General features: G+C 31.8%; 12 protein-coding genes across 17 annotated transcripts in view; 7 read left to right on the top strand and 5 right to left on the bottom strand.

Annotated features, from left to right (window-relative positions):
* The window catches only part of LOC101222424 (fatty alcohol:caffeoyl-CoA acyltransferase), a 2,021-nt gene extending 1,798 nt beyond the window's left edge, over positions 1 to 223 (bottom strand). The window contains exon 1 of the mRNA XM_004148131.3: positions 1 to 223. This exon is cut by the window's left edge and continues 1,798 nt beyond it. The gene's annotated coding sequence lies outside the window, so the exon portion shown is untranslated.
* A 16,552-nt stretch (positions 224 to 16,775) lies between these two features.
* LOC101207434 (RING-H2 finger protein ATL66) lies at positions 16,776 to 17,655 on the top strand. Its single transcript, XM_031885171.1, has one exon. It carries the CDS (start codon positions 16,930 to 16,932, stop codon positions 17,434 to 17,436), a length of 507 nt encoding a protein of 168 aa, XP_031741031.1. The 5' UTR covers positions 16,776 to 16,929; the 3' UTR covers positions 17,437 to 17,655.
* Positions 17,656 to 24,424: 6,769 nt separating this feature from the next.
* LOC101207680 (GDP-Man:Man(3)GlcNAc(2)-PP-Dol alpha-1,2-mannosyltransferase) lies at positions 24,425 to 27,995 on the top strand. The gene is made up of 7 exons (XM_004148152.3): positions 24,425 to 24,859; positions 24,998 to 25,284; positions 25,829 to 26,015; positions 26,142 to 26,210; positions 26,322 to 26,515; positions 27,235 to 27,344; positions 27,457 to 27,995. The coding sequence occupies exons 1-7, from the start codon at positions 24,560 to 24,562 to the stop codon at positions 27,699 to 27,701; spliced, it is 1,392 nt and encodes a 463-aa protein (XP_004148200.1). The 5' UTR covers positions 24,425 to 24,559; the 3' UTR covers positions 27,702 to 27,995.
* Positions 27,996 to 28,553: 558 nt separating this feature from the next.
* LOC101222663 (hypothetical protein) lies at positions 28,554 to 31,102 on the top strand. Its single transcript, XM_004148132.3, has 2 exons — positions 28,554 to 28,740; positions 30,129 to 31,102. The coding sequence occupies exons 1-2, from the start codon at positions 28,699 to 28,701 to the stop codon at positions 30,852 to 30,854; spliced, it is 768 nt and encodes a 255-aa protein (XP_004148180.1). The 5' UTR covers positions 28,554 to 28,698; the 3' UTR covers positions 30,855 to 31,102.
* Positions 31,103 to 35,679: 4,577 nt separating this feature from the next.
* LOC101207929 (transcription factor MYB73) lies at positions 35,680 to 37,294 on the top strand. The gene has a single exon (XM_004148153.3). The coding sequence runs from the start codon at positions 35,898 to 35,900 to the stop codon at positions 36,750 to 36,752; it is 855 nt and encodes a 284-aa protein (XP_004148201.1). The 5' UTR covers positions 35,680 to 35,897; the 3' UTR covers positions 36,753 to 37,294.
* Positions 37,295 to 42,183: 4,889 nt separating this feature from the next.
* Positions 42,184 to 44,245, bottom strand: LOC101208170 (probable protein phosphatase 2C 2). The gene is made up of 4 exons (XM_011656699.2): positions 43,775 to 44,245; positions 43,343 to 43,684; positions 43,059 to 43,238; positions 42,184 to 42,775 (listed from the first exon to the last, which is right to left on the bottom strand). Exons 1-4 carry the CDS (start codon positions 44,168 to 44,170, stop codon positions 42,602 to 42,604), a joined length of 1,092 nt encoding a protein of 363 aa, XP_011655001.1. The 5' UTR covers positions 44,171 to 44,245; the 3' UTR covers positions 42,184 to 42,601.
* Positions 44,246 to 58,637: 14,392 nt separating this feature from the next.
* On the top strand, positions 58,638 to 89,625 carry LOC101222904 (anaphase-promoting complex subunit 1). 2 transcript variants are annotated; one of them, XM_011656698.2, is made up of 37 exons: positions 58,641 to 58,956; positions 59,157 to 59,220; positions 59,747 to 59,831; positions 60,226 to 60,512; positions 61,413 to 61,518; positions 61,632 to 61,792; positions 62,104 to 62,291; positions 62,386 to 62,455; positions 65,187 to 65,354; positions 65,455 to 65,945; positions 67,518 to 67,977; positions 68,610 to 68,948; positions 69,575 to 69,658; positions 70,685 to 70,777; positions 70,871 to 70,930; positions 71,732 to 71,830; positions 72,738 to 72,878; positions 75,063 to 75,143; positions 75,371 to 75,442; positions 75,597 to 75,668; positions 76,279 to 76,372; positions 76,450 to 76,532; positions 76,650 to 76,700; positions 76,830 to 76,907; positions 77,018 to 77,139; positions 77,225 to 77,385; positions 77,766 to 77,842; positions 77,913 to 78,026; positions 78,110 to 78,211; positions 82,105 to 82,245; positions 83,079 to 83,252; positions 83,497 to 83,560; positions 86,116 to 86,255; positions 86,327 to 86,484; positions 87,336 to 87,414; positions 87,657 to 87,755; positions 88,504 to 89,625. In XM_011656698.2, exons 1-37 carry the CDS (start codon positions 58,730 to 58,732, stop codon positions 88,888 to 88,890), a joined length of 5,472 nt encoding a protein of 1,823 aa, XP_011655000.1. In that variant the 5' UTR covers positions 58,641 to 58,729; the 3' UTR covers positions 88,891 to 89,625. The 2 variants fall into 2 exon arrangements, with proteins under 2 accessions (XP_031741197.1, XP_011655000.1); XM_031885337.1 differs by lacking the exons at positions 86,116 to 86,255; positions 86,327 to 86,484; positions 87,336 to 87,414; positions 87,657 to 87,755; positions 88,504 to 89,625 and adding an exon at positions 84,309 to 84,739 and having other exon boundaries at positions 58,638 to 58,956.
* Positions 89,626 to 92,479: 2,854 nt separating this feature from the next.
* On the bottom strand, positions 92,480 to 95,936 carry LOC101208415 (gibberellin 2-beta-dioxygenase 2). 2 transcript variants are annotated; one of them, XM_011656695.2, is made up of 2 exons: positions 95,062 to 95,935; positions 92,480 to 93,036 (listed from the first exon to the last, which is right to left on the bottom strand). In XM_011656695.2, exons 1-2 carry the CDS (start codon positions 95,860 to 95,862, stop codon positions 92,701 to 92,703), a joined length of 1,137 nt encoding a protein of 378 aa, XP_011654997.1. In that variant the 5' UTR covers positions 95,863 to 95,935; the 3' UTR covers positions 92,480 to 92,700. The 2 variants fall into 2 exon arrangements, with proteins under 2 accessions (XP_011654997.1, XP_011654998.1); XM_011656696.2 differs by having other exon boundaries at positions 92,807 to 93,036; positions 95,058 to 95,936.
* A 6,488-nt stretch (positions 95,937 to 102,424) lies between these two features.
* On the top strand, positions 102,425 to 116,733 carry LOC101208658. 3 transcript variants are annotated; one of them, XM_011656692.2, is made up of 24 exons: positions 102,425 to 102,753; positions 103,506 to 103,633; positions 104,217 to 104,301; positions 104,801 to 104,854; positions 105,008 to 105,099; positions 105,210 to 105,313; positions 106,565 to 106,640; positions 108,012 to 108,441; positions 109,417 to 109,749; positions 109,974 to 110,174; positions 110,315 to 110,413; positions 110,502 to 110,574; positions 111,561 to 111,688; positions 112,083 to 112,374; positions 112,504 to 112,715; positions 112,795 to 112,919; positions 113,473 to 113,590; positions 114,080 to 114,135; positions 114,257 to 114,347; positions 114,439 to 114,631; positions 114,711 to 114,779; positions 114,856 to 114,959; positions 115,044 to 115,106; positions 116,211 to 116,733. In XM_011656692.2, exons 1-24 carry the CDS (start codon positions 102,688 to 102,690, stop codon positions 116,316 to 116,318), a joined length of 3,300 nt encoding a protein of 1,099 aa, XP_011654994.1. In that variant the 5' UTR covers positions 102,425 to 102,687; the 3' UTR covers positions 116,319 to 116,733. The 3 variants fall into 3 exon arrangements, with proteins under 3 accessions (XP_011654994.1, XP_011654993.1, XP_011654995.1); XM_011656691.2 differs by having other exon boundaries at positions 102,426 to 102,753; positions 112,480 to 112,715; XM_011656693.2 differs by lacking the exons at positions 102,425 to 102,753; positions 103,506 to 103,633; positions 105,008 to 105,099 and having other exon boundaries at positions 112,480 to 112,715.
* Positions 116,734 to 121,417: 4,684 nt separating this feature from the next.
* On the top strand, positions 121,418 to 123,985 carry FAD7 (omega-3 fatty acid desaturase). Its single transcript, NM_001287475.1, has 8 exons — positions 121,418 to 122,143; positions 122,266 to 122,355; positions 122,471 to 122,537; positions 122,630 to 122,722; positions 122,821 to 123,006; positions 123,125 to 123,205; positions 123,326 to 123,463; positions 123,562 to 123,985. Exons 1-8 carry the CDS (start codon positions 121,629 to 121,631, stop codon positions 123,727 to 123,729), a joined length of 1,338 nt encoding a protein of 445 aa, NP_001274404.1. The 5' UTR covers positions 121,418 to 121,628; the 3' UTR covers positions 123,730 to 123,985.
* Positions 123,986 to 124,740: 755 nt separating this feature from the next.
* LOC101202863 (N-(5'-phosphoribosyl)anthranilate isomerase 1, chloroplastic) lies at positions 124,741 to 127,627 on the bottom strand. Of its 2 annotated transcripts, XM_031885764.1 has the most exons (7): positions 127,472 to 127,627; positions 127,234 to 127,387; positions 126,757 to 126,822; positions 126,269 to 126,633; positions 126,028 to 126,191; positions 125,786 to 125,833; positions 125,115 to 125,245 (listed from the first exon to the last, which is right to left on the bottom strand). In XM_031885764.1, the coding sequence occupies exons 2-6, from the start codon at positions 127,241 to 127,243 to the stop codon at positions 125,794 to 125,796; spliced, it is 645 nt and encodes a 214-aa protein (XP_031741624.1). In that variant the 5' UTR covers positions 127,244 to 127,387; positions 127,472 to 127,627; the 3' UTR covers positions 125,115 to 125,245; positions 125,786 to 125,793. The 2 variants fall into 2 exon arrangements, with proteins under 2 accessions (XP_004148183.1, XP_031741624.1); XM_004148135.3 differs by lacking the exon at positions 125,786 to 125,833 and having other exon boundaries at positions 124,741 to 125,245.
* Positions 127,628 to 132,433: 4,806 nt separating this feature from the next.
* Positions 132,434 to 135,325, bottom strand: LOC101203102 (zinc finger CCCH domain-containing protein 29). Its single transcript, XM_004148136.3, has 2 exons — positions 135,164 to 135,325; positions 132,434 to 134,839 (listed from the first exon to the last, which is right to left on the bottom strand). The coding sequence occupies exon 2, from the start codon at positions 134,828 to 134,830 to the stop codon at positions 132,779 to 132,781; it is 2,052 nt and encodes a 683-aa protein (XP_004148184.1). The 5' UTR covers positions 134,831 to 134,839; positions 135,164 to 135,325; the 3' UTR covers positions 132,434 to 132,778.
* Positions 135,326 to 144,179: the final 8,854 nt, after the last annotated feature.

Below are 144,179 nucleotides of genomic sequence, written 5' to 3'. Positions count from 1 at the left end.
GTTAGCTTTTAGGGTTTAGCCGACTTGCAATCTTTTTCGTTTTTTTTTCTATTTGCTTTCGAATCCATATTAGGGGATCCATGCCGATAGTCGTCCCCAATCACTCCCATGTCCGTTTTCTCGGATGCCGGTTAATTCCATCGGTCGGTTTCCAGTCCCCAGTTTTTACCAAATTAAACTATAAAAAGGTCTTAATACTTTCAACTTTTCCCACTCTTTTAGTTTTATTTTTCAATAAATCTCACCTTTACTTACTTCATTTCTTTTCTATAAGATTTTTATTATAAATCTAAAATTTATTCAAGAAGAGAAAGGAAAAAAACAACTCACTCCAACATGCTTTACCAGTAACTTTTTGCAAGCAAGTACCTCCACTAACTACAAGTCAAACCACATATCCTAATCCATCAACATTGGTTCGACCTGTCCTAACTCCTAAGAAAATAGAATTTGGCCCTCTGACACGTTGCTTCTACTATCTAAATTAGTAAAAGACTTTTGGTAGTAACAAGAATTTCTAATCCAAAAAATTTAGTTATGAAGATATCATCCCTACATACCATGAATTATTCATTTATTATTTTCATAAAAGTGAATATCATGTTAGGAATGGTTGCAACTAGTACTAATTTGACACGTATCACAATATCTAATTCGCCATCCACGTATGCTGTGTTTTAATGCCTACAAATACAAATAGTACATATGTCGTAGTCTTGAAAAGAAAATGTACCATTAAATATATCAAAGTTGGTACTTATATTCTCTTTTTTAGTTATACTTAAGAGGTGATTAGGAATAAGATGTAAACTTATCTTTTAAAAAATTTAAAATAAAACAAAAATGTCAACTATGGATATAATTAATGTATCAATCAGTTATGTGGCTAAGTACTAACATAGGAACTACATATTTTCATATTCTCTCTCTCTTTATATTTTTCAATTTAAGTCAAAATCATAATTAATTACTACATCATGTATAAAATATTTTATTCAAACGTTAACACTTTTAATTTTATATTGATTGAATTTTAAAAAAACACGATTAATCATAAGATTATGAGAATGAAAGAAAGCAAAATATCCAGATTTTAATTTCATAAATTTATCACGTCATGTCATATGATTAAATGCCAACTCTATACATATAGTTAGTAAGGAGGCCACTAGTAAGCATTATGCAGAGAGTTTAAAAATTAAAAATGTAAAATTAAAGTGATTTAATTTAAGATTAGAAATAAAATAATAAAATAGGTTATTTTCCTTCAAAAATAAATAAGAAAGGTGGGGACGGAAGTATGACTGCGATGGCACTTATGTCTTTCTGTCTTTGCGTTTCGAATAATCTTTTATTATTATTATTATTATTATTTATTTGGTATTTGGTATTTGATATTTGTTATTTTCATTTTTATTTGTAACAAACATTCCCCAGGCCCCACTAATTAATATTGATATTGTAATTTTAATTTTACATATACATATATATAAAATATCAAAATCCATCCATATTTATTATTAATCTATCATGTTTATTAATTTTACTCCCAAACTAAATTATGGATACTAATATTAGTTCTCTTAATCCAAATGAGATTATTTATGTTTTTCAAGCATTTATAGAAGATATTAAAGATATTTAGTCAATGAATATTTTTATCCTTGGTTTTAAACCATTTATTTAATTTCAATTTTATATATTTAGTTTAGTAATTTTAAATAAATTCTTAAATTCAATCCTTTTTATTGGTTATTAAAATTAGCTAAAAACAATAGTATTTTTCTATACAAATGAGTGTATATTTTAAAAGAGTAGAAATGTTAGTAAATAATATAATATTAAAAATAATTATCGATAATGCACGGATTAGAATTTCAAAAATTTATAGAAACAAAAATACTGTTTTAACCATGTGAGCTTGTTTGCTATAGATTAAAATGGCCTATGAATTTTTCTAATTTCCATGTGGCTTGTTTGATTCCCTTTCACTCAAACCATCCGTAAATTCTTAGGAACATCTCTCTCTTTCTATCATTTTCATTTATAATAATGCTTTATTTTTTCTTAAAATAAATTTGGAATAATCTTATTCATATGATGATTGTTTGAGTTCTATTTTTGGAAAATATAATTTTATTTTAAATTGAAGCTATTTTTGGAAGTTAGGAAGGTGGTAGTTGAGAAGGAATAACATTGGGATGAAGAAGAATTTCAATCTTCATTTCCACCTCATTCATTGATTGCAAATAATTGGAATGGCCTCATAGATTCTCCCTTCATGTTTAGCAAAATACATTTCTTTTTTGTTTTTGTTCCCATGCATAAAAGTAAATCAACAAAAAAAGAAGAAGAAGAAGAAGAAGAAGAAGACTCCCAATTGAGAAACTTCGAAGTAAATTTAGAATATTTTAAAGTAAAATATTTTCACTAAACTTAATATTTGCAATTATATATCCATTCATTGTTGATGAACATACTCGCCATTCGACATGCCTCATTCCAATTAATATTATATGATGATTAAGTAAATAAACAATTTAAAGATTCATTATTGGTACTAAAAAAAATTAAGATTAGTTCATCTTTCTTTTTTAGAAAAGATTAATTGTTCTTAATATGTGGAACAAAGAATTAATTTGTTCGAATATTTTTTTTAAATAAAAAATATGGATATACTATTTTATTCTTCATCAATTTCCATGAAAAAGGTGATGAGACAAATTAAACCAAGTCCACGATATTGTTGTTATTGCAAAAACAGAATGAATCGAATAAAATTCTTTCTCAAAAAATATATAAAACTCTAATTAAATAATATATTGTAACACATCAACTTTGATATATATACATCTTCACATTAAACAAATATAAATATAGAATTAAATAAAAAATGTTACATAGTTAATTCTTTAAATAAATTTTGAGTTTCATTTCAATTAAATTTTTAGATTATATCTTAATAATTACGTTATTTTATACTTTTAACTTTTAATAAATTTAAAATAGTTAACATGAGGTTGACTCTATTTTAGAATCATGGAAGACTAACAATTACACAAATTTTGAAGCTAAATGAGATAATAGACTTACATCAACATATCTTTCACTCTTCTTTTTATTTTTTAAACAATTATAATTAATTAAAATTCAGTATTTTCTATCACTTTTAATAAAAAAAAATTGAAAATAAAGATATTTATTGGAGATTATAAATTTAGAAAATATAATTTAAAGAGTGAAGTTGTATCGAAGAAAACAAATGATGGAGGTGGCCAGGTGGTCAGGTGGAGGAGAGAATATCATTAGTGGCGGTGGGGGGCGGTGGAACCCATCGGAGTTCACATTACAACAACAAACCCTTTTCAATTTTACCTTTTCTTTTTTTCTTTTTTTGTTTTCTAATTATTATTTTTTTAACTTTAGGATATTCCTTATTCTTTAAACTCACCTTTGCCTTCCCAACAAAAAATTGTTACTACTTGAAATCGAATCCTTTAATACCTAAGTCACCTTTCTAGAAAAAGAAGAAAAAAAAAAAAAAACAATATAACATACAATTGAGTTATTTCAACGAGTATCCAAATCTAGACTTTGAACATCAACTAATTTGAGACTTCAACTTTCACAATTAAATCAATTTACACTCTCTTTTATAATTTCAATTTTTTTAAAAATATTAAGACACAAATTTGCCCATGGTAATTTGAATATAAATAATAGTATTAATTATAACACCTTTTGGGAAATAGACCAATTCTCTTTGGTGCTCAATTAGTCATGATGGCAACAGCTTGTTTTGTTTTTATTGCGTTGAACAAATAACATAGTTATTAAGCTTACCCACATGTTTTTAATTTAATTTCTTTATTAAACAATTATAATTATGATAATCAATAAATAAATTTAAGGGGAAAGACCCTAATATTGCATTATTTTTTAAGAGATTTCATAAAAAAAAAAAAAAAAAAAGAAGAAGAAGAAGAAGCAAGAATTAATACTATATACACATTCATATAGAGATCAATTAATAGTTGATATTTTGTTATGCTTTATAGATTATTATAAAAGGAAGATATGGAGACTAATCACAACTAATACAAATGTCTCACTATTTGATGTATGGTTATATCAACATATCCACAAACACTGTAATATATAATGGTTTACATGAAAGTAGTAGAAGAGAGAACAAATCTATATTTTTCTAGAAAGATCCAATCCTATTTTTTTTCTTCTAAGAAAAAGGAAAAATCTTTACTTTCTCCCTTCTTTAATTAAAGGGTAGAATTTAAAATGCAAATCTTAAAGATTGCAGTCTTTTCAAGTATAAGAGCCTTTATTCTTAAGGTAGATATAGATAAGATATGGATATTAAAAAAAAAAATTACTTTTAACTATGTGACCTATGTGTGTATATATAAAAATAATTAAAAGCTAAATGATGATATTATTGTAGCTAGGTTAATTAAAGGATATAAAATGGGAAGATGAGAGAGGTCCAAGATGAGAGAATCAAATGGACCCAGTTGTATAGTATGGATCCCCTTTGGAATGAGCACATATACTTTTGATTAAAGCTTTTGTTTCCTTTGTTGTCTTTCTTTTTTCTTGAGGGGTATCTAATTTGTCAATGGAGGATATACAAACAGCCTGTGAACATCTGGTTCTTCCCCCTTTCCTTATTTCCCACTCACTTAATTCCAATCAACATTTTAATCTTTATATGTAAACAAAAAATAATAATAATCCCCACCTGGATATCAATATTTCTATAAATTTTGATGGTTTATTAGTTTTGGAATATGATACCTATAAAGTCACCCAGTTTTTTAAATGTTATAGTTTTTGTTTCTGGATTTTGGAATGATGCGAAATGGTGTTTCAAATTTTTAAAAAAAGTTGGCAAAAATTCTTAGATATATTTTCTTGAAAATCCAAATAAACAAAATAAAGTAAACAAGCCTGAATTTCTAAATTTAAACATATATTGATAAATTATATTACTGATGAATTATTGGTCTTAGCTGCCTTATATGTGATCACAAGGCTTGCTCCATGGAAATTATGTTAAGATGTGGTCTTCTTGTCTAAGTTTCTCTATAGAGGTTTTCACGTTTGCTATTTAGTATATCGTGTTAACTTTTGTATAATTTTAATTTTTGTTTCACTCAAAAGTTTCGTAGTTGAAGATATATATTTGTTATCTATTATCCATGATCGTTCCTTTATCTAGTTAACGTAGGACTATGATTGCATTTCCAACGCATCGTTTGATATCACGTCCTTTAATTAGCATATATATCTTGTCGGAGCAAAATTTGGTGGTGCATGCATACGTGCTCTAGCTAATATCGTCCTAAAGGTTTCAAATGAGATATTATTTTCTTATTTTAGGGATGATTTCTGTGGGTTGAGATTTGACTTTTTTTTTTTTTTTAGAAAACTATATCATTTTGTTACATTTACAATATTTTGTTTATTTATGATTATTTGTGTTTTGACCATTAATCATAACAACCAATTCTTTTTTTACTACATTTACAATTTTTTTAATGTAGTTAATGATTATTTGTCTAACTTTTGCTGGAAATTAAATTTGTGGTTTCATCTTTTTCAACCTTAGTTTATAATGATGATAAAAAGAATTGATGATAATCATTTGATATCAATGAGGTGGACCATAAATTTCATCCAAAATAGTAACTCTGAAGACATAAACCATACATAATCAACAAACATAATCTTCACTTTACCATATCTCTTCATTGTCCTTTCAAAGTTTATCATTGTAATTGTTCCTATATGTAGATGTTGATTTTTCCTTCTTTTTTTTTCTTTCTTTTTTCTTTATTGATAATTTTTCACTCTAATCATGCATCAAACTTTTTTTTATTTTCTTTTAGCTAATAGATACAATAAGATATGTGAATCATAAGAACCACAATAATTTGTAATTATTGACTTTGTGAAACATTATTATTTCAGGTCAATAAAAAGAAAAACATTCATAGATGGACATTAATATTGATGTCAAATAAGAAGTGATGATGAATGTAATCTAAAGTGGTTGAGATAGATATCTATGTTTCCACAAATTCATGGACCTTGCTTCTTCAACTTAAATACTTAGTTGGAATGGAGAGAGTAATATATTAATTTGAATAATGTTTGTATAACAACCCATGTGGCATATCATCATGTCCCAACAACAATATCACACACACACATGTATATATATATTAGTAGGTCTAAGGTTTTGGTATACACTTATATGTATATATTCTTGCATATAATAAAATTATAGATGGGTTAAAGTAAACTATTGAACAAAAGTTAGAGGTGCAAATTTGGTTTAATTAGTTAAAGCCAACTAAAATAATTATATTTGAATTTATTTAAAAATATAATTTATGTTTTAAAAAATGAAGATTAAATTTGAGATGGTAAGCCATATATATACGATGAGCACTTGAAAAATGGAATGGTGATCTTCTTCATCATCATTGATTCCTTTTGTCACCTATTCATCTTCATTAAAAATCACAATTAAAAGGATTCCTCAAAGCTTTGTTTTATTATTTAATATTATTAATTATTATTTTAAGAAAACCATAATTAAACAAATCTATCCAACTTTTACACCATAACACCACATGATGTAATTCGAATCTAATTTATCTCTTTCTTACTCATAAATTATTTGATTTCAGTCTTACTTTTGTTTTTTTCCCAATCAAACTTCTATTCATTATCAAAATTAATACCTCTCATTTTGTATCAAACTTTCACGATTGATGAGGGTATTTTTTTATTTTTCCTTAACTTTAAATGTATTTTAAAATCTTTTTAATCCCCTAACCATATTTTTTAAATGAAACTTAACAATTATCATTCAAAATTAATAATTATTTTTAAACTTTAAAAGTTTAGGGTTATTTTTTTAAGGGCGAGTTCAAGTGTATCTTAATTTTATAATTAAATTATTTAAATAATCAATAAAAAAATATAATATATTATATTGTATATTATTGTAAATTTTGATTTAGACTATCTTTTAAACGAGTTTAGTTCGATAATGATAAACATGTTTCTAATTTTTATGCTTTAATATACTTTTTTTTTTTGTTTTCTATTCCTAAATTCAAACTTTTCTCCTGTGGTTATTCGACTTTTTAGAAAACTTTACTGTGAAAATCATTGCTAAATTTGTGTCAACCAAGTCCAAAATTACTACGGTAAAACATATAATTGCGTTGTCCTCAAATTCAAACCTTAAAATTCAGCAATCAAATACAAACAACTCATCAAAATTCAAGAAATAAAATCCCCATTTAAAACTAGATGTTAAATCTAATTATAGCATGATGTCAAATTACATTCTTGACAAAATCAAAAGTTTTAGAAATAAATTAAATTTATTTTAAATGTAAAGGGTTGAGGGTGAGAAGATTTGAATAAACCTCTTGCCCTAAAAATATATATAGATATGAGTTAAGCTATTTTAGACAATCAATTTAAGGATAAAATATATAGATATTAGTTAAGCTATTTTTGATAAAATATATAGATATTAGTTAAGCTATTTTAGACTATCAATTTTTAGACATGTTTAATAAGTGAAAATACAATTTTTAGATTAAAAAATTCAAATTAATCTACTAAATATTTTCTTAAAAATGAAAGTCCTCTTAAAAGTTTGAAAAATCAAAATTCTATCTATTTAAATTACTATATAATTACCCAAGCAATGAACTTACAAATAGAAAAAAGGAGAATAATTTAGTTGAATTAAATAGTGAAGACTATCAACTCAAATTGAAATTCCCAAGCTTGTTTCTATGCTATTTTTTCCTCTTTTTTCTTAATTTTCAAAGATTTGGGCAACTTTATATCTTTAGGGGAAAAAATAATAGTAATATAAGATGGAATTTAAAGTGAGAAATGAAGTGCAATATTTTTATGGTGTGGGTAATGAAATTAAAGCATGATTTAAGAAAGGGATTTTGGATGTGTACATATAATAATCTCTAAATCAAATCAATAAAATTCTCTATTAATTACAATTCAATGCTTTGATTAAGACCCTTGACATTACTAATAGATGCCTTAATTTGTCATTTCCCCCACCTCCCTCTCTTATATTTTTTTTAAAAAAAATTAAAATACCATTAACCTCTTTCTCTTTCTATGACCTCCAAGAGAGAGACAAGAGAGGCCCAAAGAGGCAAAAGCAGCTTTTAAAATTATATTACAGAAAGAAGCAAATGAATTTAAAGATGAAAATATTAAAGGTAAATTGACAAGAGGGTTTCAAAAAATAATAATATCATAAGAAGATAAAAGGTTTTTGATGAAGATTGTCCATGATAATAAACTTATATTACAACAAAGAAAGTTAAGCAACATACACTCTGATATCTAAGCTAGGAAAATCAAATGCTCAAATTAGTCTAACTTAAAGTCTAGAGTTTACTTGTCTAATGCACACCTCTCCTTGTCATATTTATAGGATCCTTATTTTATTCCTTATCTAATTATGGGTTTTGATTGGATAGATTTTGTATGAATAGAAAAGGTTAATCTATATAAAAAAATGTCCCCCAACTTTGTATTTGGGGTAAATCTTTTTTCTAAACTTTCGAAAGGGTTCCAAAGGAGCCTCGACATATATATCATATTTAAAAAATGGTAGTAGAGGAGGGAGAATTTTTGAAAAGAAAAAATGGTTTTAGGGAGAGAAGATAGATTGTAGGAGGAAGGAGAAAGAGAAGATAGATTGCAGGAGGAAGAAGGGGTTTGATAAGAAAGCAACAAAGAGGTCAACATAGAGAGTAGGGCCTCCAAAGCTCTTTTAAAACCAATCTTATATATTGAGATGTGGGATTTTAATTTTGGAGATAAGAATACACATTATATTATATCATACATACACTATTTACCCCTTTTTCTCTCTTCCTTCAAATGATACATTTTTTAGTATTTAAGAGGTGTTTTAGATAATGAATAGTTATTGTATTTTGTTTCATGTTTTACCAATCACATGTCTTTTCCATTTTCACAACAATAGTAATTTTAGAGTCTAATTATTTAATTTCTTCAATTATTATTTAATTTGCCTCATTGAATTCAAAGAGTAATAATAATTATTAATGAAATTTAAAATGGGCATGATGGAAATGTTTATAAGTCAAAGTATTCACATAATTAATTTAAATATTGCAGAATTCAAATTCTATATATATTAGTGGTCATGACATTATATCTCCTACGTAGGGAAGTACGCACGAGACCATCTAGAAAAACCAATGAATTAAAGCTCCTCATGTATACAAGGGGTAGAAGAATCCAACAAATGTATCTCGTGTTTAAAGTCTACAATATTATAAGTATTTTCACATGCATAAAATACGGTATCGACTATTCTTTTATACTTCAACTTCAGGTTTATAAGGAAATGAACAAGGCACATGCAATGTAGAACGTTGGAAAATACTACCTCTATGACTTTACACATACTTTTATGCCTGTCAGATTACTATTACAACGTCATTTCTCCCACCTATAATTCTCTTCAATTGGCTGCAAAACACTAGAAAAATATCTAATCATTGGCCTCAAGTGTTTAACAGATAAAAGAGTATCATCGTACTTATTCTTGAGACTTGTTTCATCGATAGAAATTACTGGACGACAATGTTGCAAACACAAATAGAAGCAGAAAATGTCATGAAGAAGTATATAAATCTACCGTCAACATCAATTTTGTATTCAACAATAAAACCTATGAACAAGAAAGATATGAACACTAATAGTATGGATTTTTAATTAAAATAAATTACATATATAATGACGTATATTATCAATATCTGGGTTGTTATGGTGCAACATGTAAGCAAATTTGGGTATCATCTTGTTGAAGTCCTCCAGAGTTCCTCCAATCTCATTCAACGCAGCCTCACATGCACGTCATGCTTTTTGATAAGATATCCTTAAACCATGTTCAACACGAACGTAATGAACTATATTTTTGGGCTAAAGTGGACAATTCATAACCGACTAAACTTATTTTGTTATTTATTAAGTCCTTGATTACCGTAAAGGGAGCTTGTCTATGATCGATTAGTGGAACATCTACTGAACATGTATGTTCAACATGGAACCTAGTAAGAACCCATAATGTCCTATCCCTACGACAACACGAAGAAGCATGCAATGACTATTTGCAATCTTCAATTTACGCACTGCAAAATCATGATTTCCTTGTTTGATTTCATTGTAACGTATTGAAAATTTTCTCTAATAGCAATAGCTTACACGGACTATTTCAACAAAGATTTGATTGAAAAAATGTCGTAGTTTTTTAGTGCAATGTTGGAATCTATCTTAGACATATATATGTTTTTTAAAAAAACAACCCTCATCTGAATGGATTTCAGTTTGAAATAAATTTGAAGACGATGAACCCAAAGAAATCGCTAAAAGATCAACAAAATGAACAATAAGGACAATATGTTACTCAACATTCAATATTATTATATGGTAAACTCATTTAATTAACATCGTTATCATTCGTTATAGTCAAATCCTTCTTAAGAAATTCTATAGGGCCTAGGCAAAGGTATATATCAATAAAATTGTATAACTTGGAAATAAGGATATTGTACAATTCTTTATAGCACATATGTTCATTAACTATTATTTCAGACACAATAAAACAAAAGTAACTGTTCAATTCATTGAAAAAACCATAAAAATAAATTACAATTTTGGCCATCTTGCGAAAATATATTAGAACTATATGTCACTAAATATTTGTGTTGTAAATAAAAAGTGATATATATATATACTAGATCACATAACAAACATATTATACTTTACAGGTATATAATAATATATATTATTCATTTAAAAAAGTACATGACAAATGGAAGGTATATAATATGAAGTGAGAATATTTATGTATGATATTCTCACCGCATATTATAGTTACATTGAGAATGTGTATTTTACTATTTTAGTAGTATTTATTATAGATATATATTTTAAATACTAATTATTAAGGAATATGTAGTATACAACATATTTAAGATATAAATGTTTACATGAGTAACAACATAATATTACTATATGACAGACAAAAAAAACAAATAACATGAATGAAGTGAAAATATTTTCGGTTACTGTAAGTCACTATATATGTCTTGTATTGTATATATGAAGTGGTATATATTCGTAAGCAATATTACAGAATCAAAAAGTTAAAACTAAACTACGATGTAATGGAGTGACAAAAATTATGAGAAATTGAGGAAGACAACTAACCAGAAGTTTGACGAGAAAGAAAGGATGAAATAAACTGATAAATTAATGGACGAAATCGAAACTGGTGAAGAACAAAATATATACAATTGGGATTTATCGACGATGAAATCAGGCTTCCTTAAAGACACCAAAATTGATTGAAGAAACTACCGAAATTGATGAAAAACTTGTTGTCGACACCGAATTAAAATTGATGATCTTTTATGTGGTGATGAAAATAATATTGATGATTTATTATATGGTTATATTTAATTAATAAATTATTTCTATATCAGAAGAGATTTGTAGTTTTGAATATAATTAAAATTGTAAACAAAGAAATAGTTTATATTTAATTTTGAAAATCATATATAATTAATAGTTATAATTGTACTAAATATATATATAGAAAATCCTAATAGTTGATTTGGAAGCAGCCCAATAATGGGTGTGTGGAAGCCGACGAAGCTTTGGGCCTCAGAATCACTTTTCTCTTCTCACAAAGCAATCAAGTTTTGAAAATAATGAAGCCTTTAGCTTCCTTCCAATTTGGAACCCACTTTTTATATATAAATACATGCATCCATTTTTTATCCAAAGTTATATTATATTTGTCTTCCCTACTACGCTAAAACACCATTTCAAGTTGTCATTTGAATTAAGCTCATTCGACATTCAGAACTATCATTTGATTCATCCATTCAAGAAATATAATTCGATTATACCTCTTCAATCCACCATGATAACATAAGTGATTATACAAATAAATATGATAGTTTTAAATAAAAAATATTATTCTAATTAGACTTAAGATTTAACTAAAAGTTAGTGACCAAGAAGTCTTTCGTTCGCAAAATTTATCATCATTCACGAGCCCTGACCAAAGAAAGGGGAAGATACTTTTTTCCTCCCCTCCATAAAATTTTGTATTTATATATACAGAATATAAGGATCAAGTCTTAGTACTATGTTTAAAGTGCCAAATACTAGAAATGAAGAAAGTATACCATCTAATTATCCGTATTTGATCGTCTCCACATTTGATTAAAAGACAATTTAGTTTTTAAATTTTTAAATATTTATATTCTAAAATATTTTAATTTTACGATATGCATGACTCAATTAACATAAATTTTATACTATAATAGGTATATCTTAGAAGTTCGATCTCGTATTGTCAAAAAAATTGTCCTATATTACTACTACAAATGAAATAGTAAACCAAAGCAAACCTAAAACACAATTATAATTGTGGTTCAAAATTTTGTGATGAATTTAGGTTGTGTTTAAAATAAATAATGTAATCATTTAAAAAAAATTAGGTTGTCTCTAAGATACATAATTAAATCATTTAAAAACAAATTAGAGCATTTAGCTACAAATAGTTTTTGAGTTGTATTTTAAATGAAAATGGTGAAAAGTGATAAAGTGTACAAATCATTTAGGGTTCGTTTGGTAACGTTCATGTTTCTTGTTTTTTATTTTTTGTTTTATGTTTTTTTTCTCCGTCTCTTCTTTTTGTTTAGAACAAAAAGCAGAGATCTTCATAACTATTTCTATTATTGTTTCTTGAAAAGTAGAAACAAAAACAAAAAACATGTTTGATAACTGTTTCTTATTTTTTGTTTTCTTAATAATGTCCTACATTAAATATATGTGTCGACTTACATCTGATACAATTAAACATTAAACAAAATATATGTCGATAGTATAGTTAACCACTTATTTCTCTAAAATCTACATCACTAACTTTAACGATATTTACCAACAATAAATCATTTTTGGACTTTAGCGATATTTTGTAATTTGTATAAGTTCTCGCCAGAGAATGAAGCCCTAACCAGAGAATGTAGTCGAAGAACGAAGAGAAACACTGGAGAAGAGAGAAGACGGACAAGCCACAAAGACGAAGAAGAGAGAAACTTTTTCGAAAGAGAAACAAAAGAAGACCAAGCCGGTGGAATTTTTTGGAAAAATAGAAGAGTTGATGGAGAAGCAATGAGAGAAAATATGAGAATGAAGAGAAACGCAAACATGAGAAACTTTTTTTTTTTCTTCCATAAATTCCTTAACTTTTTAGGAATGTTTTTAATTATTTTGAGAACGACAAACAGAGAACATTATCAAATGCCTTCATTTCTTAAAACATTAGATACAGAAACAAAAAAAAAAAAACAAAAAAGAAACAAGATCATTATCAAATAAACCCTTACTTTTTATGGCAAAATCAAAGTATAGTAGATTTTTGTTCTTTACAAATAGCTTTTTGTCATAATGTGTAAGTAGTTTTTTTGTATTATTATTCTTCTTAAAAGTTCTATTACAAATTATCTTTATAAAAAAATTATATAAGTTTTTTTAAATCAATCCAAACGACCCTTAAACTCTATATTCAATTTGAATTTGAATTACACTGAAACACGTAAAATCAAATGTCATTGATAACAATAACCCTACAAATATCTTCATAATTATATGATATTGTTAGTTTGAACATAAACTTTCATGGATTTATTTTTGGTTTGATAATTTTATATAATATATTGAATAAATCATATGGGTACATAATAACCTAATTACATTGGTGAATAAATAGAGGCCAAGATACTTTAAACATAAAAATATGGAAAATATTAAATAAGAATAAATCTAATAAATCCTAATTTCTTTTAACACGGTTATTGCCATGTGTTTGTTGGATCGGTATGGCAACCCTAGAGGGGGGTGAATAGGGTTTAAATAAACTTTTTGACAAATAAAAAGTAAAATCAACTAATTAGATATTTTCTAAAATTTAAATAAAGAACTTTGTAAACTTTGTTAAATAACAAGATTGATAAAAAGATATGAATGGAAGTATGCAATCAAACTCAACCAATAAGAATATGTAACTAAAATTAAATTAAAAAATAATTAGAAAAGAGTTAGAGAAGAAGACACCGTAATTTTATAGTGGTTCGGTTAAACTCAACCTACATCCACTTTCCCAAGCACCCCTTGGGATTTTGATTGAAAATCTTCTTTGGACTCTTTCCACGGATTTGAGCCGAACCGATTCTTGCTCCTTTTTCGGGTTCAAGAGCAAACCCGATCCTTTCCACGGGTTAGGATCCAACCGTTACAATATGTTGAAATTTTTAAATCACACAAAAGAAAACTCTCTAAAAGAGTGAGTATACAATTTGAAGCTCACAAATTTAATCCTCACAATACAATAAGAAGCTCTCAAGAATAAGATGAAAAGAATAAAAATTGGAAGCTTTAGAGAGAATAACAATGTTGGCTTTTTGCTTGAGGATTGTAAAAATGTTGTGATCTTGTGTAAATGTGAAGTATTTAAAAAGAGAGGAAAGATAAATTCAAAATCATTTGGGTCATTAGATATAAGTAAAAGAAAAATGAATGGTTGAGATTTAAACTTAATTAGCCGTTAGACACAATACAAATAATAATATAATAATATGTCTTTTCAAAATATTTTGTTTAAAAAGAAATCAATAAAGCAACTTCACCCTCTTTTAAAAAAACTAGCCGTTAGACACAAGAAATAATAATAATATTAAAATCATTTTTCTTTTAAATTCATTTTCTTTATAAAAGCCAATAAAACATAACAAAAAGCCACATTTGTTACTCCTTCATTGCTCCAAGTGGCTTTCTCTAATTGGTTCAAATTGAATGCTTGGTCGCCACGTCACCATCTCGGGTATTTTTTCGTTAAGCTTCTTTTAGCAATATTTTCTTCATTTGAACTTCGATTTGGGTGATTCAAGAGGCGTTAGAATCATTTTTCCAAGCTCTACGATATGGTCTATTCAAATTAATAAAATTGTCAATAAAAAAAATCAGATTTGTTATCATCAAAACATAAATTAATTGAATAATTAAAATAAATTAATTTGAGATTAAGGGCCAAAAAGCCAACAGTGTTAAGAATGATGCAAAGGGATCGACGTCCTCAAGTTAATTTAAAAAAATAAAACAAAAAAGGATAGTCACCTCTAACTTTTTTAAAAGTGAAATCATAAAATAAAAAAATTGTATGTGAAAAATAGAGTTGTGAGCTAGAAAGTCATTTGTATACGAAGAAAATGTTGGCACCCCGCAACACTCGTTTAGAAAACTGTGGTCAAATTTCAAATTTTGGATTGAAAATATTCTTTAATATTTTTTAAAAAGTAATGTCTTATTTTATCTTCATTACTCCATATTTGAAGTAAAAAATATAGTGATTTTAAAACTAATTTGTAAATTGAATAATCAAGTGAAAATGTATAAATAAATATGGGTGGTGTAAACTAATCTACTTATTCGCATAGGCTTTCGGAGAAACGTGTTTCCTAGAGTTGAACTTGTGTTGATGTAGATTATCATGCGATGAGACTCCAAGAAGTCTAAATTTATGAACCCCACAAACAAAGAGAACACTACTTTTTATAGAGTTGTCTAATGAACTTTATTGGATGAAAAATTTGTAAAAGAAAAATATATTATTGTTTTATTTCCAAGTTGCATTCCCACGTTGACTAATTTTGAGTGTGGAAATTTCTTCATATACCCTTTGACCCATTTGTGGATTTGTGACCTTGGAGCACTCAAGTTTTGGATGGATTTGATTGTTTGTGATTGGTCTTATCGTACGGAACACTATTCATCAAAGCTTAAGATTTAACAAGGTAACAGTCATAATATATATATAATTTTTTTTTTTTGATCATTTCCATTTTGTATTAGGGTACAACATATGGTGGTGTTATTGTTCTCGCTACTTTTTGGAAACTATTTATAAAAGTATAGTAATGGACCAAACTTTACTTTATTTATGTTTCAAAAAATTGAATAAAAAACTTTAATTCTAGAAAAGTGAGGGTTTTTGGTTAGGATGTAAACTAGAAGAAAAATGTGTGTGAATGTATTAATGAATGCATAGAAGTGGATGATTAATAATACATGGATACTAATTAATTAAATTCTATAAGTAAATTACAAATTAAAGAACTGGCTAGTTATTTAAGAGAAAAGTGAAGTGTACCCATTTAAATGACTTCATCGTTCTTCCCTTCTATATTATCGTGGGAAGATGAAATATGAAAAATGATGCAATGTGAAGAAAAAAAAGAAAAAAAGAGATGAGAAATTAAAAAAAAAAAAAAAGATAAAACTTTATAAATAAAGTGGGTGGTTCCACATAAGGTAATAAAATTAATTCATCTGAATGAAATTTCCTCGCCTAAGATAAGAATGAAAAATGAAAAGGACAGAAATATCACTATCATAATCCCCACGCGCTTCAAAATGCAATGTTTCAAATGGATGAGAGGCAGAGATGGATCCCGTGTATTCCACGCGCTCTTAGCATGAGTGAGAATGTAAAAATATTTAGAATAATATCTGTACGGACGTCATAACTATCTTTATCGACTAAAACATAAATATCTAAACTTAATTATTTTACTCCCAAAATTTAAAATTTAAAATAAAAATCCAACACTGTTTCCAAAACCCCAAAACCTTTCCCCCTTTCCTCTTTCCTCTTTCCTCCGTTGCTGCCGCCACTCTCCGACCACCCGTTCCCCACCCACCCAATTCTCTCCCTACCCTCCCTTTCATGAGCACCACCTCCAAATGGCCACATCTCAAGTCCCTCCCTCCGTCCCCTGGCACTTCACCGAGCTCGACGATCGTCTCTTCCAAATCCGCGGCCGGACCTTCTTCTTTGTCGCCGTTTTATTCGCCGTCATCCTTCTCGTAACTTTTATTTTCCTTTACGCCCGTTGGGTCTGCCGATTCCACCAGCTCACCACCTTCTCCGCCCCTCTTCCCGTCCACCGGCTGCCCAGTTCGCCGCCGCAGCAGGGCCTCGGCGCCACCACTATTATCTCCCTTCCGATCACTCTGTACAAGCCTCCGGCTGCGAAAGAGGATGCGCCTGGCGCTGCCGCAAACGATGCAGGGGAGTGCTCCATTTGCTTGGGCGTGTTTGAAGACGGGGAGAAGGTGAAGATTCTGCCGCCATGCCGTCATTGTTACCATTCCGAGTGCGTGGACCGGTGGCTCCGATCGCACTCGAGCTGCCCGCTTTGCCGTGTATCTCTCTGTATTGATCCGTCGAACAATCTTGAAATGGTTTGAGCCGATAGATTTATGGTAAATTTAATGTTTGTATTCATGAATTTGTTACCATCTTCTTCCCCTTTTGTGAATTTGATTAATTTGGTCAACTTCACATCAAGTAATTAGAATGAAAATAACTTTGGGTCTTAGATCCATATAATCTTCTTTGATATTGTGTACAATTATTATTCAATTCAAAAGCCATGGATTATATATATAGTAAACATTTTGATTTTTACAATCATTTCTAATATCCTATACAATTATTATTAAATTCAAAACTATAATATGTGCAATCAAAATCTCAAGAATCCAATTTGGTCCATATGATGAGCAATTTGATGAAAGATAGTTCAAAGTTGGAGTAGCATAAGTTTTTGGATACTAAATTATTCTTGATATACATGTGAGCACACTATTGTTGTGACTATTCATGTTTTCTTATAAGTTGGAAGAGAACTCATTCATAAAGCACTTCAACGAGTACCCGCAACTACTTAGAGGAAAAACACTTAAAAGCACAAAAGAGTTTCCGTTATTGTCTTCTTTAAAGATGTAAGAAGAGAAATTTTAAAACAGTAAACAAAATTTTCAAACTCATCCGTCACACGGGCTAAGTGATAAGTAGTTTCGTTAATCAATCTCGAGCACCCAAATTATAGACACAACCTACACCATACTAAACTAGAATATTTTTGTTTTCAAATAACTAAGTTGACATTTGGTTAATCTCATTCACAAAACGAGTACAATAATAAGATTCAATGACAAAAAAAGAAGCCAAAAAACTTGTATACAATTGTGTTGTTAAGATTCGTGTGATGTTTGTTTTGGGAATACAAGTGTTTTTTAGTATTGATGTTTGCCAATTGGTGGAAAATAGAGATTCAAAATGGATTATTCTTTCTATCTTTTATGGAGAGTTTTGTGCATAAAAGAAGTCAAAAGATGTATTTAGGTGTAACTTTTAATTGGCAAAGGCATCTTGCAGATGCCAACTGATCTGCCTATATTAGAAATAATATGGAGTTTCAAGATTATGCCAAATTAAGGGAATAATTTGACTCATGAAGACAAGTATGAATCATACCATTTTTTTTTTTTTGTTAATTCATATCATTATTATTATTATTATTATTATTAAATGTATTCTTTATTTTCATAAAAAAAAAAAAACATTTCTCGAAACTACCGTGGTTGGTAGATAATCAAAATACGAAATTTGAAAACAACCCACTAAAATTTTAAAAATAGAGCTGCATTTCATGTTTTTCTATTTGATCCGGGAGTATTTCACATCTATAGAACATTTGGTGCTGTTGGATCGTACATATTTATCATGGACAAATTTGAACCATTAGATTTGCTTGATGGTCAAGTATATTTTGGCTATAAATAGATGAGGACTCATGATTGCCAAACCATTCCAAAATCTCCAACAACTAAGTTATAAAATAGAGAGAGTTTCTTCTTAGAAGAGAGATTTGTATTTCTCAATAAGAAAGAAAGTCTATAACTCCTATTTTATACCATGAATTATTCTATCCTTGTGGGTGGTTTTTAACATAACTTGTTTAAGGGTTTTTCACGTAAAATTCTTGTGCTCTATCCTCTCCCCCTCTTCTTCAATCTTCATTATTGTTGTTCTCAATCTACTTTAGTTGCAAATCTTATCCTATTTGATCACATTTTGTATTCACGACAAAAATTTCTATGTCTTATCGTTTATATCTAGAATTTACCTCTATGATATGATAAATTTTTTTGAATAAATAGATTCTATGGTAGAAATTATTCAAGAGGACTAAACTATGGAGATTATGTATGAAGTCCAAATCATATAAACTAAATTCTAAATTTTTAAATAATATGAACTAACTTTTTAACTTCACTCATACTCATACTATGAGGATCAAACTTGAAATTTAATATTATGATGATGTATTTGTTAAATTTTTAAAAAAAGTCATTTTGAAAAAATAGAATATTTGTTTACTGGTTAAAATAATCTTTAAAGTGTATTTTAGAGGGAGATTCTAAAAAATAGCAAATTCCACAAAGTAAAATTTCATATTCTATCAATAATAGAAATTGATAGACAATGATATGTTTCTATCGATGGCATGGATAGACAGTCATAGAAGTTTATTAATTTTTATTATGGATATAATCTAAAATTTTACTATAGTGATCATTGTCGACCAACTTCAATGAATTACGTTTTGTTTTCTAATTCAATCTAGAAAATTCATCGACCAACTTCAAACACCACCCCTAGTGATCATTGTCGGTCGACCACTAGGTGTCATTTCTGACAATTCCGCCAACGAACTTCCGACCACCAACTTTTGCAACTGCTGCAAACCTTGAAAAATTAATGAAAATGAATTTTTGAAAATTTTTATTTTTTAGTCATTCCAAACACACCTCAAATTTAATCACAATAATATTTTTTAAAATATACATTTTTACATTCTTCTATTTTTCTTTTCTTCTAGAGTTTTCTTAATAATTATTATTATTAGATTATATTTTTTATTTCTCTTTTCTCTTTCTTATTTAAAATTAATATTTTCCTTCATTTTAGGAGATTTTGTTTGTTTTGTTATATTTTTCGGAGATGAAACTTGATAACCTATCTATTATGATCTCCAGTATAAATCAAGTATTAATAAATTGATAATATAGTAAAAATTGTAAATATATATATCGCATATATACCATTGTGAGACTTGATTCTAATTTGAGTATAAGAAGTAAAATATGGCTAAGTGTTTTCAAATTGGCGACTTGGATTAGAGGAGGCGTTTTGAAATAAGATTTCACAATAAGAAATTGGCATTTGAATCAATCCGCGAAAAGGATCATGTGATAAAATCTTATATGGTTAAGTATAAGTTTTGCTATTAAGAAGTTATTTCGTGAGGAAGTTTTGAGAAAAGAAGAATTTGCGGTAAGACCTATAAGTCTAAACGCTCACAAGAGAAAGAGTTTTCGCGAGAAAAGATTGGGTAGTCCGCAAAAGGAGTCATTGCGTTAATTAAGAGCTTTGAAACTTATGTTAAAGGGTTAAAGTTATTTGTGGAATGGAGTTAGGCGAGAAGAAAGGTTTGGTAAGAAGATGTAAAATATGATTTGACATGGTTTAACATGTAAGATTAAAGATTTAAGTATGACTAAGATAAATATAAATTTTACACGTGTGAGGTTTTAACTAGGAGCTGACAATCAGACAAAGAACTAAGGATAACTAACATGGGTTAAGGAATAATATAAATAGATCATTTGGACACTAAGTAAGTACTAAGATTTTGTTTAAAGAGCTCAAGTGTTGTTGTTTTACTCTTGTAAAAAGAAGAAGAAAAACAAGGTGTTAAGTGTTGTGGTTTGTTTCGTGAGAAGGCTACGCGATAAATAAGAAGAAGAAAAGATTTTTGACTGTAGGGGCTAAATATAGTGAGTGATATTTTTTAAAAAAATATTTATACAATTCAAACATGTTTATTATGTTTAAAGCTCGTTTTGTTGAGATTTATGTTTTAAAACTCATAGAATGTAAATATAATTCATTAAACACTATTAATAAAGTGTTATTATTATAATTTCAATAAATGTTATTGATTATATTATTGGTTTTGTCTCAATAACCCAAATCCAATAAACTAATATCTTAAGTTGTTTGATGATGTTACGAATACTCGTGAAAGACTAACTTACTGTTATTCGTCTATATCTATAGATACGAAAATATATTTACAGTGAGAATAGTTCAGTTGTGAGTCTTTAGTAGAGCGTACACATAGTTAATGAATATTGATTAATGTGGTTAATGAGTTTAGTCAATTAATCTCAAATCGTTGTAGCTTCTCATTTGTAGGTCTATTAGGTCTCATTCTTAACTTGTAAATGATAATGAAATTTCTTTGTATTGATCGTAATTTTAAATGTTCAAAATTACCTTGGAAATTAGTTTAATGTATACTGATACATTATAATATAAAATTTATCAAATTATATAAATTTAATTTTGGATATGATTCAAAATTAATTTATAAGATAAAATATTTGAACGAGTTCGAATATTAATTTAATGTGAATTAGATTCATATTAAAATTATTGGTTACGAGATAAACTTAATATATGGTTCAAATTTAATTTGAGTTAATTATAATATATTTAATTTAGATATTAATTAATTAACAGTTTAACTTTATTTTATTTAATTAAATTAAAATAAAATTATAAGATATTTGAGAGATGTTCGTTAAATAAGATCGAAATGAAATATTAATTAAATATGATTTAGTTAATTATTAACTAACTGATTAATTGTTAATTACAAATTTCTATTAATTTAATGTTTTTTAAATTAATAGAATTTCATGATACTCCCTTTCTACTCCAGGAAGGAAAGAGAGTTATAAATATGCAGAAAAAAATAGTTTTTCCCAAATCAAAATAAAAACTATTAATATAATTCATAACATTTATTGAAATTATAATAATAACAATTTATTAATTAATAATGGTTAATGAATTATATTTACTTTCTACGAGTTTTAGGACATAAATCTCAACACCTACTACCTCGTCCAAGTACAAGGTCGCACGATACTGGCATGTTGTCCATTACACAACTTCATAAACAGAGAGAGAATGAACGTTGATATATTAGAGGATATTGATGAGGGTGACTCAACATACATTGAGACCTCGATGTAGGGACGATATTCGCTAAATTGAGACCTCAAACGAATGGAGTCAAGGATGGATGATCTAGCCGAAGAGATGCCTAGTCAATGGGAGTTGCGTAATCAGTAGTACCCATGATGTAGCAATAGTACCGGGTTACTTTAATTTTGTTAAATATGACTAACCTTGTTATTTGTTGAATGTATGTGAGTATCTACAAAATGAATGACACACTGACCCATGACATGACACACAACCTATTTTTTTCTATGTGTTTATTTCTTCTCTAACTCATTCGCTTAGGATTTCTTTTTCTTCCATCCTTTGATAGTATGGCTAGTTTGTCACGGGCCCTAAACATTTGTGGACCATAGAGGAAGAGTCCACCCTCGTGGAGTGCTTGGTCGAGTTGGTCTTCGCCGATGGGTGGAAGTTAGACAACGACACGTTCAAACCTGGTTTACCTAGCACAACTAGTGAGAATGATGACGAAAAAGCTGTTAGGATGCACCATCCAAACGACCACTACTATTGACTATCAAATCAAGACACTGAAGAGAACATTCTGTGTCATAACAAAAATACGGGGCCCATCATGTAGTGGGCTTGGATGAAACGATGAGATGAAGTGCAAAATCGCTGAGAAGAAATTGTTCGACAGTTGGGTCAAGTAAGAAAATAATGTATTGTGAAATGTTATTTGCTTGTAATAGAATCAAAAACTGACAATTGCTTTGAAATTTTTCACAGAACTCTCCTACAGTGAAGGGCCTTTTGAACAAGCATTTTTCTTATTACGACGAATTGTTGTATGTGTTTAGGAAAGATCACGCTACGGGAGATGCACAGAGACATTCATCGATGTTGGGTCGAATGTGTCAGACGAGTACAAGGGATTTCCAACTGAAGATGGAAACAATATGGAGATCCCTACAATGTATTGTCAGGGACTTAACATGTCGCCCGAGGACATAATGGACACACGACCTAGTCGATCAAGCGAGTGTAGGACGGGTTCAAGCAGATCAAAGAGGAAGCGAAGAGGCCAAGATGTAGAAACTATGGAAGTCACTTGCAGTGCCATGGAATATGCAAATGACCAGCTGAAGGCCATTGCAGAGTGCCAGAATTTAGCACGCCAAGATGAAAGCGCAACCCGTTCGAAAGTCGTTAGATGATTGCAAGGAATCCTTGAATTGAGTAGATTCGATAAGGTGCACTGTATGTGGATACTAATGCGCAGTTTGGCCAACATGAAAGCATTCTTGGAGGTACCCAAGAAGCTTAAGTTGGACTATTGCACGATCATTCTATAAGATAACGCTTGATTCCTCGTCCAATTCCAGCGCTTGTCCCTTCTATTCTATCCTTATCTTCTTCACTCTATTTGCTTCCATTTCAAGTTGTGTTGTACCAAACTGTTGGCTTAACAATTGGTTGTTTTATTGAAGTTTTGTAGCATTTAGTTTTGAATTTTCAATTGTTATTTGCATTCAGTTACATGTTTACAAGTTGCACATGAATGCCAAATTTCTTTTTTCAAGAAACGTAATGACTGAATAACAAATTTTAGGAAGAAATATTGTAATTAAGAAAATTAAGGCAAATGATTTTAACAAAATAAGACAATTTAGTAAAATAAATATATGAATTTTGTGTTTTGAATTTACAATATAAATTTAGGGATAGTTGCAAATTTAGCAATTAAATTCAAATAATTTAATTAACTAAGTATATAACACAATTTTAAAAAATTTGCAAATATAGCAAAATTTGTCAAATTCTATCAATGATATAAGTCATCACTGATAGGTCATGTTGCAAATATTGGTCTATCACATGATCATATATGATAGATCATGCTGCAAATATTGGTCTATCATTGATATATCATATGAAGTCTATCAGCGATACAAGTCAATCAGTGATAGTTTTGTTATATTTGTAACTTTTTTTAAAATATTGTTATATCCTTAATTATTATTGCTAAAATAGTCATCTATTACAACTTCTCATAAATTTAAAAATAAAAAATTACCATAAGACTATCTACATAATCATTTTTTTAAACACATTATCATAACACCACCTACATAATCCTTCGATCAACCAAATGCAACTACATAATCCTTGGATCGACCAAGACGAACTATCATAATCAATTCCTCCAAACACATACTATAATAACAGTTTGAATTATTATCATAATCCTTGGAGGGAATGAGTTTTGTATTAGTTTAGAGGAAAAAGAAGAAAATAATTTAATGACAAATTGGGCTATTAACATCTCCATTGATCTTAATATCTACTTTTTCAAAACCAATCCCAGAAACCTATATCATATTCACATTCGGACTATTTTTGTTAATTCCCCAGTAACCTCCCCTCTTCCTCCTCAATTCTGTTCTGTTCACCTCCGACACCTCTTCGATTCAATTGTTGAATGTCATGGGCAGAGAATTGTTGTTTTGGGCATTCATCACACTTCTCCTTGCCTTAATCCGAAGAATTGCTTGGGCCATTCTCAACGGCCGTCGGAACCGCAAGCCAGCCGTCGGGTTCTTCCATCCCTACACCAACGACGGCGGAGGCGGTGAGAGAGTCCTTTGGTGCGCCGTCAAAGCTATTCAGGATGAAAACCCTAACCTCGATTGCCTCATCTTCACCGGCGATCATGATGCTTCACCAGAAAGCTTGATGGCTCGTGCCGTCGATCGATTTGGTGTCAAACTTCATTTTCCACCCAAGGTAATTTCTTGCTCTTTGATCTCGTCTCTCGAATTGTAAACTCCCCATTTCTGAAAGTTTATCTGATTCGTTGTTGTTGCAAGGATATTTAATTGACTTGATTTTACTTTTGTTCTGTTCGATACTTCCCTTGCCTAGGTTGTACATCTTCATAAAAGGAAGTGGATTGAAGAAACTACTTATCCTCGCTTTACTATGATTGGTCAAAGTCTTGGCTCTATTTATCTCTCATGGGAGGCCTTATGCAGATTCACTCCTCTATATTATTTTGACACTAGTGGATATGCTTTTACCTACCCTATTGCTCGGTTGTTTGGTTGCATTGTTGTTTGTTACACACATTATCCTACTATCAGCTTAGACATGCTATCTCGTGTTCGTGGGAGAAGCTCGATGTATAACAATAACGCCTTAATTGCTAAAAGGTCCGTTTCTTGAGTTTTCATTTGAACTAATTATATCCTTTGATGGCCTACCTAGTTGTGCTCTTGTGATTGTTGTTTTTTGAACCCGAAACAACTTTTTGATGAAATGAGTAGAGGAGAAAAATGTTCAGGATACAAGTTCCTAAAGGGAACGAAAAAAGGCAATACAACTACAAGCATAACCGAATGGGGTTTTTACTTTTTGTTGATTGTGTTTGTTGTGTTGTTTGTCTTTTTAAAGGATTTAAGCAGTTTATTACATAACCTTTTAGTAAAACATAAGTGGATTTTAACTTCTTGCTTTCTTGAGCTCCCACTATAGCATTTCAACAGGGACGTGATTGCTCTTCTGTAGTCTAACAAATATGAACTTGGTGCTGTAACAATCTTATTTTTCACCTCAGTTCTTCAATGTTTCAAGTGCATCTGACTTCCTTATATGTGGTGATATTTTAGCCAATGTAATTGCACTTGTCTCGTGGAGAACTTTCCAGCAAATATTGCAAACTTTAGTGTTGTGTATAACAAGTTTTCTCTTTGGCAGCTCGTGGCTTTCTCAGTGCAAAATTATCTATTATGTTCTCTTTAGCTGGATGTATGGATTTGTTGGCTCATTTACGCAACTTGCCATGGTCAATTCTTCATGGACTCAGTCTCATATCAAAAGCCTCTGGAAAATTCCTGACCGCATTAAGCGAGTCTATCCTCCATGTGATACTTCTGTATTACAGGTTTGTCTTTTAAAGAAATTCTGTTGGATTTTATTTGTTCCACTTAGTTTTTTGTTCTTTTTCTCTCTTTTCTCTAGTGTTGGGTTCTCTACAACAATTGCATGTAACAAATTGTTTTCTGCACAGGCACTTCCTTTAGAACGATCCTGTAAAACTCCAATTATTATATCTGTTGCTCAATTTCGTCCAGAGAAGGTGGGCCCTCTTATATGAACCTTATAATCCAAGGTACTAAAGTTCAATCGGCTCATCCTTAGGGCCTTGAGTAGTTAGCAAGTCTTTGATGACTGAAATTGATCATCTCAGGCACATTTACTCCAACTTGAGGCATTTGCAGTTGCTATCAAAAAATTAGATGCAAGTTCAGTGAGGCCTAAGCTTCAGTTTGTAGGAAGCTGTCGCAATAAATCAGATGAAGAAAGACTCCAAATTTTGAAAAACAAGGCTATCGAACTGAAAGTTGATGAGCATGTGGAATTCCACAAGAATTTAATGTACAGGTCAGTGCCTGCCTCTGAAGAAAAGTTGCTTTAGTATTTTTCATAGTATTATTAGTTTATATATAAGGATTGAGATGGTGATTTGAAATAACTGCTCAAATTACTTAGTTTTCATTTTCATGCTTCTTTTGGTTGTGCCCTTGAAAGCACATTGGTCGCATCATCGTAAGAAGAATATCTATGAAATGAAGAATACATGAAATAAGTTTGGTTAGCCAGCCAATTGCCTCTATGCACATACGATAAGAGAATCCCTAGCAACTATCGTGGATTGGCCTAATGGTTGAAAAGGAAATACAATCTCAATAATTGACTAAGAGGTCATGGGATCAATCCATGGTGATCACCTACTTAGGAATTAATTTCCTACGAGTTACCTTGACACCTAAATGTTGTAGGGTCAGGCAGGCTATCCCGTGAGAATAGTCGATGTGTGCGTAAGCTGGTCCGGATATAAAAAAAACAAAAAGTAAAAGAGAACTCCTAGCCTACAAGTGAACCGATTGCGCTGCAATTGGAACCTCTCGTGATTAGAAGAATTTTACTTCTAATTCCACCTTTTATCATTAGCTACTGCTCTACGCTATACTTGATCCATTTGTTTGGTACTTACGGCATTGTGCTAATTCCTGATTTCAACTTTAAACTTCACCTTAAACTATAATTTGTGAACCTTTTCTATTTCCTATACGAGATTTTAAACTCTTGGGCTCTTGCAGGGACTTGGTGGGACTTCTAAGGGGTGCTGTGGCAGGAATTCATTCCATGACGGATGAGCATTTTGGAATAAGTGTGGTAGAGTACATGGCTGCAGGAGCAATCCCAATTGGTGGGAGACTTATTTTCAGTTCAATTTTATTTATTTTTCGTTTGGTTTAAAGATCTTCAGTTTTTGTTACGACTGGTGTATTAATGTGAGACCCATACTTCTCTACTTTCAGCTCATAACTCTGCTGGACCAAAGATGGACATAGTTCTCGAAGAAGACGGACAACAAACTGGATTTCTCGCCACCAATGTTTATGAATATGCAGATGCTATTCTACATATTCTAAGAATGCCTGAAACAGAGAGACTCAAAATGGCTGCCGCAGCAAGGAGACGTGCAGAGAGATTTTCCGAGGATAAGTTTTACGAAGATTTCAAGACAGCAATCCGGCCAGTTTTCAGCTTGGTTTCAAGGTGACAGTGCAAGTGAGTAATTGCACTAAACACTGTAATTGATCTTCTTTATACTGAGTTCTTCTAAAGCGTATAAATAGTTGACTCCTCGGAACCATTAACTCTCATCCCAAACACAGATCAGTTTCTACTCCACTACTTAGTTTAGTTAATTTTAGTTTAAATTACAAATTCAGACCTTGAATTTGTGTTAGATTAAATTACAAGTTCACGACTCTACTAAAACAAAGGTGTAAGTTACTGTTCCATTGAACATCAAATTCGAATTTATATCTATAGATCATTAAGTTTTTGTACATTTTTTATTTGTCAAATATACTAGACTAGACACTTTTATAAGTTGATGGACCAAATAGATTCAAATTTTAAAGTTCAATAACTGAAGCTTTAAATTGAACCAAATTTTAAGTTTTATCCTGAGAAAAATGATGTGATTATAAAAGCACGTGTGAAAAAAGATAGTGTAAGTGTAAAGAGTGTAGTATACCAAAGGCTAAAGAGAATTGGTCTCTTATCTTCTCTTGTCTTGAGAAATTATAGTCGGACAATTTAGATAGAATACATAAAGATAAGTACTACATAAGTATTTTTCATATTCAAATGTATGCAATGTTCCTATTCAAACCGTCTTCTTGCTAGCTTCGTAAATAATCAAAAGAATATTGATCGACACAATATTTTAACGGATTATGCCCCGATAGATCGAACATAGAACAACTAAAAGAAAGCATGAAAGAAGTATATTGGAAGATGTAATTCTCGTGTAAAGGGCAGATTGATTCACATATCACAGAGTGCTACTACACGCGCCAGAATGGAGCGTGAACGATGAAAATCCGTGATCCTCTTTGAATCTGATTACAGACCGACCATCCACCTTTCTTACTTTACCCATCAAACAAAGAAATATCAACAAAGAGGCAAAGCATCGGCCATTGGAGGAGCTGCTCTCCTCTCTAAATCCCTTCTCTATGGTTGGCCCTTAAAACCCACTTTCACAAATGGCTCCTTCTCTCAATTTACTCTCCGCCTTCAACTCAACGGTACTACTACTCTTACCCACTTCAATTTCTATGCAACAACCTTCCTCTTTTCTCAGTTTTAAATTCCTTTTTTCTTCTTATAATCTTATGATTAATCGACTTTAACTCTGTATTCGGACCTGTACACGTCAAATTTATTGGGTTTTCTTTATCTTTGCTTAAGTGGTAGTGGTGGACGGTGGTTCGGTTCAGAGTTGTTGATGTTGTTTTAGGTTCTGATACTTTCCGTTTCTGAAATCTGAAAGTTTGAAATGAAATTTTACCGTTCTATCTTCCTCTTTGGCGAATTTGTTTCTGTTATTTTTGGTTCGAAGTTTGTAAATATTTATGGTGTATGACTGTCAAGAACTTTGAAACCCTCTGTTTCCGGGGTGCCAAAGTATTTTGAAGTCTTCGTCATCGAAATCCGAGGAAAAACATGAAATCTAAGAAGAAATTGAATGCTCTAGGATCCCTTTCGAGCTCTCTGAACAGTCTATTGTTTTCCTCTGCATATCCACCGAATGTACGACACCCCAACAAGCCCCAAGAACTCGGCCTTATCCCTGAAAGTCGGATGAGTAAGGAACTTCTCAGTCATCCTAAATAAATCCCTATCACTGCCTAATTACGGAGCGCACATAATCACATCTTCAAAATATATGATCCAGGTCGTTCTTCTCCTTCTAACGTGAGATACAATAGAATGTGCCTAATGAAAGCCACTTTCATGAAAGTGAATCCATACTGTTTGGGGGTGCTAATATGATGATGCAAGTTTTGGTGATTTTATGTAAATTGGAGTACTACTATAGCACATGAGACATATCGTTAGTGGTGGGCTTGAGGGTTCAATTGAAATTTGTAGAGAGAACAGCCAAATCATAGAAATTTTCTATTTAAATCTGAATATGCTGAAACTGAAGTGTTGGAATTAGGATTTGAGAAACCCATCATTAGCCCAATGAAGGAAAGCTCTCTTTGGAAATAAGTGGGGTGGCTCACTTAGAGGGTAGCACCAAAGCATTATCCAGAGGTGAGGGAAAATTACAAAGAAAAGTTGATTTCTCAGCTTGGTCTTGTAATCCGTTTCTACAGTTGCATTAAATAGATTCATCATTTCGTTGCCATCTTTGAACATCTAGTGATCTGTAGACTGCTAGAGATTATATTGTCTTTAATTTCTATGATGAACTTGAAAAGCAATGTCGATTTCAATCTTGAGTTTGAAAGATCAAGTACTGAGTGTTTGTTTGAATAATCACTGGGTCCATCGAATGCCTGGAATCCCTCTCATGCCTTCTCATTTCTGTTTGTTTAGCTGGTGATTACTTGATTATATATCAACTGAATTAAATTTGATCTTGGTGATTGTGGTTTCCTTAATCATATCTATTGATGTTCATCAGAAGTTGCAAGTCACTTACAAAAACGTTTCGAGATCCTCGTTTCCAAACGTCAGAAAATCGACGTCCATATGTGGAACTTATTACACGACTAGAGGAATTGCAAAGGAGAGAAGACGAGGATTGTCTCTCTCACTTGCAGCTACAGGCAGCAACCAGGTAGACACAAACACCAATGAGAAGGGTTCTGAAATTACTGGAAGAACTCTTTCTAATGACGATTCCTCAGCTTTGAGTCAACCGCCTTCAAATGCTTCAGCAGAGAATGGAATCTCTCAACTCAATGTCAACAATGAGTCTTCTTCTCAACTATCCGAGGCTTCCAATGGACAAATATTGTCTTCAGAACAGAATTCAGATACAAGTTCATCACCTGATTCACAGTTCACAAAAAAATCTTCGTTAACTGCAAGAGAAAGACTAAGGGCTGCTCGTGTTCTTAGCCGTTACAACGAATCGAAAACCTCCAAGTCCGACATGAGCAGCAAAGTATTGGAAGCAATACGAGAGAGTGATCGTGGGAAAAAAAGGTCGAGGCTTCCAGAAGCACCTACTAATTTGTTCGATGATAGCAAGCGAGGGATGCCAAAACCAGGGTGGACGTTTCAGTTCCCAGGTGGTTCGGATCTTTTCTTCATTGTCTTTTCGTTCGTTTTCATCAGTTCAGTGATGTTTGCTACCACCTACGTTGTGTGGAAAGTTGGTGCAATTCATTTTAATGAGTACTGAAGTGCACTGCAAGGAGGTTAGTTCAATCTCTAAAAAATCCCCTCTTGTTCTTCTAGAAATAGTTCTTTGATCCTCTCCTTATATGATACACTTGGGATGCTCATCTTTTTCTAGATGCCATGCTCATCTTGAATGTACAAAAGCTTTTTGCTTAACATTTTGATTACTGTAATTTTGATTAAGTTCTTGAATCTGTAGACACGTTTGATTTCATTTAGAAAATTATGTAAAAAGAAGTTACATACTAAGTTGTCGTTTTAATTCCTTTTTATCTCAAAAAGTTTGAAAACCAAATTTAAACATTTAAAAGATTTTAAAAGGTGATGGACTAAAATTAAATAAATATCAAAGTCTATTTTGTCATTCTTGTAATGTTACTTTTCTCTCTTAAATCTGTTTCGCTCAATATTTGTCATGCCAATATGTTGGATTAATGGGAAGTTGGAGGTCTTTTATAGCGTTTTAGGATTATTGTGTACACTCATAAATAAAATTAATTTAACGAATATTGTATTACTTTTCGATCCAACTTGAAATCTATGGTGATCACTCTTTTGATTTTAAGACAATTCATTCTATGATTGATTTGATCAAACTAATCCAAGGAATCAATTCAATAGTACCAAAGTTTGTAGTGACAAAGTTTTAATATCATTAATTTAAATTTTGAATAGCATCCTAAGTCATTTTAAAAGCCAAATGGATGTTTGAAGATTCAAGAACTACCAAAGAGGTTGAAGAAACACCAGAATTTTGTAGAGCATTACAGGTTATTTTAGATAATGTTTTTTCTTGTTTTTTTTTTTTTCTAATTTTTTAAGAAATATTGTTTCTTATTTGTCGTTTCTAAAAATGAGAAAATTTTCAATTTCTGTTTTATACTTTTACAAATATTTTAAATAAAAATCTATGGTTGATTTGTTGATAGATTATTGATGTGCATTACACTGTCTCTAGGATTCACGTCTTGTGTTTTAATTCAAGGTAAGTCATTTTTTTGGCAAAGTTCAATTAAGCAAAAAAAAAAAAAAAACTTAAATACGACTTAAATCCATATGGTTGAGTTCATGGGTCTAGTTCAATCAATCAGATTCAAGTTCATAAAGTCGACCAAAGAACTCTATAAATAGAGGAGTTCTCATTTGCAATTTCTTTTACTCCAGACCTAAAATTCTCCCAAATGCTATAAGACTCCGTAATTCCTGAAGTCGACCACATTCGAAGATTGAAGCTTCTTTAAAGATACAAATTTTTTTTATAATACTCCAACTTCAAGAACATCAAGAACATCATGTGTTTCGCTTCCTAAAATCAAACGTAGGCGTTCAACGAAGATACAAGTTTTCTTCTAAAATCAACTTTAAGAACATTATGTGTTCCACTTCTTAAAATCAAGTGTAGGTGTTCAACTAACTTTAAGAATATCATATGTTCTGCTTTCTGCAACATCAACACAAGTTACTCTATAAATCTCGTGCGAATTGTTATTAAACAAAATTTTGTTCCAAGTTTTAGAAACAAAAACAGAAAAAATTACAGATGTATTGATGTTTCTAAATCTCTAGAAAAACAAGAAAGAATAAACAAGATTTGAGATGACCTTAAAAGTAAAAATGGGCATTTGAGGAAGAATTCAAAAGTGATTTGGAAGCTAATAAATGAGAATTGTAGAAAACAATGTCTACGAAATTTAAACTCAATTGCATATTAATTGAAACGTCAAAATGTAAAAATGTTCCAAATACTCTTAAATGACTTCTTCAAATTCTTCATTTTCTTCAAATCTTCCTTCAAACTCTTCGAATTCAATTTCTTTAAAATAAGAGTTCTAGAAGGAAAATGATGTTGAAATTTGAAAAAGGTTAGAAATTATTAGGAAAAAAGGCAGCATGTTGAAGATCACCATATGAAAGTTTATGCAGTCGTGGGTAGTTAGAACCATAAAATTGAAAAACATAGATTAATTTAAAGGCTATAAAATTGAACCATAAAATTCATAGATGTATTCGATACTAAATTTGAAGGCTTGAGAACTTATTAGTATAATTTAATTTTATATCTAATATATTAGTTAAGTTGAATTAAGATATATTATGTTGGGTTGAAGTTGATAAGGTTGATAGATATAAACATATAATTGAACTTTTAACTTTAAAGTGAGAATGGACGTGAAACGGCTATTAGCTCATTATGCTTTTGCTTTTTAGTTTTCTTTCTTTTCCTTCAAGTAATTTCATTTGTCTTTTTATAGGCCTTTTTATATATAAATTTACTATATATATATAAATTCAGAAAAACAAACCCAATTATTTTATTTATTAACATACTTTAAGTTTTAAAAAATTTGTTTAATCGTACAAGTTATGGTACATACTATTTTAACTTTAAAAAATAATTTAGTTTATAATATCACTGGCATAATATATAATACACCAAGAAATTAATTGAATATATAGCACAAAATTTAATTTAAAAAAAAAACTAAAATTGGTTGCTTCTTTCTAAATTTCTCAAACTCTAAACTATCAATAATAAATTTTAATTGAGAAATGTTCTATCAATTGTCAATTTATTGTAACTACTAATGGAGTACCAGCTATTATCAAAAGGACAAACTTGATATTTTAAAAAATTTGTGGTAACATTTGCTATTTTTTAAATAATTAACCATAATTTTAGTTTATTTCTAAATTGTGCTTTAATTTTTCAATAAAATATTATATTTCTAAACATTTTTTTAAATATAATTTTGCATTTTAATTTAAAATTCATAATCTAGAATTTGCACGGCTTAGATCATGAAACTCAAAAATGGATTTAAGAAACATAATTTAGATTGTCTATCAAACACATGTTTATGGAAGTAAACTATTTAGAATGGGCAACTCCAAACTTTTCCTAGATTGGTGACTAAACCAACCGTTTAATATAAGAATGCTAATTGCTATTTTATCCACTAACAACTCAATGGGCAGAAAATCACTATTAATCTACCAATACTATGAAATTTTGACATATGACATGGTTTCGAGTGGTTATCATCGTATAAAAGTTACTCATGTCATTGACAATTTTAAGCTATTGTGGAAGTCTCCTTCAATTAAGGGATTTTTTTCACTCTTAAAGCAATTAATAACATTATTGAAGTAAGTTTAGTTCAATAGTAATTATAATTTAATCCGACTACAATCACCTCTCTGTCTAGAGATTTCAATTAAATCCCCTAAATGCACACAAGTTTGTGTGAAAGATGCTCTACCATGGATTCACAGTCATAACTTCTGTTTTTCTTTTCCTCTACAAGTAATAAATGTTTTGCCTTGTTTTATCTTTTCTGTTTTTTTCCCCTTAAATTAGAAAGAAAATTGGGAGTTAAAATAGAAAGAAGTAAATGAATAATAATGAAGAAAATTAGGGGGTGATCTAACTAATTAGTAACCACTATACAAGTAATGGTCAAGTCATAACCACCAAACCCAATTAATCAGCCAACAACGTCATATTTAAGATATGTATGTTAGGAATCACTAAATGGAAATTTCAATTTCCACAAGTTAATTGTTTTCTTTTTTCTATTTCTTGTTATTATGACGTTTTAAGTTTGAATTTATGAAGCCTATATTTGGAAAATCTGAATTCTCATAGTATACATTTTCATTTTACATAGGATTAGAATATTAGGAGGGAAAAAAAGAAGTAAGTACAGAAATAATAAAATAAAGAGACTAGACTTATTAATTTATATAGCTACTGTCCACTCCATTATCTTAAGATATAGATAAAACCATTGAGTAGATTTTATGGATAACTATGGTTTTGTGAAAAATCTTGTTCAAATTTCAATGACTTACCAAAGATTCAAGGGGGGAAAAACATATCAAATTTCCAACTAATTAACACCGGTGGGTCACTTTCTTAATGGCAATAGCAAGTAGTTTGTGGTTAATAACTTTCTTAATGCCAATACCAAGCAGTTTGTGGTTAATAAATTTCTGTTGACATATTCAAAAATTCTAAGAACGAGACTTTTATTGTATAACTTATCCAATTTGATCTTTTAGTTTTAAGTTTATATATTAAGAAATATCGAATAGATCAATAAATACAAAACACAAAATTAAAAGTTTTTTAGATACTATTTTCTTTCATTATTGAATTTAGGGTTGATATTATAAAATATTATTGAATATATATATATATACAAAAGAATAAGAATTTAGGAAAGCGGTTAGGAAGAGTCCAAGAAAGCCACGCATGGTAATTGAACGTTATTCACTACAACAGTGTGCTGTTACGGTGACACCGATAAACTCTGCCTTGGCAGTTCCCTATGTAAACGGATACCCGTTACGTCTTTCCATTACTTTCCCTCATCCAAACCTCTCTCCCCACCTACTCCTTTTTTTCTTTTTCCATTTTCATTTTCATCCCTACAAAATTTTAAAAACTAACATCAACTAAACTTTTAAAAAATAAAAGTCTTACATATTTTTAAAATGGAAAGATCAAGATAAAATAAATCTGTAGCGTTGAGATTAAATTTTAAAGTATTTCAACTTCATTTGAATAGTAAATAAATAAATGGTTAAATTTATAGATTTATATACTATGTCATTGGTCTCTTTCCTTTTTAAGTTATCCAAGTTGAGTTGTTATATATACTTTGATTAATCTTAAATCTAACAATCTCAAACAAGAAAATACATTTTTTTTCACAATTTAGAAAACAGTAAATAAAAATGCAAAAATGAAGCAATTTATAGAGAAAAATTAGAATTGATTATAAAAGATGAGGACTAATATGAAAAAAGTGAGGAGTGTAGGGACGTTAAAGGAAAAGAAAGAAACAAACGCGGTTTTTTGGTGTGTGTATTTGTTAGAAGTGGAAGTAGTGAGAAAGTCGTTATTTGAAGTAGCGGTTTTACGGTTCATGCCCAACAACCCCTGTTTGGAAACGGTTAGAAAAATCTCCCATTTATCTCTCCTCTTTCTTCTTCTTCAATTAAACTTCAAAACCCTAAAAATCCAAATCCAAATTCCGCCATGGTTTTGATCGGAATCGCCCTCCCAAATCACAACAACAATACAAATTCAAACAACAATAATAATAATCATAATCGAGTTAAGGGGTCGTGGAGTCCTCAAGAGGACGCTACCTTAATCAAATTGGTTGAACAGCATGGCCCCAGAAATTGGTCTTTGATCAGCACTGGAATTCCTGGTCGTTCCGGTAAGTCCTGCCGTTTGCGTTGGTGTAATCAGCTCAGTCCCACCGTTCAGCATCGTCCCTTTACTCCAGCGGAGGATGCTTTGATTCTTCAAGCGCACGCTGTTCATGGTAACAAATGGTCCACTATTGCTCGCTCGTTACCTGGCCGAACCGACAATGCGATTAAGAATCATTGGAACTCGACGCTTAGACGCCGTCGTGATGCCGACTTGTCGTCTGATTCCACGGCATTTCTGAAGCGGCCGAGTTATGAAGTTTCTAGGTCGGCGTCGGATGACGATGATAACGATGATGATGACTCGGAAGCTTCTTTGAAGCGTACGTGCTTTGACCGGAACAGCGTTGGAGGAGGAGAACCGGAGACGTCGTTGAGACTGTCGTTGCCGGGAGAGGTGGTGGTAGCGGCGGAGATGGATGTGAAAGTGAAGGAGGAGGTGACGGTGGAGAGCGAAAAGAACGACGGACGGCGACGGGTGGTAGCGGCGGCGGAGGAAGAGAAAGGGAATCGGAAAAAGGAGGTGGATGAGAGTTGTTTGGCGACGATAATGCAGAGGATGATAGCCCAGGAGGTTAGAAATTACATAGATAGTTTACGGGCACGTGGTGGGCTTGGAATTGGGCCTGGAGTTGGGCCCGGGCTGGATCCTGCAGCCCAAGAAACTCCATAGAGTAATTCCTCTTTTTCTTATCCAATCTTTGGTTGTTTGATTTATTGGGATAAGATTAAAACACACGAGAAGAAGAAAGAAGAAAAGGAGAAAAAAAAACTCTTTTTTTTTTCTTTTCAGATTGTAGTGTTTGGATAAAGAGAAAAAACGAGAAGTTGTGGACTAGATGGGCAGTTTAGATTTTAGTTTTTAAAGGGGTTTGGTGTTAAAATATTTTAATCTCCTTTTCTTTTTTACATGGTGAAAAAAAAAATGAAGCAAGGGATTTTAGGGCATAGGAGTTGAATGTGGGGATGTGTTGTTTATTTGTCGGTTTAATTAAGAGGTTTAAGGATTTGGTTGTTTAATTAAGAGGTTTAAGGATTTGGTTGTTTAATTAAGAGGTTTAAGGATTTGGTTGTTTTCATGTTTAATTTAAAGGGTCATTGAGAGTTGAATTGGAAGTACCATTTTGTTGGCTACTTTGGCAATTTTCGTTTCGATGACACACTTTCTTGTGAATAAAAATATGTTATCGAATATGGCTTTGTATTGTTGATTTAGTTGGTTTTTGTTAGTTGAATCAATTGGAGTGTACGTCTGGGTTGTGTGTTTGGCAATTGGCAAAGCATAGGTTGATGATTGATTAAAGTGGCTAAGATACCTCATCCATCCTTGCTTTTACACAAATTTTCTCAGCTAACTCAATACCCATTTCCCCCTCCTTCCAAGTGCGAACAACACCTATTAATCTTTTGACATTCTTTCCTCAAAAATCTTCTTTTCACCTTATATTTAAAAACTTTACTTAAATTTTCAATTTTAGAGGTAATTATGTATTTTCTATTTTCTATTTAGTTTAACTCTTTAACATAGTTAGAACTCCGCTAGCTCTTTAAGGGAATGATGTAATGTAGAGTTAGAATGATGATGTGGCTCTAGATTATTAGATGTATTAATTGAATTGATAAGTAACCAGAAAATTTTGTCAATTTATTCCGTGGAAATTATATAATCAATACACTTTAATCCAAATAAAAAACTGGTTTTTATTTTTTTTTTCTCATTAAATCTCTCACATCCCTCTCAAAAAAAATCATTAAAATTTGTCAAAAATAGGCGAAAATGGAGAGATAAAAGGTTTTTAGGATTTTGAAATTTTTTGTTTTTAGGATAAATTGAGGGTGAAATGTCTAAATTAACCTTCATTAATTTTACCCACTCCCCATCTCTTCCCTAAAAACAAAACCAAAGAACTTTAAAAAAAAAATCTTTCAAAACCAACCTTACTCCCTTTCTTCCCGTCCCTCCTGCAATTCCATAGATTATTTAGCTAATTTTGATCAAGTTCTCGTGTTGTTCGATAAGTTTTTAGGTTTTTTGTTTTTTGTTTTATGTTTTTTTCTTTCGAGATTCTTAAGTTCAAATGCTTAATCTCAAATTAATTATATAATTGTGCTTATGTGATTTAGGGTTCTTTTAGCTACTGTTTTTTGCATCTCGTAGTCTTGTAATCTTGTAAACATCTCGGAACTTTAAATGCTTAAGGTTGAATTAGTCATATACTTATTTAGGGTTCGACTATGCATGTTTTATTTTGTTTTTAGCTATTGTTCTTAAATCTCGCAAATACGTCATACATTTTTTTTATATGATATGTCAACTTCTAACTTCAAATCAATTTTTGCAAGAACTAAAAGGTTTAAGATAATTTAAAGATGTCACATGTTGAAAATATGAAGGAGACATGTTAAAAGGCATTGTTGTCAGAAATAACACACAAAGATTTATAGGCTGAATTATAGAAACTTGCAGGAGTTGACCCTACAGAGTTTGACATATAAGATGCATATATGAGATAAAAATGGAAAATGAATCTCCTCCATTTGAGTTAAGCAATGACCATGATTAAAAGGTCTCCCTATACACCTCATTTGAGCTTAGAAGCAATCAAAGTAAGAAAGTGTTAAACAAATATTACAATTCAGCATCTGAGAGCAACCAAGTTCATAACTTAAACACTCATTCTCCAATTGCAATGGATATATTAGATGAGAATGAAGTTCAGGTTGGCTTGTGTGATAACATGATAGGGACCACTTTGACTATATGGGAATCATACGAGTTATATGATTCAAAAGATGATACTTTTACATGGGAGTCAGTTGAGATGAACAATGAATTGTTTGATATCTCACAACAAAGAGATGCTCGTCCAAAAAATTGCAAAGGAAAAGCTAAATTCACTACAACTCCTCTAGTCGAAAGTTGAAGACAAAAAGAAGTGATTGGTCCGAAAAAAGAGGTTCCTTTTTTAGATGCATTAACAAGTGTGATTGGAGATTGCAAGCGGTGAGATTGAAGGATTTAAACATATTCAAGATTGAAAAGTATGTCGAAGTTCATTCGTGTTCTTTTGAATTTTTTAATCGTGACCATTGGCAAGAAAAATCTTGAGTTGTTGGAGAATTAATAACGTCCAGATTCAAGGGAGCCAATCGCCTATACAAACTACGTGATATCATAAAACACATGAGGTAAGACTATGACATAAATATGAGTTATGAAAAAGCATGACGTGTAAATAAAATGCATACGAACAAGTGCAAGGGTCCCTTGAAGAGTCATATAATCTATTGCGTAGATATGGTGAAGTACTCAAACTTACAAATCCAAAACTTAAAAGATATTGTTTCTTCAAATATCTTTTTATGGATGCTGGATGTCAATGTGTCCAAGGATTCTTAAATTGCATTAAACCAGTCATAGTCATGGATGGAACATTTCTTAAGAACAAATATTGGAGTCAGTTGATAGTTTCTGTTTGCTTAGATGGTACAATTAGATTTATCCTCTTGCCTTTGGAGTAGTTGATAAAGAAACATATGCTTCAATATAGTGGTTCATAGAAAAATTGAAAGGTGCAATATGAGAGGTGTTTAATCTATGCTTCATGACAGATCAAAAAACATGCTTCTCCAAGGGTATTTCATCGATTTTCCCCTCCGCTTCCATGACCTTTGTGTCCAATATTTGACTCAAAATGTTCTCCTATGATGGATACAATACCATGAGATATCTAACATATCTTACTGTGTATGAAAAGCTTAACATACACCATATGGATGTATCATTATACACTTATATGAATCTATTAATAATTATATCCCTGAAGGATTAAAGGTTCTAAAATCATATGATTCAATTAAGAGAGTTATAGAATATTCCAAACGAAAATCATCATCTTATTATATTTTTGTTGATACGAGGGTATAAAAATAACCCATATATGTCCATATGTTTTTAAAATAAATCACAATTTGATGATTTGAGTCAAAACTTCTAAAGAGATTTCAAAAACAATAGAATTTCTTTAGAAAGATTTTGAGATTATACGTTTTGTCTTGACTTACAAATAAAGCATAAAGCAAATGAAATTGGATCAGTTGTATCATTCAACTTTCATATGGTGGTTCATTCATTTGGCCATGTAAGTATATATATCATTTGGTATCAGAAAGATAATGAAGAACTTGAGGTCTGCAAGAACAATAATTTTGAGAAATAAGTGCACTTATATCTTTACTAGTTTATACACTACATGTTGTAATATCTTTAGTAATTTTGTTACATAAAAAATAATATTTTCTCCAAAAATATTGAAGTAGAATTAAACTATGTTATGTTTTATATGAGAATTATTGGCTCAAGTGAATTTATTTTATTCTAATAGATTTAATTGTGATCTAGTTGGTTATAAAGATGCAGGTTATTAATTATCTAACCCATGCAAGCTAGATCTTACACAAGTTACTTATAGTACATATAGAAGATTTTTTATAAAATGGCAGGGCAGCTTATGAAGCAGATCAAAACAACTACTTTAAATCATGATGGGATATTAATCATGTACAAAACTAGCCAATATAATAGTGTTCTTGTACGAAGATAAAACATCAAATGATGACATCAATATTCAACAAAATTCTTCAAAAGACAACTTGGCAAACTTATTTACAAATGCGTTACTAACACCAACATTTGAAAAGCTTAAGCACAACATTGAAATGTGACAACTCGAAGAACTCAAGTGATGTACTCGTGAGAGGAAGTAAAACTACTCAACTTTTTTTTCTTGACTATGATTTTTCCCATTGGTTCTTCCTAGCAAGGTTTTTAATGAGGCAATTACTAAAAAAGTATATAAAATAATGTACTCTTTTTCTTTCACTATAATTTTTTTCACCGAGTTTTTTCCTAATAAGATTTTAACGAGACATTTATTTTATATAATATAGACATCTAAAGGGAGAGTACTATGAATATTCTAAATTAAAGTTGATTATTATTAGATGTTCATAACCTCCTTAGGTTACAAATTCATCTACTAACCTCCCTGTCAATTTCTATAACATTTTTGTTCCCTATTTATGTTTGGTTTTGTAACCATTATTCTCACATTATTTGTGTAAATATACCACAATTGAGTTCAATTGTTCTCTATTTTTTCTATTTTTTGTATTATTTCATTGTTTTTATTTAGCTTATTTGTTATTTATTTTATAATACAAACAAATTTAAAATTGTAGACCATTCTATTTATTTGGCACGTAATGTGTTAAATAATAATTAAAATAACAATTAAAAAATAGTACTTGGGTTTTCAAATATATACGCAACACACAAATTAATTACACAAAATGGCAAAATCTTCTAGATGTGGTCTTCATCTTTTTCTTCACATGATTGGGTTTGGTGGAATGGAACTCTAAGCCTATCAAATTGAGAGCATTTAATATGTTTTTTATGAAATTAAATTAAATTTGGGGAAGTGTCTTTATAATTTTAAAAGATCCATCAATCATAAATAACTACATGTTTCGACAACGATCTATATAGTTTTTACTACTGTCTATCGACAAGACAGTGATAAACTACTATCAATGAACTATCAATAAATAATGATTTTATTCATAATTTTGTTACTATCACTATCATAATTTATCGTGACTTCTTTTTTTCCATATGTGTAATTATTTTATTTTTGTGATTTCTTTTGCTTGTAACAGTTATAAAAATATTAAAATACTTTCTCAATATATTTTATTTAGAAAAATTGTATTTGGTGACAAAAAAAAAATTAGAAAAAATAACTCATAACACATTTTTTTTCATATTGCAAATTTGACAAATATGACGATAATCTGCTTTTAAATTTGTTAGTTTTGCAATTTTGAAAACGTAGGTGAATTAGATTCTATTATCATAATTTTTTTTTTTTTACTATTATTTGCAAAGTCACCTTTCATTTACATCAAAATTGTTATGGTTAATATTTAACAAATTTTGTTTAAAACATATCTTTTGGAGATTATTGAAAATAAAATTAGACCACTAAAGGTGCAAGTAATTAAGTCAACCGAAAAAGAAAGAATAAATTCACACATCAACATCATAAGAAAAGTTCTTACTTACTTTAGGATAAAATTTATTTGTAATTTCTACAATCAAGTAGGAAAAAGAAGTGGATAAAAGTAATCATCCACTTATTAATGAAATATAATCTACAACTTAAAAGAGTGAGTCTCACCCTAAATAACAAAATAACAAAATAAAATGAAAACTCTATGGAAATTAACCAAAAAACTTTAACCACAAATCTCCAATTGGTCAGTTGGAAGATTTTGACAGTTAGGAAAGGAAAATGTCAAGAAAAAAATATATATATCAAAGTTGCCTAACCGGACCGGCCTTATTTTTTTTACCGGTTCTTCAGCAAGTGGGGTTTCTAAAAAGGAAATCCTTAACTAATCTTAGTCATAGTGATTAATTAGATTAAAATTAGGGGTTAATTAATTAATGAAAAGGGCTTAATTTAATTTAATGATCATAACAGTGGTATCGTCGAGTGAGCCTCTTGATGTTGACAATGTCACCAACTGTTTGCATGCTGACATTATCAATTTTGGATTAATTGGTTTCTTCTTCGCTATCTCTACGCCACAAACTGCTTCTACCATGTCTACTGCTTCTTGATTTGTAACCTGATGAAACAATAAAGGAATTTTCAGCCTCCTTAATTTCATGATTGGTTCCACTAACTATTTAGTTGAAAATTGTTAGTTTTAGTGTTTTTTCTTTTTTTTTTTTTGTATGCTTTTTTCAATAAAGTAAGTTCAGAATATTGTGATTAAGAGTGATTTACATAAAGAAGACACAATATTCAACTTAAGAGAGTGAATTTGACTTTAGTAGATAGCTCAAAATGAAATGCATCTAATTATTTTTATAGTTAAAAGGATGAGAGTTGTTGAAATGAAAACTAACCTTGTCCCAAAGACCATCGGAAGCAAGAATCAAGAAATGACAATCATCTTCAATTTTCATCACTCTCGTCTCCGGCTCCGAAATCACCCACTGTTTCAGATGCTCATCTCCGATGGCTCTTGATACGGCTAATGTTCCTTGAACTCTCCATCCGCCACCGCAAAAATCCACATAACCGCCCTAAATACACCATAAATATTCATTCATTAATTAATTACCAACTACAAATTCTTCTAATTCTTCAATTCAATCTCTAGTATACAATAATCGCTTCGAAATCCTACCGATTTCTCGATCCGGTTTCTCTCGTCTTCTCTTCCCGCCATGTGATCCGAGGTTAGGGCTTCCGCTCTTCCCTTTCGACTCAACACCGCGCGACAATCGCCGACGTTCGACACCGCCAGATTCCCGTTCCGTATCAATGCAGTGACGCAACAAGCGCCGCCGCCGCTCACGCCTTCCTCTGATACTTCCCGATCCGTCCTTAGATAGCCGTCTTTGATCGCTTCCTCGACTTCCGATTCTGTTCTTCTCCATACTTGATCGATTACGTTTTCACTCAATCGCTTCGCTGCGATTTCCGCTACTTTCGCTCCCCCGTGTCCGTCGAAAACTCCGAAGAAAGCCTGTAATTAAGGAGTTCGATTTGAACTTTAAACTTCACTAAAAGGAAAAAAGAAAAGTATAGGAAATTAATCTGAAATTTGGAAATATACCTGTCGAGAATCTGCTTGAATCCCGAGGGTAACTGAGAATCGATCCTCCATAGCACTGATTCGTCTTCTTCCTCTTTTAGAAAAAACGGAATATCCTTCTCCTTCCTCCTCCATAATTTCCGGCGTGTCGAATATTCCAAATCCAATGGAGGGCATACTCTGCGGCAAGTGGATTCTGGAGGGCCTCTTCCTCTTCAAAAGGGTATCAAGATGGGAAACAGAGGAGGAGGAGGGGGAAGGGGATGCAGAAACATGAAGGTTGATTGGAGCGGATAAGGATCTAGGGGAAGAGGAAGAGGAAGAGGAAGAGGAGGAGGATTTGCAAAGAAGTGAAGGGAGCTTTGGAGATGAGAAAACAGGAGTCATGGGGGTTGTGGAGGGTGCAACTGCGCACATATTGATTGATATGATATATATTGTTATTGGGTTTTTGTTTGCTTATTGTTTTAAGAAGAAGATGAAATGGAAAAGGAGAAAAGAGAAAAAGTATTTATAGTGGTGGAGTTTGGATTCTTGGAGGCGGGCGATGTTTCTGGAAGAAGCAATTTTAATATATTTTGGGTTGACTCCGTATAGTATAGGAATAAAAATTCAAATATTATTTTTATTAATAATTTTGATGGAAAGAACATGCATGAATAGTTAGTTGAAAGGATCCAGCTTCACGCTCTTACCGCCTCCCTTGCTTCCACCCATTTACTTTTCCTATAAATTAAATTAATAATATATTCCGCTAGGGTTTAGTAAATATTTAAATTCGCTCCAACCATCGACAACTAAATGTTAAGCCTTTAATTTTTTAAAATGTTATCAGTCTAAATTTTTGTTAAACCGACATTAGTTGAACCTCTCCTTGTTTTTGACCTATTGACTGGATTTATCATATTAATCCTTAATGTCAATGATTGAAAATAGGGTTTTTAATAAAAAATTTGAAGTGAAAAGTATAAATAACACGTATTGATTGTCTCTTTCCCTTCTAACCAATAAACATGGCTATTAATTTTGAACACATATTCTAACAAAATGCAAAACATCAACTATAGACAATTAGCATATATATACTAGATAAAAAAAAAAACTATTTACAAAATAAGGGTGAAATAAATAATGATATAATTTAAAAAACTATAGAAACGAGATGAAAATTGTCAATAAATCTATCACGCACTTGTTAGGAAGTGTATCAAAATTCAAACTATAGACATTGCTAAGATATATATTATAGTTGAGAAAGTATAATCAGTCAAAACCTAAATTACATTGGGAATATTCCAATAAATAAATGGTCAATTCAGTTGCCATGTGGAACACGCGCCGGTGAACTTGAGTGCTTCTGGACGCTAATAAAAAACCATGAAGGCTTCTTCTAAGTGGGTTTTAATTTTAATTATACATACATATACATATACATATATATATATATATATTGATTTTAAATATATATATTGATTTTAATTAAACAATATATATATGATAAAAAAAAGAGAGAATTCAATAGTCAAACTCGTTTAAAATTGTCTGGCCCTGAGTTGTTTGACTCGGTCTATAATTGTTACCTCCGCAACTCTAAGCCTTTTCCATTTGGAAGGAAAACACTGCACCAACACCTATCCTCTTTAAAAACGTGGCACATTTTTATTGCTCCACGTGTAATATAGGATTTTCCCCTAGTTTCTAGTGAAAACTGAATAATAATTAATTTTAAAATGATGGTTTTGGACCGCCCAACGGCGATGGTCGTCGGTGTGCGGTTGATGTGGATCACCTTACACACTTTTATTTTTTATTATTTTTTATTGACGTATTGGTCTATATTTCAAATTATCCTATTTTTAGTTTTATTCAACTTATACTTCAGATATCTCAATTCATTACACTCATTTCTTTGAACAAGTTTTTTTTTTTACATATAGTAAATTATTATGTATCTTTATTATAGAAAGTATTTGATAAAAAAAATTTATTAATGATGTGAGAAATGTTAGTTTTTGATTGTGTAAATGTGTCAATACACTTTAAAAGAATTTTACCTTCTCAGCATGTGAGTTATGAGTGACGATGAGAATTTATTTTTTTTTAAAAAAAAAAACTATTTAAATTAAAACAAAATATATGTAAAATACTTGAAGATAGTTTCAAGTTTTTGAAAGGTAATTAAAGTAAAAAAGAAGAGGTAGTTAGGTTGCAGTGAAATGTGAGGGTATTGAAGAACCAATTGTGAAAGATGAAAGAAGATATTGTATGATTAGGAAATGTGAGGGAGGGAGAGGGTATTATTCAACTCCGTCACCATATTCCCGTGGTGGGATTAGGGGTTGGGTTTTGTTTTTTGAGCGTTCAGACTATTTCAATTTATTAATACTGCATGTGATCTTTGAATCTTCCATCTTTCCACTTGTGAATTTGACTTTCTTTTTTTTTTTTTTTCTTTTTTACTTCCTAAAGGAACACAACTAGTCAAAATCAATTTTATTCTTTTTTAATCTTCAAATTTCATACTTCTTTTAGAAGTCTTCCATCAATTTTAAATAATTATATAAATGAAGAATAAAAATCTTTTCAATTCTGTGTTTGATATGTGTGTGGAAATTAAGGTTAATTATACAAAATTCGGCTAAACAAAAATGGATAGGCAATTATGATTATTGTGTTTTAAATTTTTAGATTTATTTTGTTCCTCCAATTTACATTTTTATAAACAAATTTTATTGAATCATGTCACCTAAATCTTTTAAAATATATAGTAAAATAAGTTAAATTATTTATAAATATAGTAAAATCTCGTAATCTATCATAAATGGATAGTAATAGACATTGAAAATCCATTTATTTCATATATACACCATAGATTTTCAAATAGACATCCAAAGATTATGTTTCTTTTACAATACTTTCACAATACTATCTCATAGCTCTTCCTCAAACACATATCATCATAATATTATCTATATAACCCTTCCTCCAAATACATTATTATAAAATTACCTACATAATTTTTTCTCCAAACATATATTATCATAACACTAACCATTTTTAATTTTTAATTTTGTAATAATTTAGTTTTTAATTTTAAAATTTATAACGAATTAGTTCCTAGAATAGAAATGAGTGTAAAAATTCAATGAGATTTCTTATGTAAATAAATTGATAAATTAATTATTATGGATTCGATAATTTTATAAAATATAATATCTACGTCGTAAAATAGGATTTGATTAATTTTGTTGATGTTAGATATTAGATCGTTACAAATTTAAAAGTAAGTTGTTGCATATGTAAGTTTAGGAACTAAATTGATACAAAACTGTTTTTTTATTAAATCATTAAAATCAATTTTTTAAGAACAATTAAATGGTTACTTCTATCGGTATGTCCAGGGATAAAAGTGATTTTAATCTTGAAAAATAAGTATTTTTTCTGTTTAGAAACAAATTAAAATTGTAAATTCTCCTTAAATTAAATATTTTTTCATAAAAATTTACGTGAATAAAAAAAAAGAAAAGTATTTACATCTTATATAAAAATAGATATTTTAGCCTTTTGGACTTAGATGCTTTTTTTTTAAAGAATCCTCCACTTTTTTAAACTGTTTTTATATATTTGTTAAAAGATTTTATTTCTTAGTCTTTTTTAAATCACTTTTTTTTCTTTTACGTGCAAAATCACTTTTCTACCAACTTTAATGGAAACTTTTAGAAGTTTGTCATATATTCTCTTACTAATTGTTTTATATTAAAGATTACAAAAAATTAGCCAACGATAATATTTTACAATTGCACTAAAATTTAGTAATATTTTAACAATATTCTCGAACATTTTTAATTCCTCATCTATTAATTTTCTAATATTTTAAATTAAACAAAGTGTTTCATTTTCGAATTTATTTTATTTCTTGAAATACCGATTATCATTCATCAACGTTAACATCGTTGTGGAATTTTCATTTTGTTTTTTTAAAAATTAATTTACGTTCATATTATGTAATAATAGTTCAAACTAACGATTAGATTTCTTTTATTTTTTGTATATTTATATATAAAAAAATAAATCACCCAATCCCAAATATATATCTCAAACATATTAGTAATATATTGAAAAATATAAATACACATCACACATACACATACATCTTTTTATTTTCTTTATGTATATACATACTCTGTAGTTTTTGTATTATTTCTTAATGTTCTTCTTTTTCAATTCCACACGTTGTGAAAGAAAAATTAAAATGTAAAAAATTTGAAATTTCAGTCTTGCTTACTTACGTATACTAAAACAAGAAAAATGTGAAAAAATTACATTAGATAACAAAAAAAAAAAAGAAAAATACAACTCATAATACATTTTTCTTTGCATATTGCAAATTTGACAACGGTAATATGATGATAATCTGATTTTAAATTTGTTATTTTTATAATTTTGAAAATGTAATAACATGAACTCTATTATCATAATTTTTTTTTGCTATTTTTGCAAACTCTCCTAAAGTATATTACAAAGTTGACAGAGAACACGAATAAAGGTAGAAATATTTGGCAAACTGTTTTGTGTGGTAGTTATCTTAAACCTTTCTTGTTAAATTATACAATGGATTCGATGCATGTGTACTGCCTTGTGTGTCACTAAACAAAAAATTCTAAATATCTAAAATAATAATAATAAATATAAAAAGCTATAAAGTAGTATTACGAATAAATTAAAGTTCAAATATTTGATAATACAATGAGTCATTATCATAGACCTCATCCGTTGAAACATTCTCTTTTTCTAATTATTTTCCATGAATAAAGAACAAAAAATTATCATCCATAATTTATATTTTCTAGTTTTTCAAATAAATTTCAAATGCCACCCTGGTAAACATAATAGGTAGACTTGGAATATTTATAAATATAGTATAATGTAAAAAAATGTATGTATGTAGCAAAATTTAAATCAAGTTTTTGAAGTCTATGCCATATACTCAAATAGTATAAATTTGTAGATTTTTTTTTGTTATATTTGTAATTTTTTAAAATTGTTGTTATTATATACATAATTTTATTTGATTGTCCCTAAAAGTAATGAAATTATATAGGTATATATGTATATATCTTTCATCTCTTTTATTATTGTTAAAGTTCATGTCAAATATTTACATTTGAAAATAACTAAAAGAATATATTCTTAGTTAAAAAAATTTATGTTTTAAAGATTTTTAACCATGTGGATTATAAGTGTTCTAAAAAATAAAACATAACATAAATTTGTATGGAAGAGTTTTCTTTTTTAAAAAATAAAACAAAGTGCGAAAATGTTACAATGTATACAACAATTTTGAAAAAAAAAAAGAAACAGCTCACAAGCTCATAACATGAAATAACAAAAATACCGCTTGATCACACATACATGAATAAACGATTAAAAATGATTTTGTACTCAGTCTAAATCATCCTATACACAGTCTAAATGATCTTATACACAGTATAAACGATCTTGTACCCTTTTACATAGTCTAAACAATCTTGAACCTTTATAACCAATCTAAATGATCTTGTACCAAATTTACACGATTTATTAGTGATAATAGTCTATCTTGGTCTATTTGGAATAAACAACTGATTATTTAGATATTTGTATCATTTCAATCTTGTACCAAGAAGAAAAAAAAGAAGATGAGAGATGAAGGAGAACGAAGAAATTTTGGAAAAGAAAATGAAGAAATCGAAAAGAAGAAGAAGTAAGAATATGAAGAGGAGAAGAATAAATTGCAAATAAGAAGAAAAATATGTGAAGTGAACAAAATGGTCCCAAAATATTAAAAAAGCAACAAAGGGCAAATCTCGAATTTGTGAAAAAACAATAATAGACTAGTGAGTTCCAAAGATTAAAAAAATCTCTGAAATGAAAGGGAGTCAATAACTCAATTAAGGATACAATTGTTCCCAAAGAAGATTAAATTTTGACTTAGGACAAAAATATCGAAGTAGATAAAACAACTGAGAATAATAATGGCAGGAAAAAAATGGAGCCGAACTAATGTAGTAGTTGACAACATCTTTACATATAATATTGCCCATGATGTTATATCTCAAAAATGAGGATCCAATACCAAAATCTGTTGAAATGTCGATAGAAAAAAAATTGATTTTTGTGGAAAGAAGCAATTGAGGTAGAATTAAACTCACTTTTAAAACATCGAGTTTTTTTACTAGTCGTCCAAACACCAGAAAATGTCAAACTTGTAGGATATAACTGGGTATTTGTGAGAAAAAAAAAAATGAAGATATGATCACAAGAGATAAAGGAAGACATTTTGCACATGATTTTTCACAAAGACCCGATATTGATTACGTGAGACCTATTCTCCATTGGTGAATGCAATCACATTAAGATTTTTAATTGACTTTATTGTGTATGAAAATCTGGACATACATCTTATGGATTTAGTTGCACTATATTTATATAGATCTTTTGGTAATGATATTTATATGAAAGTCTTAGAAGAATTTAAAATACCTAAAACATATAAATCAAGTTTCTGGAAACTATATTCAATAAAGCTACATAGATCACTAATGGATTTACAATCAGGATGAATGTGGTATAATCAAATGAGTGGATATTTGTTGAAAAAGAAGGATATCAAAATAATCCAATATTTTCATGTGTTTTTATAAAGAAATTATAATCAAGGTTTGTTATTACAACTGTATATGTTGACGATTTAAATATAATGAAAACTCTTGAAGAGTTTTCAAAAGCAATAGAATATCTTAAAAAATAATTTACAATAAAAGATCTTGGAAATATAATTTTTTTTTTGTTGACTTGCAAATTAAGCATTTATATGGACAAAGCACATCTATTAAACATCCCAATGCAAGTTTGTTCACTAAATGTAAAAAATGATATATTTTGACCTTAAGATGATAGATAGTAAAAAACTTTTATATCCATAAGTATCATATCTTAGTGCAATTGTTACATTCATGTATCTTGCTAATAATATAAGACCATATTTTGCATTTTCACTAAATTTATTATCTAGATATAATTCTTCTTTAACAAAAAGACATTGAATTAAGTAGATACTTCATTATCTCTTAGAAACAATTGATATGAGTTTATTTTATTCAAATAAATCAAATTTTGACTTAGTTTGTTTTGCATATTCTACATATTTATCTAATCTACACAAAACTAGATCTCAAGCAGGTTATATATTCACATGTGGATGAACTGTTATATCATGTCAATTAGTGAAACAGATCATAGCAGCCACCTCTTCATGGTAAAATTTATGTAATGCATGAGGCAAGTTGAGAATTCGTATGGCTAAGATCAATGATTTAGCATATTTGTGGAACATTTGACTTGTTTTCTAACAGAATTCTTCAATGCTGCTATAGAAGACAACACAACATGTATACCTCAAATCAAAGGATGTTACACTATAAGAAAAAAAGCAATTTTTCGACGCACAAAACAACCGACGAAAGATAGGGCGTTGGCAGAAATGGTATCCTCTAACACACAATACCAAGTGTCAGGAGTAAGCCATAACCCTCGATGCCTTACAATAACATCAGGGGTTAGTTCGTGCATAATTCCCGACGACGTAAGTAGTCGTTAGAAGGTAATTAAGGAAAAATATTTTTCCTATGAGAAATCCCAACACCATAAATATAAGCGTTGGAAATTCTCGACTAACTCATGATGAAGTTAATAGACGTTAGAAGTTAGTCGAGAACTTTCGTCGCTTATATTTACAACGTCAGGAGTTTTCCTACAAAAGTGTCCTTACCGTTTCAAATCTCATTTGCTTACAAATCCTAAATTTTTTACTCTTCATTGACTATCTCCCCTCTCAACGCACACCAACCCTCTGTCGCTGCTCCTATTCCTCTGTCATCATCGCTCCTTCTGCCACCGGGACACGTTTATTTTTGGGTTCTTATTAGTTCTTATGTACTGGGTTTCAGATTGAACTTAGAGGTGTCTACGCTAAAAAATTGTTCTTTGTGAAAATTGTGTCATTTTGACGGTACTTAATTATCAAATTCGTCTTTGAAAATGAATACGAGTTAGAGGGTTTACAAGAAAACATGTTATGGAAGGACTGATAGAGAGCACATAGAACTAAATGGCAGTCCTTTATGTGGGCAGATTTGAGTGCTTGTATTTGGTGATTTAGGTGCATTTTTATAATCATTATATACTTACTTTTGAAGGGAAAAAAGCCCTTGGCAACCGAAGAATTTACCGAATCATTCATCAATTTAATTTGAAAATCTCAAAATACCAGTACATTGGCAAAATAATATAAAAACACTAAGCATGTTTTCTAATTAGATATTAGAGAAAGAAAAACTTACCTGTTTGACGTCTCCGAATCTACAAAATAAATCTCCAAATTGGGATACCACCCGTCGAAGACCTTCATATCATCTGGAATGAGAGTGGTTTGTGAGAACCAATTGGAATGAAAAAAAGTTTAGAGATCTCTAGAGAAGCTCGTTTGTAGAAAAACAAAATTATTAGTTGTATTTTGGTTTAGAAAAATTGATTTTCTTCTGCATATTTATAATTCTTTTTCCTTTATTGAGTAGGAAATAAAGTAGGAGAGAATCATGAGATTCTGTTAATTTAAAAAATATTAAATTAATAAAATTTTCAAATAAATAAATAAATAAATTATTAATCAATTATTTAATAATTAATTAAATCTTATCTAATGAATATCTCTCTAATGTTTTATAGTTTTATATTAATTTAATTTAATTAATATTAAACTAAATTATTAACTAATTCTCTAATTGATTTGTCGCGACGTGATCGCTACGCGGAGCGGCCGACCTCCCCGTTTATTTTATTTTAATAAAATAATTTTGGAGTCGCCACCAACCATATTAGGGTGTGATTGGTCACCCAAAAAAAAAAAATGGTCTACGTACATTCAGAGATTTAAGTTCGGGAGTCAGTTGTGTGTAGGGAAGGTGTTAGCACCCTACAACACCCAAAAAATGGTTACCCAATTTTATCTTTTAAATTAAATTATAGAGGTTCACAAAATAAAATTTTTATTTAGGTTTTGTTTAAATGTCCCATGTTTATCAATTCATATCGAAGAAAGTAAAACCTAAGCATGAATTGATGATTATGAGTGGCATAGGAGCCATTAGAAAAATTAAGTTTATTTTTGTTTTAAAATATTTTTATTCACCTTAAGAATATTAAGATACCAACACTTGATATTTTAATCTCTATCATAGGTGTTTAATGAAAAATTTCATATATCTAGAATTAATAAATTCATAGAAAATACTACTCAGTTTCATTTAAAATATGAAATGTGTTAATTTAAAAAAACAATCTATTAATTAAATTTCAAACGGAAAAATTTCATGTATTTATGGATTTTAAATTATAAAATCCATAAAAAAACAATACTTTTTCTCCAATTTACATTATTATATTTAAATAAAAAAAGAATAATAACAAAGGCAAAACATTATGAAATTTGAAAAATGCTTAGGTGTAATATGCTGAGATAAAATAAATACATTGATAATATATGCAAAATGTAAAAGATATTAATGTAGGATGCAAGATAATTAATTAATACAACACATGCAACATAATTAATTAATTCAAAATGATGCAAAATAATTGATTAATGCAGGATGCAAAATAATTGATTAATGGCAAAATAATTGATTAATGCAGGATGCAAAATAATTGATTAATGCATAATTAAACGAGGCCAAATGAATATCAAATAATAATTAACAGTTGAATGCTAAAGTAGGTTTGACCCAATATGCAAATAAATAATATTGCGAATAAATAATCACACCAAAATATAATATTGCGAATAAATAATCACACCAAAATAAATATCAAATAATTATAGCCACATATGCATACTGATTAATTAATACATCATGCAAATAATTAGAATGAGGGAATGAAAATGTCACATACAAGTTGCTAATTAATTAATAGGCCAAATGAAAAATGGTTGTTGCCAAAATTTAATTATATCATGCATAATTATTAACATGGATAATATATGGATAACAGTAATTATTAACAGAGTATGCCATATGGATACATGGATAAAGTAATTAACAAAAACTGTAAAATGGATGCCAATGAAGAATGAGTATTACCAAATACAAAAGGCTAATTGATTAATTATGCATAATTATTAAGGCATGCCATATGGATATAAGTAATTAACTATAAAATGGGTGCCAATGAAGAATGAGTATCCAAATACAAATATATGATGCTAATTAATTAAAAAGAAATTAACACAGAATAGATGCCAAGTAATAAAAGAAAATTAACACAGAATGGATGCCCAATAATAAAAGAAAATTAACACATAGAATAGATATACAGAATGGATACCCAACAATTAAAAAGAAATTAACACATAACAGAATGCTCAATATTTAAAAATTAACACAGAATGGATACACAGAATGGATACCCAACAATTAAAAAGAAATTAACAAATGTTCAATATTTAAAAATAAAAAATAAAAAATTTAATATAGAATGGAAGGTAGAATGCTCAGTATTAAGAAAGATACAAATAATAAAATTAACATGTTAAATGATGGTAAAATGATGAACACGATAGTTCATAATTAAAAGCAGTATATCAAACAAGAAGAAAAAAAAAATCATTAAACAAGAATATTAATAAAAAGAGGAAAAAGAAAAAAAAACTTACCAGCAGGTCTGCCCTTCAATGCCAAAGGTTATTCCTTTTTGATCTTCTTTCACTCTTCCCCTCTTTCTAAATCCTCTAATAATAAAAAAAAGATCCCCCTCCTTTCTTTTTCCTCTTTCCTTTTTATAGGGCAAGCTCCATTGTTTTTTTTTAGATCACGAGATGGAGTGCAGATTACAGAGAAATAGGAAGAAAGTGGGAGAGTGGGAGAGTGGGAGAAAGTGATAGAGTGGGAGAAAGTGGGAGGGTGATGACGAAGAAAAAGGGATGGTTGAGAAAAAATAGGAAGGAAATCAAACCTTTTAGTTTTATTTTTATTATTTATTTTTAAATGTATTTATTATTATTATTATTGTTTTTTTTAAAATATAAATTTAAGATTCAAATTCAAATTCAAATTCAAATTTAAATTCAAATTTAATTTCTTTTTCTTTTTCTTTTTTCTTTTATAATAAATAAATATAGGACAAAATACGGTATCTACATGATTAATAACTAAATTAAATATCAGTTAAGTTAAATTTGAATCATATTCAAATATAAATTTGTATGATAACCAATAACTTTAATATGAATCCAATTCATGTTAAATTAATATTTGATTTTATCTCTTCTAAATTAATTTTGAACCATATCCAAAATTAAATTTATACAATAAAGTTTGATAAACTTTATATTATAATGTATCATTATACATTATACTAATTCCCAAAGTAAATTTAAATATTTCAAATTACAATCAATATAAATAAATCTTATTACCATTTACGAGCTAGTAAGGGAACCTAATGGATCTACAAATCAAAAGTTACAACGATTTGAGATTAATCGATTAAACTCATTAACCACATTAATCAATATTTGTTAACTGTGTGTACACTCCACTAAAGATTTACAACTGAACTCTTCTCACTGTAGATATATTTATGTGTCCACGGATATAGACAATAACAGTAAGTCAGTCATTCACGAATGTTCGTAACACCAGTTGGATCAAATTACCGTTTTACCCCAAGGTTACCTTTAATCCTTAAATATCGGTGCTTCTTTAATGAACAACCTATTTATGGTCCTACCAATAAACAAAAACCTCTCTCATGTCATGGATAAGGTAGAACACTTTGTTCAAATTTTGGAGACACCATTTAAGGGAACACTCATCTACTTATCCTAAAGTAGAGAATGGGTGAATTTCATCTTGTGTAATTATGTTTCCAGCTTTCCACTCGGTCTTGTCCCCAAAATGATAAGCTTATTGAGTCGACAATTTGATCGTTCTTACCCATACAAATCAAAGGATAATCTCTCGCGAACATGAGTTCATAATACACTCAGAATTAAGACTAAGTTACTTAGGTCATCCTAATGAAATAGAAACCTAACTAGTTAACAGAGTTACATCTAGTGGTTACTATTTTGCAGTCCAATCTTATGCAAACTCATTGCATATGATACTCTCACTCACATGTCAACTACATGAATACGTTGGATCATTGCGTTTGTATTAAATACAAAGTGAGTCGTATCTATAGTGTTACCAAGATAAGGTACACAACCTTATCCATATACTATACACCCTTTAAGTTGATTTTGAACGTTGATCCCTGTATGACTTTACATACTATTCAAGATTCATCAAACAAGTTAGGATGTTAGTTTGTTGGATGTGGGTTAATAAGACAAAACTAATAATATAATCAATAACATTTATTGAAATTATAAAAATAACACTTTTATTAATAACGACCAATGAATTATATTTTCAATCTACAAGTTTTATGACATAAATCCCAAACTTTTCCTATGCCTTTTGTGATTGAATGCTTCTTTCTTGCCTTTTGTGATTGAATGCTTCTTTCTTGCCTTTTGTGATTGAATGCTTCTTTCTTTTTCTAGCTTCTTTCTTTCTTCTTTTCCTAGTAGCTCCACTAAAACGTTATACTAACTGGGTGTGTGGTTTTGGCACTGGGTGTTCCTTGACATAAAACTAAAAGATTTTATGGTTGACAATCTTTTGCAAAAAAAAAAAAAAAAATCTCAAGCTGAATTGCATCAGTTTAGGTCAATATGTTTGAGACTTTAGTTCTTAGCTAAATTGCAAATAGACCATCTTTTATTATGTAAAAGTACTAAATAGTTAAAAGCATATCAATCAACTTTTTACGGGAATGAAGAAATGAATGACAGAAAGAATGGTTGAATAAATAATGAAAAGTTATTCCAAGTCTACATTGGTGTGTGATTTGGATATTTATAACATGATTTTCCAAAGGGACCTTAGGTTGAGGTGTGGCTACACTTCTCCTTGAGTATATCTTTGTGTAAAACTTTTTATAATCTCTAAATGTAAAGCCCTAAACTCTAAGGACCCTTAGAACTTATAAGAAAATTGACCAAAGGAAAGAGAAGTTAATGGAGAGATTGAAAGATTGAGAAGGGAAGACATAATGAAGTTATGAGTAGGGAAATCCCAGATAGTTTTGAGAGTTCTCGAGCCAAATCATGTAATCTCGAGGCTAATCTCAGTGATGACTAGTCGAGATCGATGCTAAAAAAGCTTAAGAAGATGGATCCTGGGGCATATCTTAAAGCTTTCTCAACCAAGTTAAAGGACAAAGTGGTTTTTTAGATGGAAATCGAGCTAACTAAGGATCGAGTCTGGTCGAGATTTAAAGCAAGGAGGGATATCAAAGGGTTATGGAGGTTATCTTAAGCTGTGTTCGACCGAGGTTGGAGACAGATGAGTTTTTTTAGGTTTCTCGGGGTGATCTCGGGCTAATTCTAACTGAGAGCGTTGAAGAATAAATGTTGGGTGAAGTATTATTGCTCATTTAATAACATTTAGAAGTATAAGTATCAAATGGAAAGACACATATACCTGATCTTGAGGAACATGGTTTGAAACTTGTTTTCAAAGGAATTCTAAATTTTATAGTATTTTGCATCCATTTTAGTCCTTGTTTTGACATACTAAATTATATATTTGAATTTGAATGTAAGTTTGAGAATTTGAATGTTATTATGAATTGCAGATATACATAAGAAACGGTAAGTTTTAGAATATACTTGAAATATTTGTTATATAGGGAATGTAATAGTTTTTTCGGTGGCCATACATACTTTAGTGTCAAAGTTGACATAAACTGTATCTTTGTCTTAATGTGGCAGATGTGCAATTTGACATGGTTAAAGAATGTTAATGAACTTGCCAGTAATGATGGATTCTCCCAAAACCAAATAACAGTTTGAAGTTATCCAACTATGTCTAAGGTTTGTTGGCTTTTTTCCCCTGGGGACTATGATCATATTATGCTATTTTCCAATCTAAACTTAATTTATGTTCTCTTAGAGCTGGCAAAAGAGATACCAATTAGTTATTTTTTTTACTTGTTTTATGATCATGTTTCTTTTCCCTAGCAAACCATTGTAATAGATGCTAGTGATGAAACTCTACGATTTTTCAACGTCTTTCCCTTCGCCTAAAGCACATGTAAATAAATTTGTATGTTTTTGTATGATGTGACATAGATGTGATTTCTTCAACCCAAATTCATGAATCTTTCCTTTAGTTCCTAGTCTCTCTATGCTAATTTGGATGCTTGAATGTAGAATGTAAGATGTTTTAATTTTTTGAACTATTATTTTTCATGCTACAATGGAGAAAATGGATATGTTTTTGGTTGCTTAGATCAATCTAGCTTGAATAATGTTCTTACATGATATATATCTTCCATTATTAAGTGGAAGTTACTTTAAAAAGTAGAGAATCTCTGGAGGCACACTAATAAAACCATATTTTGATCTCAATAACATTTAAGAAAATTGTAAATTTACAAAGTCGATCGTATCACTAATAAATTATTATAATTTATGTGATAGACCGATATTTTTTTAAACTTTAAAGTCAATCAACGATAGTACAATTTTAAAAATAACCTATCAATAATGAAGTTCGACTCAACAATTTGCTAGTTCATATATATATATATATTAATATTTTGAATCTAGTTTTTATAGGTATTATGTTTATAATGGGTAAGAGCAAAATAGATTTTGAAAATGAATATATACAAATTAAAATTAAACTAAAAAAGTTTTAATTTTTTTTTAAAAGAAGAATTAGGGAAACGAAAGCCATTTTTCCTACAGAAAAAAGTGCGCGGGAGAGAAGACAACACTTCACTCTGAGCGGCCATTGTTGCTTTCAACCGAAGCTCCACAACGAAATGTCGCCGGGCGTTCGCCAGCTGACGGTGCTCGGCAACTTCAAACCATTTGGACTCATCGCGGAAGCTCTTGATGGAAAGCCCGCCCACACCGTTCCTCACCACTACGATTACTTCCTTTTTGATCCAGAGATTGCTCGGGAGCGCGATGAAACTGACGGTACCATTGCTTCCTGCCTTTCCACCAGCAACCAAAGTGATCACGAGCTTTTTATTAGAGGAAACCGGTAAATTTTACTTCTAATTCCCAGTTTAGCTCCTGGCGTATTGCATTGGAAATGTAGAATACTCAATTTGTTTGGAACAATAATTAATTAGTTAACTGGTATTGAAATGCCTTGCTTTTGTGAATGGTATTTGTTTAACTAGCTGACTTTTCTTGAGGTTCTGCTTCGTGGGTTGTTGTTTCTTTATTTTTGGTTGGCAGAATCATTTGGTCTACTGGTGCGAGAGTGTTTAAGAGGTTTACTTTACCATCGCCAATTATCAAGGTAATTCTTTTTGTTATTTTTCTTTTGGTTTTCTGTTTCTCCCTACTCTTGAAATCTAATACGAGCATTTCTATCGGGGCATTGATTTTATTCCTTCTCAAATTTGCAATTCTTGGATGTTTCTAACATAATTTGTCGCCTTGATTCCGTTTCTCAATATACAATTTTGAACGGGATCAGATTTTCATTTCTGGTGCACTGAGTTTCTTCCCTCTTTCTTCCCCTTCATCTTCTCTCTCATTTTCCTGCCTGCTGTGGGATCAGTTCTTATGAGACAATGACTCAACGGAAAGGGCCTTAACCTTCATGGTTGTACTGTAAGCCAACATGTTCAGCATTCTGTGCTGATTCTTAAACATGTTTCTAAGTTATAGGAACTGATGACATTGTCACACGTTTTCTTTTGGTGTAGCATAATTTTGAGGCGATCATCTAATCGAAATTTCCTAGTTGTCTGAATTGTTTCTTCTTATACATGCTTAATTTTCTTCACACCACTTCTCTAATTTTTAGCTCAAAATATTAGGTTTGCTGGTGTCGTTTGGGGGATTTGACTGAAGCTCTTCTTTGTGTCCTACAAACTGCTTCTTTAACAATCTACAACACGTCAGGTGAAAAGACCAAGAGGCATCCCAATACGATACATGAATATTGCTTAAGTTTTTTTATGTATCCTGGAGCATTTTTTCTTATATCTTATCTCACGGGTTCTTATATCTTGAATTGTACTACTGATGTAGCAAGCATAGAGTTAAATCCTAGAAAAAGAAGGAAAAAAAAAAAAAACAGTTCTAAAATTGTATGCCCGTTATAAGAAAAAAAATTAACCTTCTGCATGGTAGGCAGTCCAGTCCCTATATAATGGGCACCATGTTCCATTATAGTAAGTTATAAATTGGGAAACTATCATTCTTTTTTATTTGATTGGTTTCCTTCATTCTCTAACGTTACTTAGTGAATTCTCCAGGCCAATGAAAATGAGATGCTATTTTCTTTTTTTGACAGGTGAAGTTGTAACAATTCCTATTTCTCGTACCATCACATCAATATGGTCGTTTCCATTTGGTTTATTGATGGAACAAGCAGTCGAAACAAATTCACCTGTTCATGTTCCATTTTTATCCTCAAGCCCATTGTTAGGGATACGTGATATAGCTCGTGCTCGAAGAGAGACTGGACATAGTCCACAAAGCAATGCTTCTTTTTCTAGTACATTTGATCATGTTTTCAAAGGTGACGCAAGTTCTATATCCACACATCTGATTCTGAAGGATCCTTTAGAATCACCACAGGTCTCATACAATAGCCATCCTTTTTTCCTTCGAGTAATTTCTATATTATTAGGGGTTTCTTCTATCATTTGGTGATATTTTTTGATCTCTATTCAATTTTGTAATTTTTTCATCATAATTCAAAATTTTCTTAGAAGTCTCAGGCCGTTTAAAAATTTCTTTTGCTCTTGGGAAATTTACTTGGTCAAACATGCATGGTGAACCAACTTCTTGCTTGAATAATATCTTAGTGTCAAATGAGTGTTCTTCTTGTTATGAGATTCAATTTTTCAACACGTGGCTATAAATTAAGAAATTGGTGCAAGTGATAAGGATAGGTGGCTAATAGAGCACTAAAGTTCTACTTCAAAATTTTGTGGAAACTGAAAAATTTGAAGGGTCGCATTAGGGGGTGGAGGTCAGTCATTGGAAAAGTAAATTTTAACAGAAAAGAATTTTTTTGAAGATGAATGGAAAATCAAAATGCAATTGATTTTTATTAAAGAGGAAAAAGTACTAAGAAAGACATTAAGGAAAATATCTCCTGCATTCAAGAGGGCTGGATTAGTGCCATTAAAACAATCATTTCAGTGCTTTGGTTTCGAGAGCAAGATTTTCTAAAGGAAGTTTCTTTTCTTTTTTTTTTTTGGAGTGAAAGGAAACTAGGGAAGGATAGATGTTACTAAATTGTAAGCTCCTTCTCAGTGTGTTTCCTAGTAAGACTCGTAATCATACTGGTTTTCTTTGTGTAAGCTCTCAACGTGGGTACTTTTTGGTATCTACGCTATTACTGTAGGTTACTAGTTTGCAATTTTTTGCCAACTCCTAAAAGAAGTCAAACTATATAACCTTCTGAATATCACTGAACTTGTTTCCTGTTCCAAAAAAATGTTCCTTAAGAAATTTTATTGATCATTGCAGCCAGCTTACATCGAGGAAAGAGGAAAACTGAACATCATGAAAGAATTTGATGAAAGAACAATTTGGACAAGTGATCAGATTCCTCTAATGGCATCTTATAATAGAGGTTTATTAGTCTCATATGTTTTATTTATTCCTTCCACATTTATAATAGAGGTTTATTAGTCTCACAGTATATCTGCGCTTTTGTATACCATTATGTTGCCATCTTATGTGTAGGAAAAATGCAACACTCTGTATGGGTTGCTCATTACATGAATTCTAACCACATAATGGAAAATACTAGCTTACCAGATGCAGTCCCTGATGGTGTATTGCCAAAATATTTATCTTTCCAAAGAATATGGCAAGGGAAGGGTGCCCAGACTGCTGCTTGTAAGGTACTATTTTCCATGTACATACATACATATGTGTTAGAAATAGTGGGCTTAGGTCATATTGAGACCCAAGGGAAGTTGTCTAATTTACTTTGCCCTAATTTTTATTCTTTAATGAGGCTCGTGTTGCCTATAAATATTCTCCCCTTTGTACCTTTATTATTATCAGAAAATGATAAGAAACATCTATACCGTGGTTTTTCCCTTTGTACTCGGGTTTCCACGCAGACCATGTTATTTCGTCTTTACTTTCAATAATATATATTTTAAATTGTCCCTTCTTCCGTTGACTTTTTGTGCAAATTATTAACTAGGTCTTTTTAGCGACCGACGATGATGCTTCTCCTATTATATGTTTTCTTCATAAAGAACAAAAGAAATTGTTTTGTATAAGGCTTCAAAGTGCTGAAATAAATAATGAGATTCTCTTTGACGTTAAACCTGACATGAGTTGGAGCATATCGGCAGTTGCAGCTGCATCTGTGCGTGTAACACGTCCAAGGTAGAGTAATTACTCTTTTTTGTTTATTTTTCCTGTAACAATTGGCATTGTCACTATGTGAAGATAAGCTTCATCTAGTTTCTTCCCTTTTCAGAGTTATGGTGGGCCTTCTACCTTATTCAGACATCATAGCTTTGGCCCCAGACAGTACTCTTTTTCTCTATGTAAGTTCTACTAGTGCTTATGATACTCAATGGATGGGACCCTTTTCTCCTCCTCTCTCCTTTCTGTTACCTCCTTTTATTTAGTTGAAGCAATGTTTTCGATTATTTAATTGTCTCTACTTGCATCTACCATGTTTTCCTTAATAACATTTTTAGGAAAATTTCTTCCTTCATCCCTACTAATGCTATGTTGTATGTGCCAAGCCTTCCTTTTTGGTTAGGATCTCTCCATTGCTAAGGTGGAAGCATATTTTTCTTTCCTTTGATGAAAGGAAGGCCATCAACCATCACCACCACCGCGCATGTTCATTTTTTTTTTGAGACTAAGGACAGCCTATTAGAAAATGGGTAGACAAGAGATGTTGAAAATTTCTTCTAGCTAAGATGAGCATCATAAATTTTTGGGTGGGCTGTAAGTTAGAGGCAGGAATGTCATTGTAGTGAGTGTTGGTGATATATAATTAAATTTTCCTTCAACCACTAGCTTAAGCTTTTGGGTGAATTGGTGATTTAATAGTGAGCACATCTTAAATTGTTTAGACATTGATGGAATCGAAGTGGCAGATCTTGAACTTTAAGTTTATGTGCCAAGACTTCCTTTTTGGTTAGGATCTCTCCATTGCTAAGGTGGAAGCATATTTTTCTTTCCTTTGATGAAAGGAAGGCCATCAACCATCACCACCACCACGCATGTTCATTTTTTTTTTGAGACTAAGGACAGCCTATTGGAAAATGGGTAGGCAAGAGATGTTGAAAATTTCTTCTAGCTAAGATGAGCATCATAAATTTTTGGGTGGGCTTTTAGAGGCAGGAATGTCATTGTATTGAGCACATTTTAAATTGTTTAGACATTGACAGAATCGAAGTGGCAGATCTTGAACTTTAAGTAGGGGGGCTTAAATTCGTATCTATGAACATAATTTCAAACACATGATATATATTGGATCCAAAACTTCAGGCACAACTTTGTGTAAAGATAATTATGAATGCATAAATTTATGATGATATTAATTTCTAGTCTTTATTGATTAAAATACCATTTTGTTTCATGTACTTTGGATTTTATTCCATTTCAGTTTCTGTATTTTCAAATGTCCGTATACTTATATTAAAATCTTAAAACTGTACTGATTGTTAGTTTAATATTGAACTTTTTCATAAAAAAGTTTAATTTCTATTAGCATTCCCTTTATAAGTTTTGGAAATATACAACAATGTATTTTTCTAATGAAATTATTATTATTATTTTATGTATTTTCTTGCATGAACATTACTATTGTTATTATTATTTAACTAATTTCAATAAAAATTAACTTTGAAGTATTAAATGTTAAAATTGATGGAAACCACAGACACTAAAATGGATTGAAACCCAAAGTATAGGGACAAAAATGGCATTTTAACCTTCTTTATAATAGTTTTTTTAGGACATTTTGGTATTAGTTTGTTAACTGTAATTTTTGATTGGCTTTTCTACATATATATGAAAAAAAGATAATGTATCTTAGAATAATAAGTACATTTTCTTTTCTGTTTATTTACCTAATAGTTTCTTCCTTAAAATAGCTGAAAAGAAATTAAAATATTTCTTTGTTTTGGTTTTCATTTATATTTGATATAAAGAACAAAACCAATTTATATTTTGGTTTTAGTTTGTTAACTGTAATTTAAATGAAAAAATCATAGCTTATAGCACTATATATTTGCTATTTTCAGTACAAAATATAATATTATTTGCTAATGTCTCATACTTTTAGAGAGTTCAATTTTAAAAAAATGGGACACACAAAATGAAATTCAAAATTACTTATTTTAAATAAAAAGGATATTTTGAAATAAATAAGAAACAACCAATTATTTTATAAAGTATGATAACTAATAGAGGAAAATATTATCCCAATTTAGATGAATTCTCTGTAGCTAAAGTCATTGATATCTAGTCTCTCCCTCATTAACGAGGGGAGAGTTGTTGATGTGAAACAGAAAGAAACGTCTGGAGGGCTGGGGCTGTGTTAGACTTTTATGGGACAAAGAAGAAACTGCAAAAGGCACATCCTCGGGCTTGAACTTGGGACTTCAGTGGTATCAAAATAAGGGAAAGAGTGATTTGGCCGATTAAGTGGAATGAGAACTTATCTTGAAAAAAAAAAAAATTCACTCATAGTGAACCTTTTAATGCACTTTAATCGTTTAGAAGTAGTCTTCCCTCCTGGTTCCCCCTTTCATGTTGATGAATGAGTAGGTGATTCCCTCAGATTTATGGGGATTGAGTTAGATGTTGCAATCACTTCGTGTTGAAATTTTGATTCTGTTAATGCTAATTATTTCTTCTTAAACTAAAAAAAGGGTTTGGTATTCTGTTTTTTCAAAATTTAAAACCTTTTGTCAACAATAATGTGAGTTTTACATAAAAGCTAAATGGAGAGATGATCATCCTTGTATTGAAGTACTTGTTTTTCTTAACAAGAAATTTTCTGGCAACAGAAAATAGTAAAATACTTTTTCATGTATTGTTTTTTCCCTCAAATTTATCTTAGCTTCTGATAATCTTTTGCCCATCCCATCTTTCTATTTTCTCTTTGTGGATCTCTTTCTCTCTGGAAATGGAAACAAGACTTTTTCATTGAATTAATGAAATAAGTTTATCTTCTTTTCGTGAATTTCTCATTTTTTTGTGGGTTAAAGTTTGTATTGAAGTGAAGCTCAAACCAAATATGTTGGGAATATGCAGTCAGGTAAGCAATGCTTGTGCCGTTACACGCTGCCTTCTCTGTGCAAAGGACTGTTAACACACATGTCAGAGCTTCCTGATACAGCATCTATTTCCCACGAGTCCAAAATAATTGGATTGACTGATGCTGTTGAGGAGCGTATCAACGTAATAACAAACAATGGTCAGGTAGGCTGCTATGTTTTCAATCGTTCATATTCTTATCATCTCCTTATCCCATTTCTTTGGGGACTTTGTGACTTTAGAAATCTATATTTCTGTTTTCCAGATATTTAGGTGTTCATTACGCAGAAGTCCTCTGTCTTTGTTGGTCAGTGATTGCATTACAGCGTTGGCCGAGGGACTTACTACTTCCCTTTACAACCATTTTTTTAGTCTTCTTTGGGAAGATGGAGAATCTTACAGTTCAGCAGGGGGCAGCTCTATTTTAACCACAGAATGGGACTCCTTTAGCAGTGTTATTATGCAAATATGCAATAAGTATAATGGTCTTCAGAAAGATCTTTCAAATTTGAAGCCACGCACATCATGGGAGTTTCTTGTGAGCAGCAAATTTCACAAGAATTTTAGGGAGCGCAATTTGATTGATGGGACATGGCATGAAACATTAAGTGATACACACAAATTGGAGCCTTGTTACAAAACTCTAGACACTACTCAGAGTTCAGAAAAGTCATTTTACTCTCAGTTATTGGCAGATAGTCTTGATTGTTTGCATGCAGTGTATGAGAATTTGAAACTGGAGAAGCTTCGCAAACGGTAACTCTTTTCTTGGGTGAATGTTGCTTCTTTTTTGACTTCTTCTCGGTCTATTTGGGCTTTTCTTTAATTTAATATTTAAATAACCTGCTATCCAGTTAATGAGAGGGAGTCACTCCCGCAAAGTTTTATTCATACTTTCTGGTGCATGAATTGCAGCTTCTCGTTTCAAAATTATAAACACAAAACCCTAGATTTTGTCATTTGTGTGATTTCTTAGGACCTGTTTGGTAGAGAATCTGAAAACAGAAATTTGAAAACAAGGGACTCAATGAGAACAAAGTTGTATTTTATGTTTTCAAATGTGTGTTTAGTGGCAGATTCAAAATTTGGATTCTGGTTTTAAAAAAATGTTTAAATATGTTTCATACTGTATATTTATAAATCATAAAACTAGTCTTACTTATCCACTAAGATTTAGTTGACAATAAGCTATTATCAATTTATTACGAATATAATATGTTTAAAAATTTGTCTGGAGAAAGAGTTTATCTTTTAGTTTGATAAAACCTCATATATAGGCTTTATGATTTGACAATCTTTATAATGGGACCTACTAGCGAGACTATTTTCTATGATTTTACCAAACCAAAAGGACTAAATTCTATTTCTAAACCATAGAGACTAAACTTTATCCTTTTAAAACTAGGGACCAAATTTGTAATTTAAACTACAAGTTTATATAATTATTATTTTGTTTTATTATATAATTTATAATACATATTATTTTAAAAAAATGAATTAGTTTATTCCATGACATATTGTATTTTTAAATGTTTTTATATGTATTTAATATAATTTTTCTTTTTAAAATGTAAATTCAAATTCTGGATACAATGAAAACATAAAAAATTATTTTTAGAATTTGCAATGTTTGGATCAAAGAATCCGAAAACAGTTTTCAGAAACAGAATTCAGATTGTCTGCCAAACGCATATCCGCTGAACACAGTGAATTTGAAAATATCAGAGAGAATTCAAATTCTCTTACCAAACATGCTCTTAGTCTTTCATATGAGAAATGAAGCTTTTATTGATAACAATAAAAATAACTACAAGGAGGATTCAAAAGACCACGGGCCGCTTATCTAGAATTAAGATTTCTGTGAGTTTTTTTTGTTTGAAATGGAGACAAACTTCTTTATTAATGATAGAACTCAAAGTACAAGAGAATTAAGATTTCCATGAGTTTTCTTTGACAACCAAATGTTTTAGGGTTATGTAGTTGTCCTATGAGATTAGTTGAGGTGTGTGTGCAATTTGGCTTAACCTTGACCACTCTTGATATTCAATTAAAAGTGAAAAAGTTCGATGTTTGTTATTAATAACCTGAATTAATTGCCTATTTTATTCATGTCGAAGATGGTGGGTGTCTTCTTTGATATGCACATAAAACAATTTTTTTTTTGCATCCAGACAATTCATCATTCTTGCACCATCAAATGAAGTTAGGGTTTTGTTCTTTTAGAGAATTCCAGTAGTAGTTTTATTGGGACCTTTTATATGCATGAGTCAAAATCTTTTTAGTTCCATGCATTTGTTCTACATTCTTACCTAATTATTTCTTTCCTAGGGATTTGGAACTTCTGTCTACTTTGTTATGTGATATCTCATGGTTTCTCGGTCAGCAAAGCTATTTGGATCATTACATTCGCGATTTCCCTTGCCTTGCTAAACAAGTTGGAGGCTGCATATTCACAAATTCTCAGAAAAAGCCTCCTAGTTTATTCAGATGGCTGGAAAATTGTTTGCTACATGGTCATGGTTCTGCTAAGTTAATTGACCTGCCACCTTTAATTCTCAATGAGGAAAGTTCTGTGGTAAGGTGGGCAAGGAAGATAGTCGTGTTCTATAGTTTGCTAGCTGGTTCAAAGCAGACAGGGAAGAAACTTTCTACTGGTGTTTATTGTAACATTGCAAGGGGATCACATAGCACAAATGAGGAACTTGTGGTTCTAGCAATGGTTGGGGAGGCATTTGGGCAGCAGCAGCTGGACCTATTACCTTCCGGTGTATCTCTTCCCTTGAGACATGTAAGTTCTTCAATAGGTGCAGCTTCCTTGCTTGAGATTTTCTTACCGCTGTTTTATAGAAATTTTTGCATTTAATTGCTTCGGTTTCAACGTGTTTGGCCTCCTGTAATACAAACTTATGTTAGTAGGGGTAGTAGGGGAAATTCACCCACTTAATGGATATTGTTGTTTTGTGGTCTTAGGTTGATGAGTGAGTTAATATATAAATGTATTTTGTGTATTGTTAGGGATACTTTTGGTTTTAGCCAAGCTGAATGAGAGAACCACTCTCTTGGAATGTGGAGTGATATTGTAACACCCCTTAACTAATATCAGTATACAATCCTCTAGTTGAGGTCTTTACACAATGATGCAGTGAATGCATATTGTATTAATCGAAATGGCATGTAGTGCTGTCAATAGGGTTTTAACTTTTGTCATGTATGCACATATTTATTCTAGGTAACAAATGAAAGATGAATTTCTTTTGGCATTACTTTTTAAAAATGTTTTTAAGTTATTTAGTATAGTGTGAACCCTATATCCTCTTGTCTCTATTGAAAAGAATCGAGTTCTGTCCCCAATTGGTTCTTTTATTCTCTTCTATCACAATATTTTACTTATCCAAAATTTTTTGCTTTTAAATTTCACAGGCATTGGATAAGTGCCGAGAATCTCCCCCAAATGATTGGCCTGCATCTGCTTATGCACTTCTTGGTCGGGAAGATTTGGCCATGTCCAGTTTGGCATCTTCTTGCAAACATAAGGAATTTGAAACACAAACAAATATGAATTTAATTTCTATGTCCACTCCATACATGCTGCATCTGCATCCCGTAACAATTCCTTCAGCAGTCTGTGATACAACAGGATTGGATGCGGGCAAGATTGAGGATGCAGATTCTATTGAAGGATCTACAACCGATGGAATGGAGCATATTTTTAACTCTAGCACGCAGTTGCAATATGGTCGGGACCTAAGATTAAATGAGGTATGTGTTTTGGTTTCTGATGTTGTATGCATTGTGTATATATTTGATAAGAAACTAGGAGTTGTATTTGTATTGATGAGGAAAACACTGTAAAGAGATGAAACTTATATAAGAGCTCCCCAATTCGTTAGAAGCAAAGTAAAAGGATAATTACAATTTACAAAATGATTTTGATATGAGAGCCACCGCAGAGTGGTAAAGTAGTTAACATCTTCCCTAAGTTGACCAAAGGAGTGCTCTATGCCACACAAAACCAATGCCTTTTTGTTTTTTTGAGCCAGATAGCCCGACAAATAGCAGCAATCGAAAGGAGCTTCTTTCTAGTCTGAATGAGAAAAAGAGCAGGAGAAGTTCTTGAACAGGGCAGTCTTACTCTATGCTGGACTCAAAGAATATTGAAATCTTCATAGAAGGAAGAACATTTGCTTAGGATTTAGGATCTGATGGCCACTTAATGCCTATTGATGCAATAATGTTTGTGTTATTTTCCTTGAGCTAACATCATTCTTGCATATTTGGTTGCTAACAATTCCATTGACTGGTTGGATTGGATCTTTCTTGGCATTGAAATAATATTCCAATATCATGATCTCTTCTTAGATTTTTATGGCTGTTCTTCCTTCTAGGTTAGAAGACTTCTGTGCTCCGCAAGACCTGTGGCAATTCAGACATCTGTTAACCCTAGTGCTTCTGATCAGGACCTGCAACAGGTAATTTTTTGTTTGACAATTGATCTCTTCTTCTAAATGATAGAACTCTGAATTACCATCATGGGTTGGCCTAGTGGTAAAAAGGGATGTATAGTCTTAATAACTAGCTAAGAGATCATGGGTTCAATCCATGGTGGCCACCTAGTTAGGAATTAATTTCCTACAAGTTTCCTTGACACCTAAATGTTGTAAGGTTAGGCGGGTTGTTCCGTGAGATTAGTCGAGATGCGCGTAAGTTGACTCGGACACTCACGGATATAAAAAAAAAAGATAGGACTCTGAATTAGGTGTAATGGAAAATGATAATTAAAAAGCTTAAATAATCATTTACTTGATCAGTTGTCTTTCGCTAAAGTTTTAAGCTCTACTTGTCTAGGTCTCATGGGTTAAAATTCAAATATAAAATTTTTACCTTTACATAATGACGAATTCAAGTATAAAATTAATCATCATGGCGCAGTCTAAGAGGTTACTCATAATGATGAATATATATGTGTATGTGTGATTTCAATGCTTGAATTTACAATTGTGTACTCATAACGATGAATTAGTTTCATGGTGTCAAAACCTTGTCTAAGATTTTTCTAGGCAGTTCAGGTTTTCTCTTATAAATGAGGCTAGGGTTTTAATGTTGGGTTATGTCTTTTAGCCTTGAAGGATCAACTGTGGGGATATATCATAACTAAGGAACACAGCTTTAGAAACTCAATGGGGAATTTCAAGCATTTTTTCTCTATTAGCTTCCCTTGTCATGATCAGAGAGTTATTTATCTCAGTCAGACTACACTCAGTACAGTGTTTTCTATTGTGCATGGGTCTGTTTTTTGTTATACTGAAATTAAAATCAATCGCCATTTGCTAATCCTTAGTTATACTATTCAGCAGTTAATGATCGCTGAACAACTTGTAAATTCTCTTGCAATTTCTACGTTTACCATGATCGTTTTTGTTTTTTATGCATGCATGATGATGATATCACCATTATACTATTTATAGCCTCATTTTTGTTCTCCTTTGTTTCTAAAGGCTCAGCTTTGGCAACTTGCACAAAGGACGACTTCCCTTCCCTTTGGCCGTGGTGCATTTACCCTTGCAACCATATATACTCTTTTAACAGAGGTTTTCCCTTTTTTCATTATGCATAAGCCTGCTCGGATAGATTTGTTTATTTATGTTGTTTAAGGTGCATAGATCTGTCAAATATTTCTGTAGGCCTTTGTAGTCCCAAAGCTAGTATTGGCAGGGAGGCTGCCTGCACAACAAAATGCAACGGTACGAGTATGATTATCTTGCATCATGTTTTTAGTTTATCTTCTAGTTTATACTTCAGTACGATAGTCATTACTCATAAATTGGAAACTTGCATCTGCTCCATTCAGCGATTTTTCCTTCTAAGAAGAAATATTTTGCGAGAAGGAAATTTCCTCTTTACCTTGTATTTATTTCTACAGGTGTTAGTCCTATGGACATATTTATATTATTTATTTCCCTTTATTGGAATATTTTGTTGTTAGGTGATATAATTAAATTTACCTTCACCCATCAGCTTAAGTTTTTTGGTCAATCAGTAATTTAAGATGGTATCAGAATAGGTTGGTTTAGAAAGTCATGTTCAACCCCCTGCGGTGTTGTTTCCTCCTCAATTAATATTGATTTTCATTTGTTGGGTATTTCACATATTTCAAGTCTACAAGTGAGGAGTATTAGATAATATAGTTAAATTTATCTTTGCTAGATGTTTATATAAATTTGCCTTTTTACCCATTAGCTTAAACTTTTGGAGCCAATCGGTGATTTAAGATAGTTGTAAAGCAGTGTGGTCCAAAATGTCTTGTGTTCAAGCTTTTGCGTTGTTTCCTCTCTCAATTAATATTCATTTTCACTAGTTGGGTTTTTTTCATATTTCGAGCCGATCGCTAGTTATTATATGTCAAATTTGCCGCATTTATCAGTTTAAGCTTTTGGGTCAATGGTGATTTAAGAACCTTCACCCATCAACTTAATCTTAATTGGTGATTTAAGATTTTCAAATATTTTTTTGTCAACATATGGCTCCACCCCTATCCTTTGCAGGTTAATCTGGATCCGAATGTCAGGAATGTAGCAGAAATCAGGATGTGGCCTGAGTTTCACAATGCCGTTGCTGCTGGACTAAGATTGGCCCCTCTCCAGGTTGAAATTAATTCATTTCTTTTCTTTCTTCCATTGTGTCATTGTGTTTCTTATTTTACCTCATTGTGGATACATTACGTGTAACACTTGCTGAGAAATAAGAAATTCATGCCTATTAGGTGATTTCTCTCATTTCCACACCTCCGTTTATAAATTTATACATAGCTGTCCCTTTGTGAGAATATTAAGTGACAATTTCTTATATATGCTTGAAGTGTGTGCATGTTTTTCTATTCAATAGACGATCTTTATGCCAGTTGGCTGGAGTTCCAAAGATTTTTGGCAAATTTAGCTTTCCTATGGTCCGTTTCAATCTCAACAGCAGTAATTTGGGAAAATAAAAAATTTGAAATAAAATATACTTTGGGTGATCAAGAAGGCCCATAGCACATTGGGTAGGGGTGTTCGCCTAAGGTCTGGCCTATATGGCAGAGCTTATGCCAAACTTTGTGGCATTGTGGAACTAAGTTCATGCGACCCTGATTAAATTTGAAATAGAATAATTGTCTGAGAACAAAGAAGAGGGAACAGAGTAAGTTACAACATTACATATTGTTACTCCCCATCCAGTTGAACGATCTTAAAAGAGTTGATGATTGAAGATAGCTTTGATTTTTTTTTTCTCCTCCAAAGTGCTTGGAATGAAATCTTGATTGGCTGATTGTAACAGTGGACATAGGCTATAAGCTAAATTACTTAAAAAGATTGTACAAACTCTTCTTCTTACTCTTTTCCTTGGTCTGTTTTTTTGTAAATTGTGATGTTCATACAAATATATATTTTTTTCCTTGAAAAGTGTTAATAGCAATTTTTCTTATGAAAAGAATTTGAAGTTTCTGGATCAAGTCTTTATTGTATGCTTTGTATACCGTGGACTCCAACAATTCTTCAACATTTTTATTTCCAGGGTAAGATGTCAAGGACGTGGATTATTTATAATAGACCTGAGGAGCCCAATGCTGTTCATGCTGGACTTCTGCTTGCTCTAGGATTACACGGTTATCTGTGTGTTTTAACAATTACTGATATATACCAATACTATGCACCGGTAAGGCATCTTCTGGTTTTTATTTATTTATTTTGTAACGAGAAACTACTGATTGATATGTCCTGTGGTTCATATAATTAAAACCCACTCATGCATTAGTCAAACCAATTATCATCTTGAATTGCTCGATCATGTGTGCACCCCAACTCCATCGTTGTGAGTTAAATGCAGAACATTGTGTTTGGGTAACCAATATATGCGGAGCAACAGATTACAAGAGAGGAATTTCACATGGCCAGAGTTACTTTCCCTTATTGGGTACTGCACAGAAGCTTGGTGTTTGGGATGGGATTTTAATATGACCAAATCAGTGGGAGAGCGATTTCCAGAAGGAAGAATGACGCGCGGCATGAGGAAATTCAACAACTTCATTGATAACTCAAAACTCATTGAAGTTCCTTTATTGAATGGGAAGTTTACATGGTCAAGAGAAGGAAGAACAGCTTCAAGATCCTTGCTGGACAGATTCTTAGTTTCTTTTGACTAGGATAAGGCATTTGCGAACACAAGAGTAAACCGACAAGTTAGGATCTTCTCAGACCACTTCCCAATTTTACTAGAAGCTGGGGCATTCTAATGGGGGCCTCCCCCCTTCAGATTTTGTAACAGTTGGTTGTTAGACAAGCAGTGCTGCCAAATGATTGAAAATTATTTATCCTTGAGCTCTCCGCTAGGATGGATGGGTTTTGCATTATCAAATGAACTCCCGAGCATCAAGGACCAGCTCAAATCTTGGCACTTAGATCACAAAAAGGAATAGATTTGTCAAGAAGAAACCCTATTAAAAGCCATTGCACAAGAAGAAAGCAAATATGATCAACTGGAGACGGCCACAGTGGATCAACTATTATTACTGTCCTACAAAGCAGACGTGCTAGCTCTATATAAAAGGGAGGAAAGAGATTTAATCCAGAAAAGTAAGTTGAATTGGCTGAAATTGGGGGATGAAAATATGAGCTTTTTCATCATTTTCTTGTAGGCAAAGAAAGGAAGACGTCTGATTTCCGAGCTAGTTAATGATCAAGGAATCCCCACTACCTCATTCCCAGAAATCTGATCATGCAGGTACCTTCCCTTCCACTTTTGTCTGGGCTGTAGTTTCAGGGGATCAGAATAAAAAACTCACTACAAAATTCAGCTTGCTGGAAATTAGGACAGCTCTAAAGTCAATGGGAAGAAACAAAGCCCCAGGCCTGGATGGATTCTCAGTAGAGTTCTTTATCAAATTCTAGGATCTTCTCAAATTCTAGGATCTTCTCAAGGATGATATTTTCAAATTATTCAATGTATTATTGTTTTATGAGAATGGAAAACTAAATATGTTTCGTCCTGTCATGGACTGGATTGTGGGCAATGGAAATTGCTGCCTTGTTATCATAGTAAATGCGGATGGGGATTGTATGATTGAATCTCAATTCTTCCAACAATCTTCTTATCCATATACTCTTACAAATACCATGTGCTAAAGCTCTAAATCCTGCTTCTGCACTACTTCTTGCAACCACACTCTTTTCCTTCGCCAAGTACCAAGATTTCCACCAACAAAGGAGCAGTATCCAGAAGTGGATCTTTTATCAGTCATGCTACCTGCCCAATTAGCATCGGTATAAACTTCAACATTGAGATGATCATGTGTTTGAAACAATATGCCTTTTCCTGGAGTGCCTTTCAAATATTCTAGGATTCTATTAACTGTATCAAAGTGAGCTGGTCCAGGAGCATGCATGAACTGACTTACCATACTAACTGCAAAAGCGATGTCGCGACGCGTGTGAGAGATATATATGAGTCTCCACAAGTCTTTGATACTTTTCTCTTTCCTTTATCTCATTCTTGGTTGCAGCTTCACAATTTCAGATTGGAGTTTGTGCTACCTTGCAACCAAGTAAACCTGTCTCTTTTTGCAGATCAAGGATATACTCCCTTTGGTTCACAAGAATGTCACTTTTGGACCTGGCAAACTCCATGCCTACTGCTGTGGCTTTATCTTGTTTTTTCTCCAGATTTATTTTCTCCTAGAGGAGTTACTTTTTCCTTTGATCTTTCTTTTTATATATATCTTGTTTATGTATTGCTGCATGTTGCAACTGAGTACACTGTTGGATAATAATGCCATAATTTCACTTAAATTACCGTTTGTTTTGACCTTGATTGTTATAATTTGCTTTGTCAACTTTTCTTTAGCAACATGAAGCCACAACAGTGGGATTGATGCTTGGCTTGGCTGCCTCTTACAGGGGTACAATGCAACCTTCAATATCTAAGGTGTATGCTTAGTTTCAATCAATGATTCAGATTTTGCTTTAATCTTTTTGTCTGGCTGTCAGTTTTCTTTGCTTCTGCTGAAAGACAATCAAGGCTATAATTTTCATTCTGTAGTTTTAAAAGTAATAACTGCTGAACTACCTGTTTCGATATTCTTCAGTTGCATTAGTTTTTGTACCTATATATACTACTTGACAAAGTATAACATATTACCGTATTTCTGTCAGTCTCTTTACGTTCATATACCTTCACGCCATCCATATTCCTACTCAGAGTTGGAGTTGCCAACACTTCTGCAGGTACACATGTTATTGTCTACAAATATTAACCCACGATTATTGACTGCATCTCTTTCAATGCCATTGTCTAAAGTTTACGTATCTGTTGTACCTTACTTGACAAATGTGGATAGAAATTAGTAGCTTTGACCATGTATTCTCTTTCTTTATCCAGTCAGCAGCTCTAATGTCCTTGGGACTTCTTTACGAAGGATCAGCACATCCACAAACAATGCAGATACTTTTGGTATTTTCTGGGATTTCTTTTAAATACATTATTTCCATTCATTAGTTAGAGAGTGTTGTTTTATTCATTAATAAAAAAGAAAAAAAATTAGTTCTGTTGGTGGGGAGTGTTGGTGATATATAATTAAATTTGCCTTCAACCACAAGCTTAAGCTTTTGGATGAATTGGTGGTTTAATATGGTATCAGAGCAGGTGGTCCAAGGAGGTCCTGTGTTCAAGCCCCTGCATTGTCGTTACCTCCCCAATTAAAATCAATTTCCACTTGTTGGGCCTTTCAGATATTTCAAGCCCACAAGTGAGGGGGAGTGTTGGTGGGGAGTGTTGGTGATATATAATTAAATTTGCCTTCAACCACAAGCTTAAGCTTTTGGATGAATTGGTGGTTTAATAAGTTCCACGTTATGGTGACTTATTTGCCCTGCGGCTTCACGTATCTTTCCTTTTTCCTTCTTTTCTTGTTTTTTTTAAAGGCGAGGTAAGGGTTTTATATGTTATACCTAGTTTGATTTATCTTCTCTTTTTTTAATTATATATATTAGAAATAAAGAAAATCTCAGTGCCTATTTGTTTGTTTGTTTTTCTTTTTACCTGTTCAATATTTATGGTACAGGGAGAAATAGGCCGACGAAGTGGGGGTGATAATGTTCTTGAACGGGAGGGTTATGCTGTTTCAGCAGGCTTTTCCTTGGGTCTTGTTGCACTGGGTATGATTAATTTTCATTATTAGTTGGACAACTGAAGCTGTCATTGCAAAGTACTAATTTTCATCTGTCAATCGAAGGTCGAGGCAAGGATTCAGTTGGTTTTACAGATTCAATAGTTGATCGATTATTCAACTACATTGGTGGAAAAGAAGTTTGTAATGTAGGGTTTCATGCACTTGATCTTTTATTTTGTTATTTGTATTTCTCGTAAACTAAAAAATGTGCAAGGTATTGATTTCATAGTTTATCTGAATTGGGCCCTACCTTATTTTTTTAGCCAGAAATTTCACTTTTCTCTACAGAGGAGCATAACCGTATAATCACACAGGTTGATTCTTATACCCTTTGTTCTCTAAAATTATCTTTCATATACATATTGTCAATGAAGTACTTATGTGAGTAATTACCGGGCAAGCAATATGTAATATATATATATTTTTTTATTTTTCTCATTTAGATGGTGGATGGAACTGTGGTCAATGTTGATGTCACTGCTCCTGGAGCAACAATTGCTCTTGCGCTGATGTTCTTGAAAGTAATTATCCAAAACCAGCTTCTGTTTGCTGATTTGAAACAAGATAGTAAATAATTTTTATTCCTAAGTTGAATTAAAGTTGCTTTCTCCTTTGCTTGTGTATCTGACAGACTGAATCTGTTGCGATTATGTCAAAGCTGTCTATCCCTCAGACAAATTTTGACTTGCAATATGTGAGACCTGACTTTATCATGATTCGTGTCATAGCTAGAAATCTTATCATGTGGAGCAGGTAACAATTTCCAGTGAGATTTGCACCAATCAGATAGCCTATTTCCATCATTAAGATCATATTTTGATGACATGAACTATTATAGGGTTCACCCATCCAGAAATTGGGTCGAATCTCAGATTCCTGAAATTGTTCAGAGTGTTGTCAAGTGCCTCAAGGGTGATGAAAATGATACTGATGAATTGGATGCCGAAGCATTTGTTCAAGCTTATGTCAACATAATAATTGGAGCATGTATTTCTCTTGGTAAGATGTCATTTTTATGGATTTATTATGACGAACAATTTTCACATTTATGTGGACTGTTTAAATCTCACTAAGACTTGTAATATAACTCACATGGAAGTATACATCTGGGGAGCATCGTATAACTGGATGGAACATGCATGTAACTACAAACATGTGTATGCCTTATTTTCTTTTCATCTGCATGTTTATGTTATTCATGTTATTCTGTATTGTTGCTGAATTTTTATGTCAGAGCTTCTTCCAATCGTTCTAGCCTTTTTTAGATCAAATGCATATTCAAGAATTTTAGAATATGACTTCCTACTTTAAATTACTGTGAGACCAGAGCATTTTACATCGGTTAAACTTGAAGTTCATAATGGTTAGTTCTGGGCCAGGTTTGAGGTTTGCTGGTACAAAGAATGGAGACGCTCAGGAGTTGCTTTATAACTATGCTGTCTACTTTCTAAATGAGGTCAGACACAGAACTAGCTGTTGCACCTCTAAGCATTTAATTGTTTTATGACATTTTTCCTGGTGTTTAGATCAAGCCTGTATCCATAGAAAAGGAAAATCCCTTCCCAAAGGGATTGTCTCGCTACATTGATCGAGGCACTTTGGAGACGTGTGTCCATTTAATTGCTCTTTCTTTGTCCGTGGTATGCAGAAGCTTTCTTTGTTTCCAATCCCTTATTTAAAAAGATGTAGAATTTACAATCTCAGCCAATGACTTTGTGAACAGGTAATGGCTGGCTCTGGAAATTTACAAACCTTTCGTCTCTTAAGGTTCTTGCGCAGTAGAAATTCTACCGATGGTCATGCTAACTATGGCATTCAGATGGCAGTAAGTTTTCTAAGCTAATTTGGATCTTGACTTCTATACTTTTTTTTGAAATGGAAACGAGCCTCTTTGTTAATAATAATAAGACTAATGCTCAAAGTACAAGAGAAATATACCAAGAACAAAAAAGACTAAAAGAATAGATACAACATAAACCGAGACAAGAGAGTACACAATAAAAATACAACGAGCTAATAGATTTTAGACCTAATACAGAAGATCCTTGTAATCAACTATACATGTGTAAAATTTTAATGATAAAGGGTGTAAACTAGTCATTTCATCATGCATGTGGTCAAGCTAAGTCATCAATCAACCCAAACACTTAAGCTACTGGATTACGATAAATTTAACTATATCATTACTGGAACACTCATACTTGTGAGCTTGAAAATCTGTAGAAAACCCCACAGATAAAAAATCAATTAATTGGAGAAAATATAAAGATCAAATGCAAGACCTTCTACTATGATCTGTTTATTTAAATAGAATAAAATATTTGGCCTCCTTCTCTGATACGTTAATTTGAATTGAATCAAATATTTATATTCCCGTGAAATAAGTACAACGTGTAGCATTCTTAACGCCACAATAAAGGAAAGAAGAATAAAAGTAAAAATTGTTGAAGTTATAACAAAATATGAGATAACTCCCCTTACTTCATTCTATACAATAGAGTTCAATATATAGTCATACATGGAAACCCTTACTAAAGACTAGTCAATTACAATGAAGGAACAGAGACTAATACACTCCTATAGTTACATCTATACTCTAACACTCCCCCTCAGGCTGGAGCATATATATTAATCATGCCCAACTTCTTACATAGGTACTCTATTCGAACTCTATTCAAAGCTTTTGTAAAGAAATCTCCTAATTGTTCTTCAGTCTTTACATATTCAGTAGACACCAAATCTTGTTGTATTTTTTCTTGAACAAAATGACAATCAATTTCATGTGTTTAGTACACTCATGAAATACTGGGCTAGATGCAATATGGAGAGCAACTTGATTGTCACACCACAACTTAGTCGGAATTGTAGTATTAAAACCCAACTCAATCAAGAGTTGATGTAACCACATTATTTCACACACTGCTTGTGCCATAGCTCTGTATTCGGATTCAACACTTGAACGTGAAGCTACATTTTGCATTTTACTTTTCCACAAAACCAAATTGCATTATACCCAAAAGTTGATCTTTCGTCTTCTTTTGATCTTGCCCAATCAACATCTAAAAAACATTCAATGTTCATATGACCATGACCTTTATATAAGATCCCCACATTTGGATGCAGCCTTAAGGTAACATTGCATTTGTTGTACTGCATCCCAATGGTCCACTGTGGGTGAGGTCATAAACTGATGTATTAAGTAGAATAAGATAAGATAGTTAAAACAGTTAACCATTCTAATTGTTTTTGTAACAACTTTCCTATAACTACCTTGTAACAAACTCTCAAGATTCTTAATGTTGATCGATTGGGACTACGAAAAATAATTCTGACCATTCAATTTCTACCCTGGAAAATTTCCATGTGCCAGAGAGCCAGTTATATAATTCGAAGACAAATTAGGGAGCAAAGTTATCGGGTTCTTTGAATTCATCAATAGTTCAGCTGATTTAGATTGTGCCGATGATTCACCAACTTCAGAACCAAACTAAGTAGACCTTCGATCAATCTTGGAACCATGAATATGCGGTTGCTGTAAGGCATGAAAAGGCAGTGTCGTGTGAACCAAGGGCAGCGGTGATGCGTGGAGGTGTGGATTGCTGGAAGGGTATAGTGGCTGGACTTGGGATGACAGAGGGGAGAAAACAGACTGGTTCATGGACACATTCGACGGTGGCACATGGGCGGCTGATTGCAGTGCTGGGTTGTGCGGACTGCTCCAAGGGTGGCCCAAAGTAACTGCTGACGTCCTCTGAATCTAATGAAGGAGTTTTTCCATGGCGGCAGCGTCAGCGACGGCAACTTCTATCTCTGTTTGGGTTTCACCTATACACTGTCTAGGGTTTCTTTGTTACCTCGCTCTGGTACTATATTGAAAGCGATAAACCAATGAAAACATTGAATTACGTGGAAATCCGAGTACCGAAAAAAAAACCACAATTTTACTTTTCTTATTATTTTGTGATAATTACAAAAGGTACAAGAGGGGGGAATAAATAGAATAATACAGTGAGATAAACAAGGAAAACTATTTAGAGCAAACCTCCCTATGGGCCAAGGCCAGTAACTCTAACAGAATTGAAGTCACGAATTAACCGGAAACCACAAATGGAGATGAACATAACCAACAGAGCACAAACCCTCCCACCTGCCGGCTGTGGGGGACGAGACAACCTCTTCTTACGGCGCATGAAGCTCACGCGTGGTTTCTTCTGATGAGCTGCAAACTCAGGCAGGGGTGGACGGTTGTAGCGCTCCTTTTGAGATGGGCGGTGGCAACACACGACAACTCGAACTTTGTTACCCAAACTTAAACCCTAATGGAATGTAGCCGTCAAAGATATATGTTCTAAACTCTAGATCGCTCAGATACCACGGTGAAGTTAGAGCAAAATATGAGATAACTCCCCTTACTTCATCCTATACAATAGAGTTCAATATATTATAGGCATGCACGGACACCCTAACTAAAGACTATTAAATTACAATAAAGGACAAAAAGAGTAATATGGTCCTATAGTTACATATAAACTTTAACAAAAATAAAACAAATCCATTAATAATTACACCTAATTAAAATATTTATAGCTAATAAAAAGCAACAAAAGTCATTATTACTAAAGCTTTTCTCCAAAGTATTAGTTGAAAGAACTACTGGAATATGTGACTCCCTGTGAAACAAATACTTGCCTAATTTTGACATTCTATTTCAACACCAATCACTTAACTGCTATGTTACTTGATAAGGAAATGTCAGATGTTTCTGTTTACTCTCCTCCCCTTCTCGTTTCAATTGAGATCCAGAAGGAGAGATTCATGCCTTTGGAATTCGGGTCTTTCAAAAAGTTTTTCTTGTTTTTCCTTTTGGTGCTTATCCAATCCTTTCCTCAGCGAGGGATTCTATTTTTTCCTTGGTTTGGAAGGTGAAAATTTTCAAGAAGGTTAAGTTCTTTGTGTGGCCAGTGCTGAATGGATGAGTGAACACCTTAGATTCTATTTTGGGTAGAGGGTCTTTAGTGGTTGGTCTGTTGTGTTGTATTTTCTGCAAGAGGGCAACAATGATCTGGAGCTTATCATGTGGAGCTGTGATTTTGCTTGCACAATTTGGAGCAGTTTCTTTTTGGTGTTCGAATTCAGTTTTATCAACCATGGGAGATACAGTCGATTGAGGAGCTTTCCCTCCATCTGTCTTTCTTTTTCTTCTATTTTTTTTCTGCTTCATAAAGGGTGGTTTTCATGATTTTTTGTTTCTCTCTAAACCTTTCTTTCTAGGCTCTTTTATAACTACTCACCTGGTATTGTTGCTCTTGACTAGAGCCCCATTTTACAGTGTGGTTCCCTTTTGTGGGCTTTTGCTTTTTGTATACTTTTGTATTTTTCATTTTTTCTAAATGAAAGTCAAGTTCTTTCATCAAAATAAGTCTTGTGAGTCTGCCGTTTGCCTCACCTACAATAATTTTTATGTTATTTGAGTGTTGCACTTTGATGTGCATCATATGTAAAGGTCATGGTATTCGTAAGATTGAGTGCTTTCTCATTGCTAATTGGGTAAGTGGAGCCAACTACTGACTCAAGATCAGGATACTCATATATATATATATATATATATGTATGTATGTATGTATATATATGTATATTTTAAATTATTATTATTGTTATTATTATTATTATTATTATTTTATTTGAGTCATAGAATTTGAAACTCTAGATTATCTTCAGGTAAGCTTAGCTATTGGATTCTTGTTTCTTGGGGGTGGTACACGGACGTTCTCAACCAGTAACAGTGCTGTTGCTGCGTTGCTGATAACTCTTTACCCACGCTTACCTACTGGCCCAAATGACAACCGATGTCACCTCCAGGTATAATTATTCATTGGATAGTATTTACTAATTTATTTTTGCTTATAAATGGCTGTATAGTAAGTAATGTGTAATGTTTTATTGATGTTTACAAAAACCTTCTTTCCCTGATCCACTTTGGTAGCCTGCAGTTTAAAAATAATTATTGATCACCAACTCAGGATGAAAATCATGGGACAAGGCTTTACAAAATAGTTTCATTTCCAAAAATATCTTCTTTTATATCTCTTTTTATGAATCATGCCCATCAAAATTTTCAAAGAGGCACAAATAAAAGGAATAAATGATAATTTGCATGCTCTTAGTCCAAGTGTCTGATAATTATTTGCACGTGTGTTCTGAGTTCTCCAAAACTTAAGTATTCATGCTTCATTAGTTCTATGTGTTGTTAGAACTTAGAACATGTATATTGATGTGAATACTAAATAGGAGTTATAAGTATCTTTTCCTTTATTGTACTTTTGCTCCATATTAGTTTTGAGTATAGGCATAGCTTATGTTATTCAAGTGCTGGAATGGAATAAAACATTCTCTCATATCTTGTCTCACATTATGTAACACAGAAATGTATATAGTACATAAAAGTAGAGATTGAGACCACTTTGTAGCTTTATATTCAAAACACAGGCAGTTCTCGTAGGTATTTATTCAATGGAAAGAGGCTCAAACTTGTTACAGCATATTGTGAAGTCACTTAAAAAAGTTGTCGTGTGTCTTTCTCCTGTGTTTCCTAATTGTAGCAGTTATCCTTTTTTCCCTAGCAATATATATTCAGGTTTCTTATTAAAAAATCTTTATCAGTAGCGTCCTTTACTGAAATGTTCTCTTGTTAGGCATTCCGACACTTGTATGTTCTTGCAACTGAGGCTCGCTGGATTCAGACTGTTGATGTAGACACTGGTCTGCCAGTCTATGCTCCTCTTGAAATCACTGTAACAGAAACTGAGCATTATGCCGAAACTACATTCTGTGAGATTACCCCTTGTCTTCTACCTGAACGTGCTACTGTAAGTTCTAATGTTTTGTATGCAAGCTGACTGATCTGCACACTATTTCTCAATTGTTTCTAGTCATTTCCCTTCTCAATGTCTTGATGTATGCCACACATAAACACCTGTAGATATCTCTGTGTAGGATGGAGGATCACCAATAATATCACTGTTTCTGTGGTTTGTTGAATAAGTTATGTGAAAGCACCTGCATTATCCCTTTCATTTGAAATTAAATGTCTACTTTTATTTGTTCTCACAGTTAAAGAACCTACGCATATGTAGTCCTCGATATTGGCCTCAAGTTATGGAACTTTCCCCAGAAGGTTGGTGGATGACTTCAGTTCTCTCTTGTGTACACACCAATTCATTTTCTTTTTCGCAAAATTTACCTTTATTGTTTTCCCATAACTTCCGTTCATGGTATTTGCTGTTTTATTTTCTTCTTTGATGCATCGGATACTTAATTTTCTATTCTTTTCCTGTTACAATTCTATTACTATAGGTGCCTATTTCAAGACTTTTTTTCATCTTTTAGTTTTTCTTTGACATTGCTTTATCCACAGCTTTTTATTGGTGCAAAATTGGGCACACTTTTAAGAACTTTAGCTTTTCAGTCTTAGTTGCTAATTGGCTCTCCTTTTGTAATCACCTTTAGGTGCTTGGGTTTTCCCGTTCTTTCATTTTATCAATGAAATGTTCATTTCTTATCAAAAAAAAAAAAAAATCTATTATTGTAAATCTGTTTGTCATACTTTCCTTTTTTAGGTTTTTCTTCGCTTTCTTGATTTGGTCACTATTGTATCTTGAGTTGTATATATATTTCTTTAGTGAATGAATGTAATATTCTCATTCTCCCTCAAACCTAAGTGTTTTACATGGTATTAGAGTGTTCGAGAAAATTAGAGTTTCGAGTAGGATTTGAGAATATAGAACCTTTTGTGTTACATCTTGGTTTTTGTGGAGGGGTGGGTTTCTACTTTTGTCCACTGCCGTCGTCACCGGTTTTGTTTGCCGTCTTCAGCCGCTGCCGCCGGAAGTTCATTCTTCTTTTTCTTCACCTTTTTTCAACAGCACCCAGTCCAAAGAGGAGGCCAGCCACCAATCTACCTAACCCCAAAATTTCGAAGTCATCTGATTAGCATGTGAGGCTCACGAGCGGCCCCTTCCTTTGCTGCTAAATCCACGTGCTGGCGCACGCTCCGTTCTTTCCAGTTGGTTTTCTAAGGGTTTTGATGGGGTTGTTTCCTCCCTTTGGTGGTGTTTTAGTTTTGGTGGGCTATACTCACTGTTTGTGGTTTGTTCAAAGAAAAACATGTCTTTGAAAAATTAAGGTTTGTTTCAACACAGTTTTCCTTTAAATTTTGATCAGTATTTGGAGGTAATGGATGACAAGAAACCAGTAGTCATGTTGGAGATGATTCCTATGATGTCAAAAGTATTTGAACACAAGTTGAATGCATCAAAATAGTTGGATATATTAATGATATTGTTATTACTGGTAATGATGCTTTAAGTATCTAGTCGCTAAAGACTTTTCTCGTCACCAATTTCAAACAAAAGATTTGGGCATGTTGAAATACTTCCTAGGAATTGAGGTAATAAGAAGCAAGAAAAGAATAGTATTATCGTCATTAAATCACCAATTCACCCAAGAGCTTAATCTTGTGGTTGAATGCAAATTTAATGATATATCACCAACACTCCCCCTCACATGTGGACTTGAAATATTTGAAAGGCCGAACAAGTGGAAATCAATTTTAATTGGGGAGGAAACGACAATGCAGGGGCTTGAACACCGGATCTCCCTGGACCACCCTCTCTGATACCATATTAATTCACTAATTCACCAAAAACTTAAGCTTGTGGTTGAAGGCAAAATTAATTATATATCACTAACAATCATAAAGAAAATATGTACTTGACTTGTTGACTGAAACATGGAAGCTATGGGTAAGCCATATGGTACCCTAATGATGCGCAACTTACAGCTCACAAAAGATGGAGAATTGCTACAAGATCCTGAAAGATATAGGAGGTTAGTGGAAAAACTTAATTACCTTACAATGACTCGGCCTGACATAGCCTATTTAAGTATTATGAGCCAGTATATGTTATGCCCTACTGTTGATCATTGGGCTGCTTTAGAACAGATTTTGTGTTATCTGAAGTCTGCTCCTAGGCGTGGTTTATTGTGTAAGGATTATGGTCATACTATTATTGAATGTTTCTCGGGCACAGATTTGGAAGGATCTAAAGAAGACAGAATATCAACTTCAGGATATTATGTTTTTGTTGGTGGTAATTTGATTTCTTGGAAGAGTAAGAAGCAAAATTTGGTGCCACTTCCTGGTGTGGAATCAAAATATAGAGCAATGACAGTCTGTGTGTGAATTGATTTGGATACGTTAACTTCTTGTTGAGTTGGGATTTCAAATCACCACACCAAATTTTTTTTGATTTGATAATCAAGTAGCATTTCATATTGCATCTAATTCAGTGTTCCTTGGGAGGACTAAATATATTAATGTTGATTGTCATTTTGTAAATGAGAAAATTCAACAAGGTTTGTTATCTTCAAGATATGTGAAGACTGGAGAACAACTAGGAGATGTCTTCACGAAAGCATTACGAAAGCATTGAATGGAACATGTATAGATTATCTATGTAACAAGTTGGGCATGATTAGCATATATGCTCCAACTTAAGGGAGAGTGTTATAATTCTGTTATTGTAAATATGTTTGTTTTATTTTCCCTTTTTAGCTTTTTCTACACTTTCCTTATTTGGTCACAGTTGTATCTTGTATATATATTTCTTTAGTGAATGAATGTGATATTTTGATTCTCTTTCAAATCTAAGTGTTTTACATTTCCAATAGATAAACCTTGGTGGAAGGTTGGGGATAAGAATAATCCATTTAGTTCTGGCGTTTTATACATCAAGCAGAAAGTCGGAGCTTGTTCATACATTGACGACCCTATAGGTTGTCAGTCATTGTTGTCACGAGTGATGCACAAGGTTAGTTTATCATTTGCATGCAAAAGTTCTATTGGCCTATTGTTGTGGATAACTAAATTTTCTCTGTTCAGGTTTTTGGGTCCAGGGGTCTTTCATCACGCAATTTGTGTAATGGTGGCCCTAGCAGACCTAGCTATGCAAGCGTAGATCAATTGATTGGTACCTTCTCTTCAGACCCCAGTTTGATTGCGTTTGCACAGCTGTGTTGTGACCCTTCATGGGATGGAAGGCAAGTAAGCTAGTTAGTATTATGGTAGATTTCCTCAGTGTGTTCACTATTTAGTATATCCAGATTTTCATAGTTTATTCACCTCTTTGTTTTAGGTGTCTATTTTTCTTAAATGGAAAAGAAACTATTCATTGAAGCAATGAAAAAAGACTAATGCTCAAAATACTAGAAAATAACAAGGGAGAATATACATGGGAAAATATAAGATCAACAAGGACAATGCAAAATACCAAAGTGAGACCAATACTTCAAAAACTATGAGATTTTAATACCACTTCAAAATTTTATGAGACAAAAGATACTTCCAACTGAAGAGACTTCCAACAGAAGGAAGAACTTGTTCAAAGGTTTTAGCGCCTTGACTGCGAATGAAGGTTGAAAATAAAGCCAAATTAAATTGACTTGGTTAATGTTGAATGAAAAATTTCTCTAGAAATAAAACCATCAAAGCCATGCATGAGAAATTCAAAAGGCCTGCCTTCAATAATCTACTAAAAAGTGGTCCATAGGCTTATCCATAAAGGCTGCATAGACACCACTGTCAAATTCACCAAAATGAGATCCACATTACACATCGGATTTCATTTAGAATTATGCTTTTGAATAGAATCAGCTAACCATCTAACAACGAGGTTGTTTAGCTATCTGCGGAAAAACTTGCAGATTTGATCTGTCAACAATGCTGCTTCATTTTTTTTTTGAGAAGGAAACAAATTCTACTTCATATAGATCCCAGTTTTCTGTCTTTTGATCCTATTGGTCTTCTCTGCTGAGTACTTTTTCTCCTTCCAAATTATTATGTTTATTGAACCAAAGGTATCTATAATAAATGGGTGAACAAATGAATGCAGATTGGACGTTGATTTTCAGGAATTTTGCTTGCAAGTTTTGTTTGAGTGTGTGAGCAAGGACAGACCAGCTCTTTTACAGGTAAGGACAGTATGTTGAAAAGTTGAAAACTTCACCGTTTCTAGTGGATCTGTATTTATTTTGTCTTCCAAGTTGAGTGAATATGAAGGCACGTTACTTCTTATTTGAAGTCCATACTATTTTGAAACACATCTATTTTGTAGAGAAGTGCTGTCTGGTAAAGCTTTCCAATGAACTGATGTTGCAACACATTCTTTTAAAATTAACTCTTCTGAAATTGGTTTTGTTTTACCCCAATGCAGGTTTATTTGTCATTATACACAACAGTATCCATGATGATTGATCAGGCAAAGGGCGGTGAAGTTATTGTTGGTGACTCACTCTGTATATTTGACCTAAAGGTTCACTTTCTTTATGCGAACTCAATCATCCATTAGACTTGTTTATCTATAAAAGATTGAAGTAATCTGCATCTGATGTTGGGATGAATTAAAAAGTTGGTTGCAATTTGATAAAGGAATGGAAGTTTCCATTGAACTAAAAAATGGAGAACTAAAAACTGAAAGCTTTCGAGAAACTTTCCGCTCTCCCTAGAACTTAGGCTTCCTTCACTTCAGGACTGTTCCCTTAATTCTTTGTTCTCTTCTTTTTGCTCGTAGTTTGAAATGTATTAAACTTGTATTCAGCCAATGGTTGCTTATGCTTTCTGATCCCGATTTCTTTTAGCATATTTTAGTTTATCACTTTGTTACCACTTATGATCTTACTATTCTTTTAACCTCAGCCTAACTGCACTTTACAAAGGCTTCAACATCAATTGAAGAAATAATCAAAGAAACATAAGTTTACTCCCATTTGATTCTTATAGGTTACTAACTTACTATACCAAATCTCATAAAGTAAAGTTTTCTTGTATTTACATTTTATAAGATCCCTCCCCCTCCTAGAAACTGTTGATCTCCTATCATACTATCGCTAATTAAACTTGCAAAATATGTGGAACTTCTACAATTTGTATTTGCTGCTGATGGCACATCTTTGAGTCGCTAACTTCTCCCCCAATTAGTAAATTGTGTTTAGTTTCTGATGAGTAACAGCTATATCTATATGTATGATAGAGTGTGATTTCTTATTTTATGTTTCTTGCAGCTTGCAATAGCATATAATGAGGCTCTGTTAAGTGGAAAATTGACCACTTCAAGAGGCAGCATTGTGCAATCTAATTTTTTGGGGTCTCTCAGGAAGCGAGTAGAAGAAATTCTAAGTTATTGTCAGGGCTTGAAATACGATTTTCGCAACTACTTGGATTCCGGAAGGTGGCCAAGTGGAGATATCCAGGGAGTGAGAAATTCAGTGTTCCTATCTTGGTATCTTCAGTGGTATAGCATACCAGACTCATCTTTAATCAAGGCAGCCATAGGAAAAATAAAACCCAAATTTCAATCATCATCTGTAGTCCCCTTGTTGCACTTGCTATTTCCACGGACCGATATAAATGCAATTCTTGAGATGGACAAGGCTTTATTTTCTGCTTAAGGCGCTTGGATGCTTCCTGAATGAGGTTAATGGTAAAAGAGTGGAGTTGTATGTACACATTCCTTCAGATGGTAAAGAGCTGATTGGTTGTGGACTAAACCAACCGGGTACGAGGCTTAGGCAATTGGAATGCAGTTTGTCTCAATGAAATATAAAGCATAATTGGGTGGTTTCGATACTTGGCTGCCATTTGAGTTTCAGGCTTTTGAGATTCATCTCTGACCAAGAAATGGTAGTGAGCAATTCAGTCTTCAATAGAAATGTTTATATCTCTGTTTGTTTGTGAGCTGCATCATTCTTAGGGTAATGTTAGCAGCCATTAGTCAATGTTGGTGGGAACTGTTTACTAATTACTAGTTTTGTAGAGTATAGAGTATACTTATGGCTTGGGAAACGAGTAGATTCTGTGTAGTGAAATTACTCAATATGCTCCACAAGCTCAGGAAGAGAAGTAGCAGATTCCTTACTCAAGCTCGGTGAAGAATTGGGTCAAGCCTCGCGTCATTCAACAGGGCACAAGTTGTAGCTTTAATTTGTAAAATAAAAACGATAGAGTTGGAATTTGTCAAAAGGAATATTGTTTTTAACCTTTCATTCATTTTGTAAGTTATGATTTCTCTCCATAGGCTCTATTTAAATCAAACACTGAGTGTATTACATGAAGAAAAGTTATCTTCAATACTTTTATTTTTTTGGAGGCAATGAATACATTTCTTAATTTCGTGGAATGTTTCACTAAACTGTATTGTATTGCATTTGCAGTTCTTATTTGTAGGCTATCATTTGCATTGCCGTGTTTTAAAAATGATTTCATATAAAATCTATTAATCTTTTTTAAAAAAGTAATGATCCACGGAGAAATTACTAATTCGGAGTTAGAAAATTTGAAATGGGTTTCTTTTACAGATGTAAGAATATTGCAAAATAAGTCCTAGCATGTTAGCATGTATAGAGACAAGCGTAAAACTAATAAAAAAAAGAGAAACAATAGTGACACATAGTAGTTGGTAACTCAATTTGGTGATACTATGTCTAGGATATAGGCAAAGTCAAATGATTATAATGTGTATCTATTTGTGTGCACTTAAAATGAGAATGACAATTATAGAATTAACTTAGTAAACACTAAGATTCTAGTTCTCTTGAGAACTCAAGCTTCCCTAAGTACGTGACTATTAACAATGAAGAATTTAGGCTTCCCTAAGTGCGTGAGACTCTCTCGCTAGAAATTATCTTTCCTTCTTAGGAAAGTGTTTTCTAGAGACTTGTTCTCACTTTGGGAGTCAAACAATAGTGAAATTAGGCCTTAGGCCAAATCACATGAAAGTTTCTCTTTGTGAACTTCCTTCACTCAAGTAACTTAGAGTTTCCTTAAGTTCCCTTTTAAGTGTAAGAGAACTTCCCTTCTAAAAAATGAACCTTAGTCTTCTAAGGATAGCTCCTTAAGTGAATCGACTTAAGACTCTCATAAAGTAGTAAAGAACGATCAGAAGGAATTTAACGTAGTCACACACACAAGAACATTTGCTTCACACTTTTTTGTTGAAACTCAATGTGAAGGACAAGCAATATGACATGTTTGGCAACCTAGCAACAAATGCTTACAGAGCATAGATAACAGTCAAATCAAGGAAATAGTCCACGTAATAAAAGTACTCAAAAGGGAAAGCATCTAAATGAAACAAATCTACAAAATAAAGTACGATCGTGTAATAAAGATTAGTCAAATTTAAGCGATTGTTTACCAAATATATTATGCACGCTTGGTATTAATTAATCACGATGCATTTTTTGTATTTTTCATTGTGAGCCTATGGGTTTTTTTCGTTTTCAAAATTGTTCTATACAGGTAAATATTTTACAGTTTTGTTATATTTTTTAAAAGACTCATTTTTCTTATAATACTTTGAAATATTGTTATTTATGTTATTTGTTTTTATTATTTTAATGTTGTTTTAACTAATTTGTAGACTATATCTTATTTCTTTAACACTATATGTTTATTAATTACATTCTTTATAATACATCCTTTAGCATTAATTTTCGAAAAACTAGTGTATGTCATGAAGACAATAGTAGAGTTATAACAAACAAGTTTTTGTTATGGTTTTAAGCATAAAGACTCTTTTGTATGGTAGATGGATTGAATTTTCTTGATATCTGATTATCGTGTTGTTGAGGTATATGTTGATCCATTTTTATCTTTGTTTCAAGAATTGGTAGAATGTATTTTTAAGGTAAATTTTTCTCATCTTCCAATCTTTTCGTGTTTCGCTTGATCGTTCATTCGAATTGTCGAGGATAAAGATGTGTCTTTAATTTGTCGCTCACTCTTGTTCTTCCTTCACTTTTCTCTTTTTTCATGTTCAATGTTGCTACAAATTATAAATTAAATAAACGTTTATAAATATTAAAAAAATTATGTTACCGTTGTTGTTCCTATAAATAAGAGAAGATATTTTAATATTTGTTAATGTATTTTAAAACAATAATTAAAAAACCAAATAAACAATTTAGATTCAAAAGAGTATCTCTATATATAACTTATGGTTGAAAACGAAAATAAACTATTTACCTTCTACATTTTTATTTTTCTGACCTTTGGAGTAGTTCTAACAACATCCTTGAATGTTTTTCGTTACCTCTGTGTATCATAATTGTCAAGGAAACCTTCAATTTTGTTTTGAAATTGGGATTTTGATGTTTATGAAATTGGATTTTTGGGGGAAATTGGGCTTTTCATGGGTTTTAATTGATTTTATTGTTTTGGAAGAAAAAAATTAGAAGGATAGTTGTAATCATTTTTTTTTGGAAGATTGAAGATTGAGTCAATTGTGGGATATTTTGAGAATAATTGTAATTGAAATGGTAGTTTTTTTCCGTAGAATATGGGCATTTAAGACAATAATTTTGCACTAGTGTTTTTTCCATTTTTTTCGATTAATATTATTTCACCCACTTAAATTAAATTTTGATTATATTATTTCACCCACTTAAATTAAATTTTGTTATATATCAAAAGTAAACCTTCAATTTTGCTTTTTTGTTTGTCAGACATTTAATATAAAAAGTTTAGAGGCCTTTTAGTTTTTTGTGTTGTCCTGATTATCTTTCATCTATTGCATATAAATTAATGCCCCCAAGTATTATTAGTTTTATGAGAGATTTTCATCTTAGTTTTTGTCATTGAACTAGATTTTCACGTAAAACTTGTGTTTATTCTTCGTCTCTGCTTTCCATAATTTTAAAATCTTTAGAAACTTAATTTGGAGATAAAAGGGTTTGAAGATTTGAAAGGAAGAGCACAAAATTTGACAATCGTGAGGTGGTGAAATCAACGCAAAGGAGTGGAAATCCCACATTTGGTAAAATTCACGTCACAAGTACGAGTAAATTTAAGATTTATTAGATTGAGACAGAGATGGGATGGAAAGAAAAGAACACATTTATAACATATTTTGTCAAATTTACTATTTTTGACGATTTCAAAAGATTAAAATACACATTTCTCCTCTAATAATACTATCAATACAAAGTAAAGATGTACATATAATATTGGAGGCTCGGCAGAATTAGGATTTAACTGAGGTTGTATAACAGCATAAAATATTATATGTTAATTAATAAGATATAAAGGCTAAAATTAAAGGTACAATCATACTTGTAGATTTAGGAAAATAAACATAAACTAAATAACGTAACATTAATTAATCTCACACATCACTGCTTCATGCATTAGACTCCAAAGTCTGCTTTAAATAAAAAATAATAATAACAATAATGGCAACTCAATCCATCCCATTGATTGATTCAAATTCGATATCTATTGAGCGGATCTTTTAGCAAAAAGCACCGATCGTGATACACTCTCCATGCATACTCTTCGAAGTTAAATGAATGAAACACTGCCTTTTCCTTTCCTTCACCGCTGTCGCCATCATCTTCCCTTTCCTTTTTATCGAATTGTTCCTCATTTGCGTTTTCGTTAGTTGACAGAAGAAGAGGAGAGACTTGAGTGTCAACAGGTAGAGTAATGAGTAGCGACAATGAGATTGTTCGTGAGTTGGTGCTGCTTGTATTTGCTACGCTTGATGCCATTGGCACCGGTCTTCCTCTCATCTTCTTGAGTTTTCCGTTGCTCCACACCTGTAAAATTTGAGTGTATCAAATTCAAACAATTACCAAAAAATATAGCATTAATTTGAAACCTCAATACCAAATACAACTCGTTTGACAAACTTGCAATGCGAGGGAGCTACTGCATATAAAAGAAGTAGAAAAACAATGGTTCATCACACTATCCCACTACAGCCTCTATCTATCTATAAATAGATATATATACTAACACTAATTTAGTTTTATGTTTCAAAAGTAGCTTTTAGAGAACTTCAATTTGGTTGGTTTTCTACTTCCGTTTCCAAGGTAGCTCTTATAAAACTTGCAATTTTATTTTTCTCGAAGTTAGTAACTTCGACTTAGATCAACATTCTTTCCAAATTTAAAAAACTCTTGGAAGGATTTATCTGGTTCCTCTTAGCCGACCGCATATCAAGATTGAACTTTAATTTAAATTAATTGGCCTAAAAATGACTAACCCCCAATAAAAAAATGATTTGGTGGAGTGAGTGAGGGAGAAACTTTAATCTAAAGTCATATTTGATATGAGATTATATAACCTTGGACTTTTCCAATTAATACAAAAAGTAATATTGCATAATTAATAATTAAACTAATCAACTAATCAATTATGAGACTTTATAACACATAAATCCCATAAGGGTACTACTTTAAATCATACTCTTTTCGAATCATTTAGGTTAATGGTTACTGGGCCATCGTAGCCTCGAGATGCACCGAGTTGAAAAACTTAAACAATTATCTCAATGATCCCGAGCCAAAGTTGCCTCGAGATGGTCTGAGCTAAAAAACATAAACATTATGCAGCATAATCTCGGGCTAAGGTTGTTTTGAGATGTCATCGAGTTTAAAAATAGAAGCAATTATGTCATTGATCCAGGTCAAAGTTGCCTCGAGATGGCCCCAAAGCTAAAGAGCAAAATCATTATGTAATATGATATCAGACTAAGGTTGCCCCGAGATGTCCAAAGTTTAAAAACAAAAGCTAAAATAAAAACTAAAAACTAAGAGCCAAACACTTTTTAGTCTAGAAAAATATATTAGCCATAAGTTAAAGAAGATATCAACATGGAAGTTCTTCCATCAAGCACTCCATCAACTCATTTTTTTTTGTTAGTCATTTTTAGGCCAATTAGTTTAAATTAAAGTTCCATCTCGATGATGCATTCTACCAAGAGAGACAGAGATAAATCTTTCAAAGAGTTTATTAAATTTGGAAAGAACCTCAAGATCTATCTTGGTCGAGATTGACTCCAATAACAAAAATTATGAGTTTTCTAAACTTGTGCTAGTTTTATTGTTCTAATTGTTATATAATTGTTATAATTGGTCTTTTAACCCTCTTTAGATCCAAGCTCAAGTACAACTTTTTACATTTTGTTTTCTTCAGATTATTCATAATAATCTATAAAGTTCCATTCACAAAATGTATTCATTCGTCATGGCTAACAACAAGTATATTATCTCTACAACATGTGACGATGTTACTTGGGCTACTAGTTAACGACAAGTAAACGATGAGTTAGCTATCACCTGAGGTGACCCCAAATGCTGATGTCATTAAAGGATCTAGATTGACTAGCTAGCATACCAATTTCAAAGTTTGGATGTATGTCGAAACTGCACCAAATAGTTTTGAAAATGATGTGATTTCCTTCAAATTCTATCAATACTAATAAAAATCCCAATTTACATCCATAGCCAAAAGTGAAACAAACTTATTTTTTTTCTGTTTTTGAGAATATTGTATCAATCATTTTGACAAATAATAATGGAGAGAGATTGTTATGGTTGTCTGGATTTGTGAAACAAGCATGTTTGTCACGAACGCACGTGACCAATGCCTCACAATTCGTGCAATTCAGACTTTTTCAAACTATTGATTAATGACATTTTTAAATAAATCATTAGTTATTAAAAAATTCTTAGATAGATTAAGGAGATAACTCCTTTTGTAAAAGAAAAAATAATAGCAATCCAACGCAAATAAATAAATAACAATAATAACGAAACGACAGCGTATTTCTTACTTAGTTGCGCAATATCTCCGATCGAAACCATCACAGAATCTGCCGCCGCCGCCGCCGCAACCCAGCCGGAATCCCCTAACAGAGAACACTTCTGGTTTCTGCTCTGATACTGCAGTCCAATAATGTATGGATAAAATCCACCGGCCATTGCCGGTTCCGTGCTCCGACAACCTTCTGATATCCATACTAGCGACCGGAATCCAGTACGATCTTCACCGATTGGATTCTCAAAGCCAATCGCACGAAACAGAAACTCAACGATCTTCAATCCGAGACTCTCCATTTCAAGAACGAAGTCTGTCAAAGAATGAAAAGAAATTTCGGGCGAATCGGATAAACAGTTCCTCGAATCGAAGCATAACGATTCACCGCTGCCGTCCGATTCTTCATCTCCATCGCCTTTGAAACCAAGAGGCCAGTTCTTTGGAAACAGAGACTCCTTCTTCTCAGCAGGAAGATTGAACAAAGGGGCGGATTCCGACTCAGCTGAGAGCGCGAGATGAGAGGAGATTTTATGATCGGTGAGTTGAAAGAAGCCGAGTTCGGAGGCGGCGGAGAGAAGGCGGTTGAGAAGGTCAGGATTAGGAGATTCTGAGAAGGAAATCGTCGGCGGTGGGATAACGGAGGGGGAGCGGCGAGTAGGGAGGGAAAGATTCGGCGGTAGGCGATGGAGGAGCTTGGAGAGAGCGTCGGCGGCGGCAGAGGTGGAGAGGTGGTTGGTTTGAGAGGAGGGAGTAGGCGGGGGAGCGGCAGTGGCGCCGGCGTGGATGTTTGGTAGCTGATTGTGATCGAGTGAGGAAGCCATTAGAAGAAGAAGAAGAAGAGAGAAAATGAAGAGGAAGAGAAGAGAGGAGGAATGAATTTTTTAGCATATTTAAATATGCATTGTTCTTGTGATTTAAAAAGAAAATGTAATAGTTAGCGATAAAGGACGAAAATTGATTTAATCCTAAATTCCACGTGTAATATACTCATGAAATCAGTTTCAATTATGAAGCTGGGCCCCTTTTCACAAGGATTTCATTTTGATTTGGATTACTTATTTTATGTTTCTTTTTTATTTTTTATAATTATACTAAAATAAAATAAAAATCATTTTTGAACTTTTTTTTCATTATATTTCCCCGTACCTCGAACGAATTTATATTTCATTTTTTACAACTATACCAAAACTAAACACACTCAAAGTTTAATTTTTTTTCCTCTTATTTTTATTATCACCACTGCTTTTAGAGGAAATGGTAAAAATTTGACAAAATATTCGCCATTCGTGTAAAAGAAAATTTAAGTTTAATAAATTTTGTTTTTTAGTTGATTTTTTTACGAAAATTTTAAAAATTTGTAAATTTTACTAAATATTTACAACCCATATTAAATTCTATCACAATCGTTGATATGCTATAATTATAGAATACTATCATTGATAAAATCCAAAATTTTGTTATAGATTGTAAACATTTTAATTTATTTTGCTATTTTTAAAAATACCTATTTTTTCTATGAAGTTTAAATAGTTTGTCAATTTTTCTATTTAAAAAAAATTCTTTGCTTATACTTCAATTGTAAAATATATTATTTCATAGTTTAATTTAGTAACAAGAGAAATAATTCAAATTTATGTGAACATATTTTTTTTCTATTTAAACGATGTCACAATCATACTTGAGAGATGTAGATTGTGACCCTATTAGGGGTTGACAAGAGGCAAGCATATTGACACGTAGTTAGCAACATGTTGACGTGACAAAAAAGCACGATGACACACACAAGGGGTGTCATTCGTTAGGCCAAAACAAAGGGTGACAAACAAAGTGTCATAATGCGTTTGAAGAGGACGATGCATCATCAACACACCAAGATAAATGGGCAAGCATGCCAAGTTAACCAATAAGCAAGAAGAAAAGCACCGGTGTCATTGGTGATGTTAGTGACACGCTTAGTGGGGGCCAAACGAGGCTCCGAGTGGTGGATCTAAAAATTTCATTGGCAAAAAAATGTAAGAAGTGTGACTTAAATTTAAGTCTAGAGATAATTTTACCACGGTGCTAACATAAGGAATTCATACAAAGTTAGTTTGTGCATGCGTGCATGCGTATGTGCTTAATCCTTCGGTGGGTCAAGTTGAGGTTTCATCGCGAGTTTTGATGAGCTGCTAGCTCTAGAGTTAAACACGTATCGGTGAAATATGCAAGTGCATTGAATGTCATGTCAATTGAAGTTCAAATAGACGCTCTACATTGGTGTGTTCCCACTCGCCATAGTTAATGTACAAGGGTGGAAGAAAGGGAACTCTTTTTGAAAATTAATTTATGGTCTATATGGATTCTGATGCGTGTTAATGTTTCATATGAGTTAATAGCATGATTTATCACATTGCAACTTTTTGTGGTAGTTTCTAATTTCAATTATATTCTTCCATTGCATTAGTTTTCTTTCAATTTCAACGGAGATTCAGTAAAGATGAAGGGAATGTACTTTTTTAGAAAAAACATAACGGCGTCGGGATATCCTCTCCCGACGAACTTTTTTGCGTCGGAAGATCCTTTTTTGATGTGCTTTCATATATCTTCTAACGCTTATGTGCGTTGGGAGATCTCCATTTTCTTGTAGTGAAGAGTCAAGCAAAAAGTATATTGAGACTTGAGCTCCTCTTAAGTCTGACCATGATCGAGCGCAATGTCATGGTGCTGCATGGTTGAAAGGTACCGATCGTGACAAACAACACCCCAACAATCAAAGCCGAACTCTCAATTTCAACAATCATAGTAGATAATGACAGAGCCACATCAAACTCTTGGACAATAGAAAACTTGAGCCCTTTAATTATAACCAAAATTCTAATAGGTCACTTCTTCCGAACGGGCTTGCAATTAGAAAGAATGGGAGATTCATGGGAGTCACAAACAACCCATCCTATCCTACATCACTCACCCATTCACACTCAAACCACGAGGCCTCAGTGTTGAGCTTTAAAACCCCAACAACAAGCTAAGTCCAAGAAGCATGACTCACCTCTCTCTCCTAACTAACCCACGAGAAGCCCCAAACTTGCTTAGGTTAAACTCTGTCAAATATAAGTAAATTTTGTTTAGAATCACCTCTTTAACCAAGCTAGAACCGCTACGCTTCACCACATTTAGTAGATCGCATCATCAAGCACAGACACAACTTCATTCTAGCAATTTGTCGGGCTCCAACAACTCTTGAAACCACAAAGAAAGCCATATAATTAAGAATGGAAGAAAGAAAAACCAAATATTCTCGGGGACCCAATTGGACATTGAGTGACCTATAATATATTGGTCACTCCACCACCCAACTCAACTTGGGCTAAACACTACTTTAAATATAATTTTTTTGTCCATGATTTCAAAACACAAAAAAACTAATTATGAAATCTTTATTATGTTTTTTGGACTTATCGTAATGAAACACGTTGCGTTCTAGTCAAATTTTAATTCAAAACATTAAAACATATGAATAGAATGGTGTTTACAAGTTTAATAGTACAAATTAAAATCCTAAAACCAAATGATGATTTAGTTCTTAAATTATCATGTTTATGTCTAACATGCCCTTCATATAGGTTATAAATTTTCAATTTTATATTTGATGGATCTTTTGTATCCTAGAAAAATATGTATCAAATGAGACACGGAACTAAGTGTTATATTTAATATATTCATTCAATTTAGAAAATGTCAAAATAGGTTAAACTTCTAAAGTGCATAATTAAATAATATTCAAATGCTTTTTAGATACGTAATTATGAAATGTTGAAAGATTTAATAAACATATTAAATTATCAAAAGGCCAGTTGGAGTTAAACAACTCAACTTCAATAATAAACACTAAAGTTTGAAAAGTAAAAAATTTAAACATAGCTAGAAATATTGTCACGGGGCGATTGGATTTTTTCAAAAAAAAAAAAATTATTTAATTTGTATGATACAAAGAAGAGGTCGTGTGGTAGTTGGATGTTTGTTTCTAACAGATTTATTTTTCTCACTTTCTATATTTTGTATATGGGACAATTCTACATGTTAGAATCAATTCAAGCTTCCCAATTTCAATCTATTCACTCTGGATTTCATAACTCTTAACTCACTACAAAAGTATATCGACTTATCTATCTTTTATAGAAAAAACTTGTAATTATATATATACACATGGAAAGGAGGTATGCTTGAAAACAAATAAATAAACAGAGTGACCGTGGGTTGAGCAGATATTGGGGCAGAGTGTTGGAGGAATCTGAGTGAGTGAGTGGGTTTTCCTTTGGTGCAGGTTGTTTTGTATTGCATTCATATAATTAAAGGCTTGTTTTGTACTGCACTCGTGTATGTAATGTACCCAACCCTTATCTCTTTTCTTCATGCCTTTTCTTTTCAACCCCATTCTATTGGCTCATGTTCATTAATTCATACCGTTTTCCTTGGTCATTCGTGGATATTTTTATATGTACAAGAAATGACAAAACTGTTAAAAAATATTTACGAAATATAGCAAAACTTTTAGTATCTATATTCTATTAAAACTATAATTAGTTTTATGAGATTTTTTTAAAAATAGAACAAAGTACAAAAAAATTTACGGTGTATAGAACAATTTTGAAAAAAAAAGCTCACAACGTAAAATAATAAAAATACTCCATAATTAATCGGCCACACACATGTGCATGAAAAGCTTCTAATTGAAAAGATCATATAATATAGTCTAAAAGATCATTTAGATAGATATAGGTACACGATCTTTCAGATATTGGTAAACGATCGTTTGAATCTATCACTTATTTATCTAAGATAGATAATGATTGTGTGGTGTATCTCTAGCTATCTGGAATAGATGACTGATCGTTTAGATATTGGTACACGAGTACACGATCGTATACCAAAATCTAAATGATTTTATACCAATTAATCTAAACGATCTTGGTACACGGTGTTGTACCAAAGATCGTTTAGATATTGGTACACAATCGTTTAGATCTATCAATTATTTATCTGAAACAAATAGTGATATACCTTTGTTTATCTGGGATAGACGATTGATCATGTATGATTGTTTAGATTTTGGTACACATTCGTGTATTGAAAAAAGAAGAAAAAAATGAAGATGAGGGATGATGAAGATAGAAGAAATTCAGAAAGAAGAAATGAAAACATCACGGACAATAATAAGTGGGAATATGAAGGACAAATCCAAAATTTAGGAAAAAATTCAATACTTGTCCTGATAAATCCAAAACCATCGAGAGCAAATCTAGAATTTATGAAAAAACAATAATGGCTTCATGTGTTTTTTATTGTTTTACGGATCATAAATATTTTCATATTTTGTTCTATATATGTAAATTAACCTAGTTTCATTATAATACTTTCGCATTTATAAAACCTAAAATGTTATTATATCTTATAAATATTTTTGTTCATTTTGTTATACTTAAAAACAACTCTAAAACATTAATTATTATGTCATCTTATGTTACATAAGTAACATAAAGTTGATTGTAATGATATGCTAAACTTAGACAATATAGACTTCACTTTTATTTGTAAATACATGTGTGTATGTACGAAAAAACTTCACTTAAACGTTGTGTTTGAAATATTAATGATTTAAAGTCAATCTTAATTTCTAGGGACTAAAATATTTTTTCCCCAATTTTAAGATTTTTATTTATTATTTTATACAAAACTTGTACATGGTTTTAAATTATTCATAGGAAATCATTGTCAAACCAACATAATTGTGTTATTCTTCATTACAAGAGAGGACATAATTAGGAAATAAATAATAAAAACTTCATCATAGCCGTACATTAATGCGCAATCAAAGTTGCAAATCTTTGTTTAGTTGACAACAAAGTCAACAAATGAATACAAAAAAGGCCAACCCAAAATAAGGATGAAATAACACTGTCAAAAAATACACACATATATAAATAATATTTCATGTTTAATCTCTTTTAGTTATACTATCAAGATTTTGATCGGTTGATTGATCGTTTATGTTAGTTAAGTTATATTCGTTTTATCAATACAAATAATAAATTAGATAATTGTAACTAATAGAAAAATGATTGTAAAAGATAAAAAACTATTAAATCAATATCTTAATTTAATCCACAAATCACACAACCTCAATTAATCCCACAAATATAAATAGCTTAAATTCAAACAACAAAATAACACCCAAAAAAAACTCTTAAATAAATATTCAAGATAATTGAATTGAAAATTACATTACACGATTTATCTCTTTTAAATTTACGACCATTTCCTTCCTCAATTTTCAAATGATCACTAATGCATTTCTAGTTTTTGGAAATTGAAAATTATATTAGATGACAAGAACATTTAGAAGAAAAAAAAAGCTCATGACACCTTCTTTTAGCATCTTACAAATATGACAAATATAACAAGTAATTAGTGATATCTGACGGGTATCACAGACTGTTAGAAGATTATCTATTTTTAAATTTGTTATTTTTGCAATTTAGATAATGTAGTGACATGGATACTATTATCATAAATTTTTTTTTGTTATTTTTATAAGCGTCCATTTTTTAGTTTGATTTTAAAATTGATTAAAGAAATTTTAAATTCAGGACTCTCACAATTTTTTAAAATTTCTTTTTAAATTTTTCTTTCAATTTTACAAGGAAGAATAGATCAAATTTATAAATAAAAGTAGTGTATAACCATGATTTTTAAAACAATAAATTTAAGAATTAACTATATCTGATATAGTGTAAGATTTTCTTATCATAGGGGTATATGATTAAGCAAATTAGAACTTAGAACTGTCTAAAGATTATATTATAAATTTTTTAGTTAATCATCAACCATGGCCAGAGAATATAAGACTATTATTGTATTGGATGAATCTTTCATCTTCAATTTGATTCTTATAAATATACAAAATGGAGTGTAGAATAGAATAAAGTAGAGATTGAGAAAATGGAAATTATATGATGTGTCATTTTTTGTTTCTATCTTCCTTCATATTAAATCAATCCAACTGTTTACTTCAATAATAATTAAATTTTATTTTCTTTAATTAATAGTTTGAAATATGAGAAGTTGATCAACCAAACCATTCAACTTTATTTCCTTGTATCATGCGATTACCAATACCGCTTATAGAAGAATATCATTTGGTTATCAAATATTTGTTAGGAATATAATATGAGAATTTGGTATAAGTCATAAATATTTCATCAAATTTACTAGTTTTAAGTATTAGCGGGATGGAAAATGGAAATAAAAAAATAAAAAATCGATTTTGATTTAAAAATTAATTAGGAAAAAGGATGATGAAAGGTAAGAGGGTGGACCGGGCAATTTAGATATGAGACGGCTATGTTTGTGGGTCCTAACATTTTTTTGCCGGGAGATCAAGCAAAGCTTTGTTTATGCAAACATGGCCACTTTCCAACGATCCCCAATAACTTCTTCCAATTCCACTATGTTTTTATGACAATTTGTTTCTTCATCTCATGCCTAATATTCCTCCTTTGAACAATTCCCACAACCCAGAGGAGGTCAAGCAACAATAATCAAGTTACATTTCGTTCAAGATTAACGCACATAAACACAACACACGCCTTCTTTTTGGTTAATCCGCCATGTTTTCCAAATTCTTTCATAAACCCGTCGATCAACAATCTCCATCGTCCTCAGCTCCTTCTCCGGTAGAGTAATTCCAAAGTTCTTCGCATTTTTCTCCCCGCCCCCCTTTTGGGTTTTCATATTCATTTGTTTAATTTAACTATCGTTGAAGGGTATCTTTCAATTCAGCTTGAACTTGGTGCAATCATGAGGAAAATTTATTTCCTTTTTGCATTGTCTGTTACGAAATGATTGATTAATTTGTGATTTGGGGCTCAGTGGAATTAGTTTATGCACAGGCCTAGGTGACTAGCAATTAGCATATGGTTTTTGAGTTATATTCCAATTTACCAATTGAGTTAATGTTGTTCTGAACCTACAACCACCACTATAGTTTCACTGTCCAAATTATCAAGTTTCTGATTCTATATTGACCATGGAGTGAACAAATTGACTTTTTTTTTTGTTTTTGTTTTTGAGTATACGTGAATCTTCACCATGAAGTGCTCTTTCACTATCTGTCTCTTCTAATACACTAATCAGTCCAGCTCTGAAATAATCATCTTCTTGTACTTGGTGCTAACGTATTGATTTTTTTCCCATGGATGTAGTGGACTTAGAGCGTGATTGGTTTAACTTTTCTAAGTATTTAGTTTTGAAAATTTGTTGCTCCAAAAGAAATTGGAGTGTTCGTCATCTACTCAATAGATTTTGAAACACATTCATTGAACAATTTTTATCAAAAGTGTTTAAATAAAAACGATTTTCTTTTTAAAAAAAGACACCTTTTGCTATATTCAATCCATACGAGCTCTTAACGTTCTTTTGATGGCAGAATGCAAAGAAGGGAGTATTAACTGGAACTGATTTGGACCCACGTGTCACTCTTCACTATGGGATCCCGCCTACTGCATCAATTCTTGCTTATGACCCCATGCAAAGTCTTTTAGCTGTAGGAACACTGTAAGTAGATTGCTACCCTCTGGAAGATTATTTTTCATTAATCATTGGTTGTTGGTTGCCTTGAGGGTCATTAATTTTCTTCCTGTGCTCAGTTCCCATATCTTTGGTTCACTTTGAGTTGGCTAGATCATTTTCTATTTGCTTCGAGTTATTATTGATAATGTTATGCTTAGAGTTATCTGCTTAATGCTACAATTCTTGTCTATTTTCATACTTCAGAACTTTTTCTCTGTATAATTTTTATGTGTTTCGTAAGAAATTGTGTTCCATTATCATTGATCTACTTCCAAATTACTGTGGAGAATGTCTTTAGAGAAGTTGACGGACTTGCATCTTCAACTTGCCTAACCACATTAAGATTTTGATTATTCGAATTTGTTGAAATTCTTAAGAGCAAGAGTCGCTTGAAGTGATTTATGGTTCTGTGTTTTATCATTTGAAGAGTATAATGGTTTTGAATTCCAACCATTTCTTATCTTGAAGGAAATATGTTCAACTTTAACTTCCTATTTTAAATTTTGGTCTTTTCTCTCAATTTGTTTTTGTTTTTTGTTTTAAACTGTTTTGGTCTTTCTTGCTGCAGGGATGGTAGAATAAAAGTTCTTGGTGGTGACAACATTGAAGCTATTTTCACTTGTCCTAAATCATTGCCATTCAAAAATTTGGAGGTCTCTAATTACGGTTTAGAAAAAAAATTTGTCTATCCTTTCCCCCTTCCTTTAAGCATTTCTCCAACTTCTTGAACCTGATTCATTTCTTCTTAGTTTTGATGCATCATTCATGTACTATTTAGCTTGTGAAACTTTTGTAACTTGGATGACACAGCATGTTTATTGGAACAAACAAATGCGTGCATTTTTCCCTGCAATTTTCTTCTCTGTTTGGTGCTCTCCTGTGATTCAGACTGCTCATGGGTTGCTTTAGTTCCTGTTGGATTTGAAATTGTCATCTTTTGTATGTCAGCTCCCATGGAGCTACTGACTCAGAGACATATTGTTAGTCATTTAGATTGAATTTTGCATACAAAGACATTGAACAATATCTTGATACTTTGCAATTTCCATATTCAGTATGTTACCTATTACCATGTACAGTATGACAGTCATATAAATTGCTGATAATCTGACATCATGACATTATAATGTTTTCTTTTGTTCTTTCTTACAGTTCTTACACAACCAAGGTTTTCTAGTAAGCATATCAAACGATAATGAAATCCAGGTTTGACTCTTCACACTACTAATTTTTTATCAGTAGAAAGAGGCATTGGGTTTCTGAACTATATTTGTCTAATAGGCTTGTTTCATTAATTTTTCCCCCTAGTTTCTTTTCCACCAGCTACTGATCTGTTTCAAATGTCTTTGGTAATGATAGGTTTGGGATCTGGAGCATAGGCAGTTAGTTTCTACTTTACAATGGGAGTCCAATATAACTGCATTCTCTGTACTTTTTGGCACCTGCTACATGTACCGTACCAGCATGCATTATTGTCATTTTTTAAAAAAATATATTTTTCTTTATTTTTTAAGTTATTAATTGGAAAATAAATAGAAATGTGACCTGTCATTATATTCAGGTATGTAGGAAGTGAATATGCTATGGTGGCTGTCTTAAAGTTTGATGCTGAAGAAAGAAAAATCAAACAATTACCCTACTATCTTACTGCAAATGTCATATCTGGTAATACTTTCTCTTTATGTGGATTAGAGCTATCCTTAAAAATCTCATGTGATCTTATCTTGTCTACAATATTAAGATACATAGTTCTGACCATAGTTGTCATCATGCATACTAAATTGCATCTTAAGTGAACAATAAGAGCAGAGGTAAATGGTAAAAGACTGGAGGAAATAAACTCAAATGCTGGTGGCTACTTATTTGAATTTAATATACTACAAGTTACCTTGACAATCAAATGAAGTAGGGTCAAGCATTTATCGTGAAAACAGTTGAATTCCATGTAAGCTAATTCGAACACTCATAAATAATATATATAACATTAATATTAATAAAAAGCTGCATCAAAGAGGGTTTAAGAGGTTGAAGAGAAAGAACATGTAATGGATGGTTTATAGTTTTTTTTTTTCATTTTTGATTTTTTGCTCTAGCTTTTACCTTTGATGTGCTTTGCAATAATAGTTATGTGGTTATCTTTTAATCTGATAACTCCACGCCTCATCTATAATTCAAACTCTCATAGATAATATATATAATATTAATATTAATAAAAAGTTGCATCAAAGAGGGTTTAAGTGGCCGAAGAGAAATATGTAATGAATGGTTCATAAATTTTTGTAATGTCTTTGATTTTTATCTAGCATTTACGTTTGATGTGCTTCGCAATAATAGTTATGTGGTTATCTTTTAATCTGATAACTCCACACCTCATCTTATTAGCTTTAAAAATAAACTGATAATAATATAAAGTAGCAAGTGATATTTGCAGCTTAAGTGAAATAACATTTGGCTTCACCTGGTCAATTCACTTGGATTACATAGATTATGCTGTGGACAGTTTCTAAGTTATGATAAGTAAACTTATTACTGAATGCTTAATGGACACATTTTACCAAGTTTAAGACTTGCTATTTAGGATTTTAAAATTTTTTATCAGAAGTTTGCATATATTATTGCAAATTCACATGAATATTATGATTTGGTAGGAATGTTTTCATTTTTCTGATACTAACTGCTATGCTTAGCCTTCATTATTTAATGCTATCAGTTACAGTAATCTTGAACCATTTCAATCGTGTGCATTATAGGAGAAATAACTTCTAATTTGAGCTCGTCAAAATACTCAATTTATTTCTCCATCAAAATTTTTTTTTTTTTCTTCTCTTATTTTTGTCATTGTAAATGAGGCTGAGATTAGTAGTTACGCATTATTTTTTGATTCTACTAATATGTATTATACATTTAATTTCTCAGATGTAATTGGGGTGGAACTGCCTGATCAAACTTCAGTTGTTGGTGTTCTCCTCCAACCTTGTTCTCTTGGAAATAGGCAAGGAAATACTTTAACTTTCCTCTTGTTTCCCTGTTTTAGGAATTACACCTTTACCTAATTTTCTCCGGGTACAGTGAAGTAATTTATTGGCTTGTTGTCTGAGTATAGGATGATTTTGTAAAGATACTTTATAGTTTGAAAAACTAAAAGAGTCAAATAGTGCTTGGAACCACTTGGGTAATAAACTCTATTCTTCCATTCTCTGTCTGATCTCAGAATTGATACCTTTCCCTTGTCATAAGTTTTAAACCCAAAGAGCGATAAGAGCTTCTCTGATGCTTCCAATTAAGTTTTTCTTTTTCATCTGGTTTACTGAGGCTGGAGCTCGGAAGTGCACATTGAGATTTTCTCCCTCTCCTCCTCTCTCTCTCTCTCTTTTTCTTTTCTGTGTAGTTTCTAGAAACTTTTCAATGTGAGGTTGGCTTTCTCCTACATTTAACTAAGTTTGTTAGTTTATGTTGGCATAAATGGACGTGTATATGGAAGAAGGGGGTAGTTTGGTCTTTCCAGGAAGCCACTGGAAGCGTCAAACCTCTTGAATGATCCTTGGAGAGACTTTACAGTGTGCTTGTGTGTGGCAGTTGAGGGAGGGATGTGTTGGGAATAGGTTGTAGATTTACCTAAAGTTGTTATTTTATTTTATTTTTATTAGTACAGAACCTGCGGGGTATGGGGATTTAAATCTCCAAACTCAAGGGAAGGACATACTAATTATTGCTAAGTTTGTCAGTTTATGTTGGCATACATGGATGAGTCAATGGGAGTATGGGGTAGTTTTGGTCCTTGCAGGAAGCCACTGGGTGAGCATCAAACTTCTTGAATGTTTTACTAGAGGCTCACTTCTAAAATCTCAATTGTTTGTTACTATCTGGTTTGGGACCTAACATGCACCTCCTGGGTCCTTTTATTATACTCCCCCTGTAATGGACTTCTGTGGAGTGCTTACCTTTTTACTAAAACAATAAAACGTGTGTATAGGTAAAACAATGAACAAAAAACGAGGAAATGGAGCTGGATTGCTTACAATAACATGAGAGAGATCACATTATGATTCTGCACATTTGCTTTCTTAGTTAAATCTCATAAAACATTATCCTGTACTTTAATAAATTATAACTTTATTGCCAAGGAGTTTGTATTGGTTGCACTAATACATTAAAGCGAGAGTAATGTCTAACTACTTAACTGATTAAAGAAGCATCTCTGCTTCCATCAGAGTGAGAAGGTACGACTGAGAATCTGAGATAAGAGAGTGAGTGATAGAAAGTATTTGTACAACAAAGAATTGACACAATATGTAAGGAAAATTTTATGTTTATAAATCTTATTTTGTTCTATGTAAAATTAATGGCATGTCATCTTTTACAGATTGCTGATTGCTTATGAAAATGGCTTGCTTGTTCTCTGGGATGCTTCTGAAGATCGAGCTGTAATAGTTAGAGGTCACAAGGACCTTGAATTGACGGAAGGTAACATGACTAATCCCTCAACAGATGTAACAGACCTTGAATTGGAGAAAGAAATAAGCTCTCTCTGTTGGGTAGCTGGTGATGGGTCAATCCTAGCTGTTGGTTATGTTGATGGAGATATCTTATTTTGGAACTTTTCAAATGTTACCTCTTCCAAAGATCAGCAAGTTAATCAATCTCGTAATAATGTTGTCAAGCTTCAGTTATCATCAAGCAATAGAAGACTACCTGTGATCATTTTACGTTGGTGTCCAAGTGAGTTGCAAAATCACAAGGGAACGCTTTTTGTATATGGTGGTGATGAAATTGGATCCCCAGAAGTGCTTACGGTATGATGCACATTAAATTTTAGGCTTTCTACCTTTCTATTATAATTGCATATTTTCTATTTCAATGTCATCTAATGCATGTTTAGGAGTGATTTTGAAAGGTTTAAAATCACTTTTGTCACATTCAAAATCTTACATCAAAAGCGAAACATGTATTTAATAACTGAAAATTGATTTAATATTTAATTTTAGACTTTTAAATGCAATTCTCATATCATCAAAATTGGTTTGGCTAATTAAAAAGCATGTTGAAGAGTGGTTTTGAAAATGACAAAAATGATTTTAACTATTTTATAATTACTCCCAAACATGATCTGAAAAAGGTGGAAAGGAGATGCTTCAAGTTTGTTTATAAAACTTATAATCGTCGGAAGGTAAATTAATTATTGGGTTGTACACATCAACGTAGCTTTGTGGGGCCACCCTTTTGAGTTTCCTATTTGACTGTATATTCTAATTATCAATTTTGTATTAGAAAGAAAACAATTAAAAATATTGCATAGAAAATTGTAAACAAGACTTGCAAGTGAAGCTATGTTAGAAGACATGAACAACTCAATCTAGGAATCTTTCAATATGCATTATAAGCTTGTTTTTTATATGATATGACTTGCTATGATTGAACTTGTGTATCTGTCTGTATGTTTAGGGTGACTGTTATATAAGTTATTGATGGAAATTTGGACTACTTTGTGAGGCTTTGGAAATCTTGAAGGCCCCACAATCACTTTTTGGGGCATTGTAATGCAAAACTACAGGAGCACTCTAAAAGCTTTTACACAAATAAGTGCTTCGGTAGAATGTAAAATAGAACAAATATATTCTTCAGCTTTTCACTAACTTGAGTTCTATAATTAATATAAGGAAAATTATAGTTTGTTTCTTCATTTGTCCTTCATATTTTTGTCTAACTTTACTTTATTTTGTAACTATGTATTACTTCATATTCATAATATGATTGTTCTCTTGTTGCAGATTCTGAGCCTTGATTGGTCTTCTGGACTAAAAAGCTTGAAATGCATTGGACGCCTTGACCTTACACTTAGTGGTTCTTTCGCGGATATTGTTTTAGCACCTAACGTTGGTGAAACAAAAAGAGGCATTTCTCTATTTGTACTGGCAAATCCTGGACAGTTGCATGTTTATGATTATGCTTACTTGTCTGGCTTAATGTCTCAACAAGAGAAATTATCTTCTGCTTCTGGCGTGCAATATCCTACAATGATACCCAATATTGAACCACGCGTGATGGTTGCAAAGTTGGGTTTCATTCATAGAGAGGGAAAGGTCTTTGGGGCTCTGGATGCGGTACTCTATCTTTCCATATTATTAGACAACCTAATTTAATAATAGTGGAAAAAATAATTAAAAAAAAAAAGATAGAATTATTAGGTTGAGAGAGTTTTATCTTAGAATTAATAGTATTGTTTATTTATTCAGATAGAATTAAATCATATGGTTTGAGTTGTTCAATCATATCAACTGCAAAACATTGTGCATGTCAGTGTGATACAATATTCTTTTTCCTCTAGATTGTCACTACTGCCAAACATCATACTAAGGTTCCAGGGGATACAACGTGGCCTTTGACTGGTGGTATACCATGTCAACTCCGTGATGCTGGAGATTATCAGGTTGAGAGAGTTTTTATAGCTGGTTACCAAGATGGTTCAGTCCGAATATGGGATGCAACATATCCATCCTTCTCACCTATTCTCTATTTAGAGCCTGAGGTTTGTAATTCATGCTATGTTCTCTTGAAGTTTCAATTATATTATATTCTGCAGATATCTTTTTTGTTTATGTTAGGTTATGAGCAACTCATGATTTCTATCAATATAGCACCTTTGAATATGGCATGTTTCATGTACAGGTAATAGGCTTAAATATTGCTGGCTTAAGTGCATCGATATCAGCTTTGGACTTTTGCTCGGTCACTCTTAACATTGCTGTGGGCAATGAATGTGGTCTGGTAATGTCATTTATTCTTTGAAGTCTCTTCTTTTAAGAGAGTTGAAATAAATGATTAGGTCATTATATCTACATTTGGGAGTTTGTAGGTTCGTCTTTACAAACTAGTTGGGAGCTCGGAAGGGGCAAGCTTACACTATGTGACAGAGACTAAGAATGAAGGTATCTTCATACGTTCCTATCCCTAAATTGTTGACAATACATTTCTATGGTTACCTTCAGTGATATCCTTATGTACTGAGAGGAACACTGCCGTTGTAAAATGTCAATCAGAGAATTAAGTCCTACAATGTATCGTGGATTAGAAGAAAATGGCTAATAAAGGCTAGTTAGTGCATTACCTTTAATACATTTCTCTCTCTCTCTTTTTTTGGAATAAGAAAAAATTTAATAGACAGAGTTAAAAGCTCTCAAACACCTAAAAGGTGAATTAAATCAAAGAAGGAAGACTAATTGTAAAAATAGGGCTTCCATTTCACTAATGAAGGGCATTAAAAGTAATAAAATCTAGAAAACCCTCCAGATAGGACCAGTTTTGCAGAATTTGCATCATTTCGATCAAATTAAAAAATCTAGAAGAGCAAAAGCCCCACCAAAATAAAAATTTAAAATCGAATAAATAGGAGCGGGCTTCATTGGTGAGGGAGCCCCCAGACCACCCCCACCCTCACCCTCACCCCCGTTGAAGTTTCTTTGAATATGCATCCATTCTGATCACATTAAAGAATCCAGAAGAACAAAAGCCTACGGTAAATAAATAAATAAAAGTTCATTGTGAATAAGTGGGCTTTAGTGGACACAAACTGAAGTTTCCATGAATATGCATCCATTTTGATCGTACCAAATAGTTCAGAAGAACAAAGGCCTACTCTAAAAAAATAAATTAGAGTTAATTATTAATAATGGTGGCGGGCTTCAGTGTGAGACTGTGAGGGAGTCTCCCCACGTATTTGTTAGTAAGATTACTGGATTAGGTATAAAGGATACAACTAAGTGAATGAAGGCTGCCGGTTGATTGTTGAGTGTAAGTAGGAGACAGTGGGGCCTAGAATTTTTGTATTTCCTTTCTCCTAAAGTAGCTGACACATATATTACTACTGTATTTCTATCAGTGATATGTATATATTTTACTTCTAACTTGCTTGTAGTTCATAATATGCATAGAGGAGAAGGAATCCAATGTGTGGCTGTGTTTTCTCTCGTAAATTCTTCTGTTAGCACTCTAAGTTTTGAGAACTGTGGAGCCATACTTGCTGTTGGATTTGAATCTGGACAGGTGAGTTTATCGTGCACATGATGTTTCTTTGTTGAAGTGTCAAAAGTTCGTTGATCTATCATTGTTTCCGTTTTGCTTCTTTGACAATTCTCGAGCATAAACATAATACTAATTGGATCCCAAACCATGAAGTTTTATGCACGTTGGAAGTGAAAAAGGGAGGGCCATGTAATATGTAAGGGAGTATGTTGGTGTGATTTTGCCTATTATTTAGGAGCGTGTGTTTGGTTGATTTTGTGGGCTCCATTGAATATTGTTAGTTAGGTTGCAGAGCAATGTAAGTTTTTTGTGAGACTCGCAGGGTCTCTAATCCTTTTGCCAAAATTGTTGATAAACAAAACGAATTCCTATCAAACACATTCTACATGCTTACTCTTGTGAATTTTTATGACAGGTTGCAGTGATTGATTCTAACACATTGTCACTGCTATATCTGACAAATGAATTGTCCAACTCAAGATCTCCGGTCATATCTCTGGCTATCAAAGTATTTAGAGAGACAAATCACTTGGAGGCTAGTTCTGAGGAGTCTATACCTAAAATTTCCAATCCTCCCAGAAAGGGAATGCTGCTCGTAATGACCAAGAAATCAGATTTAGCTGTCCTTGATAGTACTAACGGTGAACTCATCAGCTTCCAATCAACAAATGCAAAGGAGTTGACTTCAATATCCATGTATCTTATTGGTCTGTGCTTCATTAGAAAAGGAAAACAAAATAGTTCTGTTTGTTTTCATTTATTCTCTGGCTACTTTTAGAATTGTTTTAGTCAACATTTAAATATTTGCTCAGATGGTGATTACTTATTACCTGAAGCATTCAGTGGAACTCATGCACCCAGCACTCCAAAAATCAGTGGAGAAAGCTGTTCTTTACCTGACAATGCCCACTCTGGACGTACATTGCATGAAGTTGGAGCTGAGACCTCAAGTGGAGTTGTGAATGCTGAGTTAACAGTTGCTAACTTGTTCATTTTGCTTTGCTGTGAGACTGCATTATATCTGTACCCCTTGAAGCTTACGAATGAGGTGCCCTCTGGTATTTTTACCATGCTTCCTTCATTTTTCTAATATGTTTTTGCTAATATGTTGAGCATTCGTATTCTAGGGTGAGAATAAATTTATACAGAAAGTGAATCTTACAAGACCATGCTGTTGGACTACACTGTTAAAGAAGGACGGTAAAGTCTCTGGCTTGGCAGTTCTTTACCAGAATGGTATGATTGAGATCAGGTGAAGTTCTGAATGTGCTTTCTTTTATGCCAATTTTTAAGAATCAAAATTTGTGTTTTATTCAGAAATTATATTGAAGAATATTTTGAGAACTAGGTTAAATTATAACTATAAGGTGAATGGACCATTAAGAACTCAACAGTTTAAAGAAAATTTTAGGCTTTCCCAAATGTATGGAGTGGAGGTGTCCATGGAGATTTCTATTCCACAGATGGCTACCACACAGTTGTCCATACAGTTTTAGGCTTTTGCTTCCTTCGAGAAAGTGCCTGTAGAAGTAGTTTGACCTCTTAGAACTTCGTGCATAGCACCATTTCATCTAGCAAGTTGGTTCACTTTGTGGATATGAAAGCCGTTACCAATGTTTCAAATTGAAACAGTTTTTGTTTTCAGTCCTTTTCGAATTACTAGCAATAATCTTTTCATCAAACCAAGTGATATATTTTCTAGTTGCACGATTTTACTTTTCTATTTGGCCATGCTGTTTTAGCTCAAGCAATAATACGTTGGTTGTATTAATATGTAACTGCAAGTTGCTTCCATCTTTGAACAGATCCTTCCAAAATCTTGAGGAGCTTCTGTGGGAAAGTTCCTTGGCATCAATTCTACGGTGGAACTTCAAGACTAACATGGACAAAACAATCTGTTCTGATGATGGGCAACTCATGCTGGTTCTCTCTCACCCGATAAATAAGTTCTCGAATTTCTTTATTTCTCAAATAGCATGGATACAGAATAATTGTCAAACAATTGCGTACACTTTGGTTGTTTTCAACTTCAAAACTGCTAAGAATATAACAGGCATGGAGGAAATTTCATTTTTTTTAAATTGTGAAAACGAACATGGAAGAAAAAGTCTAGCAACAAAGAAAAACAGATGTAGAAAAATTTAAGTCATTATGAAATGATTTAAGAGACAAATACTATCATTTTGACCCCAAATATATATATTTCTTGCACTGTATTCGTTTTGATTTCCTTAATCTTCTTACCTGTGATGCTTCCAGACGTATCACACAATTTGTCTGCATCATTTCTTATCATTTTGTTCTGGATAACTATCAAGCAATGGTGATCCTGATTAATTTAATTTAAGTTTGATAGCTTGGTATCGTGAGTGATTTACATTTACTTATTTCTATTATGATTTGAATTTACAGTTAAATGGGACTGAGTTTGCGGTTGTGTCTCTATTGATCTACGAAAACGCTTTCAGGTTTTTCTCCCAATATTAGATTGTGTATTATGAGGGGATTAATGTGTCTTCTTCCTTTGAAGGTTTTAATCTCACAGAGTATGCTATTTCATCGGTGTGAGACGATGTTCTTTATTTTTAGGATTCCCGAGTCTTTGTCTTGCCTCCACGATAAAGTCCTTGCAGCTGCCGCAGAGGTCTGGGACAACTTTTATTCAAGCCAGAACAATCATGTAATCTTACTCTACTTTCTGGCCATTTTTCAATGTTCACAAAAATTTTATCTCGGGAAGTCTGATTTTTGTTTCGTTTCTGCTGTCCAAGAATGCTACTTCTTCAGGGATTTTTGATAGTGTCGTCAAGGGATTCAAGGGTGGTAAAGTGGGAAACGATGTGGATCGTTTTGGTCTTTGTAAACTGAATGATGCACATCTGGAAAGTTTGTACTCATATCCTCCATTTTTAAAGCCCTCCAAAGGGGTGATTGATGGGCAAGGCGTAGTCGAGCTTGATATAGGTTCTCTACTTGCGCTTTTTTTGTACTTCTTTAGTACCTTTATGTTCACTTTCTGAATTTAAATTGCTTTCTGATGCAGATGATATTAATATTGATGAACCCTTAGTTGTGCGGTTTTCACCTAAGGCAAGCAAGAATGAAAACGAAGGTATCGTTTACTCTCATCTGCTGGTAGTTTCTTGATTTCTATTACATTTTGCACTTATATTTCAAATTTGATGAAGGCAAGAGATCAGAGAAGGAAAAGTTATTTGAAGGTGCTAGTACTGACTCACAACCTAAGATGAGGACAGCCGAAGAAATCAAGGCCAAGTACAGAAAAGTTGGGGTATTAGTTATATGATGATTTGGAATTGTTTTTACCTTTCTCTACTTATCATGAATGTTCTCTGACTGCTAAAAGTTGTTTCAGAGTGCTTCAGCGGCAGCTGAAGAAGCCAGGAATAAGCTATTAGAACGGCAGCAAAAGCTTGATGTATGTTTTATATATATATATAACGCCTGATTTTATTTTGCATCTTTCAATGTACGTAATTGCTTTTGGTTGCTCATGAGATATGAATGTCACAAAATACAGTTGAATTGAGTGATATATCAGTTATTAACTGTCTGGCGTAAACTTTCAAATAGGGAAATATTGAAATACGAAGCCTAACTTCAAAAAATTAGCAAACTACTGCATTTACTCCACGATTATTCTCTACTTTGGACTCCTGAAACAACTTAATGTAGGTTTGTAGCCATATCCAACAGCAAAACTCGTTAGGATAATCACCAATCCACCACCATTGAGCTAAAAAAACCATATCTAGACTTACCTTTGTTGTTTCTGTTAACTAAAATGCTGTTGGACTTGTCAAAAGATTCAAAACCATATATGAGATAGTCTATTGTTCAGTTAGTGAGGGATTCTAGGCATTCAGCATATCACATGAATTATTTTGGAGGAAAGGTAGAGGAGTTTATGAAATAAAAAGAAGAAGAAAAGCTAAATTACGGTTGCCCTGGAACATTTTTTTTTCATAGAAATGTAATTAGCATGAAATTAGGAATATTACTAAAGTATTAGGAATTTATTATATAAATTGGCCAATGAGTTTGTCTGGAGGGTTTTAATATAAATATTGGGATTGGAAAAGGACGAAGGTAGTCTCAATTGTTAGCTGATTTAGGCTTGAGTGGTATCTGGAGAGGGGAGGTTCTGAGTACCATAAGTGCTTATTAGGATCAAATTAGAAAATATCATTCGAGTATTGAAGATATATTTGTAATCAGTTATGTTAACAAAATTGTCGTCCTTATATTAAAAATAGAGGGATCAGGAAAGGATGAAAGCACACATTAGTTTAGCTTGGGTTAGTCATGAGTGAGATTGCTCAAGTGCGACTAAAGAAAGGTCCAAGTACCTCAAGTTACTTGATTATCTTGTAGTTCTTTATCTTTTATATTTCAATATCAATCTAGTTGTTCCGATTCTATATGAGTATGTTATCGATAATAATTTCGTAAACAATAATATTTGTGAAGTCATTAAAGAATCTGCCATACAATCTTACTTTTCTTGTTCAATTGACACCAGAAACTCAGCGAACGAACTGAAGAACTGAAGAATGGAGCTGAAAACTTTGCAGATATGGCCAAAGAACTGGCCAAGAGAATGGAAAATCGTAAATGGTGGCAACTGTGAGATAATAGGGATTTGGGACTTAGCTTGGTCCATTCTCAGGAATGACAACTCTAAATCTGTGGAAAAGGGTTCCACTAAAGTTACACATCGAACTTCTTCTTTCTCAATATATTTTTTTTCTTTCCTTTGTGATTGAAGGGATGCATGGAGATGGGTGCAGCTCCAATATTAACAAGGGTCATGAGGATTTTTTTTTTTCTTTGGAACATATAGAAGCATTGTCATTCATTTGTGGGGGTAAACAAACATTTTGAATTATAGGATGGAAAAAAGAAAAGAAAAGAAAAGGATAAGAAAGGTAGGGTTGTTCCCCTTCCAGTTGGATATGTAAATAATTATCTTTGAGTTTGTATGAAACCAAATCTGTATTATACTTTTGAGTATTAATGAAAATATACATTTTATTTTTACTTAATCTTGAGATTGTTTGGGTGATAATGTTGCACAGATTGTTCTGTAGGTAATATGTGGAGTAGAATTTTAGTGGCAAAAAGAAAATTCATGAGAACAAAATTGTTATTTGAAAAAATTTGGGACTAAGGGTTTCTTTTAGATTAACTTGAAGGAAAATATGTTTTAAAATTTTTTCATTTTTATTTAATTTTTTACATAAAAAAATGGTTTAAAATATACTCCAAAGCTATTTTGGATGGTTTTTAAACATTTTATTTTTTTTTATAATATTTAAAAATGTGTTTCAAACCCACCTTGAAATAGACATTTTTCTAAAATATGTTTTAAATGAACTCAAAACTTAATTAATTTTCCTAAAGTAAACCATAACCATTGAATATAACGTAGAGAGTTTGAAAATTAAAAAAAGAGGGGAAGAAAAAATAAAAAAAAAATTGCGCATTCCGATAATATCACATAATAACTATAACACGTAGTTTTAGAATTTTGTAAATATAATAAAAAATTATTTCTCCATCTTAAATTTGTTAATATTCATAAACTTCCCTTCATTGTTCTACACATTATTTATTTATTTTCTCACTTTTCAAGACTTTAATTATTTGTTTATTTTTATTCTAGAAAAATTAATTATTCTTTCGGTCTTAATCCTAATTTTAGAATATCAATAGTATAATAATTGCAATATGAAATATAACAGTTGTTGATTGGAGTAATTTAACTTCATTTGTGACTTTTTTTTTACTTTGTTTCATGTGTATTTTGAGTTGAATCTGATTCTAAATTTTTATTTTTTATTTTTTTACATTAATTTTATTTTGATTTTATCTTGTCTCAGTTTTGTATATCAGTGTTGTGATATACTTATATTATATATATTACTTTGTTAATATACTTACTACGTGGTTTTTGTTTTTTCAAAATTTATGCAGTTAATTAGAGTATTATTAAGTATATGAATGATGTAACTCAGTGTATCATTATCAAGTATATCATCAATATATTGTTAAAGCATATTAGTAAAGTGAATCACTATCAATTATATGAACCAAGTTTACAAGTGTATATCAATAGTATATCAAGTGTATAAGTATGACTTCAAGCATAGTAAGTGCATTTAATCAATCAATTGTATAAGTGAGAAATACTAAATTTATTTGTAGTGCATCAGGTGTATCAAACATATATTTGTAATGTTTCAAATGTGTATCAAAATGTATCAAAAAGTATCACGTGCATCAAGTGTATCAATCAAATGTATTGAGTGTATCAATCAAATGTATCGAGTGTATCAATCAAATGTATCGAGTGTATCAGACATGTATAAGGTGTATCAAACATGTATAAGGTGTATCAAACGTATATTAGTAACGAGAGAATTTGTGACATTTTAACTCTTGATGTGTGGGTTAGGCTTCGTTTTTGCCATTTTTACAAATAATAAAGTGTGTGCTATGAACTTAATTATTATAACTTATTTTATCATTTTTGTAAGTGCCCAAAAAGAAGTGATATATTCCTAGTAGAAGAACACGATTAAAAACTTGCTTTTATTATTTAAATAAAAGAATTCAATATTGGATTGAATTAACAAGAAAAAAAAAACAACTTATTTTATAAATTAAATAGTAATTCAAACACACTAAACGTAAATTTGTAATAACATTCTCGAGCAAAAAACTAAAAAATTTAAATCTTCATCTCAAATGTTGAAGTTAAAAAGATGGAAATTTAGAGAATTTCATAGCTCCTCAATAAAAGGATAGGATAAACCGTCCAATTTTGTTTGAAAAGAAAAACCCAAATAAAGAAAAATAAAAGTACGTGGACGTAATTGCAAAACGTGTCAACAAATTTAGAAAGTCATATTGGCCAAAGAAAAAATTGCCAAAATGTACCTAAATCTATTCAATCTATTTCAATATAAAATAGATAAGGATAAAATTTTGAGCTGTTTTTAAATTTTACTTATATTATATATTTATGTGTTGATCAATGTATTTATATTTGATATGAGTATAAACATTATTCATATTTTGAGCCACTATTCAGAGAATTTAGTAATAAAAACTATATATGTAGATCCAATCCCTGTGATAAAATAATACATTTGATATTAATTTTTACATTTTGGAATGAGGTTCACATGCTTTCATTCCAAAGAAAGAATGGGATTGTTTGAACTATTTTGTTATTATAACATATTACTTCTCACTCAAATTAAACGTGAGAAATATTATTAAAAAATCAAAAGTTTTAAAAGACATTTTTAGATAGAACAAATTGGATCGAAAACGTCTACAAAATATAACAAAGTCATTCTATTATTGAAAAAGATTCATAGAAAACGATAAACTTCTATCGGTGATATTGTTAGACATTGATAAAAGTCTACGTGTACTTGGATAATAAATAGATATTTCAATTTTTTTTCCTTTTTCTATTTTATTGAAGGTAGGAAGGTTAGAAATGTTTTGGTGTATTTACGTGGAAGAGCCGACCATAGAGTAGGATACAAAAAATTAATTTAGCACTTTTGGCTCTTTATTTTTTTTGACCAAATTTTAAATATTTGAGATTACATATAGTTCCTTTATTTTATATATATATAACTGTGTGTTGTATTTATTCTAACAAAATATCTTCAATTTACATACTTATCTCAATTACTTTATAATTAAATTAATTTAATTAAAAAGATGTTAAGAATATGTGGCCAAAATAGCTATGACATAACCAAAAAATAGTGATCGTATATTACGTATGAAAAAAAAAGAACTAACATCATAAATAATATTATTTCAAACTATAATTGATTAGAAATTTAGTCAATAGAAATAAGAACTATTAGAAAATTGATTTAGGGACAAATACGAATTTAAAAGGAAAAAAAAAAAAGAAAAGAAAACCACCGGCCAGAGCTTATTGTGAAACCTCATTTAACACATTGCTAAAACGTCCTTCTCACCTTTTCACATTCACCCTTCATAAATGTAATAATTCAATTTCAAACCAAAACTATATTGTAATCTCACTCCTAAACAAAATGCTTCAAAATCTATTTTCTCGTGGTTGCCAAATATTCTATCTTTATCGAATGACTTATTGTCAAAAGTAAACATTTGAAAAATTAAACTAAACACAAAGTTAACTAAGAGTGTGTTTGGATTACATTTTTAAGCGATTAAATTAAAAAATAGGTTGTTTTGAAAAAAAAAAGTCATGTGTTTAACAACCACCTAAAATAAATTTTGAAAAAATGAATTTATAAAACAACATGGTTTAAGATAAACACCTAAAACCAATTTTTAGAAAAATAGATTTTGTGTGTTTAATGGTTAATAGAAAAATTATTTAAATGTTTAAAAGTTGTGAAAGGCACTTATTTTTCTTTCAAAGATTTTTTAAAAAAATCTATTTAAATGAAAATAAGTTTTGAAGAAAATGTTTCTTTTTAAAGTCATTTCAAACCGGCCAAATTATCAACTTAAAACTTTTTCATATATTATATAATTTTTTTTTCTTGTAACCATTGAACTTGAACTTGAGGTAGAGAATAGAACTACAAGAAATCATTGGTTTGGTTAAGATATTAGTGTCTCTATTCTATTCACTATGTTAGGTTTTCCCAATTTGAAATTAAATAATATTGGAGTAATATTATTTAGCTTCAAATACTATTTTGGAATTTAATATAAACTAAAGTCTAAAAGACTAAATTTTTCATTGATAATGTTTTTTTTGTGCATGGGTAAAAATAGTACAAAAAAAAGTGAATAGTTTATAATCATGAATCAACTAAACAAATGAAAGTGAGTAATAGTTTTAAATAACAAAACTACATCAAATATTTATAAATGTACCAAAAGGTGAGTGATAGATAATGATCTATTGGTAATAAAGAGAGTGTTAGCTGAAGAAATCTAATGTCAAACCATTCAATGAGATACAACACTCATCTTAAGTCAACACCAATTAGATTCGTTACTAAGTTAAAGTGTGTTTGTATTGACTTTTTAAATATTTATACCTTTAAACACATTTTTAAATATTGAAAAAATCAATCCAAACACGCATTTATTCTTTAAAGGGTGTTGGTTTGAGTACCACTTCAATATAAACGACTCCACTTATGTGGGAATGAACACGGTTACCAAAATTGCACACTAATAAACTAATGTTAGGATTGGTTAAATTAATCAATCCTAAACCTATCATTAATGAGGAGATTAGAGGAGTGGTCGGAGAAAAGGGAATTTTCCTTTGAGCCTAAATGCAAAAAAACAGATTTTTAAAGAAAAAGCAGGAGGAGTAAATCAATTACGAAGACGTGTTCAATGAAAAAAAATATATATCGTAATCCCAAATTCAACCTTGACCTACAAATCATAAAAACATGCGAAAGTTTTTTGGAATTTTAAATTCCCACTTTCTATGTCTTCGATTTGACCACGTTACCTTCCTTCTCCCCTCGATACGTTCTTCTCCAATTTCACTTAATTTCGGTGTTTATTTCAAGTTTATTAGTGGGTATGGCGAATTATGGAATCTAAACCCTACCCATTTTATTGGAATGTCCAACAAGCGTCTAAAAAGTTGCTGTGTAGACTCTGTAGACGAAGGAGGAACAGTCATTGTTATGAATGGTAGATTATAAGTAGACAGAAAAAGAGAAAGGGGGGGCCAAGTTGGAGGACAATCAACCAGAAACACAAGTTGGGTTTTTATGGTTGTAAGTGAATGAAGAGATTTCTGGCTGTGTTATCTCATATCTGCTTCTGATTTCCCTTTTTATTTTAGGGTTTTGTTTGTTACCCATCTTTTCTTTTTCTTTATCTTAAGCTGTTTGAGGCTTAAAAACTTGAGGCTACTTGTTTTTTCTCATCTGGGTCTCTAATGGCGAGGTGGGTCTTATCTGAATGTGGTGTTAAACCACTCCCTAGGATCTATCCTCTGCCATCTAGGAATGGGTTTGCTTCTAAAACTTTTATGGTTTCTGAGATTAGGCAGCCATTGTTGGCCTCTAAAGCTCATGTTCTTCGCTCTTCTTTGGGCCTTTCAACTAAAGGGAAGAGTTGGGCATTGAATGTGAGTACTCCTGTGGCAGTTGCTTCTGTTGATGAGGATAATGAGAGGGAGAGAGTTAATGAGGTTAATGGGGTTGAGGATGAGGGTAGTTTCGACCCGGCTGCTCCTCCGCCGTTTCGGTTGGCTGATATTCGTGCTGCCATTCCAAAGCATTGTTGGGTTAGGGATCCTTGGAGATCAATGAGTTATGTTGTGAGGGATGTGGTGGTGGTATTTGGCTTGGCTGCTGTTGCTGCTTACTTCAACAATTGGGTTGTTTGGCCTCTTTACTGGTTTGCTCAAGGAACAATGTTTTGGGCTCTTTTTGTTCTTGGTCATGATTGGTAATTTCCACTCTTTTGGAACCATTGAATATCTTTACCTGCTTTTTGTCTTGGAATTCCCTTGCCTGATTTGATAGTGTGTTTTCTTAATGGTTAGTTTGATTTTGTTTTTGAATGTGCAGTGGCCATGGCAGTTTCTCTAATGACCCAAATTTGAATAGTGTTGTTGGCCATATCCTTCATTCCTCAATCCTAGTTCCATATCATGGATGGTTAGTTCTTGATTATCTTTCTGAATCCCGTTTGGTCAAATTATTCTTTTTTGTAGCTTTAACTTTCTATGACAACATAAACTATAGTTTCATATCATGTTGTTCTTGAACGCAGGAGAATTAGCCACAGAACTCATCACCAGAACCATGGTCATGTCGAAAATGATGAATCGTGGCATCCTGTAAATTCCTTGTACTTCTTTCCCATAAAACAAAGAAATGATCATCTTGTTGAATCTAATTCAATAGCAATATGTTCATATCTGCTTTGCAGTTGTCTGAGAAAATTTATAGGAGTTTGGATAAAGCAACAAGAACACTAAGGTTCGCTCTGCCGTTCCCCATGCTTGCATATCCTGTCTACTTGGTTAGTGAACTCTGTTTCTTCAACATCCTTCTTTGTGAACTTCAATGTTATGCCAATTCTTTGATGGATTCTAATGAAAAATGTTGGTGATATTGCAGTGGAGTAGAAGTCCTGGAAAGAAGGGCTCTCATTTTGACCCTAACAGTGATTTGTTTGTACCGAGTGAGCGGAATGATATCATTACATCCACTGCTTGTTGGACTGCAATGCTTGCTCTGCTTGGATGTCTATCCGTAGTGATGGGTCCCCTCCAAATCATCAAACTCTACGGTATTCCTTACATGGTGAGTTTGGTTTTGATCATGAATTCACGATGAATATTTCATGTTTTAAAGTTCAACTACTACGCTCGATTGACTTCTTTTTTCAAAGTGCACTGCTCTGAATGTATTCCTTATGTAGATGTTTGTCATGTGGCTGGATGCCGTCACTTACTTGCATCATCATGGTCACGATGATAAACTTCCTTGGTATCGTGGAGAGGTATACCGTTCAAATCTTTTTGAGTTTTGGTGTGGAATTTCCAAGAACATCACACCATAAAATGATCTGTTTTACACCATTTTATTAACTTCTCTGCTTCTGCACTTGATGATCAAACAGGAATGGAGTTACCTAAGAGGAGGATTAACGACCCTTGATCGTGATTACGGATGGATCAACAACATCCATCATGACATTGGAACTCACGTCGTTCACCATCTCTTCCCTCAAATCCCACACTATCACTTAATAGAAGCAGTGAGTATTCTTCTCAGCCCTGCATCTGAAATTCAAACTTAATTTTCTTCTATATATTCGAAATCCTCATCCTAACAAGTGCAAACTTCTCGTGTTAGACCGAGGCAACGAAGCCGATATTCGGGAAGTATTATAGGGAACCAGAGAAATCTTGGCCTCTCCCATTTCACTTATTAGGAGTTCTTGTAAGAAGCCTAAGAAAGGATCACTTCGTGAGCGATTCTGGAGATATCGTATATTATCAAACAGACCCCGACCTGTCTTGATCAAAGCAACACAATTAAGTTATGTTCATTGTCTTTCAACTATTACACATCCAAATTCTTTGCGAATAGCTCGCGAGCCACTCGAGTTTAAAATATGATCAGCTGCCAAAGAAGCCGTTGTTCACAATGATAGTATTCATGCTTTTAGGGTCTTTAGAGTTGCATATTATTATAGCCACATGAAAGAAAAAGTTGGCATTGTTTTTGCTTGAAGTACGTTTAATAAACTACTAGTGAACCACAATGCTATTAATTTATATGGGATGAGTTGAATTTTTTTTTTATTGTTCTTAAATTTAGGGTTTCATCTTATGTTATAGTCCCACAATAAACTGTTAAAAGGGATGGGCAATTTCTTAATCACTGAAATGGGGCAAGCTGTCACATGGTTTTAATTTTTAAATTACCTAATAAATGCTACCATTTCATGACCTAAAATAGTAGCAGAAAATCAAATAAGTGGAAGTTAAAATTTTTGGCAGTTTTCAGTATAGTACATCATAAATTAAGAAAGTATTTTAAATACAATGCTTAAAATATAATATTTACTAGATACTAACTTGAAACTCAAGTTACAAAACTCAACTAGCATATAAATAAGAATACTGAAAATTAATTTACTAGATACTAACTTGAAACTCAAGTTACAAAACTCAACTAGTGTATAAATACGAAGTTACAAAACTCAACTAACATATAAATACGAACTACAAGGTGTGGTTTGGATCATTTGTTGTATTAATCAAAAGATTTAATTTGGTCAACTTAATTTTAATAATGTTTTTTTAACTTATGAACCACTTTATTTTGATTATAATACTTTTAAATTATTCATTTTGATCCAATCCTTCTGATACAAACCATATCAAAAGGCCCATAACTACTTTTTAAAAGTATATGAGCTAAAACAAACTAGGGTAAAGATGAAAATAGTTTTTTAAAGCATAATATCATATTTCAAACCATATCAAAATTACAACATAGATTCGGAATAAGCAATTTAAGTACAACTAAAAAAGAACAGGGTTTATATAGATTAAACACTTAAACTATGTTTAGATCGATGAAATCCCCAAATTTTGATGTCACAATAATATTTGATCCTGAAACAAAAGGGGATACATCTTATTAGCCACCAAATGAAATAAACAAAACAAAATAGAGTTGTCCTGTGGTTTACAAAACGATTGTTATAAGACTTACTTAACAATTACAAACAAATCAAAAACAGTATTTTCTCTAGGATTAGTTAAGAAAATTGGATACTTTATGGATACTCAATTTTCTTGATCAATATTTCACTAAATGAACAGCCTCTAAAAAAGACTTGATTCGAATAAGATCCTTTTGAATCCCATCTGAGCCACAGATTCCACTGCTAACATCAACCCCTTGAGGCTTGAGAATAGTTAAGGCTTCAGATACGTTGTCTGGATTGATGCCTCCAGCCAAGAGCCAGCCTTGTTTGCTGCTAATTATTGGTGCCTCAAACTGGGCCCAATTGAATCCCTTCCCACTGTATTCAGCAGAAAAATAATTTAAATTAGCTCATATCACATGGATGAAGAAAATTATAATGGCTGGCTATTAGTACTTGGTCAAAATCAATACGTTTTTTTTCTTCAATTTATTTAAAGGGTTTGGTTTGGATTTCTAGCTGATAAAACACAAACACGTAAAATTAGATGATGTCAGCAGCAGACGTGATTGGTTTGTGGAGATAACAGTCTCAACCTTGTTTGTTTTAGTCTTGCTGTCATTCATAGCTTGCTTTGCTTCGGTTATTGTACTTTCAAATTTTATAATTTAGCTTCTGAACATCACATAAAATTTGTTAATAGTTTTTGTTGCTTTTTATATTAATTTCTTTTTGAAATGTTTTGTCGTTTATCTTACATGGCACCACCAAGCAAGCTTGTGTAGAAAATTTAGCCACAAAAACTAAAATGAATTTTCGTGGGATTTATAGGGATTAACCTAAACATTTAATGTGTAATGACAAACAAATGTTTAGGCCAATTAAATCATAACCAAACTAGCTCGGTAATTGACATACCTTTGTCCCTAGATAGTGGAGATCCAATCCCCACCTTGGCAATTGTTGCTAAAAAATAAAGCATAACTCAACTAGCTAAGACATATATAAGTGGTCAAAATGTCAAAAGTCCAAATCTCCAAACCCACTTGATATTTAACTCAAAAGAAGAAAAAATAACCAAAATCAAATAACATTTGACACTAGTTCAAAGGCATTATAGATAATCAAAACCAGCACATCGAGGGGGAATTGTGATGTACCTGCCACCTTTGGCACTATCAATAAGAACCCAATCGACCAAAGAACAGTCCTCAGTTGAGATCTCATTTAGAAGACTTCCATCTTCGTTTGCATTCAGAACATAAATAATTCTATGGTCTTTGACAAGTAGTGGCAATGCTGCCCGTGAACTGTCTCCATGAAGCTGTGAGAATCCAAACCATCTAAAGTAAGAAAGTTATTTTTTGTGCATAAGGCAATGAAGCCAGTAAAAAGATGTACCTGCACAAGTTCAAGGTCACATGCATCAGCAGCTCGTGATATTGTTTCGACATCATCATCAACAAACACTCCAACAGGCTGTGCACCATTTTGTCTAGCAATTCTGGATATCTCCTTAGCAACTGAGAGTGAAACAGAACGTTTTGAGTTTGGCCAAATAATCATCCCAATGAAATCAGCACCAGATTCTGCTGCCAAAGCAGCATCTCTCGCTGATGCAATACCACACATCTTAACAAGAACCTTGTCCTTTCTATGATGTTCAGGTCTTGAATATACGTTCTCTAGCTCAGAAATGCTACAAGTAATTTTTTTCTTTTGGCAGGGCCAGTTTCTCCCAATATATGAACTGTCTCTATTCAATCCTACAAAGAAAGAAAGATGACTGAAAATATAAACATTCTTCAACATTCATAAAAGCAATGTTGAAAAAACCAAGTAAAAGGCAGAACAGTGAATTACTGATATAGATAAATGGAGCATAATACCATAAAACCGGTGCCTTCCACGCACATTTACAACTTTTGGCCAAAAGCAGCTTCCATTAGTTAAGCCTGGCAACGTGGAATGAGATTATGATATCAGGGTTTTACACTATTAAGGAAAGGCAAATTATTCATAGGAAAAAAAAAATGGGGGGAAATCCCATGATCAAAGAATCAAATAGTCCACATTTGAAAAGCAATGAACATAACTCAAACAAAAAGAAAGAAAACACCTCCACAGCATGCTTTTGTTTATCTGGAAAAATAATTGATTGGCATGCATCTGTTTTATACTCCATTTGATAGTGATGAATTAAACATGAACTCTTATAAGACAGCCATGGGGGATACTAAAGCGGCGGAGGAGCAGTAAGAAGACAATGCAAATCATTTAGGAAATTCGTCGAACAGTTGGTGGGCATTGCAGGGAAATGAAGGGGGAAATCTCAAACAGTCTCGAACAAAGTAGTATAATCATACCTGAAATCATTTTCCCGCCCCCTTTGCTTCAGACTCTTATTTCTGATCGCAAATTGTTTCAGATGAAGTAGAATTGCTAAGGAGGAACAATTTATTTTTTATTTCCAGAATTCTTGGCTTGTTTTTCCGATTACACAATCATCAAAGGGGTAAACTGAAAAACAAAATTTGTAATTGAATTTTGAACAACCCACGTTAAAATTAGTGAAGTGGATTCTTGATGAGTTGAAAAAGTTACCTGATTTTAAGGCAAAACCATTTGTAGTAAGCAGCTATTCTCTTAATATCGGTCGGCTGAAGCATCATTTCATGTTCACAATCACAACCATATATTTTTTTGTAAGGGTAGTTCGTAAAAATATCAAAATAAAAATTTATAATGGTACAATCTAAATTTTGAAACCACAACCATATATATATATTATATTAATTCGGGTTGAGTTGGGTTGAACCGAATTTTTCAACCCTCCAACCCGAGACCCAACCCAATAAAAAAAAATCAAAATTTTGAGGTGAAAGATTAAACTATCTATTTTTAAATGATAATTATTGTATGATTGACGTGGATTGGATTGATTTATACCACTACAACAATTGTAGAAAGTGAATGAAAAATCATGTCAATTGTCATCTAACTAAACTCATTTTGATGATCAATTTATTAACTTGCGTTCCAAATATTTTGACACTAAATATTTCTATACTCTACAATTGTTGAACTTTTGTACCAACTCTTGATATTAACTTTAACAAAATAAACTGTATGAATGGATATGTATCACATTTTCACTGTAAACTTTTAATTTTCTTTATAGAGTTCATACAACATTCAATCAAGAAAATTGTGAAACTCAATTAATCGTAGAAATTACGAAGGGAGTTTAGGTTGTTACCCAAATGGACTTAGTCAACCTTAGTTTTGGCAAAAAATAAGGTGACTCCCTTCATTTGATGGAGATATGGTATATTACTGTGAATTTAGACATTGAGAAGAAAATGGTTTGGGTCAAAAGGCCAAACCAAAACTCCTAAGCCTCGACTAAGGAGCTTTCAAGTTTGATGAATATATAGTGCACGCTAATTGCATTTCCTAATCTATTTGGCTCAAGAATTAACCTAACACGACTCGAAAAATCTTAACATGACTTAAAATACATAAAAATTGCACTAACTTAAAATACACCATTATAACTTTATGAGATATAGTTCATTCTAATACTCAAGATATTTACTTGCTACACAATTCTACTTTGTAATTTAAGCATCAAAGTCTGTATGACAAGTACCACACCGATGTGTACAAATCTTTTCATTTTACTAAGGCACATTCTTCTCAAAATTATAAATTTATCATCACCGTTCAATGAAAAAGAAATACATTTTCTCCAATCTAGATTTTGGCATCACCATATTTAAACAAAACAAATGTAGAATGTAAGTTCCATTCAAATAGGGTAGAATATATACGTTGCAATCTATGAATTAGATCACAGAATATGATTATGTTTGAAATTTTGAAAGTTAGTATAATTTATGTCTACATCACCACAAACGATATAAAATGTGGTGAATTTCAAGGGTAAATATCTATGTATAGAATATACTTGTAAAAGCACAAAGTGTTCAATATTTTTTTTAAGAAAAAACTTTTAGCATGTGAAAAAAGTGCTTTGAAGAAGTTCACTACAACTCTATATTAAAAAAAGAGAAAGTAAACAGATTTGATCTAATAAGTAATATTATTGAAAAAACATACTCCCAAATGCAAAAAGAAAGAGAGAAATGAGCCAAAAGAGTTTTCCCAATTTTCAACATCATGACAACACTTTTGTTTTGTTCCATTACTTTATCTTCTTTTTTTATTTTCACAAAGTAATTATGAACAATTACTTCTTTGAGCATTAAAAAATGGCAAATTGAGGAAAATCACTCCAATTGTCATTATCTACAGCTTTAAATTAAAATTTTCAAATTAAAGTTGAATAACTCTCAACATAGACCAAAGAAAAATTGTAAGCCCATATATCATGTGAAATACATAGTAACAAAATTGATATAATATTTGAAATCTTTATTATTAAAAGCAATATGAATAGAATCAAATATTAGAACTGCCATTTAATATAGTATTCAAACATCACAATTTCATTCAAATAGATTGAATCAATGTGAGTCTTCACGAACAATCCCATAGACAAATGATTAGCCACCAAGTTTAGTATTTATTTAATTAATAGCACACAAAGAAGGTTTGAAAGAAGATATGACTTGTGTTGCTTTTATTTACATATTGAAATGTAATTACGATCAAATTTAAACAATTCATTCACTCCATTCAAATTCACTAATAACAAAAAAAAATCATTTACGATCTAATAAACTAATAAATAAGAGTATATGTTATTATCATACTAATGCCATATTTGGAAGTGTTTAAAATCACTTTTGTCACTTTCAAAATTATCGTCTTAAAAATGTTTTTAATCATTTAAAAAGATAAATAAATAAGATTATCATTTTAAAAGGACTAAAATCACGCTTCAATTATAATAAAATACCATTGATGTTTAAAACTAATGGTAGATTAAATATAATTTTGATTTCTATGATCTCATTTGATAACAATTTTATTTTAAAATTTTATGTTTGTTTTCTCATAAATTTTATACTATAGTTTTTCATATTTCTTGAACAAACACTTGAATTCTTAGTTAAATTTGTGCATAACAAAAACAAAGAAATTAGCTCTGAAGAACAAAAATAAAATTACAAAAGCTCTATTTGATAACTGTTTTGTCAAATTTACCGTTAGGGGTCAAATAATAATTATAAGAGTAGCAATCAACTATTCATGATTCTCGTAGTATGATACTAGAATAGATGTAGACCATATTTCATTTCATTTTTATTAAATAAAAACTTAATTCAAATTCTAAAAAACTATTAGACCATATTTCATTGACTCATTTCATTTTTATTAAATAAACACTTAATTCAAATTCTAAAAAACAAAAAATTGAAAGTTTTTATAGAAACTTGATTGCCTTTTGAAAGCTTGAGTGGGAGCTTTGTAACAAATATGGTAACTTATAGGTGAGAATGATTTTTTTGTGCATAATTTTTCAAAAAATAAAAAATGAAAAGTTAGATGTTCATCAAATTGGCCATAGAAATTAAATGTATTATTAACTACCAAAAAAACCAAATTCATACGAATCAAAATAAACTCTAAACCTCTTAATTACTAATATGGGATTAATTTAAAATATTTTCCTACACTATCGACCATTTTAGTATATCTATAAACTTTCAAAAGTTTTTGTTTTACCTTTTAGACTTTGAATACTTGTAAAAAGCAAAACTTTATCTTAAGAATTCTTTTCATTAGAATAAGATATTACAAATGTTTAAAAAATTAAAAACATGTGTGTCTATCGTTTACCGTATCGTTCACATAAATTAACGTGATAACTAATACGTAAAAATTGATTATGATCTAGATCATCTACATAGTTGTCATTTATAACGTTAAAATGTTTTGAATCTATTACTTGACACTTAATGACTATGTAGATTTTGTGTATGACATATTTAACAATCTGTAGTTTATTTACGATTATGACCATAGAATTTAGAGACATTTTGTATTATGTAACATTGTCTCTAATAAAAAAGTTAATCGTCTACTCGATCAGTAAATACACGAGACACACTGTTAGCGAATTACGTATAAGTTTGTTTGTCAATTCTCTACTATTTTACATTTATGCATGATATATTTGTAACACGTATAATACAATACCACATACAACAATTTTTAAATATCTATTGTCAAAACCGAACATAGTCTCTAATATTGTCGGAACAAATGGAAGAATCACAAGCATTTGCAATGAGAAGGGAAATGAGGTGCTAAGAATGCTCATCCTTACAAATCGGTCAATCCTCTTGCATTTTGATGAAGTTAACTAGCTCTCGCACTGATTTGTAAACAAACAAAAATGGCTTTAAACTAATTTGAATGAATGAACTCAATCTTAGCCATCACATTACTTTTGATATTTTACTTCTGATCAAAAAGTTTTTTTTGAAAGAAGTTTGATAGTTTAGGTTGGAAGAATAAGAAAATGAAAACTTTTGAAGGTTAAAAAGATGGAGATGTTAATTATTGAGAGTGTGTCAAAAGGGTAGAGTTGTGGAACCCTTTGGTGAGAAAGTTAGATAGAAGAGAGGAAAGTTGAGAGAAAAATCTGAAACTTACTTTGTTGTTTTTCTGAATGTCACCAAAGATTTTAGGAATAGAAAAAAAGGATGGGGCGGCTATGGAAAGGAATAAATGAGGTTATAAAAGTCAATATGCAATTGGCCCACCACCATCTCCAATTCTGTCCCAATCCTCAAACAAATAAATATTATTTTCTTTTCTTTTCAATATTATTATATATTTTTAGTTTGCTGTCTCTCTTCTGTTTCTGTCTGTGCCTTCCTGGCTCTGCCTCCACTCCATTATCACCCTTTCCTCTTTTTATCTTACTTTCAACAACTAAACTAAACTGCCCTTTAAATTTAGTTTAGCACTCTCATCAATTTCATTCTATTTATTTAGACATGTTATAAAAACATAACCTCAAACCTCATTGTTTCTTTCCTTTATATGGTATTAGTATCATTATGACAATCGTATGGTATTAGTATCATTATGACAATCGGTAACAATAACGGTAACGATATCTAACGACTAAAAACTGAAAAATCGTTCAAAAGTATCTAAAGGAAGTCAGTGAATCTCACATAGTTCTTTTATTGCATTTATTCTAACGTTACATTACAATTATATAGACATTTTGTTGTTCACTCTTCAAATTACAACCTCCCTTAGTTGTGGATCAAACAAGGCATTCTAGATACGAAGTTAAACATAAGAAACCAAAATCTTCTTAAAGCAAGAATGTTGTTACTTATTTGATCACATTCCTAACAAGCTATTGAATGAATCTAAAGAGAAGGATACTTTGTCCTTTACATCTTAAAAGAACATGTTCAAAATCATCGTGGGTTCGACCTAATGATAAAAAGAAAACATAGTCTCAATATCTAGAGGTATGGATTCAATCCATGGTTACCACCTACCTAACCTGGTCTGGTCTAGCAAAAGAGTAATGGAAGTATATTGATCCTTTTGCACGAGAAAATGCAAAGCTATTGGAAACATTATGTCTTTATTATTATTGTACTAGAGAGAAGGATACATACTCATCTTATATCAGCCCCAAATTGGAGAAAAAAAATTAACAAATATAATATAATACAATGAAAAGAATACAAAGATATCTTACTGATCATTTACTGATCTAAAGATCGATCGATCCCATACCGAAACTTCAGGGCGATTTTTTGAACTAGAATTGCCTCTACAGCAATTCTCTTTTTACTACTACCTTTAAAACTTTAGTTTAAAACTTTAGTTTCTGTAAATCAAATATTGAATGAAATGTGAAGAACTTGATATTGTTAGCATAATGAGGAGGGTTTTTGGGAGTGCCGCTTATGCCACTATCTGCTCCTGCTCTGCATACAACTGCTGCTCCATCCAGGATGGGAGCATCTCATTGATTTCTCTTTTGAGGTTGTATGGACGCTTCTCGGCACCAAACAGTCCAAAGCTTTCCGAGGGAACATCTTTGACCAAAGAGTTAACCCAAGAGACATCGGGTTCCTCTACTGGTGGAGCAAACGTGGGAGTTCCATTTCGGATACCAAAGGAAGCAGATTTCTTGAGTTTGTTGAGATCGGTGCCATTCATTCCCCAGTCTAGTTTGCCATCAGGGGAGTTCCAATCTGAGAGATGGGAAGACATGGTAGCTGCAGAATTTGCAGCTCCGGTGAACCCAGGAAGACGGGATACTGCAGCTCGATCAATGAAACTCTGGCTTCGTTTTGCAAAGGCAGCAGACCTTGAGTTCATCACTGCAGCTGCCACTGCACTTGATGAGTCAAAGCCAAAAGAGGAGGGTTTCTTTACAGGTGAGGATGATAGGTTATTAGCTGGGTAACTTGCACGAAGTTGGCTCATGCTTTGGCGCATCTGCAGCCCAGTCGGGGATTGAACTTGAGCTGAGATTGGTGTTTTTAGTGAGGCGCCTTGCAACTGAGACAATAAGGAAGAATCTAATGATCCAAACATGTCATCAAGGTTCGATGGCTTCAACTCTGCAGTCCTGCTTACATCTGCATTCCAGTAAGGAGATGAGAGCCGGCTAATCTCGTCAATCAACTGTTGTTGATGTTGTAATTGGCTCACGTTCTTTTCTAATCCGAGCAATTCCATCTCTAAATCCAAATCTCTTGCACTCAAGGTAGCCTTTAACCGACTACCAGGGAGCTGCAGAGCAGGAGGGGTAAGGTTAATCTTGTTCTGCCACAAGTTTCCATTTTTAGGAGAAGACACTGATGCTAAGGGAGACATGGGAGGTGTTGAGGTTGTTGGCAACGACAACGATGATGAACCAAGAGCCAACGGGCTCATGGTAGACATATCTCCAGTGTTGCTCGAAAGAGACCGGGGTGAAGGCATGCCTGAGCCTGTTGATGCATATACTGGGCGCAACTCATCAGGTTTGTGAGCAAAGAAGCAAACTTTCCTTGTGCAGCCAGTCTCATCCTTACAGAGCCGGGTTCGGTATTGAGCAGGGTGGAGCCAAGACTCGAAAACACCATGTGCATACTCACAGGAATCTGCCTTTGGACAAGCCCCCTTGCGGAATTCAGGGCATGGAACGCAACTATATGGGTACTTCCTGGGGTCTCTACGCCTGGCGTTCTCACCAGGGTGAACGAAAGGGCACTCGGTCCAATCATGCGAATACGCCCTCGAACAAGGCTTCACTTTGAAAGTATACATCCTGAAATCATCAGTACCGTAGATCCCACTGTTGATGTCGGGCAGCGATACATCAACTGGATACTCTTTCTTGTCACTTCCTTCTTTTGAGAACTGGGAAGCTGTGATCTTCTGCTGGTCTTCTTCAAGGTAAAGGCTCAGATCAGCTTCCCCAGCCATACCATCTCCTCTCAACAACATCTCCATAGCCTTTCTTCCTGAATTCAACACCATCCTGCAAGCTGAAACAATCAAATCCACAGGTTTTCTCCCGTAGGCGTCGACACAATCGACATCAGCAGATCCGTCGAGCAAGAGCTTGATGGTCTCAAGGGAAGAACAAGAGCCACCAGCAGTAGCACAGTGAAGGGCGGTGGTCAAATCTGAACCACAGGCCCTGTTGACATCAACCTTGCCTGTTTCAATTAAGTACTTGACAACCTTGGAGCTTCCAAACATGGCAGCAATCATCAACGGAGTTCTTTCTTCAAAACCCATCTTCTTTGACCCAATTCCTCTTCCATACCAGCAGCTTGGCTCATCAACATCCAAATCCTTTTCTTCAACCTCTCTCTTGAACCCTTCTACATCATCAGAGGCTGAAAGTTCAAGCAAGATCGAATTTTCAGAAAATAAACCCCCATCGCTAAGCTTCAGAAACCTAGCTTCCATGGCGGAATTCGTGGAAGCAACTTTATTCTTAGAGCCACTGCACATATCCAGGTCCTGCAAAATTTCAAGCCACAAAAATCAGAAACCAAAACAACTCAAAAGTTTGAAATATGGGTTTGTAAGCAAAAATGAATTCCTAAACGCAACCGATCTTAATTTAAAAAGATTTCATCCACCGACATGACTTTATAAACAACCTCCAGAGACACCCACATGAAGAACAAACATGGAAAACACACTCAAACCTCCGAAATCCATCAACAGAAGCAGAAAAAGTAAGAGTACCGCAGATGGATTAAAGCAAAACCGATGTGAAAAGCAGAAAGAAAAAGGCAGAAAACAGGATAGATTAAAGAAGAATGGAAAGATTGTTAGTACCTGGAAGTAAATTGAAGGAAGAAACAGGTTGAATGATTGAAAATAGTGGTAGTGAGAAGGGAGAAATCGAGAAGGGCTCGATAGGAGGGTGAAATTGAGATGCTAAGAATGGAGGAAGGAAATGGGGGGGGTTTTATGAGGAGGGAAGGAGAGGGTAAAAACTAGAAAAGAAAGAAAGGGGGAAGAAGGTGCGACTTTTCTTCGTAGTGGCTTCAGCAGTCAAAGTCAAAGCAGAGTGAAAGGCAAAGGAAGAGAAGAAAAGGCCCCACTTTTCGCAATCCAAATTCGACCCAAATCGCGGTTGCTTCTTCACAGCAAAGAAATCCAAATGAAACCCAAATGAAATTCAAAATGAAGATGAAATTTTGGAAAGCAAAAAATGATTTTTTCTTTTTTTTCTTCTTTTCTTTGGGTGAGTGATGAATGAGATTCGTTGACGCGTCGAGAGTGTTGTGGATCAGTCATTTGGGTGGGTGACAGAATATATCCGACTCAGTCTTCCACTCATCTCATTTTGTCTTTTTGCTTTGTGTGAATTCAATTTTCATATAATTAGAAAATTATGATTTGTGCCTCATTGCAATATAATAATAACAAACAAAACAACCCTCAAATATCAACCATACTCTCATATTTATATCAAAATTACATCCTTGTAACTATTTAAATTTATGGCATTGGAGTTGTTTGAGCAGAGAAAGCAATTCCCCTCACTATGTTGTTAAAAGATTAGGAGCCTTTCTTTATAATGGGGATTACAGCACTAAAACAATGTTTCTTTAACATGTTTAAATTATTCTACCTAAAATTTGTTGATAGGATTCATATAAACGTGCAGCTAAACCAATAATAAATAAATATTCCATGTGGATTTACTTTTATTTTGTAAGCACTAAGTATAGTTCAATATTACAATATTGAAAAACAACCGTTAATATATATATATATATATATATATATATATTAGATTCTTTTATAAAAGTTCAAATTTAAAATAAGTCCACAATGTTTGAGTCTCAATTTTAAGTTCATTGGTAGTACAGTAGTGTGTGATTTTGGATGAAAGAGTGACAAAGTCAGGAAGAAATCATGACAAAAATCTATAGTGGCAAATTAGGACCAAACTAGTTCGAACGACGGGGACCCTAGCTAAACATGAAACTGGGCACATTCCAGACTTGATAGTTTATCCAATTATCTTGAACCAACTCTGAATTGTTTGGGAACAACCTAGGTCAATTTTCTATATAGATATATCATCACGTAACTAAAATCTATGATTTTTTTTCTATTCTATAATTCTAATCTTTGACTTTAACATTAAAGCTATTTTCTGGTCTTGCAGGTTCTTTATTTTCCAAATTATAAATTATAAATTGTCACGTGGATCCCCAACATTTCTCTGCGACTTGGCAACATCAACCTTACTTGTTTTGAAAGCTAATTAGAGTGAAAGTCGTCCCTACAAACCAACACGAGTTTTTTCAGCATGCTTTGTTCTCACTCACATGCATCTTATGAAAATTCTAAAAAACTCACACAACATATAATTGTTTCGAGCTAAGAACACTGAAATTTGGAGTTTCTATGGTCAAGCCACTGAAAAGGAATGTGCAGATTGTTGGTATACGTGGTAACTTTAATTCTTTCAAGTCTTTCTTAACATTTCTTTCATGTTCTCGAGATCCCTCTCATTCAGATGTGATTTCGATTCATTCATGTCTCCTCTTAAATTTGGGGTGTTACATTTTATTTCATGTTGTTCATATTGTTGATTAAAATTTTGATTAGACATACTAATTTGATAAGCATTTGGAGTTCAACTTTGTATATCACAAATATTTTATACTCAAGTCCACTAACATAGTAACGGTATACTCAACTCTATCACCACCGATACCCTTATTGCCACTTCAACAACAACCACCTCCAATCGCCCTAACTTCTAGCTGCTACCTCTACAGGCTTCCACCTTGGCCAACTTCTAACCACTACTGTTGGCAACCATCTTCGACAACAACCGACCACCACTTAACTAAACATGAAAATCCTAAGGTATCCGTAAAATGTTGTATAAACATTTTATCCTTTAGTGCATAGACATTGCTCAAGCTTTAACACTCTAGGACGTCCACATAATTGTACTCCTTAGGAGTGGTTTGGATTAAGGAAAATGGCACGGGGAATTAGTATGGGAATTAATTATTGTTTGAAATATAAATTAATTTTTTTATGTGCATGCGTTGACAATATTTACAAATATACAGTAAAATTTTGGAATCTATCATCAATAGACATTGATACTGATAGATTTCTATCAGCGCCTACTAGTGATAGATTCTAAAATTTTGTATATATTTTGTAAATATTTTCACTAGTTTTGCTATTTCAATAATTTTCACATGTGTGTGTATGAGATTTTTAAATATAGAAAAATATAATAAAATATTTACAATTTATAGCAAAATTTTATACTTTGGTACAACACAGTTACAAAACCATTGAAATACCAAGAATACTCCCATGTTGAAGACAATTGGCCCATTACTTGCTGATTTTTTAGGCCCAACCCAAGTGCGTGGCACCCGATAACCCACGATTTTTCAAACTGTTGAAACTTTGAAAACATTGTTTGACACTCAATAACCCAATGGGCACTCAAGTTTTGAAAGAGGAGAGGAGATAGGTAAAAGTAGGTTTGCCGATATTCCCACGTGCCACCGTCCGATCGGACGTAGCGAGGTGAGGAATTAAAATATATAATAATATAATAATATAATTTTTCTGCTAAAATATATTTTTAACTTTCAAAACCGGTTTTATGTTAAAAATGTTTCCAAAAATAATTGGGTTTATTATGAACCATAATTGACCATTGAATTTATTACAAATCGTAACGTCAATCGTTTCCACCGGTACATTACCATTGAACTGTTACATTAATTGTCATAAAAATAATTAACGGTTTGGTTGGAGCCTCTCTCCCCATCTACTATATATATATGTCCCATTTCTCTTCTGAGAAGACAAGAAAAACATCCTCTTTCGTCTCTCTTTCTACGACCCCTCTCTCTCTCTCGACCAAATTTATTTTCTTTCTATTTGTTTTCATATATTGAGCATAGAAGTGTCTATTTGAGTGTTGGTATTTCGATCAATATTCAGTGCAGTTCTAATTGACGAAACACAACTATTTTATCCCAAAAACGATGGGGTTGTACGAATCTGTTTGCACAGAAGAGTAGAGCACCAAAACATCTTAAATTATTATCAATATCTATCACTAGTAGTTCTTCTTATTGGTATTAGTCTATTATTATTATCTATCAGTAGCAAAAACTGATAGAAAGATATAATTGTGTATCAGTATCGTGAAATATGTGCTAAAAAACTACTTATTGGTAAATCAGTATGGGAAGGAAGAAGAAAAAGAATGAGGAAGGAAGAAGCAGATGAGAAGATTATCTGCTCGCAAAAACGGTAAACTATTACTTTATTAATAAATCATATATATAGCTAATTAGTTATCATTACGACTAATATTTTTTGTGATTATTTTTCAATAATTATAATTATATTATCATCCATTTATTTAAAAAGAAAAAAGAAAAAAAAAACTGAATTAAAGCCATGGTTGAGAGTTAGGAATTTTCTAAAAAATTTACTAATTGAGCTTAATTAGTGAACTACGATAAGGATTAAACTAAGCATAGTTTGGAAAGCTAATAAACTTAAACGTGTAGCACTTTAAGCAAAAGCTGACGAGTTAATGAAAGCTTGAGGATGACTAATAATTTCATATAGAATATCAATTATGTTGACTTAAGTTCACTATGGTTAGTCCCGTCGTCAAGTTATAATTAGAGAAAAAGGAAAAGATCAATAATATGTAAAGCTAGTCGATTATCAAGACACATATTACAAATGTTTCTTTTTTAAACTATGAATTATTATCGTCTTTCAAATTAATTTTGCATGACTTTTAAGTTCTATAGTTTTATAATTAAATCAATTTTGACAATTTTAGTAGTGATGTGAAGGTATTTTAATTTCACTTAATTTTGTTTAGGATTAAGGATTTATGAATAAAACTAGGTCCTCCAAAATTCTCAATAAAGTAGAAAAGAAAATTGTTCAATTCCTTCTAAATAAGTAAAAGAAAAATGGCCAAATTTCATGAAAAATGGTTACTATTTGATTTTCATGTTTCTCAATAAATTGAATAAATCCTCTAAATGTGTGAAAGTGATGCATCAACAATCTTAAAGCACACTTATAGAAAGTTTAAATCCTCTACATTTATTAAAATTTTAATTTATATAATTATTAAATTTAAGTTTGGAAAATTTTCATAAATATAATAAAATACTCATGTTTACGATTTGTGTAACAAAATAAAAGAATTCATGAAGCCGAATATTTTTTAGATATATTAGGTTTGTTCTTCCTTTTTCTATCGTTTCTTCGTAAAATATCCTTTTAAACATTATTCCCGGCGCATCCTTTTCTATAGGCTTGCCTTTTATTTTGGATTTATCCCTTTCCCAGGTCTTTTTCGGCCGGAGTTGTTGCTCCAGAAAAGTCATGGGATTTTTTTCTTTTGGCCCGCGGGCAATTTTTTCCATTTTCATAGTTTTTTCTCTTCTTTTTCTTTTATTTTTTTTCAAACTGTTATTTGGTTCAAGATCGTTACCAAATATAAAATATCTTTAAAAATCGTTGAGATATTGATACACGATCGTCGTTTAGATTTGGATAGCTAAATCTAAACTCAAACGATACTGTACCGAAAAATCTTGAAAAAAAATTGTTTAGATTTATGAACGATCAACTCTAAATAACAAAAAATTGTAAAATCTAAACGATTATGTACCAAAAAATCTTGAAAAGAAATCGTTTAGCAAAATCTAAACGTGTACAAAGAATCTTGAAAAAAAATCGTTTAGGTAGATTTGGTAGCCAAATCTAAACCACCGTGTAATCAAATCTAAACAATCATGTAACCAAATCTAAACGATTTAGTACCAAATATATTATACATGCAAGTGCCAAATTAATGGATATTGATGGAGGACATTTTTTTTTATTTTTTTTATTGTGAACATGTGGGTTTTTTCCATTTTTAAAATTATTTAATATTTCTTTGTTTTTGTTATTTTTTAAAAAAAGTCTTTAAATTTAAATATACGGATAAAATCAGAATTAATATATATATATATATATATATATATAATATATATATATATATATATATAATATATATATAATATATATATATATATATATTAGTTCAAGAGTGTAACTCAACCATTTTAGCTTATGGTTTGAATGAGCTCATAAGTATAGTTGACATAAACATAGTTCTGATTTAGATTTATACATCTTGGAGGTTATTTCTTTCCTCCAATAAGCATTTATATATTATTAACTGGTCTCTAAATAATAATTTCAAGTGAAAAATATTAAAGCATATTTGATAGAGAGTTTAGATTCTATTTTACAAACACATTTATTTCAGCGGAATATGGCAAATTCTAAAAATCATTTTTATATATGTTTTTATTGTGCTCAGAATTTGAAATTTACATTTAAAAAATAGAATTATATTAAATACGTATATACTTTCACAAAACACATTATTTTTAAAAAAAATCCTGGAATTTTCAAGAATAATAAAAAAAAATACAAACTATTTACCTTAAAACCACTAAAGAACAAAAATTGATTGTTCTTCCTTTTGTCAAAGGGTAAATAGTTTATCCATTTTGCAATTCTCTTTTCATAAATTCCCTTGTATAGTTTATAATAATGTAAAACAATAATTATATAAGTTTTTAGGTTAAATTATAAATTTGGTCATGATTTTAAAAGGATAGGATTTAGTTTCTATATGGTTTATAACTATAATTTAGTCCTTTTTGTTTAATAAAATCATAGAAAATAGTCTTGCTCGTAACAACTATTTATGAAAGTTGTCCAAATCATATAGTTATATATTATCAAACTATTGGCTAAACTCTAACTTTCTCCAAACAATAGAGATTAAAATTACAGTTTAAACAATTTATTTAAATATAATTAAATTGTATTCATAAATAAATTAATAATAACTTATTGTAATCAGCTAAATTTTAGTGAATAAGCAAGACTATTTTTATATTTATTAATATATAGTCTCAAACACATTCAAATATTTTTTAAAACTAGAATCTAACATTTTAATATGCCGTCAAACACATATCTAAATAAATTTTCTCTCTTTAACGTTCTTTTTTAATAATTTAAAGGAACAAAGTCTTGTTGGAGTTAAGTAGCCCAATTAACACATGAATGTTAAAAATAGGAGGATCGTAGTTCAAACTTCCACCTTTATTTGTAATAAAAATGTAAGAATTTTTTTATTTTTTATTTTTAAAAATAATTAACAGGAAATTAAGATATATCCCAAAAATTTAATCATCCTTATGAGAGGAAGAAGAAAAGAGTTTATAAAAGCCTTTTGTTCTAAAAAGAAAAGAGAAAATTTAGGTCAAAGGAATGAACTCAAGTGGGCATATTGTCACTTCTGCCCCCAAATAAATACACATTATTATTAAAATTATATCAATTCACATAGACTTATTCTAAGTATATTAATTATTAACTCATCCAATTCTAACTTTTTCATTCTCTTTATAATTTGGAAAATTAGATTTGGTCTTTCAATTAATTAATTATGGACAATTTTTCAATGTTCTCCTTTTGACTTTAAAATGTCACATTTATATAAATGTATCTTTGAAATATTCATTCTATTCTTTTTTCTTGAAAAAACTAAAACGTCCCTTCTAGCTAAATTTTTTTAAAAAAAGTCCCACTTGAACTAAGACAAGTAGAGTATAATAATAACTTTGAATCAAATTGATTTAATGTTTTTCTTCTACTTATTAGGACGGCAAACTAAAAAAAAATAAAGTTGAAATCCAGGATAATTCAATTAACAAAAATAAAAAGGAACAGAGCAAAAATGAATTAGTTTTAGTAAACTAATAATGACTTAAATTACAAATATTAGGTTGAATTAAAGTTGAGAATTTTCAAGTTCACTTTGCAATTAAAAAATTTGTGTACATAATTTAGATTGAAAAAAAATCACGATTAACTTAATGACTTAAAATTAAGTCTCAAGCTAATAATTAAACTAAACCGTACAAAAAGACAGAATAGAACACCTACATATGGGGTCTTTAGGTCGATTGAAAAGATCATTTTTATTAAGATTCAAAAGGATCACAAGTACATTACTTATTGAGAATCAACTATCTTGAATTACATGTGCGACTTTTACAAGATAAATGTTTAAATCCACCTAAACCATTTCATGTGTGAACAAGAGATTTGATCTAGGCTCCTCGTACATCATATGTTGCATTCTTCACCCTTGTGTCTCAATGTTCAGACTGTTCCTTTGAGAGACTCGTCAAAATAACCTTCAATGTTAGACTTCCCCCTATCTTACACAAATCTTCTCAACCAAATGTCTCACAATATTAGTAACCAAGGTGTTCAATAACACAAACCACACAAATTGAGTACTCGTAAAAGACTTTTTCAATACAAAGTTTGTTCATCGTACACACCCACTTCTGTCTTCCACATAAATAAATTTATCACTCACAAAGCCCATAGCTGTATTTTAGGTCAAGACCAAAAAACAATCAAAGCCAACTTCTTATATTTTGAAAAAACAACAAGGGGATAATGACAATAAACAAACTCCAGTGGATGATAGTGTTAACTGCAAAGGAAACAATAATGAGAACATTAAGTAAAGACAACAGAGACACAAAACATTGTTGACCTAGTTCGATGACACAGCGTCTACATCTGAGATCCTTGACACTTGATCAGAGATCTTATTACTTTGATAATAAGAAATCATAATCAACATATTATTATTTTAGTAAAAAGATTCAAATTCACTAGTTCACTCAATACTAACGGTCATACAAATCAGTTTATCACTACAATTCAAAGTTAGATTTTGCCAAACAAAATCCTCCCCTTAATCATGCAACTCACTTATCATTAGATTAAGGTGTTAATCAGAAGAGTCTCCCTTGAAAATCTTCCTTCATCAGAATGCAACTAGTGTTTCTATCGGTCTGATAAGGAAGATCTTCCTTCATCAAAATGCAACTAGTGTTTTTGTAATCTGTCTGATAAGGAAGATTTATCCTCCAACATTAAAGAAAACCAGCAACTAATCATGTTATCAAAAGATAACTTACAAGTTGTTGGTCCAACAAAATATCTCGATCAACAGAACTTCGATCAAGACTATTCACCATCTTTTTTCGTAGATAGTTGCAGCAGTCAAAACCTACTTCTCATAATTTCGACACATCTCACAAGAAGCACAAGACAACCATACATAGAAGGTCATACCAACACGGAAACTTCATAGACAGAGAAAGAATAGTAGAAAAGGAAACAAAATAACATCTCACTTTGTCAAAGAATATTATTTTTGAAAACCTTCCTTTCAACATTCTCTTTTTGTCACGGTCGAGAGAGCCAAACAAAATAAGATACACAGACTAAGAACTTCTAACATATTTATTAATAAATATTAACTAACTTCTGAAAATATATATAGTAACAACCAAATCTAAATATCAACCATATATTTATTAATAAATATTAACCAACTTAACAATCAAATCAAACTTCTTATCTTTGTCAATAAATATTAAAACTTTTGAAAATATATCCTCTTACAATTATTAGTAAATATTAAACATATTTGATTTGTTAATAAGAATCGTTGCTCTAATTTTGCGAAAAACTTTTCGGTACTTCATCCAAAAACGACCACTTTTCTGGAGGCGCAAAGAATATTGTGGAGAGAAAGAATATTGAGAAAGAATTTGTATGAATTCCAAAAAATAGCCGTTAAAATGGACTACCAAAGAAATAGTTTTCATAGTTCAAAGGACCGTAGGAGGAGTATATAGCTCTTGACGAGTCTTATTCC

This window comes from Cucumis sativus, chromosome 5, assembly GCF_000004075.3.
Source record: "Cucumis sativus cultivar 9930 chromosome 5, Cucumber_9930_V3, whole genome shotgun sequence".
Lineage (NCBI taxonomy): Eukaryota > Viridiplantae > Streptophyta > Magnoliopsida > Cucurbitales > Cucurbitaceae > Cucumis > Cucumis sativus.
The sequence above is the reverse complement of the archived record's forward strand: the minus strand, read 5'-3'. Positions and strand labels throughout refer to the sequence as shown.

Bases quoted from the DNA above. Each gene is read 5' to 3' on its own strand.
- LOC101207434 (XM_031885171.1), top strand. From the start codon at position 16,930: ATGGCCACATCTCAAGTCCCTCCCTCCGTCCCCTGGCACTTCACCGAG.
- LOC101207680 (XM_004148152.3), top strand. From the start codon at position 24,560: ATGGGCAGAGAATTGTTGTTTTGGGCATTCATCACACTTCTCCTTGCC. The intron at 24,860-24,997 runs GTAATTTCTTGC...TCCCTTGCCTAG, and splicing joins AACTTCATTTTCCACCCAAG to GTTGTACATCTTCATAAAAG. The intron at 27,345-27,456 runs GTGGGAGACTTA...CTCTACTTTCAG, and splicing joins TGCAGGAGCAATCCCAATTG to CTCATAACTCTGCTGGACCA.
- LOC101222663 (XM_004148132.3), top strand. From the start codon at position 28,699: ATGGCTCCTTCTCTCAATTTACTCTCCGCCTTCAACTCAACG. The intron at 28,741-30,128 runs GTACTACTACTC...GATGTTCATCAG, and splicing joins TCTCCGCCTTCAACTCAACG to AAGTTGCAAGTCACTTACAA.
- LOC101207929 (XM_004148153.3), top strand. From the start codon at position 35,898: ATGGTTTTGATCGGAATCGCCCTCCCAAATCACAACAACAATACAAAT.
- LOC101208170 (XM_011656699.2), bottom strand. From the start codon at position 44,170: ATGTGCGCAGTTGCACCCTCCACAACCCCCATGACTCCTGTTTTCTCA. The intron at 43,239-43,342 runs GTAGGATTTCGA...TGGTGTATTTAG, and splicing joins GAAACCGGATCGAGAAATCG to GGCGGTTATGTGGATTTTTG. The intron at 42,776-43,058 runs GTTAGTTTTCAT...TTGTTTCATCAG, and splicing joins CCGATGGTCTTTGGGACAAG to GTTACAAATCAAGAAGCAGT.
- LOC101222904 (XM_011656698.2), top strand. From the start codon at position 58,730: ATGTCGCCGGGCGTTCGCCAGCTGACGGTGCTCGGCAACTTCAAACCA. The intron at 59,221-59,746 runs GTAATTCTTTTT...TCAAAATATTAG, and splicing joins TACCATCGCCAATTATCAAG to GTTTGCTGGTGTCGTTTGGG. The intron at 75,144-75,370 runs GTGTATGCTTAG...TATTTCTGTCAG, and splicing joins TGCAACCTTCAATATCTAAG to TCTCTTTACGTTCATATACC.
- LOC101208415 (XM_011656695.2), bottom strand. From the start codon at position 95,862: ATGGCTTCCTCACTCGATCACAATCAGCTACCAAACATCCACGCCGGC. The intron at 93,037-95,061 runs CTAAGTAAGAAA...CAAATTTTACAG, and splicing joins CGATCGGAGATATTGCGCAA to GTGTGGAGCAACGGAAAACT.
- LOC101208658 (XM_011656691.2), top strand. From the start codon at position 102,688: ATGTTTTCCAAATTCTTTCATAAACCCGTCGATCAACAATCTCCATCG. The intron at 114,780-114,855 runs GTATCGTTTACT...AATTTGATGAAG, and splicing joins AAGCAAGAATGAAAACGAAG to GCAAGAGATCAGAGAAGGAA. The intron at 115,107-116,210 runs GTATGTTTTATA...AATTGACACCAG, and splicing joins AACGGCAGCAAAAGCTTGAT to AAACTCAGCGAACGAACTGA.
- FAD7 (NM_001287475.1), top strand. From the start codon at position 121,629: ATGGCGAGGTGGGTCTTATCTGAATGTGGTGTTAAACCACTCCCTAGG. The intron at 122,144-122,265 runs GTAATTTCCACT...TTGAATGTGCAG, and splicing joins TTTGTTCTTGGTCATGATTG to TGGCCATGGCAGTTTCTCTA. The intron at 122,356-122,470 runs GTTAGTTCTTGA...TCTTGAACGCAG, and splicing joins CTAGTTCCATATCATGGATG to GAGAATTAGCCACAGAACTC.
- LOC101202863 (XM_004148135.3), bottom strand. The intron at 126,634-126,756 runs GTATTATGCTCC...CTTTCTTTGTAG, and splicing joins TGGAAGGCACCGGTTTTATG to GATTGAATAGAGACAGTTCA. The intron at 126,192-126,268 runs GTACATCTTTTT...GGATTCTCACAG, and splicing joins GTGACCTTGAACTTGTGCAG to CTTCATGGAGACAGTTCACG.
- LOC101203102 (XM_004148136.3), bottom strand. From the start codon at position 134,830: ATGTGCAGTGGCTCTAAGAATAAAGTTGCTTCCACGAATTCCGCCATG.